General features: G+C 54.8%; 7 protein-coding genes and 1 pseudogene across 9 annotated transcripts; 6 read left to right on the forward strand and 2 right to left on the reverse strand.

Moving 5' to 3' along the window:
• Nucleotides 1-970: 970 nt before the first annotated feature.
• On the forward strand, nucleotides 971-4,281 carry LOC129399396 (calcium homeostasis modulator protein 3-like). The gene is made up of 3 exons (XM_055119213.1): nucleotides 971-1,257; nucleotides 2,004-2,259; nucleotides 3,811-4,281. Exons 1-3 carry the CDS (start codon nucleotides 971-973, stop codon nucleotides 4,279-4,281), a joined length of 1,014 nt encoding a protein of 337 aa, XP_054975188.1.
• A 9,838-nt stretch (nucleotides 4,282-14,119) lies between these two features.
• LOC129399416 (calcium homeostasis modulator protein 1-like) lies at nucleotides 14,120-17,497 on the forward strand. Its single transcript, XM_055119444.1, has 2 exons — nucleotides 14,120-14,671; nucleotides 16,825-17,497. The coding sequence occupies exons 1-2, from the start codon at nucleotides 14,120-14,122 to the stop codon at nucleotides 17,311-17,313; spliced, it is 1,041 nt and encodes a 346-aa protein (XP_054975419.1). The 3' UTR covers nucleotides 17,314-17,497.
• Nucleotides 17,498-29,214: 11,717 nt separating this feature from the next.
• On the forward strand, nucleotides 29,215-32,568 carry LOC129399397 (calcium homeostasis modulator protein 2-like; annotated as a pseudogene).
• A 12,706-nt stretch (nucleotides 32,569-45,274) lies between these two features.
• Nucleotides 45,275-48,387, forward strand: LOC101557040 (calcium homeostasis modulator protein 2-like). Its single transcript, XM_055119214.1, has 2 exons — nucleotides 45,275-45,820; nucleotides 47,896-48,387. Exons 1-2 carry the CDS (start codon nucleotides 45,275-45,277, stop codon nucleotides 48,385-48,387), a joined length of 1,038 nt encoding a protein of 345 aa, XP_054975189.1.
• Nucleotides 48,388-50,241: 1,854 nt separating this feature from the next.
• On the forward strand, nucleotides 50,242-55,065 carry LOC105943275 (calcium homeostasis modulator protein 2). The gene is made up of 3 exons (XM_055118770.1): nucleotides 50,242-50,270; nucleotides 51,871-52,530; nucleotides 54,152-55,065. Exons 2-3 carry the CDS (start codon nucleotides 51,976-51,978, stop codon nucleotides 54,563-54,565), a joined length of 969 nt encoding a protein of 322 aa, XP_054974745.1. The 5' UTR covers nucleotides 50,242-50,270; nucleotides 51,871-51,975; the 3' UTR covers nucleotides 54,566-55,065.
• An 891-nt stretch (nucleotides 55,066-55,956) lies between these two features.
• On the reverse strand, nucleotides 55,957-90,159 carry PDCD11 (programmed cell death 11). Of its 2 annotated transcripts, none has more exons than XM_055118767.1 (36): nucleotides 90,051-90,159; nucleotides 88,221-88,332; nucleotides 85,911-86,045; nucleotides 85,168-85,335; nucleotides 83,197-83,358; nucleotides 81,547-81,658; nucleotides 80,926-81,107; nucleotides 80,120-80,227; nucleotides 79,152-79,358; nucleotides 78,863-78,987; nucleotides 78,668-78,728; nucleotides 77,516-77,662; nucleotides 75,778-76,029; nucleotides 75,121-75,255; nucleotides 74,531-74,725; nucleotides 73,335-73,505; nucleotides 72,257-72,476; nucleotides 71,102-71,251; nucleotides 70,466-70,581; nucleotides 69,219-69,760; nucleotides 67,735-67,797; nucleotides 66,808-66,916; nucleotides 65,236-65,325; nucleotides 64,984-65,086; nucleotides 64,525-64,702; nucleotides 62,855-62,911; nucleotides 62,289-62,411; nucleotides 61,366-61,488; nucleotides 60,780-61,038; nucleotides 59,834-59,941; nucleotides 59,286-59,435; nucleotides 58,959-59,203; nucleotides 58,270-58,438; nucleotides 57,772-57,925; nucleotides 57,439-57,604; nucleotides 55,957-56,220 (listed from the first exon to the last, which is right to left on the reverse strand). In XM_055118767.1, exons 2-36 carry the CDS (start codon nucleotides 88,320-88,322, stop codon nucleotides 56,049-56,051), a joined length of 5,559 nt encoding a protein of 1,852 aa, XP_054974742.1. In that variant the 5' UTR covers nucleotides 88,323-88,332; nucleotides 90,051-90,159; the 3' UTR covers nucleotides 55,957-56,048. The 2 variants fall into 2 exon arrangements, with proteins under 2 accessions (XP_054974742.1, XP_054974741.1); XM_055118766.1 differs by having other exon boundaries at nucleotides 58,959-59,206.
• A 96-nt stretch (nucleotides 90,160-90,255) lies between these two features.
• Nucleotides 90,256-97,677, forward strand: ATP5MK (ATP synthase membrane subunit k). Its single transcript, XM_055118771.1, has 4 exons — nucleotides 90,256-90,398; nucleotides 95,298-95,393; nucleotides 95,477-95,570; nucleotides 97,583-97,677. The coding sequence occupies exons 2-3, from the start codon at nucleotides 95,307-95,309 to the stop codon at nucleotides 95,564-95,566; spliced, it is 177 nt and encodes a 58-aa protein (XP_054974746.1). The 5' UTR covers nucleotides 90,256-90,398; nucleotides 95,298-95,306; the 3' UTR covers nucleotides 95,567-95,570; nucleotides 97,583-97,677.
• TAF5 (TATA-box binding protein associated factor 5) lies at nucleotides 97,662-118,237 on the reverse strand. Of its 2 annotated transcripts, XM_055118768.1 has the most exons (11): nucleotides 117,008-118,224; nucleotides 113,437-113,674; nucleotides 108,457-108,772; nucleotides 107,453-107,616; nucleotides 107,203-107,338; nucleotides 105,270-105,390; nucleotides 103,088-103,217; nucleotides 101,419-101,583; nucleotides 100,152-100,329; nucleotides 99,367-99,544; nucleotides 97,662-98,882 (listed from the first exon to the last, which is right to left on the reverse strand). In XM_055118768.1, exons 1-11 carry the CDS (start codon nucleotides 117,570-117,572, stop codon nucleotides 98,665-98,667), a joined length of 2,409 nt encoding a protein of 802 aa, XP_054974743.1. In that variant the 5' UTR covers nucleotides 117,573-118,224; the 3' UTR covers nucleotides 97,662-98,664. The 2 variants fall into 2 exon arrangements, with proteins under 2 accessions (XP_054974743.1, XP_054974744.1); XM_055118769.1 differs by lacking the exons at nucleotides 97,662-98,882; nucleotides 100,152-100,329 and having other exon boundaries at nucleotides 99,387-99,544; nucleotides 117,008-118,237.
• Between the last annotated feature and the right edge of the window lie 970 nt (nucleotides 118,238-119,207).

Consider the following 119,207-nt stretch of genomic DNA (forward strand, 5'->3'; position numbering starts at 1 on the left):
CAGGGCTGGGAGGGTTTCTCCCGAGGCCCGAGTCCCCTGGACCCATCAGCCTTCAGGCCCTAGAGGTGTCCCAGCTCTCTTTAGCTCCCTCTCCAGTCCCCTCACACGGGCCTCTCCCTTCCCTGTGGCCCTCACACACACACACACACACACACACACACACACACACACACACACACACACACACACAAGAGTACCTCAGAATTGGGGAACATACAGAAGAGCAGTAAAACCCAGGTGCCTGCCGCTAGCCCCAGAGAGGGAGGGGTGGGGTCTGAGAGCCTGTCCGCCTGTTTCTCCTGGGACCCACCTGGTGGTGCTCAGGGTGAGAATTGCAGGCAGCCACTGAGAACGCTAACTCCTTCCACACACACTCAAACACACACACACACACACACACACACACACGTGCACATACACCCCCACACACACACGCACATACATACACCCCACCCCATGGCCCAGGACCCCGAGTGTCTGGCCCCCTGCTACACTGCCTCCCCTCCATGTCTTCGTCTGTGCTGCCCCCCGGGCCTGGCCCCTGCCCTTCGCTGCCAGTGCTGGCACTGGGTCTGGCGTCTCCCCCAGACCCTCTAATCCAGGAGCCCCTCCTGCCTCCTCCAGCTTGACAGATGCTGAAATCGAGACTCAGCAGAGCCAGATGGTGCTGACCGAGGCCAGAGAGCGGAAGTCCACTCCGTGAGCACCTGGGCCTTCCCACACCCTGAATTTGCCTGTTCCCCCGCCCCCGCCCCCTCCAGGACAGGGCAGGGCCATTTGCCTGGAGGGGCTTTGGTGGTGGTGGAGCTGCGCCTCACTCAGGGCCAGAGAGGAGCCCCCTTGGGCAGCCTGGGTGGGAGACCCGCCTTGGCCGCCTGGGCATGCGGGCTGGGGGCGGGGGCTCCTCCTGCACCTCGGGCCCTTGCTTGGAAGACCCGCAAGGCCCCTGCGGGCCCAGACTCCCGCGGCCATGGACAAGCTCCGCCTGCTCTTCCAGCACTTCCAGGCCAGCTCGGAGTCGCTGATGAACGGCGTCTGCCTGCTGCTGGCCGCCGGCACCGCCAAGCTCTACGCCTCCCTGGACGTCCACTGCCCCTGCCTGGCGCGCTACAACGCGGCCTATGGCCTGGGCCTGCTGCTGGCACCGCCCCTGGCGCTCTTCCTCTGTGGCCTCCTCGCCAACCGGCAGTCGGTGCTCATGGTGGAGGAGTGGCGCCGGCCCGCGGGGCGCCGCCGGAAGGACCCGGGCATGATCAGGTGCGACCCCCCACACCCAAGTCCCAGGGCCCTAGGCAGCACCCCCCACCAACTGCACGGGCTCCCAAACCCCCAACACCACCACCCTGTAGCTTTAGTAGGGGGCCCCCACCTACTCACCCTCACAAACACGGCCAGGGCACCCCCTAAGTCTCCGAGGTCCCCCGCACTCTGCAGAGGATGCTGCAGCCGTCTTCTTATGGGGGTGCCCACCCGGCAGTGCTCAGGGCTGACTCCTGACTGTGATCGGGAATCACCCCCGCTGGTTCTCAGGAGGTCATATGGGGTGCGGGGATCAAACCCGGGTCTGCCGCGTGCAAAGCAAGCGCCCTACCTGCTTGTTTGTGGGGGGGGGGACCCCGTTAGTGCTCAGGGCTTGCTCCTGGCTCTGTTCTCAGAGGTCACTCCTGTCAGGCCTCAGGGAACCGTACGGGGTGCCGGGGACTGAACCTGGATCAGAAAATGCAAGGAAAGCGCCCTCCCTCCCTGCTCCATGATTGTTCCGGGCCCTGCATCCATCCCTTGGCACCCTCCAAATGTGGAACACACCCAGCCCTGCTGCCCTCTCCCCCAGCCCTGCAGCCCACCCGGCATTGCAGATATCCTCGCTGCTGGGGTCTCCTGACTTTGGTTTGGTGTTTGGGCAGTGCTGCTCCTAGCTCGGTGCTCCAGGGTCACTCCTGTGGGTGCTCAGGCCTGGGGCCGGGGTCTCGCGTGGCGTCAGCTCCCCACTGCTCTCCGGCCAGGTACATGTGCTCCTCCGTGCTGCAGAGAGCGCTGGCCGCCCCGCTCGTCTGGATCCTGCTGGCCCTTCTGGACGGCAAGTGCCTGGTGTGTGCCTTCAGCTGCTCTGTGGACCCTGAGAAGTTTCTGGACCTGGCCAACATGACCTCCAGCCAGGTGCAGCTCTTCCTGGCCAAGGTGCCCTGCAAGGAAGATGAGCTGGTCAGGGACAGCCCTGCCCGAAAGGCCGTGTCCCGCTACCTGCGGTGCCTGTCACAGGTAATTCAGCCTGCCCTCCCGGGCCTGGGGTGGGCTGAGGAGGGACAGTTATGTCCTGGGGGGCTTCATGCCAGAGACACGCAGGCGAGGAGTGGGAGAGTCCTGGGGGTCCTTGTTCAGGGCGGGGGTTGGAGGTGCAGGCTCTCTGCCGTGCATGTGGACAGCAGGTGTCCACCCCGTCAGCCATGCTCCAGGGCACTGCAGAGACACAGCTCTGTGCTTGTGGAGGGTCCGGGAGCTGCCAGCTCGTGACCATCACTCCGGGCGGGAGGGTGCGTGTGAGGGAGGGGAGGCCACACGGCATCAGCTCCAGTCTCAGTTCCTCAGAGTTCCCCTCACCCTGCCGCCGGATGGCTGCTCCCCTGGCTGTCTCCCGTGCGACCGTCACCTCAGCTCCCAGCCAGAACCTCAGTTTCCAGGGCCCCCAAGTTCAGGTTAGGGGTTCCTTTCTCTGAACTCCCATGTCCCTTGTATACCCATCCACAAGACACTTCGACATGCCCATATTTCTGCTGCTAAGTGTGACCGCTGAGGGCAAAGACTGGGGTCCATTAACTCCATCAAAATACAGAACAGGGCATGCTCAGATGGGGTGATACATAGGACCCAAAAGCTGGGTGGACACATAGGTGGGGTGGGTGGATGGGTGTGTGACGGTTGGTTGGATGGGTGGGTAGATGGAGGCATGGACGAGTGGGTGGATAGATGGATGGATGGGCAGGAGTGCAGAAAAGGAAAAACTCAGGCTTTCAGCTGAGCCGCTAACAAAATGACTAACAAGAGTAAAACCAAGGAAGAGAAACATAAAGCTAAGAATGTAATTAAAAACAAAGGCTTGGGGCTGGAGCAATAGCACAGCAGGAAGGGCATTTGCCTTGCACACGGCCAACCCTGGTTCGATTCCCAGCATCACATATGGTCCCCTGAGTACCGCCAGGAGTGATTTCTGAGTGCAGAGCCCAGGGGTAAATATTATTGGAGTCAATTAACTCCCAAGTTACAAGCATTATATTAACTGTCTTCCTGAGTCCATACAGAGAGGCCATTGCTTTAAGGTAAACTATGCAAAAGACACTAAGTTACAGTACAAGTTCAGAGTCCTTAGAAGGATCTGATCTTCCAAGGTAACAAAATCTGATTAGGGAAAAGGTGATTAACTGGTTGGGAAAGAGGGTGCAGAGAAGAGTTTACAGATGAAGGAATGGGAGTGTCTCCGGGAGAGTCTAAGCTTAAGCTCCCTGTGGTAAGGCTAAAAGGACAAACCCCATGTTCTCCTACAGTCAGGGACTGGGTCGGTGGTGTTGAGACAATGGTTGGGGGAGGGCAGACCGGAGAGGACGTCTGATGGACAGATCGGGGAGGGATGGTTGAATAGATGAAGGAATGGGAGGATGGGGGTGGACGGGAGGGTGGACGGAGGTGGCTAACAGGAGGGATGACGCATGGGCAGATGCGTCAATCTGCGGAAGGGCAGGCGGGATCCCTAAAGGAGAGGCCGCGGACACTCAGTGCTGCCCACTCGCCCTGTCTCGCTTGCCTGCCCTCCCACAGGCCATGGGCTGGGCCATCACCCTGCTGCTCATCACCCTGGCCTTCCTGGCGCGCTGCCTGCGGCCCTGCTTCGACCAGACGCTCTTCCTGCAGCACCGCTACTGGAGCAACTACGTGGACCTGGAGCAGAAGCTCTTCGACGACACGTGCTGCGAGCATGCGCGGGACTTGGCGCACCGCTGCGTGCTGCACTTCTTCCAGAGCGTGCAGAGCGAGATGCGGGCGCGGGGCCTGCGCCGGCCCGCTGCCCACCCGGCGGCCCAGCCCCCGGCCCTGCCCGAGCCCCCCGACGGCCCGGCGCACCTGCGCGCAGTCTCCAGCCGAGAGCAAGTGGACCGCCTCCTGAGCACCTGGTGCTCCAGCAAACCGCCACTCGGCCTTGTGGGCCCCACGGCACACTGGGGGGGTGGCCTCAGCCACCGCGCCCCCCCCGGCCCCAACACACACAACTGTAGAGACCCCAGTACCTGAAGCCACGTGAACGGAGCTGCGAGCTGGCTAGCGGGGGTATCCCAGGGCCCCTTAGCCTCCTCCCCCCAGAGCTGATATCCCCACTTTCTCTACTGGGGGCATGCCAAGGCCGGCCCGCTGCCCCGCAAGAGCTGACACCCCAGTCACGTTTCTGGGCGTGATCTCGTCTACACTAAGGCGCTGCCCTCTGGGCTGTGTGGGTTCAGCTCCTCCCAGCAGCTGCTGGGAGAGCAAGTCCCGGGCTGGGGCTGAGTGGGGCCTCCCACCCCCCTCGCCCCTGCAAACCCTGGTGCTGTGTTCATGGGGGACAAACCGAGGAGCAAGAGTCTGAGTAGAGGGCTGGAGCAGTAGGGCGTTTGCCTTGCACGGGGTCAACCCGGATTCGATTCCCAGCATCCCATATGGTCCTCTGAGCACCGCCAGGAGTAATTCCTGAGTGCAGAGCCAGGAGTAACCCCTGTGCATCGCCGAGTGTGACTCAAAAATCAAAAAAAAAAAAAAAGAGTCTCAGTACATCAGCCTTGGGGTCTGGGTCAGCGGGGCCAGTTTTTCATGTCTCATAATTATAGTAAAATTGACACTGGCACACGCGTCCATGATGCTCGTGTGTGTGGGGTGCCGGGCTGAGTCCTTCTGAGTCCTGACGCGTTTCAGCACTGTGGGTTTCTCAGTTATGGGTCCTGGTGAGGGACACTCCCTCCGAACACCCTCAGGGGCGCCTCTCCGGCAGACAGCCTCTGTGGGTGCCGTCCGGGGGGGTGGCGCCAGCTCCGTGGCTGCCCCGCCTTCGAGCTGAGTCTTCTGATGGGCTCCAGGTTTCGTTTTATTTTTTTAAATTTTTTTATTGAATCACCATGTGAAAAGTTACAAAGCTTTCAGGCTTAAGTCTCAGTCATGCAATGATGAAACGCCTGGCCCTTCACCAGTGCCCATGTTCCACCACCAAGAACCCCAGTATGCCTCCCACCCCACCCCCACCCCCTGCCTCTGTGGCTGATGATTTTCACTTTACTTTCTCTTTGATTACATTCAGTAGGTCAACAAAAACTCACTATTATTATTTGGAATTTCCCCCCAATTATCAGACCTGCCCAAAAGGCATCATTTGACAGTTTGTTTTCCGTTGCTGAGAATAAAGAGCACATGAGCATATGAGGTTTTGGATTTCTGGTATTTTAGTAATTAAGTCCAGAGAAATTTCTGCCAGAAGTCGTATCATTGCAAGCTCGTACCTGTGTTTAGCGGGCCTCATAAGATGGCGGTCGCCACCCCGCCGCCGGGGAAAGGAAAGGCCAAGAAAAATAACCTTTCCCCTCCCAGGGCAGCATGGGGTCGTAGTTTAGTTCATAGTCTAGAGGCATTTCTGCAAGAAGCCGCTGGGTGCTGAAAGTAGTTAGTTGGCCTCTGGATCATGGGCGTTCAGCAACAGAGGGGCCGCTCATGTGCGGCCGCTAGGGTCACATCTGGGCGGAGAGCAGCGCCGGTAACACCCCCCATCCCGAGATCTCCCTAGTATCCGGTCACTGCAAGCTCAAGCCTCTCTTTAGTGGGCCTTATAGATGGCGTCGCCATGCTGCGGACAGGGAAAGGAAAGGCCGTCCATGTTTCATTTTAAATCAGTTTGGGTTTTGTTTTTCCTGCGCTCGAGCTCAGGCCCTCACGCACACGCAGGACAGGTGCCCAGCATTTTTGGTTTGATTTAATTTAGGGACCACACCTAGTGGCGGTTCTCAGGGCTACGCGTGGCACAGTGCTTGGGGTCACTATCAGGGAGGTGCCGGGCTGGAATACGGAGCTGTCTCCCCAACCCCAGCACCATTTTTCAGATGAGAAAACTGAAGCCGCAGGAACTTGTGTTCCCTGAGGTCTTGGAAGAACTGGAGTCGGGGGCTGGAGCAACAGGACAGCGGCTAAGGCAGGAGCACAACTTGGGTTCATTCCCCGCCACCTCTTATGGTCTCCTGAGTCCACCGGGAGTGACCCCTGAGCACAGAGCCAGGAGTCTGCCTGAACAGCTCTGGGTGTGCGCCCCTTCCCTGACAAATAATAAACAATAAGAGCTGGAACAGGAGCTCTGGCTCGGTGCTCCTCGCCCCCAGGCTGTTCCATTCTCGTGCTCATTCTCAGTGCTCTGGTCGGACCCCTGCAGCTCCGCCCCGGCTCTGAGGGAGCCCAGCAAGCTGTGCCCTGGGCTCCTCTGGGAAAGGAAGGAATGATCCCGGCCCCTTGCTGGCCAGCGCACGTGAAGTTCTCGAATTCCGGTCCTGGGCATTTTCTGCTTCCCCGCCCCCCCCGCCCCCGCTCCCCATCTTTGGGCCACACCCAGTGGTGCTCAGGGCTTCCTCTTGGCTCTGTGCTCAGGATCACTCTGCCAGGCCAGGGGACCTTAGAGGGTGCCAAGGACTGAACCCTGGCATGAAGTGTGCATGGCAAGTGCCCTCCCTGCTAAACTGTCTCTTCAGCCTCCTGCCACTTTCAGAGTGCCCCGACTGCTTCAGCAGACCACCACGGCAGAGGAGCAGTTCCGTGCCCTGACACCCCAGAGCCCCTCAGCCCCGCTGCCCCACCCCCAGGGCAGCCCCCACCCCAAGGCCTAGGGCAGCGTCTGTGTCCAAGGCTGCCTTCTCCCCAGGGCATGCCCAGGGATGTCCTGCTCAGAGCTTGGCACCTGCTGGGGGTTTGTCTGGGCATGGGGGATGGGTCAGGGCTGGGAATCCGCAGGGGGTGGACCCAGGGGATTCTGGAAAAGCTGCTATTCAAGAACCTTCGGGCCACAGGCCAGACCAGAGCCACAGTACAGCAGGGACAGCACTTGCTTTGTACTGGCTGACCCCTGTTCTATCTCTGGCGTCTCATAGGGTCCCCTGAACCCCACCGGGATTGAGCCTTGAGCACACACACACACACCAACACCATCACCAAACACACACACACACACACAAAAAAAAAAAAAACCCTCCTGGCCTGTTTATGGGTATGGGATGTGGGATATGTTTCAGGGACATGAGTCCTGGGAACATCAGGGTTAAACCCTGCTGGGAAACCAGCATTCAGCCTCTGTGGCTCAGACAGGAAGGACTGGGGATATCTGGGCCCCATCTCTCCTTCCTCTCCCTGATGATTGACTCACCACAGGTAATCACACAGGAAATCACACACACTTCACATGTACACACACCACGTGTGCACACACACCACACACACATACCACATGTACACACATACCACATATACCACATGTACACACATACTACCACTTTCTGCACACACAGTTCCAAGCCAGGAATCAGGCAGGAGACAATTCAAGATGAGGCCTGGGCTCAGGACGTCCCTGCCTCATAGAGGGATGGGATGGGTTTGGGAAGAATCAGAATGCAAAGCCAAAGGCAGCAGCGATAGAACCGAGGCCAGCCCTGAGCCCCAGAGGCTTAGCACAGAGGGCCAGTGCTTAGGAGACCCCAGACCCACCCTGGCATTGCATGGTTCACGTTCCCCGAGCACCACCAGGAGGAATACCAGAGCAAAAACAGGACTAGTCCTCAAGCACTATCGGTGTGGCCCCCAAATCAGGGGGAAAAAAAAAATTTGTTCTGGGGACTCCGGGGAGGGTTGATTTGAATTTGAAAAAGATTTGAAAAAAGGAGAGAGTTTTTTTTTGTTTATTTGTTTTTAATAGTGGTTTTTGGGTTTGGTTTTGTTTTTTGTTTTTTGTTTCTGGGTCACACATGGTGATGCACAGGGGTTACTCCTGGCTCTGCACTCAGGAATTACTCCTGGTGGTGCTCGGGGGACTATATGGGATGCTGGGAATCAAATACAGCTCGGCCGTGTACAAGGCAAATGCCCTACCTGCTGTGCTATCGCTCCATCCCCCTTAATAGTGTTTTAAGTTTTGTTTTGGACCACTCTTAGCAGTGCTCAGGACCTGCTCCCAGCTCAGTGCTTGGGGCTTGTTCCCAGGGGCATCAGAGATCACACCTGGGGCTTCTCTGCGCTGTCTTCCCTTGAGTTATCTCCCCGGCCCAGTCATTTCTTAACATGTCCCCACCTATTTTGGTTGAGGATGTTGGACTTGGGGTTTTTTTGGAGGTTGATTGTTTGTTTTTGGTGGTGGGAAGGGTTTGGGTTTGGGGCCATACCCAGCTATACTCAGAGGTTCCTCCTGGCCCTGCACTTGGGAATAACGCCTGGCAGTGCTCGGGGTGACCATATGGGATGCTGGGAATCGAACCTGGGTCGGCTGCATGCAAGGCAAGCGCCCTCCCCGCTAGACTATCTCTCCAAGTTGGGGGTGTTGTTGCGATGCCTGGGGACCCCTCTGCTTGGCCGTGGTCCTGCACCCTGTTCACCAGAGGCGTGAGAACATGAGCTCCCTGGGGTTTGCACACCTCGTGGCGGCCACGCACTCCAGTGGCAGAGCTGGAGGCGCTTGTGTGCGCTGTGCCGAGACGGCCCCCAGGGCTGTGTCCTCGGGGAGCCCACACCATAGAGCGGCCGCCTCTGGGGCCAGTGCCGGGACCCGAACTCAAGGCCTCACACCCGCAAGTCCTCCCACTGAGCTCGTCCCGGGTCCGGGACAGAGTTTGGGCAAGTGGAGAGAGACGGAGGGGAGGGGGCAGGGCCAGTTGACCACAGGCACGGAGGGGACAGGCCACCGAGGGGCAGCACAGATTCCCATTGTGCGCCCAGAGGACTGCCGGCCCGCCTGGGTGGGGGGCCCTCACTGCCCCTCACAGCTGAGAGGGGAGCCAGGTCAGACAGGAGGGCGCAGGCCCACCGGACACCAGTGCAGGGTCCTGCCCCGGGGCTGAGGTGCCACTCCAGCACCCACGGAAAGAGCACAGAGCTCTGTGACAGCAGACCCCCTACCCTGGACAGCTAAGGCATCCCTCTCTGCACACCCCAAAGGACATGCTAGAACCCCGGGTCTCTCAGCCATCATCCCTCTGTCCACCTCTACTGCCCAGTCCATGAGGGGAACCAAGTCACTGTACCTGGGAGTGAGGGACAGCAGTGACCCGGGCAGCCACACAGAGAGAGGCGCCCCCATCCTGGGCAGAGTCCCGGTGCTCAGACAGGAAGTGAGGGCCCCCCAGATATGAGGAAGTGGCTGCAGGAAGCCCCAGGAGAGAATGGATTTGTGGGGGAAGTGGGAGGCCAAGAGGGGACGTGGGGAGGGGAGCCGAGTCCATGGGTGGCTCAGGAACCCCGAAGTACCGTCCAGAGCCGGGGCCAAGAGGGTTTGTTCCCACTTTCTGCCATTTGCCCTTCCTGCACGCATGTACTCCTGGCCTTGGCTGGAGTGGAGGTGTGAGCTGACCGGACGGTGGGCAGAAGAGAAAGAGCAGGGGATGCTGCGAGAGGGGGCGTGGCTTCAGCGAGAGGGGCGTGACTTCAGCGAGAGGGGGCGAGGCTTTAGCCCTTGTCCCACTGTGCCTGCAGCAGAGGCTGGAGTGGTAGGGGGTGTGGGGGATATTAGGGACATTGCTGCGCGGTGCCCCTGTAACCCCCCCGCCCAGTTGTCCAGAGAACAGAGGGCAGTGACGGGTCCTGCTGAGGCAAAGGTTCACGCAGCCTGGCAGCCCATCTTGCTGATGACTGCTACCTCTGCCACCATGAGGCTCCGGGGGTGCGCCCACTGCTGCAGTTGGGCCGCCCACCAGGCTCCCCTAGGCAAATAGGGCATTTCCCTGCAGGTCTGGCCGCTCCCCGGGCCCCCTTTGCATACTACTTTTCCTGCCTTGCTTGACTTCTGGGAAATGGGGGGTAGGGGGGAGGGGTGTCTGGGGGTCCAGCACCCAGGTGACCGTGTGGGTCCCTATTTTCTGCCCACATGCAGCAGGGCCTTGGGGACACTGGAGAGGACAGAGTCAGGCAAGACCCCCTGGAGAAGGGGGAAGGGGGCCCCGAATCCTCCTGATCTCCAGAACCAGACCTTGTGACTCTTACCTGCAACAGCAGCTCTCCACTTTTATGATTTGATTAAGGCCCTGGCAGTGGGGAGTCACTCCTGGCTGTTCCTGGGGGACCCCCAGGAACCTCAAGTATCCTAAAGAGAACCTTGGGGGCTCTGGAGAGCTCGCTCAGGGGTTAAGGCACTTAGTCACCTTGCATGCAACTGCCCCAAGCACCGCCAGGGGTCGCTCCTGAACACAGAGCCGGGAAGAGCCCCAGAGCACCACCAGGTATGGTTTCCCCCAAAGCACATGCAAAGGCAGGTGGGAGGCAGACTCAGAGCTGTGGCGCTGGAATAGAGGCTGGAGCAGAGCAGAGCCTCGGGCCAGAGCCGGGGGTCCTCTGGAGGCTGGCCAGGCACATGGGTGCCCTGCTCAGGCCCCAGAGGGTCAACCCCCAACTCCCTGATCTTCAGCCCCCCATCAGACCTTCCCCCACAGAACAATGCGGAGGACATTCTGGGGGGGGGGAAGAAAAGTTCTTCTACTATTCAGTGTGAAGCCCAAGTCAGTGAGACACTTTAAGCTATTCTTTACCACTGATTCAAGATTTACAACAGCCTGAAGGGTTGGAGCGGAGTGATAGTAGAGTGAGTAGGACACTTGCCTGCCACATGGCAGATATGGGTTTGGTCCCTGGCACCCTTATGATCCCCTGCACCAGATATGGTGCTCCAGGCACTGCCAGGAGGGATTCCTGAGTGCAGAGCCAGGAGTAAGCCCTGAGCATCGTTGGGTGTGCACCCCCTCACCACAAGAAAGGAAGAAAGACAGAAGGAAAGAAAGACAGAAAGAAAGACAGAAAGAAAGACAGAAAGAAAGAAAGAAAGAAAGAAAGAAAGAAAGAAAGAAAGAAAGAAAGAAAGAAAGAAAGAAAGAAAGAAAGAAAGAAAGAAAGAAAGAAAGAAAGAAAGAGAGAGAGAGAGAAGGCAGGAAGGCAGGAAGGCAGGAAGGCAGGAAGGCAGGAAGGCAGGAAGGCAGGAAGGAAGGAAGGAAGGAAGGAAGGAAGGAAGGAAGGAAGGAAGGAAGGAAGGAAGGAAGGAAGGAAGGAAGGAAAACAACAGCATGAAGGATAACAGGCAGGTGTGAGACTCAGAAGCAGAACACAGGGCTCACTGGTATGAAGCCTGGAGTTCAAACCCCAGCACCACACACACACACACACACACACACACACACACAGAGTGCTAGGGCTCCCCCTTTTCATTTAATAACTGAAATAAAGTCCTTGGGAACCTGAGAATAATGCAATCCAACCACTTGCATTATTTTACTTTATTGATTTGTGTGTGTCTTTGGAGGGGGGGGGAGGTGATCAGGGACAGTACTCAGGAGCTATTCTCAGCTGCTCAGGAGTGCTCCCTGGTAGTGCTTAGCAGACCATGTTGGGTGACAGTGATTGAACCTGGGTCAACCAGATGCAGAGCAAGTATCTAACCCCTGTACCATCTCCCTGGCCCTGTTACTATTATTGACAAATAATGCTGACATTAGAATTCGTAGCAAATGTCTCTGAGGCCCGTGCTGGCGCCCTTAGCCCACGTGGGTGTCTCTGCGTCCAGCTTCCTCCTGAGCACTGCCCCCTCCCCGAGTGCCAGCTTCCCCCTGTGGTTCAGTCCCGTGTCAGTCCAAGGCGGCCATCTCTGTGGCAGGATCCTTCTCCCCCTCTCCTGGGGAGCCCCCAACAAAGTCCTCCAGCAGTCACCAGACTTAGGATCCCGGAGCCTTCGGTCTGTTGCAGCCGAGGGGGACAACTGTCCTCCCAGCCCGCCCCGAGCTTTCCACCCGGACCAGGACAGGAGAGAAAGAGCAGAACCGCTCCCTGCCCCGCCCCTGCGCCCTGCTCCCACCTAGCCGGGTCCAAACCCGTTTCTCCACCTCCCGCTTTGTGTATCTCTCCCGAATCTGTCACCCCTCTCAAATGGGACAACGGCACTGTCCACAGTGATGCCCAGCCAGGGCTGGCGCTGGCCCGAACGGGCACCCAGCCCCTTACTAATTCCTCAGCAGCGCAGACTCGACCCCAAGGTGGGCACGAGCTTGAAACACACACTGCAAGTCCCCACACAGCCCCACGTGGGAGGCTCCGACCAGGACCTTGTCTCTGATCTCATCCGGGATCTCATCTGGGATCTCGTCTGGGATCTCTCACCTGGGATCCTGTCCAGGGCGGCCCAGATAGGCAGATCTGACCTGCTCTTCAGGCATGCTGGCCCTCCACCCCCAGCCCCGCAGCCCTTTCAGCTCTCCCCTCTTTGATCTGCCCACCACCCCAACCCGGGTCCCGGTCTGCGTCTGTAGCGACACCGGAGGCCCAGAGTCCAGGCCTGGAACCCCACGGGCCCACCGAGTTAGCTTTTGGTCTGGGGCTGTGGAGGCGAGAGGTGGAACCAGCAGGGCTGTGTGGGCACAAGGCTCCTCCCAAATGCGAGTCCTCTGACGCGAGTCTGGGCTTTTCCTCTGTCATGTCTCTGTCTGTCTCTGCCTCCACCTCGATCCTTACTCTGCTCAGGGCCACCACCGTGACCACCACTATTACCTTCTCCACGTCTCCGTTCCTGTCACCACCTTCCCTACCGCCAAGGGGACCATCCCCTCCACCTCCAGCTCCATCCCTATCACCTCCAGCTCCATCCCCACCTCCAGCTCCATCCCCATCACGTCCAGCTCATCCTATCACCTCCAGCTCCATCCCCACCTCCATCTCCATCCCCATCACCTCCAGCTCTATCCCATCAATTCCAGCTCCATCCCATCACCTCCAGCTCCATCCCATCACCTCCAGCACCATCCCCATCACCTCCAGCTCCATCCTCATCACCTCCAGCACCATCCCATCACCTCCAGCTCCATCCCCATCTCCAGCTCCATCCTATACCTCCAGCTCAATCCCCATCACCTCCACCTCCATCCAATCACCTCCAGCTCCATCCCCAGCAGCATCAGCACCATCTCACCACCACCAGAAGCCCCACCATCACCTCCATCCCCGCGGCCAGCACCATCCTCCCACCATCAGTCCCACCCATACCCCCATCACCACTCCCAGCCCAGCCACCCTCCCAGCCAGCACCCCACCAGCACACCGCCACTGTGTGACCTCGCAGGAGCCTCTGAGACCCAGGGGACGGCCAGCAGAGCAGGCTGCTTCCCCCCTGCTGAGCCTATCCTTCCACACACTCTCCCCTGCCACCCCCATATCCGCCCCCCTGTTCGTGGCCCGCGGATCCTTCTGCAGCTGTTTTATTCAGTTAACTCACGATGAGAAAAGAACGAAAGAACAACAACCTGGGTAATGGCAGTCCTTATATAGCCTGGTTGCCCCGCCTCTGACATGGTGCTCATCTCTATTGGCTCTCGCCAATCACCCCATATAGGGTGGCGCTCATTCTATTGGCTCTCGCCAATCACCCCATATGAGGTGGCGCTCTATTGGCTCTCGCCAATCACCCCATATGAGGTCACTCTGTCATGGCCGCCACGCATGCGCAATTCGGTCGTTCCGCATGCGCAATGTGGTTGTTGCGCATGCGCAATATGGTTGTTGCGCATGCGCGATATGGTTGTTTACCACATTGGGACACCGGATGTCGGCCAGTCATGCGCATGCGCACATGCGCAATGTGCTCTGGCTCCCTACACCCCCCCCCCCCCCAACTGCTCCCCACCAGGTGTGGCCCGGGGCTTCCTGGCCGGAGGCAGCTGCAGAAGGAGGGAAAGAAGCCGGAGGCTGGGAGACGGAGGGCCACACCCTGTGCACCCCCGCACCCCGGGCACCTGCCCGCCAGAGTCTCAGAGACACTCCCGCCCAGGCCCCGAGCTGCCCGTCCCCGCCATGCGGTGGGCGCCCAGGGGACTGAGCGGGCTGCTGGCGGGGCAGCACGATGGACAAGTTCCGGATGATCTTCCAGTTCCTGCAGTCCAACCAGGAGTCCTTCATGAACGGCATCTGCGGCATCCTGGCCCTGGCCAGCGCCCAGATGTACTCGGCCTTCGACTTCAACTGCCCCTGCCTGCCCGGCTACTACGCGGCCTACAGCGCGGGCATCCTGCTGGCCCCGCCGCTGGTGCTCTTCCTGCTGGGCCTGGTGCTCAACAACAACGTGTCCATGCTGGCCGAGGAGTGGAAACGGCCGCCGGGCCGCCGCGCCAAGGACCCCGCCGTGCTGCGCTACATGTTCTGCTCCGTGGCCCAGAGCGCCCTCATCGCGCCCGTCGTCTGGGTGGCCGTCACCCTGCTCGACGGCAAGTGCTTCCTCTGCGCCTTCTGCACCGCCGTGCCCGTGACCGCGCTGGGCAACGGCAGCCTGGCCCCCGGCCTGCCCGGCCCTGAGCTCGCCCGCCTGCTGGCGCGGGTGCCCTGCCCCGAGATCTACGACGGGGACTGGCTGCTGGCGTGTGAGGTGGCCGTGCGCTATTTGCGTTGCATCTCCCAGGTGAGGAGGCGCCGGGGCCTGGGTCCCCCTGGGCTCTGGAGGGCTCGGATGCCCCGCCGTGCCCAGTGCAGGGAGGGAGCCCCGGGGTCAAGGCCGTGAGCTTCCACATGCAGGGGACCTGAGTTGGAATTTCAACTCTGCCTGGTCTCCCCAAGCACTTCTGGGGGGAGCTGGGAACCCCCAGGCTGAGCAGCATCCCTGGGCCCAGAGCATCCAACATTCAGGCCAGGTGGGCCAAGTGCTAATGAGAAAGGCTCCCGGGGTCCTGAGCATTGCAAAGGACCCCCACAGAACATGGACATCTGTCCTATGTACGTCTGCAGGGCCTCCTCGGGCATCGTTTCCCATAGATGAAGCTCTGAGGGGCACAGGGGCTCATTTTCCCAGCTAAGGCTGTGTGTGTGTGTGTGTGTGTGTGTGTGTGTGTGTGTGTGTGTGTGTGTGTGTGTGTGTGTGTGTGTGTGTGTTGTTAGGGATCTCACGAATGCAAGGTAATTTTGTTTTCATTTTTGTTTTCTTTTTTTTTTTTTACTGTTTTTTGGGGTCACACCTGGCGATGCACAGAGGCTACTCCTGGCTCATGCACTCAGGAATCACTCCTGGCGGTGCTCAGGGGACCATATGGGATGCTGGGAATCAAACCCAGATCCGCAGCGTGCAAGGCAAACGCCCTACCCGCTGTGCTATTGCTCCAGCTCCTTGTTTTCTTTTTCTTTCTTCCTTTTTCCTTCTTTTTTTGTTTCGTTTGTTTGTTTGTTTCTTTGGGGCCACCCCTAACAATGCTCAGAAGTTACTCCTGACTCTGTACTCAGGGGTCACTCCTGGCGCTGTCCATGGGTGCCAGGGATAGAACCTGGGCTGGCCATGTGCAAGGCAGGCGCCCAAGCTGCTGTGCTATCTCTCTGCCCAAGGTAACATTTCTGCACCACTTGCCCAGCCCAGAGTCCAGCTTCTGAGAGCCAGGTGACTCCCCTGGGCTTGTGTCCCCCGGGACACGTGCCAGGCGGCTTCTGTCCAGGGCCTGCTGTCTGTCTGTCCTGGGCGCAGCTCAGCCCACTGCACATCCCAACTCTCCAGCCGGGGATTTGCATTCTTTCCTCTCCCGGGCCTGGTGGGGAGGCACATGGGTGGCTGGGCTGTTTGGGTACATTTCCCTGGCAAATGCCCCCAGCTGGTGCCTTGCTGCACTGCTTGGGGGGTGGGCACTGAGGGCCTGGGGGCCCCTCCAGGGAAGGACAAGACGATGTGGCACCATCAGTGCAGGGGTGGGGGGCGGCAGGTTGAGATGAAATCCGGGCTCAGCATCCTGTGGGTCTGGGCCCCCATTCCTTGCAGCCCCCCAGGAATGGGAGGACAAGAAGCTGGGGGTGTCAGTGGAGGGGGCGGGGGGCCGGACCTGGCTGCAGGAGCTGGATGTTTGCACAATGAGAGGCAGGGCCAGGCACCCCTCTCTCTCCTGTGGTGCTGCACCAGCACCCAGACAGGCCGAGTGAATCCCACAGTCTGAGGGTGCACCCCAAACTCTGCTTTCCGGAGCAGGCAGCACTTCCTCTCCCACGGGGTCCCCCGGGCAGCCTCACTGACCTCTTGGCCTTAGACCCAGACAGCCCCGCTGAACAGCGCCCGGAAGGCTGCCTGACCCTCACACATTGCAGTGAGTTGCCTTCCAAATTCCATCTGAGGGGGTGGGGGCGACTGGACAGCAGGCCGGGCACTTGTCTTGCTCACAGCTGACCCAGGCTCAATCCCCAAATCCCCACATGGTCTCCGGAGCCTGCCAGGAGTGATCCCTGAGTGCAGAATCAGGAGCAAGCCCTGAGCACCGCCGGGTGTGTGGTCCAAAGACATAAAAAAACAAATTCGACTTGACGTGAGTGGGCTTCATCTGAACTCTAGAAAATTATTTTTAAGTTAATTTCATTTAATTTTATATTTAAAATTTTTTTTAATGAATCACCATGAGATAAAGTTGCAGATTTACAAACTTCCATGTGAACTCTAGAAATATTTACATACAAATCAGATTCCCAGCTGATAAGAAAATGTGGGTCAGTTCAGGCCCGCCCAGTGCCCTTGGCCCAGGGGCCCACGTCTGCACAGACCAGGGGCGGGGGTGGCCCAGAGCCAGGCCCGCTGACTGTGCCCTCCCGCAGGCCCTGGGCTGGTCCTTCGTGCTGCTGACCACGCTGCTGGCCTTCGCCGTGCGCTCCGTGCGGCCCTGCTTCACGCAGGCGGCCTTCCTCAAGAGCAAGTACTGGTCCCACTACATCGACATCGAGCGCAGGCTCTTCGACGAGACGTGCACGGAGCACGCCAAGGCCTTCGCCAAGGTCTGCATCCAGCAGTTCTTCGAGGCCATGACCCACGACCTGGAGCTGGGCCACTCCCACGGGGCGCTGGCGCCCCCCAGCCCGGCAGTGGCGGCAGCCCCCGCGGCTGGCCCCGACGGGGCCGAGGAGGAGCGGGAGAAGCTGAGGGGCATCACAGACCAGGGCGCCGTCAACCGGCTGCTCACCAGCTGGCACCAGTGCAAACCGCCGCTGCGCCTGGGCCAGGACGAGCCCCTGATGGGCAACGGCTGGGCTGGGGGCGGCCCCCGGGCTCCCCGCAGGGAGGTGGCCACCTACATCAGCAAGGTGTGAGCCCGGCCGGGGGGAAGAGCTGGGCATGGGAGTGCAGGCTCCCCAGACCCCCTGGCGTGGGCATTGGGGGGCCCCCATGTCCCTGAAAGGACCTGTCCAGGCCCCCACGGAGGAGGCTTCTGGGGCCGGGCCACTGTGGGCCAGGAGCGGCCATCACTGTCATCCCGTTGCTCATCCATTTGTGGGAGCGGGCACCAGTGACTCTCACTGTGAGACTTACTGTTACTGCCAGCAGCAGTACCTGCAGGAAAGGCCCAGACGAGGCTGAGAGGACACAGTGTGCACTGCCCGGCTCCCAGGCCCTAACTCCCGGCTCTCCATCTCACAGACCTGCTGGCCACAGCGTCCACACCACCCCAGTGTCGGGAGGCCCATTCCCTCGGCTCTGACTCAGGCAGCTGGGGGTGTATCTGGCAGCAGGAACCCCGCGCTCTGCTGCGCCTCGGAGGGAAGCTGCTGGCCCTCAGCAGCCCCGTTGGACCGACTCAGAGCCCCGCCTGGGTGACAGGTGGTGAGACAAGGTGCCCGATCCAGGGCACTCGGGAGAAGCCAAAGTGTGCCCCAGGGAGGCACGCCGGGCCCCAGCTCCAGACCCAGAGAGCCTTCGCCCCAGGGCCCCTGACCCTGACCTCCTGTCCCATCCAGGCCGGAGGCCGCAGGCTCTTGTCTCGGTGTCACCCGGTGGCAGTCAGGCTGTGTCCCGGCACCCAGCAACACCTGTGCTGGTCCCCATGTGTCATGAGGGTACTCTGGGGTTTGAGGGGTGCAGGTCCTGCCCTCATAACAGCTCAAGCACCGTTGCGGGTGGTCAGAGTTAAATTACGAATAGGGCGCACATTCAGACCACTCATGGGGGTTCCTTCGAAGCCCCCCTAACACCCCCACTCCTCGTATCTGGGCCCAGGACTTGGCCCCATAGACACAGAAGCTGCGGGCCGGGAGATAGTAGGTCAGGTAGGACACTTGCCCTCCACACTGTCAATCCGGGTTAAAGCCCTGGCACCACGGAGTCTCCTCTGAGTCCTGCCAGGGGTGATCCCTGAGCACAGCCTGGTGTGACCCCAAAACCAAACAAACAAAAGAATCAGAAGTGAAATATGCCCCTTTCCTCAAGATCCCTCGGGGGAAAGGGGGCTCTGGCTCAGAGGCCCTAGGTTGGGGGGTGTGTGGAGGGCGGTTGCCAAAGGTAGCTCCAGTGCCAGGATGAGCCGAAAGATTCAGCGCAGGCTCTGTGGCTTCAAACCGTGTCCCCAGGATGTTTCCTGAGCCTCAGTTTCCCCTCCGGTCACAGGGCCGAGGGCACTCCTCTCTGAGGGGCACCATTCACTCCTCTCCCCTCACCTACGGGAGGACCCAGGAGCTCAAGCTCATAAGGAGGAAATGCAAGGAGAAGAAGGGCCTCCCCCCACCTTCCAATGTCCTCGAACCCCAGTCTCGCTCATAAATGAACCCGAGTCGCTCTGTGGCAGCATTGTGGTTGTCTTTTGGTGTGTTGGGGTCGAACCCGGAACCCGATACATGCAGGTTAGTTTGACGGTGCCCGTGCTTCTATCTGTGTCCCCGCCCCCATCCCACCTTTCCCCATCTGAGACCCACAACTCCCTTCTTTAATAACTGGGAAAAGGGGGATCCTTATTAGCTGATGTGGGGTGGGAAGGAGTGAGGAGGGCTCTGCCAGGAGGGGGGCTTGAGGCCCTGCTCAGGGGAGGGTTCAGAAGACTGAGGAAGCAGTTTAGAGGCCGGAGCACAGGCTTGACCAGTGGGGGACCAGGGGCCCATCCCAGCACCCCGTCTCCCGAGCGCGAGATGGAGCATGTCCTGGAACAATGCTGGGGTTGCCCTTAGAGCCCAGAAATAAGAATCAAAGCACAGAAAGACCAGGAGCGGGTACCAGGAGACCCTGGGCTCGATCCCTGGCAGCGCCTACACTCCCACTCAAAGGGAGAAGCAAAGAGAAGTCGGGAGCCTGTTGGTGTGTGGGAGAGGGGTGGGAGACCCCAAGGGAAAAAGCCATCCTCGTGGAATTGGGGCCACGAAGTACGGATGGGCACATGGCGTCAGAGAGAGCCGAGGCCAAGCCCCAGAGCCCCAAGACTTGCAGAGATGGACGAGCCCCCCTGAGGCGTCTCTGGAAGTGGGGACTAAAGGTCTGCTCTGCCCCTCAGCATCATGCCGAAGTGGAAGGAGAAAGAATCTGGAAGGGTGTTGGTAGGATCTTAAAAATAAACAGCAGGTTTGGGTTAGGGCGTTTGCCTTGCACGTGGCCAACCCGGGTTCGATTCCCAGCATCCCATATGGTCCCCTGAGCACTGCCAGGAGTTATTTCTGAATGCATAGCCAGAACTAACCCCTGAGTAACCCCTGATCATTGCCGGGTATGACCCAAAAAGTAAAAAACAAACAAATAAAAATGATTTTGCCTTTTTTTTCTTAGTTATGAGACCTGATCACACCTAGTTCTGCTAAAGCCTTACTCCTGGCTCTGTGCTCAGAGCTGCCTTCTGCTGAGGCTCAGGGAACTCTATATGATGCCAGGGGTTGGGCCCCTCAGTGCCCCTGTGCAAGACAAGTGCCCACCTGTATTATCTCATGGGTCCCTCCACCTGAAGTCTGAAGCCATATCAGAGTTAGCTGGAACAGGGGAGCGACCTGCTGGGAAGATGAGTGAGGCAGGGCAGGAGGGGGAGAGGTGATCCCTCCCTCCCCAGACGGGGCAGCTCTGCACGGTGGGGGCAGCCTCTCAGGGTGGCTGGGCCTGGCCCTGACCTGCTGAGATCTGCAGGGAGGAAAGTCTCGCCGGCTGCTTTAGTGGGCTGAGGCAGAGGCACCAGTCAGGTGGGGCCCTGCTCACCCGCACAGGACGCCAACCTCCACCCAGGCTGTTCCCTCTAGCCCCCGCCGGCCTCCCAAGGAAGGTGGTGGGGGAGGGCGAGACCGCCACCTACCTCAGGACCCTGGCTGTGAGCAGCTTCCCTTCCGGAAGGTGTTTGTGATACAGTTCCGTGTGCGACAGGCTGTGCTGGGAGACGTGTGGGTGCTGGGCCAAACCCACCACGGACGGCCCCAGGCTGACAGCAGAGAGACCCCAGGCCATAAACACAGTAGTCCTGACCCAGCCCAGGGCGGCCACCTGCCCAGGGACCCCAACTGGGACAAGGACCTGAGGAGCTTTCATTCTTGGGGCCCAGCAGGGTAATGAGGCCTTGGCAGGCTGGAAAGACTGAGGGAACACAACCAAGATGCGGCCTGCTGGGAAGATGAGTCAGGCAGGGCCGGTGGGGGAGAGGTGATCCCTCCCTCCCCAGCCAGGGCAGCTCTGCACCATGGGGGGAGCCTCTCAGGGTGGCTGGGCCTGGCCCTGACCTGCTGAGATCTTACAGTGCAATCTGCAGAGTCCCCCCCACCACCCCTGCTCCCCACCCTCTCTCCTGCCAGTTACCCAACTTGGGGCTGACATGCACGTCATCAATCAGCTGACCCTCATCTTTACTGGAGCAAAACTTTCTGAAGCCACCCAGCTCGGGCACAGAAGCAAAGGAGGAAGGCAAAGGGCATCTCAGGAGACCTCCACACCCCGGGCCGCCTACCTGGAGCTCTCGGTAAGCAAGGCGCTTGCCCTGCGGTGTGACGTGACCCAGAGCGGAGTCGGGCCAGTCTTCACTCCCACCCCTCCCAGTTTTGTTAGAGAAATCTGGGGATACCGCTCACTGGTGTGGGCTGTGCTCTCAGAAGAGGACCTGGTCCCTCCGCAGTGACCCCCACCGGTGGTCAGGCCTCTGGAACCCTACTTGGGAACTTTGCACCCAGGGTCTGCACTCACGGGAGCCTTCAAGCGAAGAAGTGCCGAGGTGGAGCGAGGGGCCATGCGGGCACCAGCCCCAGCATCCCTTCAACTCCTTTCTCTGGGAGAGAGACCAATCCACGCTCCCCCTGGGTGGGGGTCAGATCTCTCCCCTGCAGCAAGCGAGTTCAGCCCTGACCCATCGGGAAGTCTTGGCGGTAAGCAGACGGGGCACAGGTGTAGAGAGGGGGCTGCACGGGGCACCTCTGGGCGATGCCCCACCTGTCTGCTCTCCCCACCCCACAACCTGAGGACTTCGGCTTTAGCTCACAGAGGTGGAGAGACAGATGGGGAGACAGGCCACACCCAGGCCCCGTCTCAGCTGTGTGGACGGTGCCAGGGGAGTGAACCACAGAGAACCCTGTGTTCTGGGGCCGAGATTTCCTGTCGCTGGCAGGCTGGGGGGCCTGGACTCAGGGTCCGGTGCTCAGGGCTGCCAAGTTGGAAAGATAAATTGGGGGAGAGAAGGTTCCTTATGGCCTAAGGGTGAGCAAAAAATAAGTTCAGCAGAGAGTGGCGAGATGGAAAATTCACTTCACCTCATCAGCCAAGGCTCCTGAGATACTGCTCTAAAGTCCTGCCGGGCACCTCCATGTTTGCACTTTGCAGGGAAGGGGGCTGAACCCAGTCTTCACAGGGAAGAGGCCTGAGCTCTGCCTTGGGCCACATCCCCCACCGCGGGCTCCAACTCCCTGGGAGTATTTCCTGCTCTTCACAATGGGGAGAATGACCCCTTCTGCCCTCTCTGACAGTCACTCTGGAGTCCCGGCAGGAGAGAGATGCGGGGGCCATGGCCAGGCCTCTGCACTCCCTCCCTGGCCCTCCCGCCTCCCTGAGAGGACAGGGGCCCAGAGGAGATGCTCGAGTGGGCGGGAGCCTGAGGCCCCCAGGAGGGCAATGGTGCCCGGGACTCTCCCCAGCGCCAGTCCACAGCACAGGGTCACCTCCCCCCATCGAGGGCGCAGATCCCCTCCCACATCAGGACACTGGCCCAACAGACCACTGCCCGGACCCAACCCGCAGTCCGAAGGGAAGTGAGCGTCCTGTCGCTGCTGGCAGGCCACGGGGCCCTCCTCAGCCCCCAGGAAGAAGCTGGTGGAACCCAGGAGGTCTGAGCATCCGAGGAGGAGGGCCCACAGCTCTGCCCCTGAGAGGCCACCCTGGGGCCACTGCCCCTTGTCCTCGAGTCTGGGGGCTGACAGCCCACTGAGGGGTCCCGGGGATGAGGAATGATGGCTAGGTAGGATGTGGGCCACCATCATTGCCCCCTTGTCAGCCTGACCCCAGGGGCTGTCCCTGGGGGTTGGGTTCAGAGCAGCATTTTTCTCTCTCCTGCTGTCCTACAGGAGGTGCCCAGCTGCATCCGGAGTGACCAGCCCGGCCCTACTGCAACGTGCCTGCCAGGCCGCACTTACTTTTCGTGCAGCCCCTCAACAACCAAAGCAGGATCGAGTGCCGGTGGTTCAGGACCAAGAAATGCCCATGTATCCTATATTCGATCTTGGGCCGTGCAGCCGTGGCCCCACTCACCTAGTCGGTCATCTCCCTACTGCGCGGGTATGCCTACATCTGTGCATTCAGCGAGTTTGTGGACCCGTCCTCGCTCACGGCTGAGAACGAGAGCTTCCCTCTCTCCCACGCCACGCAGATCCTGGCCAGGTACCCTTGCGGGGAGAGCCCTGACAATCTGTCCGGCTTCCGGGAGGAGGTGAGCCGCAGGCTCAAATATGAGTCTCAGGTAAGGCTGTGCTGAGGGATGCTCATCCCTTCCCTGGGAGGTGGTGGGTACTCAGTGCCCATCCAGATCCTGGGTTCCCGTAATCAGTGGCAACCATTAAGCAAGATTCTTAGTGTGGGAAGAATCATTTTCTCGGGGCTGGAGCAATAGCACAGCGGGTAGGGCATTTGCCTTGCACACGGCCGATGGGGGTTCGAATCCCAGCATCCCATATGGTCCCCGAGCCCTGCCAGGAATAATTCCTGATTGCATGAGCCAGGAGTAACCCCTGTGCGTCGACGGATGTGACCTCCCCCCCCCAAAAAAAAGCAAACAGAATCGGGGCTGGAGAGATAGCACAGCGGGTAGGGCGTTTGCCTTGCACGCGCCGACCCGGGTTCAATTCCCAGCATTCCGTATGGTCCCCTGAGCACCACCTGTGTAATTCCTGAGTGCAGAGCCTGTGTATCGCCAGGTGTGACGCCAAAAAGAAAAAAAAATCATTTTCCCATTTCAAATAAGAGAGTTTTGTTCATTTTTGCAGTGCTGGGGGTGGAACCCGGACTCACACATGCAAGAACAGTGCTCCATTGCTAAGTCTTTCCCAGCCCCTCTAGATAAGAATTTTGATGTATTGGGTCTTGGTGAAAACCAGCAGACCCCATGAATGCTTTAAGCTTAACTCAAATTATTTAAGTTCGGGAAGTGGGAGAGAGGAAAAGGGAGGGAAACAGCCAGGGGTTCGAAGGGAACAGGAGCAGAGGGGAGAGAGCGGGCGATGCCCCAAGGTAAAAGCGGATTTACACACTCAGACTGGGATGCGGCAAAGTTCCCCAAACTTCCCCGGCTTGAGGTTTTCCATGCAGATAAGAGTCTGTAGTGGGGGCCAGAGTGGTAGTACAGCGGTGAGGGTGCTGGCCTTGCACACGGCTGACCTGAATTGGGCATCCCATATGGTCCCCAGAGCACCGCAGGTGTGACCCAAAAAGCAAAAAATAAAACAGAACAAATTAGTCTGTGGTTAGGGTCTTGTCAAGGGCAGAGTTTGGGGGAGTCTTCTTGCAGCTCATCACAGCCCTAGTTCCTGCTGGCACCTCTCTCCTGGGCCACCACCTGTGCCAGCCGCGTCTCACGGGGCCTGTGTCTGCACCACAAAGGGGCCCTTTCCCGGGTCCTGGGCTCCAGTAGGGCCGGTGATGCTGCAGCTTTGGAGCAGCTCTCCAGCCTCTCATGCCCGCCCACAGTCTCCCCTGCCCGCGGGCCCCAGTCGGGCAGTGAGAAGTGAGGCATCTGACCCCACCGGCCGTCACGGACAGGTCTGTCTGTGGCAGAAACCGCATCTTTAGATCCCATCTTGGTCCTATTGCCTCTGAGAAATTCGTCTCCTGCTCCCTCCTACCTTCACCTTGGCTTTGCTCCGAGGCAGCAGAGGGATAAATAAATGAATGAATGAAGGTCAGAGTAAAGGAAGGTGCCTGGTGGAGCCTGAAGGGGCAGAGAGGAGGCCGGGGAGCGACAAGGAGGCACTGACCTAGTGTTGGGACATGGCAAACACCAGTTGTGGCTGGGGACAGTAGAGGGGCCAGGGTGCAAGCCTGGTGTGCACCCAGCCCGATCTGGTTCGTTCTGGCACCACACGGTCCCTGAGCACAGCCAGGGACAGCCCTGGAGGCTCCCCAAGCATCACTGGGTGTGTCCCAGGCGTCACTGGGGAAAGATGGTCATCCCCTACCCTGCAGGGTTCGTGCAGCACCACATCCTTCAGGCCTTAAGGCTAAACTGTGAGCCAGGTTAGCTAAAGTAGTACAGTGACCCGGGTTCAACACACACACACACAAACACACACACAAACACACACACACACGCACACACACACATGAAGCTATAGTAGAGGGGAGCGTGAGCAGCCCAAGAGATGGGTGTGGAGACACAGGAATGGGATTCCGTACTCAGAGCTGTACAGCGAAAATGGAGGGACACCCACCCCAGGAGTTTTGAGACAAGCATGAGGTAATTTTCCTATAAGATAGTGAGGGTGAGGAGGAAGCAGGCATGTAGGGGCTCCCAGTGGGTCTCTGAAGGCTTCCCCGAGGTGGCATGGGACTGAGCCTCTCTGTCTGAGCCAGACGTGGAGGCTGAGATGTGGAAGGAGGCCCTGGGGTGGGGGGAGAGGAAGGCAGCAGGGGTCTGCAAAGTCTAAGCATACAGCAGGTGCTAGAGTGAGGGCAGAGGGATGGAATCCCGCTGGGAATGCTGGTTTCTCCTTCAGGGGCAGAATTTGCAGCCGGGCGATGCAGAGCCGGCTGGCTGGGGGTGCTGAGGGCCAGCTTCACCCCAGCCACTTCGGACCCCCTCAGCTTTCCGTGACCGGCCCTCTTGTCTCAGCTATTAGGGTGGCTGCTCATCTGCACAGTGGCCGTGGTGGTGTTCCTGATCAAGTGCCTCAAGGCCTGCTGCTCGATGCTCGGCTACCACCAGGAGGACTACAGGGCACGCTACCTCGCCAATGAGGAGCAGCTCTTGCGACGCACGGCCGAGGCGCACTCGCTCGCACTGGCGGCCAACAACGTGAAGCAGTTCCTCGGCTTCGTGGCGTTCGACGAGAGGGAAAAGGAGCTGATAGCCAAGTTTCCAAAGCAAGGCACACAGTTGATTGTACCGTGGGAAAAAATCACTGGCAGCTCCCAGTACCAGGAGATGCTGGGAATTCCCCTCTGCAGCCTCCTGCACAAGTGGGCCAACAGGCAGTTTCTCATCGAGAAGGATTTCAATATGACCCTACTTCCCCACCCTCAGCCCCAACTTGCTGACAACCCAACCTCCGACCATTGAAGCACCACCCTTTCTCCCAAACCACCGGCTCTGGAGGAAGAATGAGGTTCAGCGGTATTCGGTGTGGAAGACAGGGCAGCGGACCTGGCCGCCCCTGAAGGACAGGCCTGTGGGCCTGATGGAACGCCCGCAGTATGGGGCAATGGCTCGCCAGGCTGAGCTCAGGCTTTGCAGGCAGGAGCCCTGGATGCAACCCCAGCCCCAAGTTTGCACAAAGATCACCAGGGAGTGACTCCCGAGCACAGCCCCAAGCAGAATCCCGGTAGCCAAAAACCTCCAGAACCCAACTGCCGCCATGCTCAGGGCCCCTCTCCACACACTCGGACGAGCCTAACCCTAGTGGGAACTGGCAGGAAAACCCAGGTATGCGGGAACCTGTGACACAGATCTCTAAGCGTGCTCCAATCGGAAATGGGACTCCTCCCCCAGCTCCCCAGTTTTCCAGTAGCTTGGCAGTGACACCCACAAACTGAACTGCCCCCGTCCCCGCCACGTGCCATGTAATCTCATCAATGGCCAAGACCCAGAGACTACAGACTAAAGCTCCTGGAAGAGAGAGTCGCCGAATTTCCTAATGTGGTCCAAGACCTCTTATACTCTAACTCACTTATATACCAAAAGTAGCACACGTTTGTTGGGTTTTAACATACTTGCTTGTATTCTTTTATATTCGGGCTTAAATGGCTCCAGAATGAAATACAACAAACTTCATACACACTCTTCTTGTGGTGGGAAGGTACTCGGTGGTGGGATTGGTCTTTGAATATTATCTGCAATAAACTATTGTGAACTAGTTTATGAAAATAAAATATCTAAAAATTGTAAAATAAATAAATAAATAAGCAAACACTGGCTGGAGAGATAGTACAGCGGGCACGGCTCTAAGATTAGCGTGTGGCTGGCCGGGGTTTGACACCCTGGACCACATATGCCAGGGGTGACCCCTGAGCCAAAAGAAGGCAAGGAGTCTGCTGGGTGTGGGCAAAAAACCAAAAGATAACACCCTGCTCCAACTTCTTTCACTGACGCCCTCAGAGCTCAGGGTCCCACATGCTGAAGTTCCCCTCCCAGCACTCCTGAGATCTGGGCTCTACTTTTCCTTTGGTTACTTTGAGGGGGGAAGAGGCTGCACCAGTGGTGCTCAGGGTTTACTTCTGGCTTGGTGCTCAGGGGAGGCTCCGGGAGATGCTTGTGGAATCCTGCAGGGTGAGCAGCACTGAGGACCGGACCCCAGGACTCCTGCAGAACCTGTGCTCCATTTCTTCCAGCCATCGCACAGCTCCCAGGCCCCGGGGTGCTGGCTTTTGTTTGTTTTCCCTCCACCCTAGATTTTTTTTTGTTGTTTTGTTTTTCATCTTCGGGCTTCACCTAGCATGGCCAAGGGCTTACCCTGGCTCTGTGTTCAGGGATGACTCCTGGCAGGTTGGCCCCATGCAAGACAAGTGTCCTACCCGCTGTAGAGCCCCCTCCACCAAGGTTTGAAGCAGCACCCGAGTTATCTTACCCGAGTTAGCTGACCTGAGAGTCAGCCCTGCAGGCAGCAGATTCCCCAATCCCTCCCTCCTGCCTCCTGCTCCCAGCTCCTCCCCACCCCTTGCCCTGGAGATTCCCACTGTGGGGGCTGACATCCTCTTTCCGGACTGAAACTTTCTGAAGTCATCAGGCTCCAGCACAGAAGCAAAGCAGGAAGGCGGAGGGCAGCGCCTGCAGCCCCCACCCCAGCGAGCCTCTTGTCCTGGAGCCCAGAGAGGACAAAGCCGCACGCCTGAGCCCCGCAGCTGCTCTGGGTAAGCAAGGCGCCAGCCCTGGGTGTGAGTTTCCCCGGGCAGAGTGGGGCTGGTCCCCACTCCCGTCTCCTAATCTCCCATCCCTCCTGTCGTTGTTGGCAGAGTCTGGGGGTTCCCCTCCCTGGCCCAGCTGTAGGCTCAGAAGGCGGCCTGGTCACCCCATCATGGCCAGAACTCTGGAGCCCTATTTGGGCACTTTGCACCCAGAGTCTGCGCTCACGGGAACCTTAAAGCCAAGAGGGCAGAGGCAGAGAGAGGGCTGGGCGCCTGCTCCCACGTCCCCACAAACTCCCTTCCTGGGGAGCAGGAATATGCCAGGATCCCTCCAGGTGAGGGTCAGATCTCTCCCCTCGCCTCTCCTCTCCTCTCCCCCGCTCACCCCGACCCCTAGCTCCTGGTACCCAGCAACCTTGGCCTGGAAGTCTTGACAGCTTGCAGAAGGGGCACATGTAGAGGGGGGCCCCCTGGGGTGATACTGGGCAAATGTCCCGCCTGTCTGCTGCCCGCAACCCTCACGCAAACCCAGCCCCTGCCTGAGGACTGAGGCTTTAACTCACAGAGATGGAGAGAATGATGGGGAGACAGGCCACACCCTGGGCCCGGGTCAGCTGTATGGGTGGTTCCTGGGGAATGAACCCCAGAGAACCCTGTGTCCTGGGCCCAGACTTCCTGTCACTGGCAGGCTGGCGGGCCTGTGCTCAGGGTCCAGTGCTCAGGGCTGCCGATTTGGGAAGAGAAATTGGAGGAGAGAAGGTTCCTTAGGGCCTACGGGTGAGCAGAGACTGGCGAGATGGAAAATTCACTTCACCTCACCACCCAAGGCTCCTGAGATGCTGCTCAAAGGTCCTGTCGGGCAACTCCATGTTTGCAGTTTGCAGGGGAGGGCGCTGAACCCTGGTCTTTACAGGGAAGAGGCTTGAGCTCTGCCTTGGGCCACATCCCCCACCCCAGGCTCCAGAACTTCCTGGGAGTATTTCCTGTTCTTCACAATGGGGAGCATGACCCCTTCCGCCCACTCTGACAGTCTCTCTGGAGCCCCGGCAGGAGAGAGATGCGGGGGCCATGGCCAGGCCTCTGCACTCCCTCCCTGGCCCTCCCGCCTCCCTGAGAGGACAGGGGCCCAGAGGAGATGTCCCAGTGGGCGGGAGCCCGGAGACACCTGAGGCCCCCAGGAGGGCAATGGTGCCCGGGACTCTCCCCAGTGCCACTCCACAGCACAGGGTCACCTCCCCCCATCGAGGGCGCAGATCCCCTCCCACATCAGGAGACTGGCCCAACAGACCACTGCCCGGACCCAACCCACAGTCCGAAGGGAAGTGAGCGTCCTGTCGCTGCTGGCAGGCCACGGGGCCCTCCTCAGCCCCCAGGAAGAAGCTGGTGGAAGCCAGGAGGTCTGAGCATCCGAGGAGGAGGGCCCACAGCTCTGCCCCTGAGAGGCCACCCTGGGGCCACTGCCCCTTCTCCTCGAGTCTGGGGGCTGACAGCCCACCGAGGGGTCCCGAGGATGAGGAATGATGGCTGAGTAGGATGTGGGCCACCATCACTGCCCCCTTGTCAGCCTGACCCTAGGGGCTGTCCCTGGGGTTTGGGTTCAGAGCAACATTCTTCTGTCTCCTGCTGTCCTACAGGAGGTGCCCAGCTGCCACCGGAGTGACCAGCCCGGCCCTGCTGCAAGGTGCCTGCCAGGACGCACTTCCTCCTCGTGCAGCCCCTGCCCTGACACCATGGCTAACCCCATCACCCACTTCCATTCGAGCATTTTCAGGAGCAAGGATTTGGTGACATTAAATGGGCTGGTGGCTCTGGGCACCACGGGGGGCCAGGAGCTCTTCTCCTTGTTGGCCTTCCAGTGCCCGTGCTCACCAGTTCAGAACTTCTGGTATGGGTTAACGGCCACCTTGGGGCCCGCCTTGTTGCTCTTCTTCATCAGCATCATCCTCAACAACCAAACCAGGAACCTGGTGGACGGGTGCCGGTGCTTCAGGACCAAGAAATGCCCATGCATCCTATATTCGATCCTGGGCCGCGCAGCCGTGGCCCCCCTCACCTGGTCTTTCATCTCCCTGCTGCGCGGGGACGCCTACGTCTGTGCATTCAGCGAGTTTGTGGACCCGTCCTCGCTCACGGCTGAGAACGAGAGCTTCCCTCTCTCCCACGCCACGCAGATCCTGGCCATGTTCCCTTGCGGGGAGAGCCCTGACAAACTGTCCGGCTTCCGGGAGGAGGTGAGCCGCAGGCTCAAGTTTGAGTCTCAGGTAAGGCTGTGCTGAGGGATGCTCATCCCTTCCCTGGAAGGTGGCGGGCGGCTCAGTGCCCATCCAGTTCCTGGGTTCCCGTAATCAGTGGCAACCATTAAGCAAGATTCTTAGTGTGGTAAGAATCATTTTCTTGGGGCTGGAGCAATAGCACAGAGATAGGGCGTTTGCCTTGCACACGGCCGATGGGGGTTCGAATCCCAGCATCCCATATGGTCCCCGAGCCCTGCCAGGAATAATTCCTGACTGCATGAGCCAGGAGTAACCCCTGTGCATCGCCGGATGTGACCCCCCCAAAAAAAAACAAACCGAATTGGGACTGGAGTGATAGCACAGCGGGTAGGGCATTGGCCTTCCATGCAGCCGACCAGGGTTTGATTCCCAGCATCCTGTATGGTCCCCTGAGCACCACCAGGTTAATTCATGAGCGCATAGCCAAGAGTGACCCCTGTGTATCTCCAGGTGTGACGCCAAAAAGAAAAAAAAAAAGAATCATTTTCCCATTTCAAATAAGAGAGTTTTGTTCATTTTTGCAGTGCTGGGGGTGGAACCCAGACTCACACATGCAAGGACGGTGCTCTATTGCCAAGTCTTTTCCCAGCCCCTCCAGATAAGAATTTAGATGTATTGGGTCTTGGTGAACCTCAGAAGACCCCATGAATGCTTAAAACTTAACTCCAATCGTTTTAGTTAAGGAAGGGAGAGAGAGGAAGAGGGAGGGAAACAGCCAGGGTTTCAAAGGGAACAGGAGCAGAGGGGAGAGAGTGGGAGATGCCCCAAGGTAAAAGTGGATTTACATACTCAGGCTGGGATGCGGCTGCCCAGTCGGGGAGTCTCCCTGTTGGCTCACAAAGTGCCACAAACTGCCCCGGCTTGAGGTTTTCCATGCAGATAAGAGTCTGTAGTAGGGGCCAGAGTGGTAGTACAGCGGTGAGGGTGCTGGCCTTGCACACGGCAGACCTGAATTGGGCATCCCATATGGTCCCCAGAGCACCGCGGGTGTGACCCAAAAAGCAAAAGAGAAAACAGAACAAATTAGTCTGTGGTTAGGGTCTTGTCAAGGGCAGAATTTGGGGGAGTCTTCTTGCAGCTCATCACAGCCCTAGTTCCTGCTGGCACCTCTCTCCTGGGCCACCACCTGTGCCAGCCGGGTCTCACGGGGCCCGTGTCTGCACCACAAAGGGGCCCTTTCCCGGGCCCTGGGCTCCGGTAGGGCCGGTGATGCTGCAGCTTTGAAGCAGCTCTCCAGCCTCTCATGCCCGCCCACAGTCTCCCCTGCCCGCGGGCCCCAGTCGGGCAGTGAGAAGTGAGGCATCTGACCCCACGTGCCGACACGGACAGGTCTGTCTGTGGCAGAAACCGCTGCTTTAGATCCCATCTTGGTCCTATTGCCTCTGAGAAATTCATCTCCTGCTCCCTCCTACCTTCACCTTGGCTTTGCTCAGAGGCAGCAGAGGGATAAATAAATTAATGAATGAAGGTCAGAGTAAAGGAAGGTGCCTGGTGGAGCCTGAAGGGACAGAGAGGAGGCCCGGGAGCGACAAGGAGTCACTGACCTAGTGTTGGGACATGGCAAGCACCAGTTGTGGCTGGGGACAGTAGAGGGGCCAGGGTGCAAGCCTGGTGTGCACCCAGCCCGATCTGGTTCAATCTGACACCACACGGTCACTGAGCACAGCCAGGGACAGCCCTGGAGGCTCGCCAAGCATCACTGGGTGTGTCCCAGGCGTCACTGGGGAAAGTTGGTCATCCCCTACCCTGCAGGGTTCGGGCAGCACCACATCCCTCAGGCCTTAAGGCTAAACTGTGAGCCAGGTTAGCTGAAGTATCACCAGTGACCCAGGTTCAACACACACACACACACACACACACACACACACACACACACACACACACAGAAGCTACAGTAAAGGGGAGCGTGAGCAGCCCAATAGATGGGTGTGGAGACACAGGAATGGGATTCCGTTGCTCAGAGCTGTACAGGGGCAAATGGAGGGACACCCACCCCAGGAGTCTGTGAGACAAGCATGAGGTAATTTTCATATAAGATAATGAGGGTGAGGAGGAAACAGGCATGTAGGGGCTCCCAGTGGGTCTCTGAAGGCTTCCCCGAGGTGGCATGGGACTGAGCCTGTCTGTCTGAGCCAGACTTGGAGGCTGAGATGTGGAAGGAGGCCCTGGGGTGGGGGAGAGGAAGGCAGCAGGGGTCTGCAAAGTCTAAGCACAGAGCCGGTGCCAGAGTGAGGGCAGAGGGATGGAATCCCGCTGGGAATGCTGGTTTCTCCTTCAGGGGCAGAATTTGCAGCCGGGCGATGCAGAGCCGGCTGGCTGGGGGTGAAAAGGGCCAATTCACCCCAGCTGCTCCGGACCCCCTCAGCTGCCCCTTTCCCTGACCGGCCCTCTGTGTCTCAGCTATTAGGGTGGGTGCTCCTCTGCACAGTGGCCGTGGTAGTGTTCCTGATCAAGTGCCCCAAGGCCTGCTGCTCGAAGCTCAGCTACCACTAGGAGGCCTACTGGGCCCAATACCTCGCCAAGGAGGAGCAGCTCTTCCGACACACAGCCGAGGTGCACTCACTCACGCTGGCGGCCAACAACGTGAAGCAGTTCTTCGGCTTCGTGGCGCTCAGCCAGAGGGACCAGGCACTAATGGCCAAGTTCCCAAAGCAAGGCACACAGCTGAGTCTACCGTGGGACAAAATCACTGGCAGCTCCGAGTACCAGGAGATGCTGGGCATCCCCCTCTACAGCCGCCTGCACAAGTGGGCCTTCTGTCAGCCTGACATCGATGAGGAATTCAATATGACCCTACTTCCCCACACGTAGCCCCAACTTGCTGCCAGCCCACCCCACGACCCTTGCAGCACCACCCTTTCTCCCAAACCACTGGCTCTGGAGGAAGAATGAGGTTCAGCGGTATGGGGTGTGGAGGAGAGGGCATCGGACCTGGCCGCCCCTGAAGGACAGGCCTGTGGACCTGAAGAAACGCCCGCAGTATGGGGCAATGGCTGGCCAGGCTGAGCTCAGACTCCACAGGCAGTAGCCCTAGATGCAACCCCAGCCCCGAGTTTTCCCGAGCATCACCCGGGAGTGACTCCTGAGCACAGCCCCAAGCAGAACCCCGGCAGCTGAAAACCTTCAGAACCCAAATGCTGCCATGCTCAAGGCCTCTCTCCACACACTCGGAAGAGCCTAACCCTAGTGGGAACTGGCAGGAAAACCCAGGTATGCCGGAACCCGTGACAAAGATCTCTAAGTGTGCTTGAATCAGAAATGGGACTCCTCCCCCCAGCTCCCCAGTTTTCCAGTAGCTTGGCAGTGACACCCGCAAACTGCACCCCGCCCCAATCCCGGCAATGCGCCATGTAATCTCATCAATGGCCAAGACCCAGAGACTACAGACTAAAGCTCCTGGAAGAGAGAGTCGCTGAACTTCCTAATGCGGTCGCACGACCTCTTATACTCTAATCCACTTATATACCAAGGTAGCACACATATGCTTGGTTATAACATACTTGCCTGTGTTTTTTTATATTCGAGCTAAAATGGCTCAGAATGAAATACAACGGCCTTCATACACTTTCCTATTGTGGTGGGAAGGTGCTCGATAGTGGAATTGATCTTTCAATATTATCTGCAATGAACTATTATAAACTAGTTTATGAAAATATAATATATAAAAATTATAAAATAAATAAATAAGCACTGGCAGAAGAAATCCTAAAACAGGTATGGCTCATGCCTTGCAGTGACTTACGTGGGGCACACTGATCCGGGCACCACATTCCCCAGGGATGATCCTTGAGAAAAGATAAAAAAGGTAAGGAGACAGCTGTCGGGGGGCAAAAAACAAAAAACAACACCTTGCTCCAAATCCACCCACTGACGCCCTCCTGTCCCAGGGTTCCCACATTCTGAAGTTCCCACGCAAAAGTCCTGAGATTTGGGCTCTACTTTTGGTTTCATCAGTTTGGGGGGGGGGGAGGCTGCACCAGTGACACTCAGGGTTTGCATGCAGCTTGGTGCTGAGGGGTGGCTCCGGGAGATGCCGTAGGACCAGGCAGAGTGAATAGCGCTTAGGATCGGATCCCAGGACTCCTGCAGAACCTGCCCCCCCCCGTTCATCCAGAAAACACATCTCCAGACCCTTAGGTGCTGGTTTTTGTTTATTTTCCCTCTACCTAAGATTTTCCTTTTTGGAGGCTGGCGCAATTGTACACTGGGTAAGGCGTTTGCCTTGCACGCGGCTGACCCGGTTCAATTCCCAGCATCCCATATGGTCCCCCGAGCACTGCCAGGAGTGATGCCTGAATGCAGAGCCAGGAGTAACCTCTGATCATTGCTGGGTATGACCCAAAAAGTGAAAAACAAAAATATTTTGCTATTTTTTTTCTTAGTTATGAGACCTGAGGACACCTACTTCTGCGAAAGACTTACTCCTGGGTCTGTGCTCAGGGCTGACTACTGCTGAGGCTCAGGGAACTCTATATGATGCCAGGGGTTTGGGCCCCTCAGTGTCCCTGTGAAAGACAAGTGACCACCTGCTGTATTATCTCTTGGATCGCTCCACCTGAGGTCTGAAGCCATATCAGAGTTAGCTGGAAGAGGGGTGCGACCTGCTGGGAAGATGAGTCAGGCAGGGCCGGTGGGGGAGAGGTGATCACTCCTTCCCCAACCTGGGCAGCTCTGCACCATGGGGGGAGCCTCTCAGGGTGGCTGGGCCTGGGCCTGACCTGCTGAGATCTTATAGTACAATCTGCAGAGTCCCCCCCCCTTCTCATCTGCAGTGAACTATTGTGAAATATTTTATAAAAATAAAATATATAAAAATTGTAAAATCAATCAATCAATAAGCACTGGCTGGAGAGATAGTCCAGCAGGCAGGGCTCTTACCTTAGCATGTGGCTGACCTGGGTTTGACACTCTGAATCACATATGCCAGGGGTGATCCCTGAGTTCAAAAAAAGGCAAGGAGTCAGCTGGGTGTGGGCGAAAAAAAAAAAAAAACACCCTGGTCCAACTTCTTTCACTGATGCCCTCAGAGCTCAGGGTCCCCACATGCTGAAGTTCCCATCCCAGCACTCCTGAGATCTGGGCTCTACTTTTGGCTTGGTTACTTTGAGGGGGAAGAGGCTTCACCAGTGGTGCTCAGGGGTGACTCTGGGAGATGCTTGTGGAATCCTGCAAGGTGAGCAGCAATGAGGACCAGACCCCAGGACTCCTGCAGAACCTGCCCCCCAGTTCATCCAGAAATCTCGTCTCCCAGACCCTTAGGTGCTGGTTTTTGTTTGTTTTCCCTCCACCTAAGATTTTGCTTTTTGGAGGCTGGAGCAATTGCACGGTGGGTAGGGCGTTTGCCTTGCGCTCGACTGACCCGGGTTCAATTCCCAGCATCAGATATGGTCTCCTGAGCACTGTCAGGAGTGATTCCTGAATGCAGAGCCAAGAGTAACCTCTGAGTAACCCCTGATCATTGCTGGGTATGACCCAAAAAGGAAAAAACAAACAAACAAAAAAAGATTTTGCTTTTTTTTTTTCTTAGTTATGAGACCTGATCACACCTAGTTCTGGTAAAGACTTACTCCTGGGTCTGTGCTCAGGGCTGACTTCTGCTGAGGCTCAGGGAACTCTATATGATGCCAGGGGTTGGGCCCCTCAGTGCCCCTGTGCAAGACAAGTGCCCACCTGCTGTATTATCTATTGGGTGCCTCCACCTGAGTTCTAAAGCAACCCCAGAGTTAGCTGGAACAGGGGTGTGACCTGCTGGGAAGATGAGTGAGGCAGGGCAGGAGGGGGAGAGGTGATCCCTCCCTCCCCGTCCTGGGCAGCTCTGCACGGTGGGGGGAACCTCTCAGGGTGGCTGGGCCTGGCCCTGACCTGCTGAGATCTGCAGAGAGGAGAGTCTCCCGGCTGCTTTAGGGGCTGAGGCAGAGGCACCAGTCAGGTGGGGCCCTGCTCACCCGCACAGGACGCCCACCTCCACCCAGGCTGTTCCCTCCAGCCCCCGCCGGCCTCCCAAGGAAGGTGGTGTGGGAGGGCGAGACCGCCACCTACCTCAGGACCCTGGCTGTGAGCAGCTTCCCTTCCGGAAGGTGTTTGTGATACAGTTCCGTGTTCGACGGGCTGTGCTAGGAGACGTGTGGGTGCTGGGCCAAACCCACCACGGACGGCCCCAGGCTGACAGCAGAGAGACCCCAGGCCATAAACACAGTAGTCCTGACCCAGCCCAGGGCCGCCACCTGCCCAGGGACCCCAACTGGAACAAGGACCTGAGGAGCTTTCATTCTTGGGGCCCAGCAGGGTAATGAGGCCTTGGCAGGCTGGAAAGACTGAGGGAACACAACCAAGATGCGGCCTGCTGGGAAAATGAGTCAGGCAGGGCCGGTGGGGGAGAAGTGATCCCTTCCGCCCCAGCCAGGCAGCTCTGCACCATGGGGGGAGCCTCTCAGGGTGGCTGGGCCTGGCCCTGACCTGCTGAGATCTTACAGTGTAATCTGCAGAGTCCCCCCCCCCCCTGCTCCCCACCCTCTGTCCTGCCAATTACCCAACTTGGGGCTGACATGCGCGACATCAATCAGCTGACCCTCATCTTTACTGGAGCAAAACTTTCTGAAGCCACCCAGCTCGGGCACAGAAGCAAAGCAGGAAGGCGAAGGGCGTCGCGGGAGGCCTCCACACCCCGGGCCGCCTGTCCTGGAGGTCTGGGTAAGCAAGGCGCCTGCCCTGCGGTGTGACTTGAAGCAGAGAAGAGTCGGGCCAGTCTTCACTCCCACCCCTCCCGGTTTTGTTGGAGAAATCTGGGGATACCGCTCACTGGTGTGGGCTGTGCTCTCAGAAGAGGACCTGGTCCCTCCGCAGTGACCCCCACCGATGGCCAGGCCTCTGGAACCCTACTTGGGAACTTTGCACCCAGAGTCTGCACTCGCGGGAGCCTTCAAGCCAAGAAGGGCTGAGGTGGAGCGAGGGACCATGCGGGCACCAGCCCCAGAGTCCCCTCAACTCCTTTCTCTGGGAGAGAGACCAATCCACGCTCCCCCTGGGTGGGGGTCAGATCTCTCCCCTGCAGCAAGCGAGTTCAGCCCTGACCCATCGGGAAGTCTTGGCGGTAAGCAGACGGGGCACAGGTGTAGAGAGGGGGCTGCGCGGGGCACCTCTGGGCGATGCCCCACCTGTCTGCTCTCCCCACCCCACAACCTGAGGACTTCGGCTTTAGCTCACAGAGGTGGAGAGACAGATGGGGAGACAGGCCACACCCAGGCCCCGTCTCAGCCGTGTGGGTGGTGCCAGAGGAGTGAACCCCAGAGAACCCTGGGTCCTGGGGCCCAGACTTCCTGTCGCTGGCAGGCTGGGGGGTCTGGGCTCAGGGTCCGGAGCTCAGGGCTGCCGAGTTGGAAAGATAAATTGGGGGAGAGAAGGTTCCTTAGGGCCTAAGGGTGAGCAAAGAGTAAGGTCAGCAGAGTCTGCGAGATGGAAAATTCACTTCACCCAACTACCCAAGGCTCCTGAGATGCGGCTCAAAGGTCCTGCCGGGCACCTACATGTTTGCAGTTTGCAGGGGAGGGCGCTGAACCCAGTCTTCACAGGGAAGAGGCCTGAGCTCTGCCTTGGCCACATCCCCCACCCCAGGCTCCAGAACTTCCTGGGGGCATTTCCTGCTCTTCACAATGGGGAGCATGACCCCTTCGCCCTCTCTGACAGTCTCTCTGGAGTCCTGGAAGGAGAGAGATGCGGGGGCCATGGCCAGGCCTCTGCACTCCCTCCCTGGCCCTCCTGCCTCCCTGAGAGGACAGGGGCCCAGAGGAGATGCCAGAGTGGGCGGGAGACGGGAGCCCACCAGGAGGGCGATGGTGCCCGGGACTCTCCCCAGCGCCACTCCACAGCACAGGGTTACCTCCCACCATCGGGGGCACAGGACCCTCCCACATCAGGACACTGGCCCAACAGACCACTGCCCGGACCCAACACACAGTCCGAAGTAAAGTGAGAGTCCTGTCGCTGCTGGCAGGCCACGGGGCCCTCCTCAGCCCCCAGGAAGAAGCTGGTGGAAGCCAGGAGGTCTGAGCATCCGAGGAGGAGGGCCCACAGCTCTGCCCCTGAGAGGCCACCCTGGGGCCACTGCCCCTTCTCCACGAGTCTGGGGGCTGACAGCCCACTGAGGGGTCCCGGGGATGAGGAATGATGGCTGAGTAGGATGCGGGCCACCATCACTGCCCCCTTGTCAGCCTGCCCCCAGGGGCTGCCCCTAGGGGTTGGGTTCAGAGCAACATTCTCTGTCTCCTGCTGTCCTACAGGAGGTGCCCAGCTACCATCGGAGTGACCAGCCTGGCCCTGCTGCAAGGTGCCTGCCAGCTTGCACTTCCTACTAGTGAAGCCCCTGCCTGACACGAAGGCTAACCCCATCACCCCCTTCCTGTCATTCATTTTCAGGAGCAAGGATTTTGTAACATTAAATGGGCTGGTGGCTCTGGGCACCACAGGTGGCCAGGAGCTCTTCTCCTTGTTGGCCATCCAGTGCTCATGCTCACCAGTCAGAAATGCCCGTATGGGCTGACGGCCACCTGTGGCCCGCCTTGTTGCTCTTCTTTATCAGCATCATCCTCAACAACCAAAGCAGGATCGAGTTCCGGTGGTTCAGGACCAAGAAATGCCCATGTATCCTATATTCCATCGTGGGCCACACTCTCGTGGCCCCCCTCACCTGGTTGGTCATCTCCCTGCTGCGCGGGGAGGCCTACGTCTGTGCACTCAGCGAGTTTGTGGACCTATCCTCGCTTCCCTCTCTCCCACGCCACGCAGATCCTGGCCAGGTTCCCTTGCGGGGAGAGCCCTGACAACCTGTCTGGGTTCCGGGAGGAGGTGAGCCACAGGCTCAAGTATGAGTCTCAGGTAAGGCTGTGCTGAGGGATGCTCATCCCTTCCCTGGGAGGTGGTGGGTACTCAGTGCCCTTCCAGATCCTGGGTTCCCGTAATCAGTGGCAACCATTAAGCAAGATTCTTAGTGTGGTAAGAATCATTTTCTCGGGGCTGGAGCAATAGCACAGCGGGTAGGGCGTTTGCCTTGCAACGGTCAACCCGGGTTCGAATCCCAGCATCCCATATGGTCCCCCAAGCCCTGCCAGGAATAATTCCTGACTGCATGATTCAGGAGTAACCCCTGTGCATGGCCGGATGTAACCCCAAAAAAAATAAACAGAATAAAGACTGGAGAGTTAGCACAGGGGGTAGGGCATTTGCCTTGCACGCGGCCGACCCGGGTTCGATTCCCAGCATTCGTATGGTCCTCTGAGCACCACCTGTGTAATTCCTGAGTGCAGAGCCAAGAGTGACCCCTGTGTATCGCCAGGTGTGACGCCAAAAAGAAAAAAAAAAGAATCATTTTCCCATTTCAAATAAGAGAGTTTTGTTCATTTTTGCAGTGCTGGGGGTGGAAACCGGACTCACACATGCAAGGAAAGTGCTCTATTGCCAAAGTCTTTTCCCAGCCCCTCCAGATAAGAATTTTGATGTATTGGGTCTTGGTGAAACCCAGCAGACCCCATGAATGCTTAAAACTTAACTCCAATCATTTAAGTTCGGGAAGGGGGAGAGAGGAAGAGGGAGGGAAACAGCCAGGGTTTCAAAGGGAACAGGAGCAGAGGATAGAGAGTGGGGGATGCCCCAAGGTAAAAGCGGATTTACACACTCAGGCTGGGATGCGGCAAAGTTCCCCAAACTACCCTGGCTTGAGGTTTTCCATGCAGATAAGAGTCTGTAGTGGGGGCCAGAGTGTTAGTACAGCGGTGAGGGTGCTGGCCTTGCACACGGCAGACCTAAATTGGGCATCCCATATGGTCCCCAGAGCACCGCGGGTGTGACCCAAAAAGCAAAAGAGAAAACAGAACAAATTAGTCTGTGGTTAGGGTCTTTTCAAGGGCAGAGGTTGGGGGAGTCTTCTTGCAGCTCATCACAGCCCTAGTTCCTGCTGGCACCTCTCTCCTGGGCCACCACCTGTGCCAGCCGGGTCTCACGGGGCCTGTGTCTGCACCACAAAGGGGCCCTTTCCCGGGCCCTGGGCTCTGGTAGGGCCAGTGATGCTGCAGCTTTGGAGCAGCTCTCCAGCCTCTCATGCCCGCCCACAGTCTCCCCTGCCCGCGGGCCCCAGTCGGGCAGTGAGAAGTGAGGCATCTGACCCCACGTGCCGACACGGACAGGTCTGTCTGTGGCAGAAACCGCTGCTTTAGATCCCATCTTGGTCCTATTGCCTCTGAGAAATTGTCTCCTGCTCCCTCCTACATTCACCTTGGCTTTGCTCAGAGGCAGCAGAGGGATAAATAAGTAAATGAATGAAGGGCAGAGTGAAGGAAGGTGCCTGGTGGTTCCTGAAGGGGCAGAGAAAAGGCTGGGGAGGGACAAGGAGGCACTGACCTAGTGTCGGGACATGGCAAACACCAGCTGTGGCTGGGGATAGTACAGGAGCCAGGGTGCAAGCCTGGTGTGCACCCAGCCCATTCTCGTTCAATTTGACACCAAACGGTCCCTGAGCACAGCCAGCGACAGCCCTGGAGGCTCCCCAAGCATCACTGGGTGTGTCCCAGGCTCACTGTGGAAACTTGGTCATGCCCTGCCCAGCCTGGTTTGAGCAGCACCACATCCCTCAGGCCTTAAGGCTAAACTGTGAGCCAGGTTAGCTGAAGTATCACCAGTGACCCAGGTTCAACACACACACACACAAACACACACACTCTCACACAGACACACACACACACACACACACACACACGAAGCTACAGTAGAGGAGAGCGTGAGCAGCCCAAGAGATGGGTGTGGAGACACAGGAATGGGATTCTGTTGCTCAGAGCTGTACAGGGCCAAATAGAGGGACACCCACCCCAGGGAGCCTTTGAGACAAGCATGAGGTAATTTTCCTATAAGATAGTGAGGGTGAGGAGGAAGCAGGCATGTAGGGGCTCCCAGAGGGTCTCTGAAGGCTTCCCCGAGGTGGCATGGGACTGAGCCTCTCTGTCTGAGCCAGACGTGGAGGCTGAGATGTGGAAGGAGGCCCTGGGGTGGGGGAGAGGAAGGCAGCAGGGGTCTGCAAAGTCTAAGCACAGAGCAAGTGCTAGAGTGAGGGCAGAGGGACCGAATCCCGCTGGGAATGCTGGTTTCTCCTTCAGGGGCAGAATTTGGAGCCGGGCGATGCAGAGCCGGCTGGCTGGGGGTGCTGAGGGCCAGCTCCACCCCAGCCGCTCCGGACCCCCTCAGCTGCCCCTTTCCCTGACCGGCCCTCTGTCTCAGCTATTAGGGTGGGTGCTCCTCTGCACAGTGGCCGTGGTGGTGTTCCTGATCAAGTGCCCCAAGGCCTGCTGCTCGAAGCTCAGCTACCACCAGGAGGCCTACAGGGCCCGCTACCTCGCCGAGGAGGAGCAGCTCTTGAGACACACGGCCGAGGCGCACTCGCTCACACTGGCGGCCAACAACATGAAGCAGTTCTTCGGCTTCATGGCGCTCAGCCAGAGGGACCAGGTACTAATGGCCAAGTTCCCAAAGCAAGGCACACAGCTGAGTCTACCGTGGGACAAAATCACTGGCAGCTCCGAGTACCAGGAGATGCTGGGCATCCCCCTCTACAGCCGCCTGCACAAGTGGGCCTTCTGTCAGTCTGACATCGACGAGGAATTCAATATGACCCTACTTCCCGACACGTAGCCCCAACTTGCTGCCAGCCCACCCCCCGACCCTTGCAGCACCACCCTTTCTCCCAAACCACCGGCTCTGGAGGAAGAATGAGGTTCAGCGGTTTGGGGTGTGGAGGAGAGGGCAGCGGACCTGGCCGCCCCTGGAGGACAGGCCTGTGGACCTGAAGAAACGCCCTCAGTATGGGGCAATGGCTCGCCAGGCTGAGCTCAGCTCACAGGCAGGAGCCCTGGATGCAACCCCAGCCCCGAGTTTTCCCGAGCATCACCCGGGAGTTACTCCTGAGCACAGCCCCAAGCAGAACCCCGGCAGCTGAAAACCTTCAGAACCCAAGTGGCGCCATGCTCAAGGCCTCTCTCCACACACTTGGAAGAGCCTAACCCTAGTGGGAACTGGCAGGGAAACCCAGGTATGCGGGAACCCGTGACAAAGATCTCTAAGTGTGCTTGAATCAGAAATGGGACTCCTCCCCCCAGCTCCCCAGTTTTCCAGTAGCTTGGCAGTGACACCCGCAAACTGCACCCCACACCCACCCCCGCCATGCGCCATGTAATCTCATCAATGGCCAAGACCCAGAGACTACAGCCTAAAGCTCCTGGAAGAGAGTATCACTGAACTTCCTAATGCGGTCGCACAACCTCTTATACTCTAATCCACTTATATACCAAGGTAGCACACATATGCATGGTTATAACATACTTGCTTGTGTTCTTTTATATTCGAGCTTAAATGGCTCCAGAATGAAATATAATGGCCTTCATACACTTTCCAATTGTGGTGGGAAGGTGCTCGATAGTGGAATTGGTCTTTCAATATTATCTGCAATGAACTATTATAAACTACTTTATGAAAATAAAATATACAAAAATTGTAAAATCAATCAATCAATCAATAAGCAGTGGCTGGAGAGATAGTACAGCGGGCAGGGCTCTTACCTTAGCATGTGGCTGACCTGGGTTTGACACTCTGAATCCCATATGCCAGGGATGATCCCTGAGTTCAAAAAAGGCAAGGAGTCAGCTGCGTGTGGGCGAAAAAGAAAAAAACAACACCTTGCTCCAACTTCTTTCACTGATGCCCTCAGAGCTCAGGGTCCCCACATGCTGAAGTTCCCATCTAAGCACACCTGAGATCTGGGCTCTACTTTTGGCTTGGTTACTTTGAGGGGGGAAGAGGCTGCACCAGTGGTGCTCAGGGGTGACTCTGGGAGATGCTTGTGGAATCCTGCAGGGTGAGCAGCTCTGAGGACCAGACCCCAGGACTCCTGCAGAACCTGCCCCCCAGTTCATCCAGAAAACACGTCTCCCAGACCCTTAGGTGCTGGTTTTTGTTGGTTTTCCGTCCACCTAAGATTTTGCTTTTTGGAGGCTGGAGCAATTGTACAGTGGATAAGGCGTTTGTCTTGCACACGGCTGACCCGGGTTCAATTCCCAGCATCAGATATGGTCCCCTGAGCACTGCCAGGAGTGTTTCCTGAATGTAGAGCCAGGAGTAACCCCTGAGTAACCCCTGATCATTGCTGGGTATGACCCAAAAAGGAAAAAACAAACAAACAAAAAAAGATTTTGCCTTTTTTTTTTTCTTAGTTATGAGACCTGATCACACCTAGTTCTGCTAAAGACTTACTCTTGGTTCTGTGCTCAGGGCTGACTGATGCTGAGGCTCAGGGAACTCTATATGATGCCAGGGGTTTGGGCCCCTCAGTGCCCCTGTGCAAGACAAGTGCCCACCTGCTGTATTATCTCTTGGGTCTCTCCACCTGAGGTCTGAAGCCATATCAGAGTTAGCTGGAACAGGGGTGCGACCTGCTGGGAAGATGAGTCAGGCAGGGCAGGAGGGGGAGAGGTGATCCCTCCCTCCCCAGCCAGGGCAGCTCTGCAGGGTGGGGGGAGCCTCTCAGGGTGGCTGGGCCTGGCCCTGACCTGCTGAGATCTTACAGTGCAATCTGCAGAGTCCCCCCCAACCCCACCCCTGCTCCCCACCCTCTGCCCTGCCCATTTCCCAACTTGGGGCTGACATGCGAGTCATTGATCAGCTGACCCTCCTCTTTTCTGGGGCAAAACTTTCTGAAGCCACCCAGTTCGGGCACAGAAGCAAAGCAGGAAGGCGAAGGGCGTCGCGGGAGGCCTCCACACCCCAGGTCGCCTGTCCTGGAGCTCTGGGTAAGCAAGGCGCCTGCCCTGCAGTGTGTGACTTGACCCAGAGCGGAGTCGGGCTGGTCTTCACTCCCACCCCTCCTGGTTTTGTTGGAGAAATCTGGGGATGCCCCTCACTGGCCTGGGCCTCGCTCTCAGAAGAGGACCTGGTCCCTCCTCAGTGACCCCCACTGGTGGCCAGGCCTCTGGAACCCTACTTTGGAACTTTGCACCCAGGGTCTGCACTCACGGGAGCCTTAAAGCCAAGAAGGACCCAGACGGAGCGAGGGGCCACGCGGGCACCAGCCCCAGAGTCCCCTCAACTCCTTTCTCTGGGAAAGAGACAAATCCACGCTCCCTCTGGGTGAGGGTCAGATCTCTCCCCTGCAGCAAGCGAGTTCAGCCCTGACCCATCGGGAAGTCTTGGTGGTAAGCAGAAGGGGCACATGTGTAGAGAGGGGGCCGCGTGGGGCACCTCTGGGCGATGCCCCACCTGTCTGCTCTCCCCACCCCACAACCTGAGGACTTCGGCTTTAGCTCACAGAGGTGGAGAGACAGATGGGGAGACAGGCCACACCCAGGCCCCGTCTCAGCCGTGTGGACGGTGCCGGGGGAGTGAACCCCAGAGAACCCTGGGTCCAGGGGCCGAGATTTCCTGTCGCTGGCAGGCTGGGGGGCCTGGGCCCAGGGTCTGGTGCTCAGGGCTGCCGAGTTGGGAAGAGAAATTGGAGGAGAGAAGGTTCCTTAGGGCCTACGGGTGAGCAAAGAATAAGGTCAGCAGAGACTGGCGAGATGGAAAATTCACTTCACCCCTCCACCCAAGGCTCCTGAGATGCTGCTCAAGAGTCCTGCCGGGCACCTCCATATTTGCAGTTTGCAGGGGAGGGTGCTGAACCCAGTCTTCACAGGGAAGAGGCCTGAGCTCTGCCTTGGGCCTCATCCCCCACCCCAGGCTCCAGAACTCCCTGGGAGTATTTCCTGCTCTTCACAAAGGGGAACATGACCCCTTCTGCCCTCTCTGACAGTCACTCTGGAGCCCCGGCAGGAGAGAGATGCGGGGGCCATGGCCAGGCCTCTGCACTCCCTCCCTGGCCCTCCTGCCTCCCTGAGAGGACAGGGGCCCAGAGGAGATGCCAGAGTGGGTGGGAGCCCGGAGCCCACCTGAGGCCCCCAGGAGGGCAAATGTGCCCGGGACTCTCCCCAGCGCCACTCCACAGCACAGGGTCACCTCCCTCCATCGGGAGCACAGGTCCCCTCCCATATCAGGACACTGGCCCAACAGACTACTGCCCAGACCCAACCAGCAGTCCGAAGGGAAGTGAGCGTCCTGTCGCTGCTGGCAGGCCATGGGGCCCTCCTCAGCCCCCAGGAAGAAGGTGGTGGAAGCCAGGAGGTCTGAGCATCCGAGGAGGAGGGCCCACAGCTCTGCCCCTGAGAGGCCACCCTGGGCCACTGCCCCTTCTCCGAGAGTCTGGGGGCTGACAGCCCACTGAGGGGTCCCGAGGATGAGGAATGATGGCTGAGTAGGATGCGGGCCACCATCACTGCCCCCTTGTCAGCCTGACCCCAGGGGCTGCCCTGGGGTTTGGGTTCAGAGCAACATTCTTCTGTCTCCTGCTGTCCTACAGGAGGTGCCCAGCTAACACCGGAGTGACCAGCTTGGCCCTGCGGCAAGGTGCCTGCCAGCCCGCACTTCCTCCTAGTGCAGCCCCTGCCCCGACACCATGGCTAAACCCATCGCCGACTTCCTGAAAGACATTTTCAGGAGCAAGGCTTTGGTGACATTAAATGGGCTGGTGGCTCTGGGCACCACGGGGGGCCAGGAGCTCTTCTCCTTGTTGGCCTTCCAGTGCCCTTGTGAACCAGTTCAGAACTTCTGGTACGGGATGATGGCTATCGGGATACCCGCCTTGGTGTTTTTCTTCATCAGCATCATCCTCAACAACCAAACCAGGAACCTGGTTAACGAGTGCCGGGGCTTCAGGACCAAGAAACGCTCATGCATCATTTTCTTCATCCTCCTATATTCTATCGGGGTTCGCACTGTTGTGGCGCCCCTTACCTGGTTGGTCATTTCCCTGCTGCGCGGGGAGGCCTACGTCTGCGCATTAAGCGAGTTTGTGGACCCGTCCTCGCTCACGGCTGAGAACGAGAGCTTCCCTCTCTCCCACGCCACGCAGATCCTGGCCAGGTTCCCTTGCGGGGAGAGCCCTGACAACCTGTCCAGCTTCCGGGAGGAGGTGAGCTGCAGGCTCAACTATGAGTCTCAGGTAAGGCTTTGCCTATGAGGGATGCTCATCCCTTCCCTGGGAGGGGGCGGGGGCTCAGTGCCCATCCAGATTCTGGGTTCCCGTAACCTGTGGCAGCCATTAAGCAAGATTCTTAGTGTGATAAGAAGCAGTTTCACATTTCAAATAAGAGAGATTTGTTCATTTCTGCAGTGCTGGGGTGGAAACCGGACTCACACATGCAAGGAAAGTGCTCTATTGCCAAAGTCTTTCCCAGCCCCTCCAGATAAGAATTTTGATGTATTGGGTTTTGGTGAAACCCAGCAGACCCCATGAATGCTTAAAACTTAACTCCAATAGTTTTAGTTAGGGAAGGGGGAGAGAGGAAGAGGGAGGGAAACAGCCAGGGTTTCAAAGGGAACAGGAGCAGAGGGGAGAGAGTGGGGGATGCCCCAAGGTAAAAGTGGATTTACACACAGAGGCTGGGATGCGGCTGCCCAGTCGGGGAGGCTCCCCGTTGGCTCACAAAGTTCCCCAAACTGCCCCGACTTGAGGTTTTCCATGCAGATAAGAGTCTGTAGTGGGGGGCCAGTGTGTTAGTACAGCAGTGAGGGTGCTGGCCTTGCACACGGCAGACCTGAATTGGGCATCCCATATGGTCCCCTGGGCACCGCGGGTGTGACTCAAAAAGCAAAAGAGAAAACAGAACAAATTAGTCTGTGGTTAGGGTCTTGTCAAGGGCAGAGGTTGGGGGAGTCTTCTTGCAGCTCATCACAGCCCTAGTTCCTGCTGGCACCTCTCTCCTGGGCCACCACCTGTGCCAGCCGGGTCTCACGGGGCCCGTGTCTGCACCACAAAGGGGCCCTTTCCCGGGCCCTGGGCTCCGGTAGGGCCGGTGATGCTGCAGCTTTGAAGCAGCTCTCCAGCCTCTCATGCCCGCCCACAGTCTCCCCTGCCCGCGGGCCCCAGTCGGGCAGTGAGAAGTGAGGCATCTGACCCCACGTGCCGACACGACAGGTCTGTCTGTGGCAGAAACTGCTGCTTTAGATCCCATCTTGGTCCTATTGCCTCTGAGAAATTGTCTCCTGCTCCCTCCTACCTTCACCTTGGCTTTGCTCTGAGGCAGCAGAGGGATAAATAAATAAATTAATGAATGAAGGGCAGAGTAAAGGAAGGTGCCTGGTGGAGCTTAAAGGTCAGAGAGGATGCTCGGGAGCATCAAGGTGTCACTGACCTAGTGTCGGGACATGGCAAACACCAGTTGGGGCTGGGGATAGTACAGGGGCCAGGGTGCAAGCCTGGTGTGCACCCAGCCCAATCTCGTTCAATCTGGCACCACAGTATCCCCCGAGCACTGCCAAGGACAGCCCTGGAGGCTCCCAAGCATCACTGGGTGTGTCCCAGGCGTCACTGGGGAAACTTGGTCATCCCCTACCCTGCAGGGTTTGGGCAGCACCACATCCCTCAGGCCCTAAGGCTAAATTGTGAGCCAGGTTAGCTGAAGTATCACCAGTGACCCGGGTTCAACACACACACACACACACAAACACACACACTCTCACACAGACACACACACACACACACACACACACACACACAAAGCTACAGTAGAGGGGAGCGTGAGCAGCCCAAGAGATGGGTGTGGAGACACAGGAATGGGATTCCGTTGCTCAGAGCTGTACAGGGCCAAATGGATGGACACCCACCCCAGGGAGCCTTTGAGACAAGCATGAGGTAATTTTCCTATAAGATAGTGAGGGTGAGGAGGAAGCAGGCATGTAGGGGCTCCCAGTGGGTCTCTGAAGGCTTCCCCGAGGTGGCATGGGACTGAGCCTCTCTGTCTGAGCCAGACTTGGAGGCTGAGATGTGGAAGGAGGCCCTGGGGTGGGGGGAGAGGAAGGCAGCAGGGGTCTGCAAAGTCTAAGCACAGAGCAGGTGCCAGAGTGAGGGCAGAGGGATGGAATCCCGCTGGGAATGCTGGTTTCTCCTTCAGGGGCAGAATTTGCAGCCGGACGATGCAGAGCCGGCTGGCTGGGGGGTGCTGAGGGCCGGCTCCACTCCGGCCACTTCTGAACCCCTCAGCTGCCCCTTTCCTTGACCCGCCCTCTGTGTCTCAGCTATTAGGGTGGGTGCTCCTCTGCACAGTGGCCGTGGTGGTGTTCCTGATCAAGTGTCTCAAGGCCTGCAGCTCGAAGCTCAGCTCCGACCAGGAGGCCTACATGGCCCACTACCTCGCCAATGAGGAGCAGCTCTTGCGACGCACGGCCGAGGCGCACTCGCTCGCGCTGGCAGCCAAAAACGTGAAGCAGTTCTTCGGCTTCGTGCAGCTCAGTCACAGGGAACGGGCACTGATTGCCAACTTCCCAAAGCAAGGTACACAGCGGAGTCTACCATGGGACAAAATCACTGACAGCTCCAAGTATCAGGAGAAGCCTGAAATTCCCCCCTACAGCCACCTGCACAAGTGGGCCATCGAGCATTCTGGCATCGATGAGGAGTTCAATATGACCCCACTTCTCTATCCTCAGCCCCATCTTGCTGACAGCCCAACCCCCGACCCTTGCAGCACCACCCTTTCTCACAAACCACCGGCTCTGGAGGAAGAATGAGGTTCAGCGGTATAGGGTGTGGAGGAGAGGGCAGCGGACCTGGCCGCCCCTGAAGGACAGGCCTGTGGGCCTGATGGAACGCCAGCAGTGTGGGGCAATGGCTCACCAGGCTGAGCTCAGGCTACGCAGGCAGGAGCCCTGGATGCAACCCCAGCCCCAAGTTTGCCCAAAGATCACCTGGGAGTGACTCCCGAGCACAGCCCCAAGCAGAATCCCGGTAGCCAAAAACCTCCAGAACCCAACTGCCGCCATGCTCAGGGCCCCTCTCCACACACTCTGACGAGCCTAACCCTAGTGGGAACTGGCAGGAAAACCCAGGTATGTGGAAACCTGTGACACAGATCTCTAAGCGTGCTCCAATCGGAAATGGGACTCCTCCCCCAGCTCCCCAGTCTTCCAGTAGCTTGGCAGTGACACCCACAAACTGAACTGCCCCCGTCCCCGCCACGTGCCATGTAATCTCATCAATGGCCGAGACCCAGAGACTACAGACTAAAGCTCCTGGAAGAGAGAGTCGCCAAATTTCCTAATGTGGTCCAAGACCTCTTATACTCTAACTCACTTATATACCAAAAGTAGCACACGTTTGTTTCGTTTTAACATACTTGCTTGTATTCTTTTATATTCGTGCTTAAATGGCTCCAGAATGAAATACAACAAACTTCATACACACTCTTCTTGTGGTGGGAAGGTAACTCGGTGGTGGGATTGGTCTTTGAATATTATCTGCAATAAACTATTGTGAACTAGTTTATGAAAATAAAATATCTAAAAATTGTAAAATAAATAAATAAATAAGCAAACACTGGCTGGAGAGATAGTAAAGCGGGCAGGGCTCTAAGATTAGCGTGTGGCTGACCGGGGTTTGACACCTTGGACCACATATGCGAGGGGTGACCCCTGAACCAAAAAAAAGGCAAGGAGTCAGCCGGGTGTGGGCAAAAGAGCAAAAGATAACACCCTGCTCCAACTTCTTTCACTGACGCCCTCAGAGCTCAGGGTCCCCACATGCTGAAGTTCCCCTCCCAGCACTCCTGAGATCTGGGCTCTACTTTTCCTTTGGTTACTTTGAGGGGGAAGAGGCTGCACCAGTGGTGCTCAGGGTTTACTTCTGGCTTGGTGCTCAGGGGAGGCTCCAGGAGATGCTTGTGGAATCCTGCAGGGTGAGCAGCGCTGAGGACCGGACCCCAGGACTCCTGCAGAACCTGTGCTCCATTTCTTCCAGCCATCACACAGCTCCCAGGCCCGGAGTGCTGGCTTTTGTTTGTTTTCCCTCCACCCTAGATTTTTTTTGTTTTGTTTTGTTTTTCATCTTCGGGCATCACCTAGCATGGCCCAGGGCGTATCCTGGCTCTGTGTTCAGGGATGACTCCTGGCAGGTTGGCCCCATGCAAGACAAGTGTCCTATCCACTGTACAGCCCCCTCCACCGAGGTCTGAAGCAGCACTCGAGTTAGCTGAGGCGGGGGTGGGGCTGCCCAGGAAGATGAGCCAGCCAGGGCGGGAGGGAGGGGAGAGGGGATGCTGCCTTCTCCCTCCCTTCCCAGCTGGGGCAGCTGTGCGAGGTGGGGGTCAAGCCTTGGGAAGGTGACCTGAGAGTCAGCCCTGCAGGCAGCAGAGTGCCCAATCCCTCCCTCCTGCCCCCCTGCTCCCAGCTCCTCCCCGCCCCTTGCTCTGCAGCTTCCTACTGCGGGGCTGACATGCGCGCTCAGACCAGCCGGCCCTCCTCTTTCCGGACTGAAACTTTCTGAAGTCATCAGGCTCCAGCACAGAAGCAAAGCAGGAAGGCGGAGGGCAGCGCCTGCAGCCCCCACCCCAGCGAGCCTCTTGTCCTGGAGCCCAGAGAGGACAAAGCCGCACGCCTGAGCCCCGCAGCTGCTCTGGGTAAGCAAGGCGCCAGCCCTGGGTGTGAGTTTCCCCGGGCAGAGTGGGGCTGGTCCCCACTCCAGTCTCCCAGTCTCCCATCCCTCCTGTAGTTGTTGGCAGAGTCTGGGGTGCCCCTCCCTGGCCCGGCTGCAGTCTCAGAAGGCGGCCGGGTCCCTCCTCAGATCACCCGCTTCTTCATGGCCAGGACTCTGGAGCCCTATTTGGGCACTTTGCACCCAGAGTCTGCGCTCACGGGAACCTTAAAGCCAAGAAGGGCAGAGGCGAGAGAGGGCTGGCGCCTGCTCCCGCGTCCCCACAAACTCCCTTCCTGGGGAGCAGGAACGAGCCAGGATCCCTCCAGGTGGGGGTCAGATCTCTCCCCTCACCTCTCCTCTCCTCTCCCCCGCTCGCCCTGACCCCTAGCTCCTGGTACCAAGCAAACTTGGCCTGGAAGTCTTGACAGCTTGCAGAAGGGGCACATATAGAGGGGGGGGCCCTGGGGTGATACTGGGCAGATGCCCCACCTGTCTGCTGCCCGCACCCCTCACACCAACCCAGCCCCTGCCTGAGGACTGTGGCTTTAACTCACAGAGATGGAGAGAATGATGGGGAGACAGGCCACACCCTGGGCCCGGCTCAGCCCTGTGGGCGGTGCCTGGGGAGTGAACCCCAGAGAAACCTGTGTCCTAGGGCCCAGACTTCCTGTCACTGGCAGGCTGTGGGGGCTGAGCCCAGGGTGTGGTGGTCAGGGCTGCCGAGTCGGAAGAGGAAATCAGGGGAGAGAAGGTTCTCCAGGACCTGTGGGTGAGCAGAGAGCAAGGCCAGCAACAAGTGGCAAGATGGAAATTCGCTTGGCCCAGGCCTCCTGAGATCCTGCTCAAGAGTCCTGCCGGGCACCTCCATGTTTGCAGTTTGCAGGGGAGGGTGCTGAACCCAGTCTTCACAGGGAAGAGGCCTGAGCTCTGCCTTGGGCCACATCCTCCACCCCAGGCTCCAAAACTTCCTGGGGGCATTTCCTCCTCTTCACAAAGGGAGCATGACCCCTTTGTGTTCCTCTCTGAGTATCACCATGGGCACAGCAGGTGACAGATATAGATGGCCATGGACAGGCCTCTGCACTCCCTCCCTGGCCCTTCCACTGCCCTGAGAGGACAGGGGCCCAGAGGAGATGCCTGAGTGGGCGGATAGCACAGGGACGTCTCCCCCCATCGGGGGCACAGGTCCCCTCCCACATCAGGACACTGGCCCAACAGACCACTGCCTGGACCCAACCCGCAGTCCGAAGGGAAGTGAGAGTCCTGTCGCTGCTGGCAGGCCACGGGCCCTCCTCGGCCCCCAGGAAGAAGCTGGTGGAAGCCAGGAGGTCTGAGCATCCAGGAGGAGGGCCCACAGCTCTGCCCCTGAGAGGCCACCCTGGGGCCACTACCCTTCTCCTCAAGTCTGGGGGCTGACAGCCCACTGAGGGGTCCCGAGGATGAGGAATGATGGCTGAGTAGGATGCGGGCCACCATCACTGCCCCCAGGCCCTGGGGCTGCTTCCTGGTCCGCCTGACCCCAGCAGCTGGCCCTGGGGGTCGGGTTCAGAGCAGACACCCTTCTACCTCCTGCTGTCCTACAGGAGGTGCCCAGCAGCCACCACAGTGACAGTGATGGTCCAGCCCAGCCCAGCCGCCAGGCACCCGCCAGCCCACGCTTCCTCCTAGTGCAGCCCCTGCCCGACACCATGGCCGCCCTCCTCGCCGAGAACTTCCGCTTCCTGTCGCTCTTCTTCAAGAGCAAGGATGTGATGATCTTCAATGGGCTGGTGGCCCTGGGCACCGTGGGCAGCCAGGAGCTCTTCTCCGTGGTGGCCTTCCACTGCCCGTGTGCACCCGCCCGGAACTACCTGTACGGGCTGACGGCCATCGGGGTGCCCGCCTTGGTGCTCTTCCTCGTCAGCATCATCCTCAACAACCAGACCTGGAACCTGGTGACCGAGTGCCAGTACCGCAGGGCCAAGAACTGCTCGGCCGCCCCCACCTTCCTGCTCCTGAGCTCCATCGTGGGCCGCGCAGCCGTGGCCCCTGTCACCTGGTCGGTCATCTCCCTGCTGCGCGGGGAGGCCTACGTCTGCGCACTCAGCGAGTTTGTGGACCCGTCCTCGCTCACGGCCGGGGACGAGAGCTTCCCTCGCTCTCACGCCACGGAGATTCTGGCCAGGTTCCCTTGTGGGGAGAGCCCTGCCAATCTGTCCAGCTTCCGGGAGGAGGTGAGCCGCAGGCTCAAGTATGAGTCTCAGGTAAGGCTGTGCTGAGGGATGTTCATCCCTTCCCTGGGAGGGGGCGGGCGGCTCAGTGCCCATGCGGGAACTGATCCTCAGGAAGACTCCAGACTCTGAGTCACGTATTAGCGGCAACCAATAAGCAAGATTCTTAGTGGGACAAGAATCATTTCAAGTTTTGTTCAATTTGCATTGCTGGGGAGTGGGACCAAAGGCTCAGCATCAAGGAAAGTGCCTGTTGCTGAGTCATTTTCCCAACTAAGTCCTTGCAGCCCAGTCCTCTCCCTTGACCTTAAGTATGATAGTTTTAGTTAGGGGAGGGGGAGGGAGTAAGAAAGAGGGAGAGAGGAAGAGTGTCAGGCATTCAGAAGGGAACATGAGCAGAGGGGAGAGAGCTGAGGAAGCCCAAAGGTAAAAGAAAGGAACTCACACTCCAATGGGGTGCAGCTGGCCCTGGCGGGGAGGTCCCCCCTTGCTCCCGCAAAGTTCCCCAAACTGCCCTGGCTTGAGGTTTCCCATGCAGATAAGAGTCTGTTGCTAGGGTGTTGTCAAGGGAAGAGTTTGAGGGAGTCTTCTTGCAGCTGACTGCAGCCCTAGTTCCTGCTGGCACCTCTCTCCTGGGCCACCAACCTGTGCCAGTGGGTCTCACGGGGCCCGTGTCTGCAGCACAAAGGGGCCCTTTCCCGGGCCCTGGGCTCCGGTAGGGCCGGTGATGGTGCAGCTTTGCAGCAGCTCTCCAGCCTCTCATGCCCGCCCACAGTCTCCCCTGCTTGTGGGCCCCGGCTGGGCATTAAGAACCCAGGCTTCCGGCTCTCTCCACCTGCCAACCCACACAGCTCCATCGCAGAGACCCGCTACTTTAGAGCCCATCTTGGTCCTACTGCTTCTGAGAAATTCATCGCCTGCTCCCTCCTACCTTCAGCCTTGGCTTCGCTCCGAGCAGCAGAGGGATCCCGGAAAGGAAGCAGCCGGGTGGAGGCTGAAGGGGCAGAGAGGAGGCCGGGGAGCGGCAAGGAGGCACTGACCTAGTCTCGGGACATGGCAAACACCAGTTGGGGTTGGGGATGGTACAGGCTAAGGCCCAAGCCTGGTGTGCACCCAGCCTAATCTGGTTCAACCTGGCACATGGTCCCTGAGCGCTTCCAGGTACAACCCTGGAGGCTCCCCAAGCATTGCTGAGTGGGACCCAGGCGTCACCGGGAAGCCTGGCCACCCCCAGCTCCACAGGGTTCAGGCAGCACCACATCCCTCGGACCCTGGTCAAATACTCAGAGTGGCCGAATGGAGGGACACCCACCCCAGGGAGCCTTTGAGACAAACTGAGGCGATTTTCCAACAGGGTTGTGAGGGTGAGGAGGACGCAGGCATGGGGGAGCGCTCAGAGGGTCTCGGGAGGTGGCACGGGACCGAGCCTGGCAGTCTGAGCCAGACTTGGTGGCTGAGATGCAGGAAGCCCTGGGGAGGCAGCAGGAATCTTCAGTCGAAGCAAGCGCCTGTGCCCGGGAGCAGAGGGACCGAGTCGCGCTGGGCATGCCAGCTTCTCCTTCAGCCGGGGAGTCCGGGCCAGCCGGCTGGGGTGCGGAGGGTCAGCCCCACCCTGGCCGCTGCAGCCCTCCTCAGCCGCCCTTTCTCTGACCAGCTCTTCGGGTGGCTGCTCATCGGCTCGGTGGCCATCCTGGTGTTCCTGACCAAGTGCCTCAAGCACTACTGCTCGCCGCTCAGCTACCGCCAGGAGGCCTACTGGGCCCGCTACCGCGCCAACGAGGACCAGCTCTTCCAGCACACGGCCGAGGTGCACTCACGCGTGCTGGCAGCCAGCAACGTGCAGCGCTTCTTCGGCTTCGTGGCGCTCAACAAGGAGGACGAGGAGCTGGTGGCCAAGTTCCCCGTCCAGGGCACACAGCCGCGGCCACAGTGGAACGCCATCACCGGCGTCTACCTGTACCGGGAGAACCTGGGCCTCCCCCTCTACAGCCGCCTGCACAAGTGGGCCCAGGGTCTGAGTGGGAAAGGCACGGCCCCCGACATGGAGATGGCCCTGCTGGCCCCCTGAGGCCCCAACGCCCCCTGAACTGCGTCTGGGGGGAGAGTGAGTCGCAGAGGCCCGGGGTGTGGCTCCCTGAAGGACGGGCCTGTGGACCTGAAGAAACGCCCGCAGTATGGGGCAATGGCTTGCCCGGCTGAGCTTAGGCATTGCAGGCGGGAGCCCTGGATGCAACCCCAGCGCCAGCCTTCCCCGAGCATCACCAGGAGTGACTCCCAGCACAGCCGGACATGGCCCCACCCCAAAGTCCCTTTCTGCTGCCAGCATCTGGGCAGCAGCTGTTGAAGAAAGAGCCCCCCCCCGGGACCAGCCTCACTCTGACAGTTTCAGGCTTACTGAGGGGGCTGCCAGGCTGGGCGGCACCAGCCGTCACGCGGGGACAGTGACACCGCAGTGGGCTCTGGGGGACATTGGGCGGTAAATCTGTGTCCAGTGGCTCAGTGGCCTGCTGGGAAGTGGCCGTGATGTGCACTGTGTGTTTTGTGCTCTGAAACTCGGATAAAGCTTGTTTTAGGAGAAACAGTCAGCATGGTGTCCATGATCACACTGGCACACTGTCGCCAGCTGAAATCCCGTCTCCCTTGACAGGGCTGTACGGAGGGTGAGGACACAGGTGTCCCCACAGTGGGCGTGAGACCTGCTCTGGGGGCCACGGAGCCTCCCTCGTGGGGCAGCTCAGCTCCCCAGAGCCGGAAGGTCCCGTCCTCTCAGGTCCACTCGCTCCTGGACCAGCGCTGAGCAGGGCCCGCACCACATAGCCCTACATCAGCCGGGCTGCCCACTCCACCACCAGGAAGTCCCTGGTCACTCCCAGAGTGAATGTCCCGAAAGCTTGGACCTGGCACCAGGGAATGGAAACGTTTCAATGCCTCAAGCCCTGGGCAGCTGGCTGGCCTCAGCTGTGACTGACCTGGCTTGAGCAGGGAACCCACAGGGAACCCCAGCTGGAGGGTTGCGGGGAGCAGGGAGGTGTGGGCGTGGCAGAGTCCTCCCTCTCCTGTCCCCTCCCACAGAGCTGGCAGCCCTGCCCAAAGACAAAACTGGGGCTATACCACGGGCCCACGCCCTGCAGCCCCCAGCAGGGAGACTGGCCCCAGGCTGCTCTTCAGGGAGGGTCCCCAGGGGAGACGTGTCCAGCTTTTCTGAAACAACCACACCCTGGCCCTGCTCCCAGGGGCCGCTCCCCATGTCCCCTTCAGGATGCCCGTCCTGGCCCCACCTTATAGCCCCGACACAAGGGCCCAGGCACCACGCTGGGCCGAGGCACCGCCAGGGATGGCCCCTGGCACGACTCAGATCCCAGTCGGGGTTCAGACCCCAACCTGCGCCTCCACCCGGGACACAGGCAGCTGCTCCGGGAGCGCGGGGGGGCCTCGGAGAGGGAACAACAACAAACTGACGCGTGTGCAAAAAAGACAGAATTCATTCTGACCCCGCCGGGGTCTCCCCGGGGTGCCTCCAGGAAGCCCCCTTAAGTCCGCCGGCCCCCGGCTCAGTCCTCTGGCACGGCGCTCCGGGCCTCCACGTACTCCAGCGCCTTGGCCTTCACGGCCTGCACGGCCGTCTCGGTGCCGTGCTGCTTCTCGTAGTCCAGGTAGCGCTTGAAGAAGAATTTCATGCGCTTGGGGGCCAGGCTCAGGTGAATGACCCGCTCGAAGATGTCCCTGTGGGGAAGAGGTGGCAGCGTTGGCCTCGAGGCTCTGGGTACCAGGCCGCGCTGTGGCCACTCCTACTATGTCAGCATTAAAGACGCCCTCGGCGGGACCCATGGCAGGGCAGGGGGGGCGCCTGCCTCGACAGCACTGATGATCCTGCACCCACATAATAAACCACCCCAAATAACAGACCATCTGCCCTAAAAAAATAAAATAAAACCCGATAAGAGACAATCTGGGGGCTGGAGCGATAGCACAGCAGGTAGGGCGTTTGCCTTGTACCCGGATGACCCGGGTTCAATCCCCGGCATCACATATGGTCCCCAGGAGTACTTCCAGAACTGCCAGGAGTAATTCCTGAGTGCATGATCCAGGAGTAACCCCTGAGTATCACCAGGTGTGACCCAAAAAGCAAAATACACACACACACACACACACACACACACACACACACACACCCTGGCCTAAAATTAAAGGTTTAATTTTAGCCACTACACATACACACACCCTGGCCTAAAATTAAAGGTTTAATTTTAGCCATTGTGGGGACCAGGAAATAGTACAGCGTTGGTTCCCAGCACATGGTGCCTGAGCACCCCTCCAGTGGGCCCCTCAAACCCCCGAGCACCCAAAGAAAGAATAAAAACACTGCCCCTCCATGGCCCCGGGGGTGGGAGAGAGCTCACTGCTCCCCTTCCCCAGGTGAGTGGCCAGATCAAGGGTCACTGAGGGTGACCGGGGGCTCCTCCTGGCCCTGGGCTCAGGAATGACTCCGGGCAAGGCTCAGGGGACCATGCAGGATGACGGGCACGGAACCCATGGAACAAGGCAAGCGCCCTCCCCACTGTGTTATCGCTCTGCCCCCAGACCCGAGAGGCTAAAGGAGAACAGGCCCAAGACAGGGACAGGAAGTGAGAGACGAGCTGGGAGTAACGCTCTGTCTAGACACCCCTACACCCGCTCACCCTCCTGGCCTGTGGGAAACGGCGACACCCGGGAGATGAGGCCTGGGCCTGTTCCCGATGGTGAGCACCAGAGCTGGGGGACATCAGAGAGACCCGAATGCCCCGACTCCCACACCGGGGCTGTGAACGGTGCAGGGAGCGAGAGGGGAAGCTGGAAAAGCAGATGGCACCTGGGTGTCCGAGGATGGGGGAGCAGAGAGGGTCGGGGGCTGCGGGAAGAATGCCCCCCACCGAGCCAAGGCCCCACTGGTCGCCCACTCACCGCACGTCCTTCTGGCTGCCGTGCTTGATGGTCATGTCGATGTAGACCGACCAGACGTCTGTGCGCTTCGGGTACGTGCTCAGCGTGTTCTCGAACATGGCCTTGGCCCGCTCGGCGTCCCCCAGCTGGAACTCGAGCTGGGCGAACTTGACAATCACATCCACGTCTGCCGGGAGAGGAGGACGAACGCTCAGACAAGGCGAGCAGGCCGCCCCCTCCCCGCCTCGGGCTCTTCACGACACCAGACGAACAGAGCACCAGCGAGGCAGGGCTCTGTGATCCCGCAGGGGAGAGGACCCCGATCTGGCGCCCAGGCAGGGGAGCGGCACTCACGCTCCTTGGCGGGCAGGCACTCCAGGGCGCGCTGCATGGTGCGGTGGCTGGCCCCGGCCTGGCCCCTCCGCAGCAGAAAGCCCCCATATTTGATCCAGACGTTTTTCTCCTGCCGGAATCGCTTCAGCATCCGGTTGTACAGGTCCCCGGCTTCCTGCGGGGACAGATGAGGCAGGTGAAAGAGGGTGAGAGGATGACGGGACGGGCAGCAGGCACAGGCGCAGGGAGACGGGTGCCCTCGGGGACCCCCCCAGGACGGGGACCCCCCTGTGTCACCAGGCCCCAAGAACAGCGGGCCGGGAAGTGGCACAAACATCTGAGCACGGGCCCTGCTGTGGCTACATCCCCCTCCTCCCTAACCACCACACGGGGGCGGGCCCTGGGCTGGGGGTCCCCAGCAGCCTGGTGTGCCTTCGCTTTCCCAGGGGGTCAGGCCGGAGCCGGGAAGCCGGGCTCAGCCTCCATGGCCCCGGGCCCCTCTCCTCTGCCGCGCCAGACCTGGAACTTCTCCGACTTGGTGTAGATGTCGGCCAGGTGGAAGAAGACTTTGAGAGGCTCGTTGTACTGCACGGCCCGCTCGAACACCTTCTCCAGGGCCTCCCGAGAGCCGTACATGTTCTCCAGGTTCAGCAGAGCCACCCACACGTTCAGCTTCTCCTGCTCCTCCCTGGAGAAGTCAGCGCGTGAGCGGCGGGACGTGGCTCCGGGCCCCGGGGCAGCTGGCCAGGGCGGGGCAGGGGGGGCCAGGGCCCTCCACTCCGCTCCGCTCCTGGGAAGAGCGTCCACCAAGCAGCCAAGTGCCAGTGTGCCAGTGCTCTGGCGCCCCACGGGGCCAAGAATAAGGCGGAGGAGCTCTCCCTGGCCACGTGCCTTCAGAAAACCCCCGTCTGCCTGGGGACCGGCCGCGGCGGGCTGTCTCTCGGGCCTGCTTCCCGAAACCAGTGGCCCCTCCCACGGGAACCCTAAGACAACAGGTGAGGCTACAGAGAGATTCAAAGGACCAAGGCGGGAGCCCCGGGTCCCATCCCTGGCACCACACGGTCCCACACATCAGGAGCAGCCCCCACGTCCAGAACACAGCTGGATGTGGCCCCCAAAGCTGTGTGTATGCACACGCCTAGTGCACACCCAGCAGACCCAGCGGGAGCCCGGGGCCCTCCCCGGGGAAGCCCGCCCGAGGCAGAGACCTGAACGAGATGGTCTTAAGCGCCCTCTCGGCCACGGCCCGGGCCTTCTCGATCTCCGTGGCCTGCAGGTGGAAGGCCATGTATTGCACCCACAGGATGGAGCTGTTGGGGGAGCTGAGCACCAGGCGGTCGAAGTCGTCGGCGCTCTCGGGCTGCCGGCCGGGGTCCATGAGCGCGTCCTCCAGGCGCGCCAGCTCCTTCTCCGCCTGCCGCCTCTCCAGCGCCCGCTCCTTCTTGCTCTTCTGCTGCTGCGGGGAGGCAGAGTGAGGCATCTGCCCCGCCGGGCGCCCGGGCCAGAGCACGCAGGGGTCCCCGCCAACACGTTACCGTGGCCGGCCGCGGCTCTGCCTCCTCCTCGCTGTCGGAGCTCTCTGCTCGGGGCGGCAGGGCTGGGGTCAGCGAGTCCAGCCCCACATCCCACAGGAAGCCAGTGGCCAGCTGTAGCCGGGGCACCTCTGCAGGCCTGGCCGGCTTCTCCTGCGGTACCAGAGGGGCGTGAAGGGAGCCCTGGGCTCGGCAGGCGGGTCCCCTGCCAGCCCCAGACACCAGGGCCAGGCCACAGCCCAGCACACTGGACACTCCACTGTAACACAGTTTCTGTGTGAACATGGCTCATAACCACATATCCACACATGCACAGACAGACAGACAGACAGACAGACAGACAGACAGACAGACAGACACACACACACACACACACACACACACACACACACACAGAGCACGTGTGCATGCTCAGGAAGGCTCTGGCCCCCTCTAGCCCCGAGTCCACTCAGCTCCCCATGGACAGTCAAGAGCTCTCTCCTGTAGCCCTCTCTGGGCAGGGCGAGGGTCCCTGGGCACAGGGCACCTGGGGGCCTCCCGCTCCCCCTCACCTGGGGCGCACTGCTCTCCTCCTCGTCCCCCTCCCGGTAGTACACGTCCACTCCGCTGTCCTCCTCCTCGGCCGGAGCCGCTTTCTTCTGCTTCTTCATCACTGCTTCCTGCGAAGGTGGGGGCCGGTGAGTGGCACCCCAGGGCCCGGCCTCCTCAGCCAGGAAAAGGCAAAGCCTCTGGCTGGCTTTGGAGCCAAACCCGGCAGTGCTGAGGGGCGACCTCTGATTCAGTGCTTAGAGGCCACTCCTGGCTGTTCCGGGGGACCGTGTGGTACTGGGGGTCAAACCCTGCCCACCCCGTGCATGCAAAGCTGATATGCAGCCACTTTGATTACTCTCTCTGCTTTAAAGATTAATACGTTTATTTCATTCATTTCAATCATAAGCCAAAACACTCCCCTCTAGCCACCATTCACACCGCTGCTTACAATGTGCCCGCCAACCAGTTTTGAGTTAGACTCAAGTTAAAGACATGCGGCACCGTGGCAGCACCAACTGTACCAACCGCTGGAGGCTGCTTCCCTAGCAGGCCCGCCGGGACCCTCCGCACGTGTGGTTTTCCCCTGTAGGAATGTCCTTACAAGAACTGTGTTCTACTGTCATTTAGATAAAAACAAACATTAGCAGGGGCCAGAGCAATGGAACAGCTGGGAGGGCGCTTGCCTTGCAAGTGGCTGAGCCAGGTTCCATCCCCAGCATCCCAAAAGGTCCCCTGAGCCCGCCAGCTGTGATCCCTGAGCACAGAGCCAGGCTTTAGCCACGAGCACCCCTGGGTGTGGCCTCAAAGCCAAAAAATAATTACAAATAAAACATCAGTATTAAGCTTTCCCTAAGTGTCAACTCCCACAAGCAAATGAGAACTCGTCACCTTCACGACTGGGAATCGATAATTAAGACTTAATTAGAAGCTGGCTGCCGAGCCGTGCCCTCCCTCCGAGGGACGTACCTGCTGCTCCTCGGGCTCCGGGCACCCCCGCTTGCCCCGCGCCCGCGCCCGCGCCTGCGGTTCTGGGGGCTCCTTCTCCTCCTTGCTGGGCCGCTGCTTCTTTTTCCTCTTGGGGGTTCTCTGCTCCGGGTCCCCTCCGCTCTGCTCCCTCTCCTGCGCCCCGGGCAGCGGCACGCCCGGGGCGGCTGGGCACACGTCGGGCTTCCCGGTGTCACGGGGCAGCAGGGACAGGCCCACCTGGCCCTTCTGGTGATTCAGGCTACGCGGGCAGAGCAAGGGTCAAGGAGGGAGCAGCCGGGCGCCTGTCCAGGCCAGCGCGGGCCGCCCCCTCTCCACCCCACCCCCGTCGGGAACAGTGCTCAGAAGAGTCTGCCTTATCTGCAGCTGTGACAGCCCCTCGCCACCTCCCTAACGGGAACTGCAGGGAGGAGAGTCTCGCCGGCTGCTTTAGGGGCTGAGGCAGAGGCACCAGTCAGGTGGGGCCCTGCTCACCCGGACAGGACGCCCACCTCCACCCAGGCTGTTCCCTCCAGCCCCCGCCGGCCTCCCAAGGAAGGTGGTGGGGGAGGGCGAGACCGCCACCTACCTCAGGACCCTGGCTGTGAGCAGCTTCCCTTCCGGAAGGTGTTGGTGATACAGTTCCGTGTGCGACGGGCTGTGCTGGGAGACGTGTGGGTGCTGGGCCAAACCCACCACGGACGGCCCCAGGCTGACAGGAGAGAGACCCGAGGCCATAAAGACAGTAGTCCTGACCCAGCCCAGGGCCGCCTCCTGCCCAGTGACCCCAACTGGGGCTAGGATCTTTCGTTCTTGGGGCCCAGCAGGGTAGGGAACATAACCAAGATGTGCCTCAGAGACGCCTTTCGGCCCACACGGGAACACAACACAGAAGTCACCAAGCTCTGGGAAGACGTAAGGAAACATGGGACAATGGGCAGGGACATGGCTCGAAGGACGTGCGCTAGGCCCCGGGTCCGAGCCTCAGGCATACACGCACCCGAGCAGCACTGCATGGCGGGACAGAGCACTGAACTGTGGGGCGTCCACGCCGAGCCATGTGTCCCCAGGAGGGGCCCCAGGGCCCCAGAGCCGGGCTGGGGAGTCGCCCTCTCCACAGAACAAAAGAAAACGAAGCCGGGGAGCAGCAGCCAGCAGGGAGAGCTGTGCTGCCGGGTGGCTTTGCAGGTTTTCACTGACACGCCGCCGTATCACTGGTCCAAGAACACCGAATTAAAATGACAAAGAATGTCTGAAAACATTTGAGTCAAAGACATTTTGGGTTTTATTTTTTGGTGTTTTCCTCTTTGGTGGGGAGGGGGACCCACACCCGTTTGTGCTCAAGGCTTTTTCCTGACTGTGCTCTGGGGTCTCTCCTGGCCGTGTCTGGAGGTGTGTGTGTGCTGGGGTGGACGGGGCTAACGCGGGCACTACCTGAGTCTTTCCCCTCAGAGAGGCTGGCGGAGGGGTGCGCTGGCAGGCAGCCTCGAGGCGGGAGGCCCCTCAACTCACCTCAGGAGCACGCCCTGGGGCTGCACGGCCTTCACGTAGCCCCTCAGGAGCTGCCCCTTCTGGAGGTCCTGGGTGGAGTTGATCTCGGGATCTGCCACTTTGCTCTTGGTCTCTGGGTTTGTCCTGAAGGAAGGAAGAGGTTCACAAACGCACGCCCTGATCCCCTTCCTGCTCCCCCCACAGCCCAGGCTGCTCTCCCGAGCCCCATCAGCTCTCGGGGAACGCTGCTCCCCGCAAACCCGCAGCCGGGCCTTAGAGACAGCCACACTCACCCCCACTGTGGAACCCCCGGGGGTGAGCCCCTCCCGCCTCAGGGCCACCGCCTCGCAACCCTGAACTCCCACACGTGGACATCGGCACCTGTCCCTGGGGAAATGAGCCAGAGCCGAAAGATTCTTCCAGAAATCCTCATGTCCCCAGCTTTTTTTCCAGGTAAAAATGGGGCCGGGTACAGAGTGGACAGACAGGGCAGTGTGGGGAGCCCAAGCTTCACGGCAGAGGTGCGGCGCCTCTCTTCAGCCCAGGCGCGCCCACCCCTGCCCTCTCCCAGCACACCCCACAGCCACCTGGATGATCGCAGCGACAATGTCAACTCAGGGCCCGCCGTGGACAGGACATAACACCTGGAACGAGAGCGGATGAGGAGAAAAGGCGCCTCAACACAACAGGCCTCAGTTTCCCTGGCACAAGGAGAAGGAGCGTGAGATTCAGGGCCTCCGGACACAGCTCTGGGCCTCCGCTTCCTGGTCGGCGGAGTGGGAAGAACACTACCTACCCTTCCCACCCAATAAAGGTGCTGGGAGAAGAAACCAAGAGGAAACATGGAAGCTTCTGGAAGACCTGCCTGGCTGGCAGTGTCTGATCTGACGGAGCGCCGAGCCCAGCGGGGCAGCTCCCGAAGGAAAGCAGGGTTTGCTTTCCAGTTGGGATTCCAGACATTCCAAACATCTGCTCTAAAACAGCAACAAGTGGCCCAAAGCTGCCATCAGAATTCCCAGGAGCAAAGACCCCAGTGAAAAAGCGGCCCCGCCTCCCCCGGGCCCGGCTGCTGCTCCTCTGATGGGAGGGACCTCAGGGGAGCGGCTTTCTCTGACAGGTGAAGGGCTGAGTCTGGTCTGAAGGAAACATACTGTTTTTTTTTTTTTTTCCTTTTTGGGTCACACCCAGCAATGCACAGGAATTACCCCTGGCAGTGCTTGGGGGACCATATGGGATGCCGGGGATCGAACCTGGGTCGGCCGCGTACAAGGCAAACGCCCTACCCGATGTGCTATCGCTCCGGCCCCTGAATGAAACATACTGAAGAGCGTTTTGCTCCGAGTCCTATGTGCCACTCCCAAGGTAAAGCCGCAACAGTAGCCCTAACCCCGACTCTGAATCCTGGCACCCCGGGTGGATTCACGCAGCTCAGCTGTGCTCAGGCGCTGAGACTGAGGCTGGGAAACCTGGGGGGAGGGGAGGGGTCTAAGTCTGCTTTTCAGTTCTCCGCGCCTTTGTTTGTCGACCGCCTTCCGGAACTCCGGAGCACGTAAGCCGAAAGCTCCCTCCTCGGCATGACAGATTCAGCAGACTCAGGTGACCAATCCGCTGTACCCGACATGGAGGCAGCTCCCATTTCTGTGTACCTGAATGCAATAGAGCTCACCTCTCCTGGCAAAAGCTCACAGCCACCTCTTTGCAGAGAATTGCTTCCCTATAGACAATGTTTTCGTTTCCAATTAAAAAGATGAATGCAGAGGGGCCAGAGAGACAGCACAGTGGGTAGGGCCCTTGCCCTGCAATGCGGCCGACCCCGGTTCAATTCCCGGAACCTCATATGGCCCCCGGGTCCACCAGGGTTGATGCCTGAGTGCAGAGCCAGGAGTTCAGCCCTAAGCACTGCCAGGTACAGCCCCAAATAAAACAGAATAAAAATTTTACGTATCAAGTAAGAAAAAAGAACAAGGTAGATTTAAACAAATACGCAGGGGAAAAAGAAAATATCCATGAGAAATCATTGCAAGGAAAGTTACAGAACAGAAAAGTATAGTAAAACCCTGTACTTAAAACAGTATTTTGTAAGAGAAAACGAAGCCTGGGTACACCTCCTGTCTTCAAGAGACAAACTACGAAGCTCACAGAAGGTGCCTGGAGAAAGAGGGGGGAGTTCACGGCATTATTTTCTCTCACAAAAATCGCGCACTCATTGTAGGGTTTTTTTCTCAGCAGCTGGACCGAGGACGCGCTTGGGGCCTACCTGACAATCTGCTGGGGCGTGAAGCCCTCCAGGGGCGTCTCCAGGTAGGCGTCGCTCACATGGAAGATGCTGACGCTCCCCGTCCTCCCGAAGGGGAAGGAGACGGTCAGCCCCTCCGTGGGCGTCACCTTCACCACCCGGCCCATGGCCACGTCCCCTTCCTCCAGCCTGTGAGGACCTGGGAGCAGAAGGAAACGGGTCTGGGGAAACGGCCAGGGGGGAAATGGCCAGGAGGGCTGGAGTGTGGCTGAGTGTCAAAGCAGCACCCTGGGGACCACAGCAGAGCCCCAAGGCCAGAGGGGACAAGGACAAGGGGAGGAGTCAGCAGCAGAGGGACACAGAGATGAGTCCCAAGGGAGAACTGGTCCAAGGAGGCACAACCATGCTAGGGTTCCCGGGGGCCCCCAGCCCCCACGGCACCCCTCGGCCCGCCCTGCCCCCGCCCCCGCCCCGCCCCACCTATGAGTGAGAGACACAAGAAGGCCCTGGAGGAGTCGGCGCCAACCACAGTGGCCTTCAGGGCCTGGCCGATCCGGAACGTCTTATCTGGGTGTTTCAGGACCTGGAGGGAGAAGAGCATTGCTCTGATCCTGGGAGAAAGTTCTCTCCCACAGCACGAGGTCTGTGTCAGAACAGCCTCCGCGCCGCTCCCCAGGGAAGCAGCCGTCCCCTGCGGCCCCCTGAGCACCCCAAGACCTCCAGCACACCCACCTTCAAGCTGAGAGAGGTGAGCAGCAGGGGGATTCTCCCCCGGAGGTCGGGCGTGATCTCCACCTCGAGCCATTTCTTGACCGTGTTGAACTAGGAGGAGAACAGGAGGCGCGACGGAATGGGGCAGATAAGCATCGCTTCTGCTCCCCAAAAATCACAGGGCTGGAAATAAGACTCCCCGACAATTACAGGGCTCAAGGGCCCTCACCCTGCATCGCCCCACTGGCCCTGCCCTGCCTGAGGCCACACCCCGGCTCTGAGTCTCACTGGGGCTCGGCAGGATGAGCACCAGGTGTCCCCCCCCGTGGGGTCTCAGAGGTGTCCTTCCACACTGAGGTCAAACCCAGGGACGTTCAGAGACTCCTGCGAGCCCAGCAACTGCTGACTAGCCCCAAAGCTCACGTCATTCCTGGATCCATTACTGCTGCCCTAAACAAACCTACTACCGCGCCCCCGGCCCCCAACTTTTAAGACAATTCAAGACATTCGTCCAGCAGCAAGACGTGCAGGGTATCGCAGCAATAAAGACAAGGCCCTGTTCTCCAGGGCTTTGCAGTTTACAAACAGTCCCGTGGGCAGGGAGCACCGGTGCCTTGGGAGTCCAGGATGGGGAAGGGGGAAGCTCAGGTGTGCGGGGCAACAGAACAGCAGCACTCGTGGGCGAAACAAAGGTGAAAGGTAAAGAGGACTTCGGGGTGACTGGCGCCAAAGTGCACGAGGTCAGAGCCTGAAGAGCCTGAGGTCACACTCCAATGCGGCTGGGGCTCATGAACTTCCTCCTGCAACTGGTGACTCGGCGGACCAAGAGCAGAGACACGCCCGAGGGGAGCTACTCCCCCGGGTCTCCCCGGCCCTAACTGCTCACAGTGACTCTGCCCTTACAACTTGGGGTGAACAAGCTGATTTGGGGACCAGAGAGAGCACAGAGGGTAGAACACCTGCCTTGCACCTGGCTGATGCAGCTTTAATTCCCCGGCACTCCTGAGGGTCCCTCAAGCACTGCCAGGAGTGATGTCGGAGTGCAGAGCCAGGAGTAAGCCCTGAGCACCACTGGGTGTGGGCCCCAAAACACAAAAGGTGGCAATGACACTGCTGTGCACTGAACTTCTTAAAAGGCAAGAATTTAAAACCCAAGGCCAGAGTGACAGCACAGTGGGTAGGGCGCTGGCCTTGCCTGCAACCAACCCCGGTTCGACCCCCAGCATGCCAGGTGGTCCCTCAAGCCTGCCAGGAGTGATCCCTGAGTGCAGCGCCAGGAATAAGTCCAGAGTAGCACTGGTGTGGCCCCAACACATAAGCAACACCACCAAAAGAACTGAAAACACAATACTGTATCTCCTTCCACTTGTATCTGCTTTCCACTGGCCTACGCAGAGAAGCTGAACTGAGCTGCCAGCTGTTCTGTGAACACGCATTTAGCTCCAGACCAGAACTGTCTAGATCATCTCCCACAAAGCGGCACAGTAGCAAACCCAGAATCCAGCCAAACGCGAAAGCACTGGCCTCAGCGGCTCCCCACCGCCTCTGAAAGGAGGCTGGACTCAAATCGCAGGACTCTCAGGCACGACTCACCTTCCTCAAGAAGCAGGTCACGGTCTGACCTGCCTGGTACTGCTGGAGCTTCTCCAGGGGGCTGACGGAGTCAGTGTTGAGAGTGGCGCAGCCGTCCTTCTCCAGGTCACTGCGGGCACGGGCCGGGAGAGGGAAGGAAAAGCAGAGTCAGAATCATCTCCCCCAAGCGGCTACGGACCAGTGAGAGTACAGGGCTCAACACACACACACACACACACACACACACACTGTTTGTTTTTTTGGGGGGGCCACACCCAGCAATGTACATACATACTCAGGGGTTACCCCTGGCCCTACACTCAGGAATTCCACCTGGCGGTGTGCAGGGGACCATATGGAATCCCAAGAATCGAACCCAAGTGGGCAGCGTGCAGGGCAAGCACCCTACCCTGTTCACAATACAGGCAAAAGAACCAATCTTTGGCATTAAAAAAACTGTAGGGGCTGGAGAGCACAGCCGATGGGTAGACCCGGATTCGATTCCAGCACTCCACTTGGTCCCCTGAACCCACCAGGAGCAATGCACACAGATGGCCAGGGTTTGATTCTCAGCATTGCCAGGAGTGATCCCTCGGCACCGCCGAAAAACCAAAACCCAAAAGATGTAAGAGTACTGGCACATCCAAGTTCATCACAGACTTATTCACTACAGTCACGCTGTGGAGGCGACAGTAAGGCCCCTCCCTGGTGGACGGGTGGCTAAGGAACGGAACTCAGCCTCTGAACACTCTGAACCCAGCTCTCCACTTGTTTTCACAGAGCCCCCTTCTGAGTGCATGAGCCGATTATCCCGACCAGAGAGGAAGGCACACTGGACAGAGCGCAGTACTGGACTAGCTCCGGCAGAACCGGGATTGGAACTCAGCTCCTAACTCGAGTCCAGCGCTCTCCCCGCCCATGAGCCCAGGCTGCTGCCGGTCCTCTCACCTTGGCCGAACACTCAGCTCTGGGACCGCTCGAATGAATCTGGGGTGGCTTATTGGGAGGTACCTGGAAAAAAAGCAAAGTCAAATCAACCCTCCTGTTCTGTCACCCATAACCCTGAGATCAGAATTTCTCTCCCCTCCCCACCGAACTAAGGTGAAAAACCCAGCTGGTCCCCTGCCAGGCCACCCACCAGTGGTCAGGTCTGAGGGTCTCCATCCTCACCCTCACTGCTCAAGGGCGGGCAGCCTCACTCCTCATTTTCACTGCTCAAGGGCGGGCTTCACTCATTTTTGCGATTTACTCATACGGATCCCCCAAAATAATCTCTGTGTGTGGGGGGGGGGGTACTGGGGATGAAAGATGGGCCCTCATACCTACAAGGCCTAAGCTGTAACTGGACCGAAGACCCCAGAGTGAACGACAGAAATTGATATGTGAACTGTGACCAAACTGCGCCTTTTTGGGGGTACAGGGGGTAAGCATACGCAGTAACACTCAGAGGACCGTGCAGTGCCTGGACTTCGAAGCCTGCGGTTCCGGCCCTCTGAGCAGCTCCCCAGCTCAGGCTTCTGCTTTTCTGCTTTTTCTCTTTACAGCAAGAATTTCTGCTCCAATAACTCATTTCATGTAGACTTACTTACAGTAAGAGAGTGCTAATAAGGTACAGGCAGAGGGGGCTGGAGAGAGAACAGTGGGTGAGGTGCTTGTGCCTCACATGGTGGATACGGGTTTGATCGTCCCCAGGACCCCCATGTGGTCCCCCGGACCCACCGGGAGTGGTCCCTGAGGGCAGAGCCAGGAGGAAGCCTAGTGTGGCCCCAAAGCCAAACAAAAACAGGTAGGTGGCAGAGGTGGACTGTAACAGCCGCCGCTGTAGAATGAGCAGTGACTGGCCGGCAGAGCAGGAAACGTTCTCTCGGGCTCTGCAACGGCCCGACCACGGTCACGACTGACACTTCACAAACCAGGAAAATTAATGCGGAGAGCTAAGTGACTACTCAGCTCAGCCACATGCTTGAAAACTGCAAATCTGGAACTCGAACCTACATCTGACCCCAGGCTCATGCTCCATTTATAAAGGGGGCACGCCACCAAAGTAGACTATAGACCGAGCATGGTGGCCTCTCAATACCTCTATTGCAAGCTACAAGACCCAAACAGAGAGAGAACAAGGGGGAATGCCCTGCCAAAGAGGCAGGGTGGGGTGGTGGGAGGGATACAGGGAACACTGATGGAGGAGAATGGGCACTGCTGGAGGGATGGGTAAACGATCACTGTATGACTGAAACACAAACACAAAAGTTCATAAGCTTGTAACTACTTCATGGTGATTCACTAATAAAAAGTTTAAAAAAAAGGGGGGGGCAGGCCAAAGGATTTCTGGCCCACATCTTTGCTAACGAAGAGAAGCCCATGCAGCCGAGACGTCCTGCCTGTTCCCTGTCCCTCCCCGACGCCACGGACACCCGGCAGAGCCCCCGCACCTGTGCGTCTTCACGTCTCGCCCGCCAATCACTCGCACCTTGACTCTCTTCCCCACTTTGAACCTGGCGGTGGGCACTGTGCCCGCCGGCACGTCATCCAGCACGTGGGAGGCGTGCAGAGAGCCGACGATGCCATCCTCCAGGCTCACCAACACGTGGGTGGGCTTCACCGACTTCACGGTCCCCGTGACCAGATCCCCGATGGACAGGGCGTGCCGCTTCCCGGCGCTCGCGGCCAGAGCCGGGTCCAGTTCCTCGTCTTCGTCGACCGTCTCAGAGTCCTTCCGGGGCTGGGTCAGGGTCCGCGTGGCAGCCGGCCCCTCGACGGCCAGGAGGAGGCCCGTGACTCCGGGCTGCGTGGTCTTGAGGGTCAGGGACACCCCCTGTCCCACCTGCAGCTTCTCCGAGTCGAAGTGGAAGGTGTCGTTGAGGTGAGAGGTCAGGGAGAAAGCTGCCAGGTGGCCGGACCCCGCCAAGGAGGCGACAGCGAAGGACTCCTCCAAGTGCTGCACGACGGCCTGGTGCCTGCTGCCTTTCTTCAGCTGGAAAACAGGGTCCGCAGCCCGGCTTGCTAAGGGCACGAGGGCCCGGCCCTCACCTCGGGGCATGAGGGGCACCGGGGGGCCCGGGGAAGCTTCACTCAGCAGCTCTCGCTCTCCCCGCACGAGCACCGGGGCAGCCTTCGAGAACTTATCAGACCTCCCCAGAGCTGCGTTGGCTCGGAATTCAGACTCTTGGGCGCCACCCGCAAAGCAGTGAAATCAGAATTCTTAAACTTCTCCAACGTACAAGCCCTCTCCACACGAGGAGTGCACCCGGGCCAGGCGCTGCCAGGAACACCCCGGAATCAGGACATGGTAGATTCTGAAAGAACTGGTGGCTGCTGCTCATTTGGAAACCTTTTTTTTTTTAAATATGGGGGGTTGTCACACCCAGTGATGCTCAGGGGACCATATGGGATATCAGGGATCAAACCCAGGTCATCTGATTGCAAGGTAAATGCCCTCCCCACCGTACTACTGCCCCAGCCCCCTCGGAAACCTTTTAACTGTGGCCCAATTTTTGGTGACCCCCACATTCAGACTGCAGGTAGGGCCGTCACCCACAGTTTAAGAATCAAGGCTAGGAAGAACCACACCAAGATGAGCGAAAATGGGGAACAAGTCCAGGCATGTCCCCTGACCGAGAGGGCTGCATTAGGCCAGGCGTGTTTTAAAGAGGTGGGCGCGTCGGGGCACGAGACCCACCTTCTTCGCCTTCTGGTTCAGCAGATCCGGCAGCAGGGAAACGTGCACCTCCAACTTCAGCAGGTCCACACTGAGGACCACGGCCTTCTTCTTCTGCCCGGACTCCACGTCCTGTCCTGTGGGGCAGGGCCAAACACAACGCACTCACCTCCTGCAGTGTGATGGGAGACAACTCCTCCAAATGCAGCCCGAGAGCGGCCGGAGTGATAGTCCTGCGGGCAGGACGCTTGCCTAGCACGTGGCCCACCCTGCCAGGTCCGATCCCGGCATCCCATAGAGCCCCCCAGCACCGCCAGGACCAGGAGTAATCCCTGAGTGCACAGGCAGGCAGGAGTAATCCCTGAGCACTGCCAAGTACGGCCCCCAAACAAATGCTTCCCGAGTGCCGAAGAAAGGGGAACTTTCAATGCTGGGTTTCCAGGAAGAAAGTCTGAGGTAAGCCGGGGCTCCGGGTCCCGAGCATGAGTTCTGAGCCTCTGCACCGAGTGGGTCCGAATCTACGCAGCCTGATCTAGAGTTCCCGATTGGAACCAAGACTTCGTACTGATACTGTTTTCAGGCTCTCAAGTGGGGGAAGAGGCGGCTGACAAGGGCCACTCCACCGAGGTGGGGGGGAGGGGCGGCGGCAACACTCACCTGCCCGATGGTATCGACTGGCCCGCAGCACCAGGCCCGACACCGGGCCCTCACTGAACACCACGGAGCCATCTTCCAGCACCTCCTGCACCTCCAGGTCGAGGACCATCCCCGGGGCCATCTGGGCCAGCGTCTGGATCAGCACGGAGTCTGCCAGAGACCAGAACACCGGTTCGTAAGAGGACACGGGCCCACCTTGCTCTGCCCTGCAAACTACGCGGCGCCAGAGGCACCATGAGCTGTGGAATCATTCGGACAAATTCCCAGGGTCGGACTCTTGACGGCTGAACGGGCAGGGAGCAGGCTTTGCATGCACAAGGCCTAAGTTTGGTCCCGGCCCCATCGGGTCCCACGAGCATCTCAAAGTGACTCCTTTGCTCAGAGCCAAAAGTTCCGAGGATTGTATGCGGCCCCGAAACAAAATTCCTAGAGTCGAGGAGCAGAAAGACTGGAGATGCCCGCTGGTGCCACCTGAGCCAGCGGCACACACGGCCACTAAAGCCCTCCTTCAGCTTCCGAACTGTCATCCCTTCAGTGTGGACTCTGGCCCTGGAAAGCTCCCACTGTGTGAAGGGCCAAAGGAACCACCCCGTGGAGTTTCCTCCAGCAGCACGGGCCTCGGTGTCTTTCACCCACTACATAGCTGCTAAACAAACGAACAAAAAGTGAAGAAGCTGGGTCGGGGCGACAGTGCACCCACTAGGGTGCTTGCCTTAAACACAGCTGACCTGGGCTCTGTCCCCGGCATCCCATATGGCCCGCCGGGCACCACCAGCAGTGACTCACCGCTGGGTGTAAGCCTCCCCTCCACAAATACCAAAAACAAAGAAGTGAATGAATTCAGAATGAAGGCAAACCCAAGGTCACAGAACTAAGGGATTTGGGGGTCTGGAAAGGGAAGGTACACTGGGAATGAACTAGGGGCAGGGAGGGAGTGGCGGTGGCTTTACAGAGAACACGAAGAGGGACACAGTCATCCGGGGACCTGTCATAGGTCATACACTTATTAAGAGGCCGTTGATATTAATTCTGAGCAGCCCAACAACTCAGAGAAGACAAGCCTGACTTTTGAGGCAACCCCCTTCCCCCCGCACCACACACACACACACACACACACACACACACACACACACACACACACACAGAGCCTCCTACCTCGGTTGCCCATGAGGCAGCGCACGCCCTGCTGCTCCTCCAGGCACTGGGTGAGCAGGAGCAGGCTGGTGGCGGCCCGGTCCCCCAGAGAACAGTCCGACAGCCGCAGCGACAGCAGCATCCGCTGCTTCTCCTCGTCCACGTGGGTCACCTTGGCGACCACCGTCTGCCCCTCCACAAAGTGGTCGCTTGTGGTGGTCACGAACTTGTCACTCATGAGCTGCCGGACAGGACAGGGAGAGAAAGACTCCGTGAAGACGACCCACGTCACAAGCCCAGGCGGGGTCGAGGAAGGAGGGACGGGACCCTGGGCACAGCTGCTCCTCCTCCACCAACACCGTCGGCGAGGCCCTGGCAACCCTGCCAGGGAGAGACGGGAAACTGTCCTCCGGGGGAGTCAGGGTCCGTCTGTTCACCAGCCTGGCCTGCGCTGACCCTCCCGCCTGCTGCTGCACTGGCCTGAGCACCCAGCGGACTTCAGAAGGGACAACTAGGGACTTCTCCACAAAACGTTTAGGGCCGTGGGGGCAGAGCGAGAAACTTGGGGGCGGGAGAAGAGGGCGATTTCTTTTAGCTACGCCCAGCGGGGCTCAAGCTATTCCTGGGTCTGTGCTCAGGGTTCAACCGGGATCGAGTGCCTTAACCCTGGGACTATCTCTCCAGCACCACGGAGAGAATTCCAAGCACACGCTGGCGCCTGAAGAGCTCGAAGAACCTTGAAGTCTAAAATCCTGTTCTCCATGCCCAGGAAAGGACAATGTCCGAGTGTAAAGATGCTGAGAGTGTAAATGAACGCTCAGAGGGCTGTCCCCCGGAGAACCAGCAGGAGTGGCCCCAAGCACCACTGGGTAGAGCCACAAATCCAAAAACAAATGCTCCGCCTCCAGCACCAGACACGAGCTGGCCCTGGGCATCCCCGCCCGGCACCGCCCCTCCATGCGCCCCCGGCTGGGGCATTCTGCCCGGAAACTCCTCGGGGGACTATGCTGAGCCTCCCCATCCCCGCTGCCTCGGAAGACTGGTGACACCTTCCCCGACCCAGCTCAAATGCCTGCGAGCCTGGAGCGAGGAAACTCACAGCTTTGGGGGCCAGTCCACTGAGGCCCGAGGGGAACTGGACAAACACCCCGTAGTCCTTGATGCACTTCACAAAGCCGATGAGCAGCATGCCAGGGTGGATTTCTGCAAAGCTCTTGGGGTTCTGGCCGCCTTCTACTGTGGAGACCAAGGCCGGCTTCCTGCAGAGAAGCTGGTGGCGCTTCGTCAAGGAGGGTCCCAGAAAGAGCAGAGGAACGCCCTTCTCCAACTCTGGCTCCTCTCCAGGGGGGCAAGCAGGGCGCCCTCGGCACACCTCAGCGCCCCACCCGGACTCCGGCCTCCTGACCCAGAACCTAGGGCAGGGTCCCGCCTGAGGGGTCTCCACACGCCCGTGCTGACCCAGACACAGCAGCTTAGGGGTGCCGCTCCCTCCCGGCCCCCTGAACACAGCTCCCCAAACTGGACTGACGCATCCCTGTGGCCTGGCAGATGGACTGACCAGAAGCCAACCTGCCACTGTCCCTGCCTCCGTCACATCACCCAAGCCCGGCTCACACCACACTCAGTTCCTACTCTCTCAGGCAGAACGACAGCACCCCGGGGAACAGCCGAAACCCCCCCAGGGGCTGGGGAGGACAGGAAAGCAGCTACCCTTCTCTGTTCCAGCTCGAGGGGTAAGCACTGAACACCCCGAGGAGGCAACAAGCCTCAGGGCCTGACCAGCCATGCTGAACCCTCCCCAACTCCCCAGCAAGCTCTTCCCTCCCTCTCTTCCTTCCCGGGGCCACACCTGGTGGTGCTCAGGGGACCAGATGGCGAACTAGGGATTGAACCTGGCTGGCTGTGTACAAGGCAAGCAACCACCCTACCCACTGTACTTTCTCTCTGGCCCTACCCAGTCCCCTTCTTCCTGAGCATCTGTCTATCTGTCCATCCATGGCTGTGTCTGCTGGCAGAATTTGATCCCACCACTGAGTAAAATCAAAGGGCTGATTCTTGCTCGTGGAGCTTCCAACCAAAAGCAAAACCTGAGGGGCCAGAGAGACAGCACAGCAGGTGGGGCGCTGACCCAGCTTCCATCCCTGGCATCCCAGATGGTCCCCTGAGCGCCACTGGGAGTGATTTCCAAGTGCAGAGAGAGGAGGAACCCCCGAGCATCCTGGGCAGGACCCCAAAACAAGACGAAGGAGCAGAGTTACCCCCAGGGCCCACCCCCCAGATGCCAGCAGAGGATACGATGTGTCCCTCCGTCTGGCTCAGGCACAGGACTTTGTGAAGCGTGTCGCCTTCCTGGAGCCAGTGATGCAACAGGGGCCCGTTGGAGACGTGGTCCGAGAGGTGCGACATGGGGAGAAAACCCCGGATGTTGTGGGGCAGGACAGCCACCTCCAGCCCGTCGGGGGTTTTCTCGAGAACCTTCACGTCCACCAGCTGAAAGGGGGAAAGAGAGCACCTCTCTTGAGCAGAGAGCAACTTCCGCTGGGGGGCGCCCGACTCTGGCACCGGGGTCACTGAGACAGCAGGACTGGAAGAGCAAAGCTCCTCCAACACGGCCCCCGGGGCCCCCTGACCCAGCATGACAGAGCCCACCGCCAGCAGCACGCAGCAAGGTGCGAGTTGTCGCATGGGGGGGCTGGGGGGAGAGGAAGGAGAATGGGCAGAAAGGGGGCAGCAGGCCCTGGAAAGGCACCCCATGGAGCTTGCCCCCCTCCTGGCCAGCTTCACGGTGCTGACCCCCGGGGGGAAGAAGGGGCCTGAGGTTCCCCTCGCCCCAGATCTTGGCTCGCTCCTGTGCCCACGCTGGATTCCACTGGAACGTCAGGTACCTGACCCGTGCTGACGGATTGATTTTTCTTCTGACTGGGTCCCTCGGGCTCTTTGTTGGGGTCACCCGGCGTCCGGAGGGACAGGAGCATCCTCTCTTTGGCGGGCTCGCAGTTCAGCACGGCCACCTTCACCACCTGGTGGAGCCACAAGCGGCCCGGTCACCTCCTGGCAGGCCTTTCCGGCAAGGCGAGAGCTGCACGCCTGCCCCATGGCTGGCCAGGCCGAAGGAAGGATGAGAAGCACCCGGAGCCGCAAGCCTGCCCCCACTCCCACCCCCTGCCACAAACCCAGCCCTTGGGGGGTCTAAGAAAGATGTAAACTTGGTTTTGCGGTAGAACCCCAAGTTTTTACAAATTCCCTTTCCTAGACAGACCCAGGTTCACTATTTTCCTGGCACTGCCTTCTTGTGGAGTGCGGCAACCTTAAGGTCACTTGTGACCTGAGGGACACCCGAACGGAGAGGGACTTCTTCCAGGTTATAGGCCTGAAGTCCCTCAGCACCCCCTGGAGTGCTTCTCTCTCTCCTGCACCCCATCCCCTCCACTAGCCAGACGAGGCCCGAAGCTCCGCTCCTATCCCTTCACAAGCCACCGGCCTGTCATGCCCTCCAGCCCACGTGCTTCTGAGGGGAGGCGCCTGTCCAGGGAAAGGGTTACCTGGCCGGGGTAGAACACCCTCTCGGGGTCTGGGATGTACTCGGCACTGAGCTCGTGCCTGGGCACCAGGCCCTGCACGTCGTTGTAGAATTTGACGATGCAGCCGTAGTTCTTGACCCTGAGGATGAAGCCGTGTGTCTGCAGCCGGGGCTTGGCGTCGGCGTAGCAGGTGATGGCTGGCAGTTTGGACTGCACCAGGGTTTTCTTCAAGGTGAGCAACAGCTTCTTGGCATCCGGGTCACACAGCAAGACCTAGGGGACAATACCAGCCGGCCCTCGGTCAACTCAACCCAGAGCCACGGGGCTGGTCTCTGCCAAGGCCTGGGCTGAGTCCACCACGGTGCGGGTGCCCTGGCTCTGAGAGTGGGACACAGGCCCCCCCGCCTCTCGCTGCCTGGCAGCCCTCTCTAGACGACACGCTTCCTCCAGGAGCTGCTGCGAGCCACCTGCCCCGGGGTGCAGCAGCCTGGCCACCCCACGGCACAGCGGCCCCGGGTCTCTCCTGGTGGCCTGTCTTTCTATCCTGCAGTCTGAACCCAGGCCTCATCCCCACACGCTGCAGATCAGCCAGAGTTAAGGCTGCAGAGAGCCAGCCAGCTCCCCGCCCTCAGAGGGCTGTCTCTCTGCAGACAAAGCAAGTCCTCTTAGTTCTTATCCCCTGAGCCCAGAACTATAACCGTTTGCCTTTTGCATCAGCAAGTAACTAATACCTTTGCTGACACAGGAGTCAAGAAATTAGGAGCAGGGATGTGGCTCAGCAGTAAGGCGTGTACTGTGCCTGCAAGAGGCCCGGGTGCGATCCCCAGCACCACACACACTTACAAATCAGGAAAATAAGAGCCCGTTCTTTTTTTGTTTTATTTGTCTGGGGGCCACACCTGATGGTGCTCAGGGGTTACTCCTGGCTCTGCACACAGAAACTACTCCTGACAGGCTCAGGGGATCAATCTAGGTGCCTTACCTGCTATACTGCCACTCCAGCCCCAAACACCTGAAATACTGCACACACAAGCCCCTTGCTACGCCCCAGACGGCAGCACATCTGATCCTGGTAACCCCGGGAAGCTTCTCGGGGGCCTCAGGCTTCATACACATAAACCAGCCAGGCGTGGGCTGCGCTGGTCACGCTCCTCCCTCTCTCCCTCACCCCGAGACATCCCACCCCGCGCTTCCTGCTCAAGCCCGCCTGCACCCCGACAACGACGAGCTTGAAAACCAGTTCTGACGTACTCTTGTTGTGTGACCCTGAACCAAAGACCTGGTGTTTCTAAACGGCAATTTCCCCACTTGCAAAATGGACTTATTCTTTCTTCCTTCACACTTAATGATTAAGATAAATAAAAGGGCCGGGTTCTTGCCTCACTGGCAGAGAACATGCCTCACATGTGTGTGGCCCTGGGTTCGACTACCAAGTGGATTAAAAGTTTTTTAAAATAACACTTGTCATGCGCTGAGTCGGCAGAGAGGAGCTGCCACTAATCTCAGGACAGATTCTTCCTGGGGCCACACCCCATGTCCAGGGCCCAATCTGAGATCCCACAGCCTATACCAAAGCAAGTGGCAATACCTTCAAGCCAGATCCAAGAGCTCAGTAATGCTACACGATTCTCAAAAGCAGGAATAGCTCTCTTCCTGGTGCCAGGCACAGCCGTTTACATGGTCATTTCTGAGCAAAGGTAGAAACTCAACGGCAAAGCGCCCCCTGGCCAACGCCCAAGAGATGTTCCTTGAGGCTTACCCGGCACTTGACCTCCTTGCCAACCTTGTACTTCTTCTCCGGATTCTTCATCAGGACATCAGCCAGGTGCAAGGAAGGGACCAGGCCCCTAATTTGCTTGCTCAGCTCCACCAGCATCCCGAACGGCTTCATGGACAGCACCGTGCCCTGGGGGGTACAAAGGAAAGATGCTCTAATGCTGTCAGAATCGGGCTGGAGGGGCTGGAGCGATAGTACAGAGGGAAGAGTGTTTGCCTTGCATGCAGCTAACCCGGGTTCAATCCCCAGCACCCTATATGGTCCCCCAAGCAATGCAAGGAGTAATTCCTGAGTGCAGAGCCAGGAGCAATGCCTGAGCATCACTGTGTGTGACCCAAAAAGCCAAAAAAAAAAAAAAAAAAAAAAAAGAATCGGGCTGGAGAGACAGTGCAAAGCCTCTAACTACGCTTCTAACCCTAGAGTCACATCTAGGTCCAGAGCCATCACCAGGGCTCAATCAAGCACAAACCCAGGAATAGCCTCTGAGCACCACCTGATGTGGCCCAGAGAGCTGTGGGCCCCCACCTACCCCTCACCCCCTGCTTTCCGATCAGTCTTCCCTCCATCTCAGAACAAAACATGTCACATCCATTTTACAATACCTGTCCCTAGATTAGCTCCTGTACCAAAAGAAGCAACTAGAGCTAGATTCTTCTTTTTTTTTTTCTTTTTGGGGTCACACCCGGCAATGCTCAGGGGTTACTCCTGGCTCTGCACTCAGGAATCATTCCTGGCGGTGCTCAGGGGACCATCTGGGATACTGGGAATGAAGCCTGGGTCGGCCGCATGCAAGGCAAACGCCCTACCCGCTGTGCTATTGCTCCAGCCCCTGGAGCTGGATTCTGAACACATCTGCCAGGCAGCTAAGTGACCCCAGAGATAACTTCTAACCTGGCCTAATGAACATCCAATTTCACAGCTAATGACCTCCAATCTCTGCGTAGCAGGGTGCTGCTAGAGAAAACATAGCCTGAAACTGATTATGAGCTGCCCAAGGGAAGAGAAACAAACTCCAGAAATGGGGAGAAGCAAGCAGTATCAGTTCAAACTTTATCTGTGGACAAGTAAGCTGATAATTTAACCTAAGAGGGTCGGAGGGCAGGGGAGAACCTATTTGCACACTAGAGGTCTTACCTTTACCAATTCCCCCGGTCTGATGTCACTATACGTAAGGTACTGCGCCTCAATCACAGACCTAGAGCAGGAGGACAGAGACACCCACTTCCGTCAACGAGGGCCGAGGCTGCCCAACAGTCAGCCCCCAGGCAGGGCAGCCCAAGCAGGCCAGGAGCAAGTGCAAGGAGGCGCCGTCCAGAAGGACACACTTACGTGCGCAAAGAGAGAAAAGCCAGCTCGTCCATCGGGCTGTAGTCGACGACACGGCACTTGTGCAGGTTCCCTGGCTTGAAGGCTTCGGGATTAAAGACCTTCTTGGAATCGGAGAGCTGGCCGAGCTACAGAGCACAGGGCAGCGAGTCAGGGTCGCCTTCCACGACGCCACCCCGGGTTTTTCAGAGACGGGACACGAGTGTCAGGGGATGATCGCGGCAGGGGAAGGACTCAGGCGATGCCACGTCCCCGAGGGGAGGAGACCCCCGCCCCGACTGAGCGTCCTTACCCGGGCGTAGGCCAGAGAGCCGTCCTTCAGCTTGAAGGTGGCGCCCGCTTTGTGGAAGAAGCCTTGAACGGGCACGTCCTCCAGCACGGCCCCCAGGTTCTGGCAGGACAGGCGGGAGAGCGGGCGCCCGGACTGCAGGAAGACGGGGCGCAGGCTGAGCCGCACCTCTCTGGTCCGGGGATGGACAGCAAGAACACAGGCCCTCACCTGAACAAGGGAAAGGGCACCATGAGGCGGTGCACAGGCAATAAGCACTCACGGGCCCTCCACATGCTGACCAGGTTCTGCTTTTTGTTTTCACTGTGGGTCCACATCCAGCTGTGCTCAGGGCTTACTCCTGGCTTTGCACTAAGGCATCATTCCTGGTGGAGCTCAGGGACCCACGAAGCCGGGGAGGGGAGCAGGGGATTAAATCCAGATCAGCCACCTGCAAAGCAAGTGCCCTACCCACTGTGCTATCTCTCTGGGACCAAAACCTTCATGCCCGTTTTTGGGGGAACGCAGGACATTCCAACAAGATGCCCCAGAAGCCAATCGCCAGTGAAATAAAAGCCTAGCTAGTCAAGGCCAGGAGAAATATCTGTGCCACCAGGCGAAGGACGCACACGCAACAGAAACTATGTCAGCTGTCGCCGTAGCTGAGGCTCCTGTGAAACACTCCTTATAAGCCGTCTCCAACCTCAAGTGCCAGGACAGGGTGCAAAATCCTCTACTCACACAGGGAGGAGAAAAACTACAACGAAGAACCTCACCAACGTGTCAACAGTATTACCACTGGGTGGTAGGAAAACCACACTCAACTTACGCAACCACTGGGCACTGGGATCTCTTCTGGCCCATCCCAAACACTGGGGGGACCCCCACCCACCTGCCTCTGGGCGCTGCCCCTCAACCGATCCCGATGAGCTGGGAGATTGCACAGCTGGCTGGGGCACAAGTGGGATCGGGAGTGATGTCAAGTGTCTCACCGTCTGATTCGAGAAATACGTCCCCGCTTTCTTGGGATCCAGATGCATGAAGTCAACCAGGCCAGTAAATAACGAGAGGAATTTTAGCGTTAGGCCAAGTGGGGTCACCTGGAAAGCAACAGAGCAAGTGACGAAAGAGCCTCCCTGACGGACCCTCGAGGGTGAGAGGTGCTGTCAGACCACACACTGGGGGCACATCTGCGTCTTACCCGTGACTCATCTCCCTCCAGCCAACAACCCCCATCCAGTTAATCCCTCTCAATCGTCCCTCCTCGGAAGGAAGGGGGGAGAACACATTTAGTGGCCCCCTACGGACTGCAGTTAGTACTGTGTGCCTGTAGACTCTGTAACAGTAGTAACAGCATAGAGGAGTAACAATGGAGAGAAGGAGTAACAACAGAGGAGAGAAACAACAATAGAGAGGGGAAGCAACAACTGAGAGAAGTATCAGAGACAGTAACAACTGAAAGGAGGAATTAGCAATAGAGAGGATGAGCAACAATGAAGAGAAGGAGTAACAATGGAAAGGAGGGGTAACAATGAGAGGAGTAACAATGGAAGAGAAGTAACAATGGAGAGGAGGAGCAACAATGAAAAGGAATAGTCACTCAGGAGCAAGGAAAGGAGGGGTCACGACCAGAGGAGTAACAATGCAGAGAAGTAACAATGGATGGAGTAACAATGAAGAGGAATAACAACGAGAAGAGTAACAATGGAGAGAGTAAGAGTGGAGAGAAACAGCCGGGAGAATGGTGTGGCACAGTGCTCAGGAGTGAGGTGGACAGGAGCAACAGTGGCTCGCTTACCTTCTGCACCTGGGCTCTGACCACCAGTCCCGGCAGCAGGTTGTTAAGGGTCCAGTTTTGCTCCTCAGTCGCCAGGGCTGCAGAGCCCTCGGCGTGGCCCACAGAGAGCCGGACAACTCCTCCACTGCCCTTCACCTCTTCGATCGTGCAGTTCAGGTACTGACCCACCTGCAGCTTAGCACCTGCAAGCCCCAGCCCAAGAACAGAACAGCTCCATGAGAAGGACCTGGACCAAACGGGAGCTCAATCTGGGCAGGGACCCGCGGGTTACCGCGGGCTAAGGCCATCTCCCCGGTCCTTCGAGGACTAACAGCGAGAGACGTCACACGTGCCAACCAGACCGACGCGAGGCCCACAGTTCTAACCATCTGATTAGAAAAGTGGCTCTTAGATGTAATCCTCACGCATATCACCTCACTGCCATGTTCTGGCCCTTTCTTCCCTCATTTTTTTTTCCTTTTTTCTTTTATTTTTCATTTTGGGGCCATACCCAGAGATGCTCAGGGGTTACTCCTGCCTATGCTCAGGGGGCCATATGGATGCTGGGGACCCAGCCCAGGGCGGCTTCGCGCAAGGCAACGCCCTACCTGCTGTGCTGCCTCTCTGGGTCGTCTCACTCACCTTTGCTCTTCTCCTGGACTTTCTTCAGGGGCAGAAAAGCTCTTGCTCCAGCAATACCAATGTCCACCAGGTAGCCATGGTCTTCCAGGCTGGACACAGTGCCTGTGAGTAGCTGGGGGAAGAGAAGAAGGCATTTGTAAGAAGGCAACGGTAAGGGGCCCACAACCAACCCCCACACACACACAAGGGTGATGCTCCCACACTCCCATAACCCCACACCACCGCCACTTCCACCTTTGTGGTGGCATTGGAACAGGATCCCCCAGATTTATTTGCCCAACCACCCCCTTAGCAGGAAAAGAATCCCTCAGTACCCCGAAAAATCCACCTTCTCTGAGTGAAACAGAAGGTAACCCCTCAACTGCATCTGAGCCCGCTACCCCCCTCTAAACTGCTCCAGTGGCACGGCCCACTGTGGGAGGCATGCTAGGATTTCACCCTTAACTCTCCAGGGCTTAGAGGGTGTAAGGTGCGTTTCCTGCAGCTGAATTCCTGCATGCCGTCATTTCAGAAGACAGGGAAAAGGTCACACGCCGCAGGGGGACAAGCCAGATGGCCCCGCATCGGCCATCGGAGTGCCATGACTACTGAGAGCCCAGACTGGCCCGCTGGGCGCTTCCCGAGCAGCTCACCGGCGCCATGCACGTGCCGCGGGAAGCGGTGCCGTCCAGGCCCCTGTCGCTGCTGGCTCTCAGGTCTTCGGCCAGTGACCTCGAGCTTCCTCCCACACAGGGGACAGGAGCTCTGCCTCACGGTGGCTCCGTGAAACCTTTCAGATTAAAAGGCCTGAACACAGCACCGCTAATTCCTGTCACTTCCCTTCCAGTTAGTGTGTTTCAGTCTCTTACCCTTCCTACCCGACACTCAGGGCCAAATGCCACTGCTTCTACACAAAATGTCACAAAGATCCACAGATCCCTTTACTTATCAGCATCAATTTAGAGGTAAGGAATGTGCTGGAAATCACCGGACTTGGTCCTGCACGAGGACGATCTCCTCCTCAGTCTCCGCAGTCCAGTCGTAGCGGGCTCCCACGAGCGGACACGCGAGCTGGTACCCCACCGCCCGGCCAGCCCATCTCCGGCTCTCAAGGGAACAGCCCGCGGGCCGGAGAGACAGCTCAGGGAAAAGGCACTTGCCGGCCACGAAACCGACCCTGGCTCAAGCCCCAGCACTGCACATGGTCTGGCACAGAGTAGTGACCCCTGAGCCCCGAGCAGGATTAAGTCTCCTGAGCACCAGCGGGTACGACAAGAACTGCCGCCCACCCCCAAACTGAGAGGTACCTTCGAGCATTCCACAGAAAATGCCAGAAGACCTTTGAAAACAGATGCCGTCTAGGACAGCGTGCTGGAGAGTAAGCCTTTCTGGAACTCACCACCCCCATCCGGAGATTCCCTATTCATTGGGAATCTTGATATTTTTGCCACCAGCAAACCCTGGACTTGCTCCAAAATGAAGCCATTAGATTCAAGAGGTCAACTGCCATTAAATACCCAAAGTGGGCTGGCCACGTCCCTCCCCAGGCCCCCAGGGAAAGATAGTAGACACACAGACAGACAGACACACATCTGTAGATACAGCACGCTCAGGGCGCAGGCAGGGAGCAGGCACACACAGTTCCCCCCCCTCCCGACGGCAGACACGTACCATGCCAGGCTTCAGGGCGTCTGCACTCAGCACGTCGTTGACTTTCTTGGGGTTCAGCGATAGCTTGACCGTCTGTTTGCCTTTCTCTGTGGTGCCCAGACTGCTCACCACACATCGGACCAGCATCCCCGGAGAGAAGAGTTCAGGCAAGCTGGCCACTTCCTGTGTGACACAAACGCGATCCATTCTACCCAGAGCCGAGAGTCCAGGGGCCCGTCCCAGCTGCGCGGTTTCTCCTCCTCAACACCCCAAAGAACCCACAGGCAGAGGAAGGAAAAACCACTCGCCCCAAAGGAAATGCGTGCATGGGCAACTCAGCCTGGGGTTACAGCCTGCAGCTATTAAGCTCCACACCATGCACATCAAAACCGTCTAGCAAAAGAACTGCGTTTCCTGGCTTCTCAGGCAGGAATCCTCAGCACGCGGCAGTGTGTGTGCCACCTCTCCACCACGCCACCTCTCACCAAGCCACCAATGACGTCCCTGAATCCAGTAACTTACTTTGCAGTCCGTGTCTGGGTGAACTTTTTAAAGCACGTAACGGGCCAGAGCCACAGTACGGCAAGTAAGGCGCTTGCCTTGCACTCAGCTGACCCGGTTCTATCCCCAGCGCCCCAGATGGTCTCCCGAGCCTAGCAAGAGTGATCCAAGGAGGCAGAGCTCGGTGTGGCCCCCAAACAAAAACAAACAAACAAAAAAGCACTAAGGGCCCTGAGAGGCAGTACTGCAGATAGGGCATCTGCCTTGCACGTGGCCAATGCAGGCTTGGTTCTTCGCACCAAATATGGTTCCCGAGCCCACCAAGAGTGATCCCTGAGCACAGTCCAGGGGAGAGCCCAGAGCGTAGTTGGGTGTGACCCAACCCTTCCCCAACCCCCGCAAAAAAGCACTAACACAGCTGCCGATCCCTTCCTCTCTGTCTTCCAGGACCCTCCAATTTTCCTTCTCTAGCCCCCTCCCCCTCCTCCTCCTCCTCCTCCGAAAACTGCCCCCGCCCAGAAGGGTCCTTCTGCTTCTCTCAGCTGTGCCATCTGTACCCAGCCCACCACAGAGCGAAAGCTAACCCCCTGGGTCCCAGACAGACCTGAGCCCAGGCCGTCCTCAGCGCAGGCCTTCCCGCTGGTCTCTAAGCAGCAAGTCAGCCTCCTCAATCTACCCTCTGCTGGTGACATGTCACCCATCCCAGTGACAACATCCCAAGGGTTCCCACTGACTTGAGAACTAAAACCCAATTGGTGAGGGTGGAGAGATAGTGCAGGGGCTAAGGCCTGGCCTGCGGTCAGCCCTGGCTCAATGCCCCAGCACACATATCCAGCACTGCCAAAAGTGACCTCTGAGAACAGAGTCAGGAGCAAGCCTGGAGCGAGTCAGGTATAGCCTACACTCTACCCCCCTCCCCTCCACACACACAAATTAAACCCCTCCTTCATACAGTCTGGTCTCCAGCCCTCTCTCCCCTGCCACTGCACCCCTCTCCTCTGCTCTCAGCTCTACCCGCACTGCTGTCTGCCACATCCCACATTTCTGTCTGCTGTGCCTCAAACTCCTGCCGGAGAATCGCCAGGAGGGGCCCCAGGGCCTTTGGGAGTCCTCGACAACACCCAGGAAGACCCAAAGCCAAAAGTCCTATTTTTTTATTCTTTTTTTTTTTTTTTTTTAACTCAAGGAACTCTGGAGGCCGGAGCGATAGCACAGCGAGTAGGGCGTTTGCCTTGCACGCAGCCGACCCGGGTTCGATCCCCGGCATCCCATATGGTCCCCCAAGCACTGCCAGGAGTAATTCCTGAGTGCAAAGCCAGGAGTAACCCCTGAGCATCGCTGGGTGTGACCCAAAAGGCAAAAAATAAATAAATAAATAAAAATCAACTCAAGGAACTCTGGACCTTTCATTTTTAGTACTTAACAATATTTCGATTTCACATCAATTTGTTACGCTTTTTTCTAGTAGCACATTTCGTCCTGGTCCCTTACCTTCAGCGGTTCCTCCTGTGCCATCTGCTCGCTCAGCTTTTTGGTGTAAGCATCACAGATTTCAGTGACTTGCACAAAGCCCTGGAGGCCATTGGGGAGACTGACCACCAGTTCCAGCTGCTTTACCTCCTTCACACAACCCAAAATACGCATCCCTTCACACAGCACCTGGGAGGGGACAAGTGACAGAACTTATGATGAGCAAGAAAACAATGGCTGGGAGGTCGGGGATGTGACCTCTAGTCCCAATTCTGATAGAGAAGAGGAACTGGAATCCTTGAGAAACACACGCCGCGATGTGTAGGCCAATTCCCTGGCCAAGCATCACCCTGAGAACCAACCAGAGAAGCTTCAATGGGCTGAGCGCGTGCAAAGCATGCAGAGGCCCAGGTGCAACCCACTGCCCTGCATGGTCCCGCCAGCACAGCTGGGAGCACCGTCCAATACCAAGCAGGGAGTAACCCCCAGCACCATGCCCAGCGGGGCCCCAAACTTTAAATTAAAAAAATCAAAAGCAGCAAATCTGAGATTTTTTTAAACAGGTCTGTGACTGAGTGGTGTTTAAAACAAAGCCATGTTTGGGGATGGAGAATAAAGAGGTTAGGTGGGGGGCACTTGCCTAACACACGGCTTAGGACCCAGGTTCAATCCCTGGCATCCCACAGGGTCCCACGAGCACTGCCAGGAGTAAGCCCTGAGCATCTCCAGTGTGGCCCCAAGACCAAAGCCAAGTTCTAACCAACCTTAACGCCAAGGAGTTCGAACTTCTCTTTCACAGGCTTGCTGCTTTCTCTCTTTTCAATTTTCAGCTTCTTTGCTTGTGCTGGCCCCTTTTGGCTCTTTTTCCTTTTGGTGGATGATTCCTCTTCATGAGACACCTTCAAGTGTGACGGAGGGGCGGGGGAGATGGAAAAGAATGGAAAGTAATTCTGGCCTCTACTTCAGGTTCTGTCATATTTTTGCTGTCCCTTCACCCCACCACCCCACTCCCAAATTCCCTAAATTCCTGCCCCAATCCCAGCCCTTCCATCTTATCACCAATGCTTCCAAGGCTCAGTATCTGAGTCCTTTGCATGTTCTGAGCAGCCCTTTCTCCTGAGTTCTTCTCCCCTTGACTTGAGAGGGACACCAGGTTCCCAGTATCAGCAGGAATAGAGGTGTGGGGGGAGCAATAGTATAGCAGATAGGGCATTTGCCTTTCATGTCCCCCAAACACTGCTAGGAGTAATTCCTGAGCACAGAGCCAGGAGTAGCCTGAGAACCATCGGGTGTGGCCAAAAACAGCCTCCCCCCACCAAAAAAAAAAGGGGGGGCAATTTGGAACAATGAGCAAAAAAGGAGGTGGGGTCAGAGACCCAAGTTCAACTTCCAACTCCACTATAATAACCCACATACATAGTTTTATCTGAATGATATAATCTTCCTTTCTTTTGTTTTGGTTTTAGGCCACACCTAGTGATGCTCAGTGGTTAATGCACAAAATCCCTAATAGGCAAGAATCTCACTAGAAATTCATATATGCCACACTTCAAGTTAGAGCTATGTGGAGAAAAGAAGTATTAAACAAGATGTTTTAAAGTGGAGTACAATAATACCCAAGAACCGTAGAAATAAGTACCAGGAGGTTGACCCCATGGCTTCGAGGCTGGCCTCACGTTCCGGGGAAAGGGCAACTCAGAGAAGCGATCACCAACTACATTGTAGTTGAAGGCCATGTGGGGGAAGGGAGTTGCGGGCTGAATGAGGGCTAGAGACTGAGCACAGCGGCCACTCAACACCTTTATTGCAAACCACAACAGCTAATTAGAGAGAGAGAACAGAAGGGAATGCCCTGCCACAGTGGCAGGGTGGGGTGGGGGGGAGATGGGAGTGGGGAGGGTGGGAGGGACGCCGGGTTTACGGGTGGTGGAGAATGGGCACTGGTGAAGGGATGGGTTCCCGAACTTTGTATGAGGGAAGCATAAGCACAAAAGTGTATAAATCTGTAACTGTACCCTCACGGTGATTCTCTAATTAAAAATAAATAAATTATAAAAAAAAAATGTAATGTGGGTCCTATAAGGGACCCTAGATAATAGATAAAAACAAAAAAAATAAATAAATTATAAATATTAGTTTAAAAAAAAAATAAATAAAATAAAGTGGAGTACAAGGGGTGGAGTGATAGCACAGCAGGTAGGGAGTTTGCCTTGTATGCGGCCGACCTGGTTTCAATTCCTAGCATCCCATATGGTCCCCTGAGCACCTCCAGGAGTAATTCCTGAGTACAGAGCCAGGAGTAACCCCTGTGCAACACTAGGTGTGACCTCCCCCTAAAAAAAAATTTAAATAAAGTGGAGTTCAAAAGGAAAGAAAATAATACATCTCAAACAAGTTCAAGGGCTGGAGCAATATTACAGAGGTTAGGGTTTTAGGGCTCTTGCCTTGCACATGGCCAACCTAGATTCAATCCCTAGCATCCCATATGATCCCGAGTACCAACAGGAGTGATCCCTGAGTGCAAGCAAGAGTAAGACCTGAGCACTACTAGGTGGCCTCAAAACAAAAAGCAAACCAAAAAAATTAAATTAAAAATTCAGGGGGCAGAGAGATAGTATACTGGGTAGGGGGTTTGCCTTGCATACAACCGACCCAGATTCGATCCCTGGTATCCCATATGGTTCCCTGAGCACAACCAAGAGTAATTCATGAGTGTAAAATGAGGAGCAACCCTTGAGCATTGAGTTCTGTTGGATGTACCCCTTCCCCAACAACAACAACAACAAAGTGAAAGAGAGAAATTCAGACAAGGGTTCAGAATAACAGTACAGTAAATAGGGCATTTGCTTGCATATGGCCATGCCAGGTTTGATCCCTTGCATCCTATATGGTCCCTGAGCCCACCAGGAGTGATCTCTGAGCACAGAGCCAGGAGTAACCTTCAAGCATTGCCAGGTGTGGCCCAAAAGCCAAGAAGAAAAATAAGAAAAAGAAAAATCAACAAGGTTAAGTCTTAATTTGGAGAGTAAAAAGCAAGTGTCCCGTGGATCATATTAAACAAGCACATCACTTACATCAAATAAGTTGTCTTGTTCCACTGATCGCTGAGGCGCTTTTTCTGATTTGGGGGTCTTTCTCGTACCCCCTCGAGGGAAACTTTCTTCGAAGTCAGCCATGTTTAGGTCTCTTAAAAACACAGAGTAACAAGGAGATGTAGTCCTGGTGTCAGATTCCAAAAGGTTGTGATCAATAGGCAACAGAGCACCTTCTAGCACTAGCGCACTAGAGTATACAGGACTAAGAAACAGATGATGCGTAGTCCAGTCCCAGACAATCCATAATTCACCTCCAAATATCACTGCTGCAAAACCACAAGCACATACAATTCTCTCCAGTGAAAAAAGTTACAGATCCCATGTAGTAAACACCAACAAGCAGCAACTATTAGATTAGAGATATACCACCTAATATATCAGCTCCTATCCACAAAACACTTTATTTTCCCCCAGTGCAGTGCTGGGGGTTGAACCCAGGTCTTCCACTACCATTTAGTCACATCCGCAGCCCAACACCCACATTTTAAAGTAGATGAAACAACTATACAAATAACTTAAAGTACAAATCAGATTACTAGTATCAACAGAGGTAGGTAGTGATGAGGCCTTAGGAAAGGAGCAAGCTTTTGAAAGATGCTTCTGAGCTGAATGTTAGAGGAGGAACAGGATTTTGACAGATGAAAAGAGAAAAGCTAAAGGAATGTGAGGAAAGGCATAGAAATAAGAAAAGTGAATTACTTTGGTTAGCACCAGCAATTTCTTAAACACTGCTCATAAAAAACTTTTCTCTTGGGGGCTAGAGAAAGAATATAGGATGTAAGGTGCTTCCCTTGCATGCAGGTGACCCATGCTTGATCCCCACTGCATATATCCCCATGGACCATCCGTAGTGATCCCAGAATATATAACAGTCCCTGAGCACCACTGGCTATGCCCTCTCTCTATCAGAAAAAAAACTCTTGCCTTTCTTCAAGGGATCACTGAGCTAGTCCACAAAACAAAGTATAACTGGTGGTTAAATTTTAAAAAGATTGGGCAGTTTTATGGAAGAAAATGGAATGAATAGATCATTTGTTTACTTTCATAAATCGGGACCATATGTAAAGGAAAAGATAGAGCCATACTCCAAAAACTTCAAGTAATGGGACTGGAGAGATACTACAGCGGAATAGGGCACTTGCTGCCCAGCACCGCATATGCCCAGCACATCATGACCCCTGAGTGCAGAGCCAGGATTAAGTGCACAGCTGGATGAGTCTCAAAAGCTAAAACAGACACAGAAACAAACAAAAAAATCAAGTAATTAAGGAAAATACAGGACCCAGACAGGACAGCAAAAGACAGATCTGAAGCAAGGTTAACAGGAAAGAAGGGCTCTGGTGAGAAACCATCAGAACCAGGTTTAATCCAATCTTGGAGGGGTTGGTTCTGAGAGACACAGAATCTAGAAAGGAAATCCTAGGTTTCTAGATTTCTATTACACTGGTAACAGAAATGCCAAAGGTGATGGGGAGTAAAAGTTAGAATCAGGAATGGGTGTGTTTCACAGACACAGAAAGAGCAATGGGTCTAATTTGCTGGGAACGTGATTTTTAAACGCACTTTAGCCCAGGGTAAAATTTTTTAAAAATTTAAAAAAACAGAAGCGATAAAGAAGGGACGTACCCAACGACAGCTGAGGGCTGAACCTGTAGCTACAGGGGCCGCCACTCTATCTGATGGGGCTTCAGTTCTGGGCTAGAGAAGTCGAACGCCTCATCCGGCACTGCGGATGCTTGACAGGGACCCAGGACCTGGGGCACACCCGAGGGGCCACGAAGTTCCCTCTCTTCCCCCCTGAGCACTCACCCGCACCGCGAAGCCCACACCTTCCTACATCAGAGTGCGCAGCACCGTACGGAAACACGCGGAGAGCAACATTCCCGTGCCCGGGGCGGGCTCTTCCGGAACGGGGGCGGGTTCAAAGCCCTACTTCCGCTCCTCCCCGGCGTCCTACTGGACGGGGACGGAGGCGGGGCCGGTTTGACAGACAGGAAGCGGAAAGGCGGGACTTGAAGGTGTAGCCAATCGTCGCGGAAGGCAGCCGTGCTGCGGCCCATTGAACGCGCGCGGAGGTGGCGTCTTCTTCCGGCCGGACCTCGGGGTGTCTGTAGACGTTGAAGGACACCGACTGCAGGTTCTGGAACTTCTGCCCAGGTGGGTGTCGAGGGGAAACCGAGACTCGGACCTCGGTCTTCCGCTTGCAGGGCCCGGCCTAGAGTCTCAGAAATCGGTTGAGATCCTCGCTTAGGGGGGCGCTCGAGTGGCGGCGAGGAGGTAAAGAAGCGGCGGAAACTGGGGCCTGGGCGCGAGGGGCCGCCCGGAGCGACCGGTCAGCGTCGCACGAGGGGGCTCGCCGCCCTCCAAGGCAAATGGGGGCGTTTTCGAGGGAGACAGAAAGACCCGTGATGGCGGGCGCCTTTCCCCTCCACTCCCCCGTCCCCCCCAAGGTCACCCAATGACGCGGAATCGGCCGGGAAAGCCGGGCCTCTGACCCCATCTCGTCTCCGCGGCCTCCTGCTGGCCATTTGGATCCCTTGGTCCGGTCCGGCAAGGCCTTCTGGGTCGGGGGGAAGCCCAGCGAGAGGCCCGCGGGCTCCTCGGGGCCCCGAGCCCGCCCCTGCCTGCCTTCGCCGCGGGCTCGCACCGGTGGCCGGCGGCGCCAGCCGGTCGCTCTGGGTCGTGTCCCAAGCGCCCTTTGTCCAGGCTGAAGGGACGGAGTTCCCGGACGCCTCCCTCCGGCGCGTGTAGGAGGGGTTCCCCGCGGGGTGCGAGCTGCCAGCGGGCGCCCTGGAAATTAACTCCTGTGTTGATGCGACTTCGTGGACTTACTGCTCCGAAGAGCAAGTTTTCCGCTCAGTCGCTCCCGCAGCGGGCACTCGAATACGGGGGGCCCTGCCCGGTTTTCGCCCGAAAGCGGCGTCCGGTTTGCCGAAGGTCCAAACCCGCGTTTCCAGCCGCGTCCCGGCGCCCCCTGAGTCTTCTTTAATCCCCTGACCCTGAGTCTTCTTTAATCCTGCAGATCGAAATAGGCCTTCCGTATTGTGTAGAGGGAAGTGGGGGGATTTTGTCGGTTGGTTGCTTTAGGTAACATTGTTACAATAGTTGCCTTATTGATACGTGAAGTTTCTGCGTCCCACAGCCGCTCTCCATTCCCACAATCAATGCCCTCAAGAAACTAGAGGGAATTTTAAAATCCCTTACTATGGTATATGGTTTCAGTGTCTTGGGGTTTTCTTTTTTCCCTTTTTGGGGTCACACCCGGCTACGCACAGGGGTTACTCCTGGCTATGCTCAGGGGACCATATGGGATGCTGGGAGTCGAACCTGGGTCTGCCACCTAGGGCAAGGCAAACGCCCTACCCGCTGTGCTATTGCTCCATCCCCGGGAATTTTAAAAAATTTTCTTTCATGAAGAAATAAAATAGTATAATTTCTAAAAATATATAAATGTATGCGGTTTCAGCTAGATGCCACGTTTTCCTGGAGAATTTTGTGGCATATTGTGTAGTGGGGTTCTGTTGTTTGATATAGTTAAGACTTACATGCTTCGTAGGGTTTCTCGGAGAAATCTGCTTGGTAGTATTAGAATCAAAAGGTCCACAATGACAATGTATGGAAAACAAAATACCTAAAGGTAAAATGAATTAGTTTGCATGCAAGCACCTTTATAATTTCTTGGAGTTCTAGGCTGGACAAGGCAAGACTTCTGAAGGTACCCCAAGGAAGGGTGAATTTCCATCATTGTTCAAAGAATCTTTCTGTTTTTGGCTTTTGAACCACATATTGCCATGTTCAGGACTTTTGGTGCTGGGAGGGGCTTAGGAGACCATTTGCCTTTCTGGGATCAAACCTGGGTCAGCTGCATACAAGACAAGTGCATTACCCCTATACTCTTCATCTCTCCAGCCCCACCCAAGAATCTCATAAATGTTCAAAATCTAGATCATTTTCCCAAGTTTTCACCTATGCACATGGATGCCATGAGTACTCACCCTGCCTCCTTGGGGAAGTGGAGGCACCTTCCTGCTACTCTGTTACATGTCCACTCCCCCAGTACATCAGAATTCACAAATGTTGGTCTGGTAACTTTCAAATGTCACTGTCACTGTCATCCCGTTTGCTCCAGCGGGCACCAGTAACATCTCCATTGTGAAACTTGTTACTGTTTTTAGCATATCGAATACGCCTTGCCAGGCTCTGCCATGCGGGCATGGCGGGTTACTCTCCGTAGCTTGCCGGGCTCTCCAAGAGCGGAGGAGGAATCCACTGTGCTATCGCTCCAGCCCTTCAAGTGTACTGTGCTTTTTTTTTATTATTATTTTAAAAGAAATTTGTCTTTATAAAATACATAGATCATATAGATAAAGCCTCTCTATGAACCAAGGGGTTAGCGGAAAGGGCAGGTATGCAAAATCTGAGCTTGGCACAACAGTTGTGCAGCTCCCCAAGGGTAACACAGATAGTACAAAGACGTGAGTATCAGAATCATCTCAGACTTTTCCCTTTTTCCTTTGACTGCTCTGATGGGGGCTACACCCCCCGAGGTCCTGAGGTTGGAGGGTGATGGTATTGGTGACTGAAATCAGGACCTCGCTGGTCAAAGTTTGCCTGCTGTTACTTGCTCACATGTCTAGGCTGCCTAAGGGGCCTTTTAAAAGTTGCTGGGGTGGGGCTGGAACGATAGCACAGTGGGTAGGCCTTGCACGAGGCCGACCCGGGTTCGATTCTCAGCATCCCATATGGTTCCCCGAGCATGGCCAGGAGTAATTCCTGAGTGCAAAGCCAGGAGAAACCCCTGTGCAATGCTGGGTGTGACCCAAAAACAGTTGCTGAGGGCTGGAAACATAGTATAGCTGATAGGGCACATCCTGCATGTGCCCTAATTGGGTTCGATCCCCAGCACCCCAGATGGTTTTCTGAACCCTTCCGGGAGAACAGTGGGGTGGATGACCCAGGTTACCAGGACCAGAAAGATAATACAGTGGGTAGGGCACTGGCCTTGCATGCAACTCACCTTTTTTGATCCCTGGTACCACACAGGATCCCCAGAGCACCCTCAGGTAGTGGTTATGATTAAAATAGTAATTAGTGGCCAGTGATGTGATTCAGTGCTAGAGTACACATTGTGTGTGTGTCCATTGTCCCTATCCTGCAAAAACAAATGGATTGCTGGGCTTCAAACTTCTGAAACATAAGTCTGAAACATAACGTGAACATTTTGTGTTTCTAATAAACTTCAGGGATACTCCTGGTGCTGGACTAGGAGAGCGCAGACTTGAAGGACCAAGCATTGATGTGTCCACTAAAGTTCAAAAAAAGGACGTCTTAGGGGCTGGAGCGATAGCACAGCGGGTAGGGCATTTGCCTTGCATGCGGCCGACCCGGGTTTGAATCCCAGCATCCCATATGGTCCCCTGAGCACCGCCAGGGGTGATTCCTGAGTGCATGAGCCAGGAGTGACCCCTGTGCATCGCCAGGTGTGACCCAAAAAGCAAAAAAAAAAAAGAGGACATCTTAGATATTTCACATTTTATGGGACAGCTTTTCATACCAGTACATAAAGTTCTATGCACATATCCCCATCAATGGAAGCCATTATTTTCAATATCCCATAGGTGGGATTCAGTGTCTTCAGCTTCTCACTTTCATAAACAGTATTATAGCCACCATTGTTGGACCATGTAATATTTGTTTCCACTTTGTAATATTTGGGGGTGGAGGTCACAATCAGGGGCTATTCCTGACTCTGTTGTGGCCTTGCTCAAGGGATTTGAACTGGAGTAAGGGGTAAGCATGCAAGACAAGCCTCTAGTATTCTCTCCCAGGCTGCTGTATTGGGGTGGAAGGCCCACACACAGTGGTGCTTAGGGCTTATTCCTGGTGAGCTTGGGGCCATGTGCAAGGCAAGCACCCTTGTACAAAAACCTGCTGTACTATTTCCCGCCCCTGTAAGAGTAATTTCAGGAAAACAGATGAATCTGCAAGACAAAAGGATATACTCAGTCTTGAGTTTGTAGATAATTGCAAAATTGCATTTTAGGGAAGTTGTACCAGTATGTATTCCAGGAATCACTTCTTACATTCTTATTATCACTTCTTAATTTTTTTTCTGGGCCCTATCAAATGAAGAGGGGAACCATAGAGGTGCTGGGGGTTGAACTGGGGTCAGTCACATGCATGGCAAGGGCCTTTGCTCCTAAACTATATCTCTCCGCACCCCCCAAGGGACCCAGCCCCAGCAGCCGACCTCCACTACCCAATTGCTGTTATGCTCCAGGCCGCTTTCCAGAATGTGCAGCCGCAAAGCAGCTGTGCGATACATTATGACACTTCCTACCCATTTTCCATGATTACCACACCATATTTGATGGAGTTCAGACGGTAGGCAATAAATCATAGTTATATATATATATATATATATATATATATATATATATATATATATATATACACACACATATACCTCTCAGAGAGCCCAGCAAGCTACCAAGAATATTCTGCCCGTACGTGCAGAGCCTGGCAAGCTACCCAGGGTGTATTCGATATGCCAAAAACAGTAAAGATAGGTCTCATTCCCCTGACCCTTACAAAGCCTCCAGTTGTTGGGAAAGAGAGTAAGGAGAGGCTGCTAAAATCTCGATGCTGGGAGGAATAGAGACATTACTGGTGCCTGCTCGAGTAAATCGACGAACAATGGGATGAGTGATACCAGTGGGGGGGAAAGCACTGATCCAAGAGTAGATTCAAAAGACTACTGTGTTCTTTTCCTGTGCAGAGTGATTAGATTTCTGTAGTGTATGCTAACGGCCAGAGTAAAGGCTTTCAAAACCTTGCTTTTTAATTTTTGTTCCATGCGACTCCCAGTGGTGCTCAGGGATTATTCCTGGTGGTGTTCAGGGGACTATGGATATGGTGCCAGGAATGTGCATGCAAGGCAAGCTCCCTACCCGCTATACAATCTCTCCGGCTCTTGTGATGTATTTTTAACTGAATGAATTTTCTTCTAGGATGTATCCACACCAACTCATTAATGGTTCCTTTATTTTTTTAAAGATTGCAGTCATGGCAGGTCCAGAAGCTGATGCCCAATTCCAGTTCACTGGTATTAAAAAATACTTCAACTCTTACACCCTGACAGGTAGAATGAATGTAAGTATTAATGCTGCCTCTAAGCAGATCTATGTTATAGTTGTGGGCAGAAACTCTTGTTTACCTCTACCTCCCTTTTCCAGTGTGTGCTGGCCACATATGGAGGAATCGCTCTGTTGGTTTTGTACTTCAAGTTGAAGCCTAAGAAAACCCCAGCTGTGAAGGCAACATAAAATGGTACGGTAGACATTTAAATGTTTAAAACTTAACTATTTTTATATTGACCCATTACCATGATAATGATTTGTTGCCCCCCCCCTTCTTTTTTCCTTGTGTGCTTTGTTTGGATTCCAATAGCTATGGGCATATTTGCAGTTATGTCCCCTATACTTTGTTTTTTTGTTGTTGTTGTTGTTGTTTTTTTATGTTTGATGCTCAGTGTTGGTGAGCAAAGCAGTAGTTTTAATTTTAGTGTATGCTGGTTTTTTGTTTTGTTTTGTTTTTTGCTTTTTGGGTCACACCCAGCAATGCTCAGGGGTCACTCCTGGCTCATGCACTCAGGAATCACCCCTGGTAGTGCTCAGGGGACCATATGGGATGCTGGAATTTGAACCCGGGTCGGCTGCGTGCAAGACAAACACCCTACCTGCTGTGCTATCACTCCAGCCCCATGTTCCCTATACTTTGAATGCATAAGTATTCATTGGTGATTTATAGAGGAAGTCTTTATTTTTAAAATATAAAATAACACCATCCTTTGGAGCATGGAATATAATCTATGATTTCTTTGATTTTGGGGCCAGGGGACACACCTGGTGATGCTTATGGGTTACTCCTGGCTTTGTGCTCAGGTATTACTCCTGGTGGGTTCTGGGGACCATATGGGTTGCCAGGGATCTAACCTCGCTGGCCCTGTGCAAGGCAAGTGCCTTACCCACTATGCTTTCTCTCCAGCCTCTTCTGCAGTTATTTTCTTAGGCTAAAGTTTTCTCAGGGTTGTCGGGGGTGCCCAGCTTTGTAAGAGAGCACCACTTTTGCCTCAGCCAACGTTGTATGTTTTTTTTGCTCAGTTAATGACTAAAATTAATTTGTTTTGAATATTTTGTTTAAAGGGGACAGGGTTTTAGCGCCACACCTGGAATGCTCAGGACTTAAGCCTGGCTCTGCACTCAGGAGTAACTCCTGGCAGCCTTGGGGATCATATGGGATACTGGGCATCAAACCCAGGTTGGCTGTATGTAAGGCAAATAACCTATCTGCTGTACCATCGCTTTGCTCTGTCCCCAAAACATGTTTTTCTTAACATTTTTCCTTACTTAATAATTAATAACTGAACCCTTCTTTGACTTTTATAGGATTATCAACCAACCTATAAAATCAGTTGTAAATACATCTTGGTATCTTGATTTTTGCTTGGTCACCTACACACACACACACACACGCACGCGCACACACGCATCACCACTCCTAGTGATGCCTGGGGCTTACTCCTGGTTCTGCGCTTAGGGGTCACTCCTGGTACTCGGCAGACCATATGAGGTGCCAGGGATAGAACCTGGGTCAGCCATGTGCAACACAAACACCTTACCCACTATACTATCACTTGGGCTCCCTTCCCCCCCTGTATCAGGGATAATAACCAGGTCTCGTATGCGGGCACATACTTTACCAGAGACGTACATATTCTTGGCCCTAAAATCAAAGTTTTATATCTATAATATCTTTCAGCTCCCATTTCCTCAGGCTTGTGTCAACATATACCTGTTCTATTGTCAGTAGACCTGTATGAAACAGAAGCCTAGATCGCACCTTATAAATCCTTTGAAGATAGGAAAATTTTTGTTTTTAAATGCTTTTCAAATCCCAAAATTATTAGGGGTTTGAGCATTTTAGGATGCAGTAGCCCATTCCATTTTGCCCCACTTTTCATAGTTACTTTTTGGAAAAGTGGTAATAATAATGGAGAAATTGTATCTTAGAGATTAACAATGTAGCTGTTGTTTTAGCATTCATCATATTACTTGACACATACTAGACTTGTTCAATAGCATATTCATCAAATACTGAATTGTTAAAGGTGGACTCGGGTTAAACTGTATTGAACTGAAATAAATTGGAGAGGGGCAAGCGGGTTAACTGATTACATTAGGAATCTGATGAATCAGTATTGACTTTCTCTATTACAATCATTGACTATCTTCAGAGTAGGACACAGCTTTGGCTAAACTTATTTTTTTCTTTGTTTATAGGATTTTAAAATGTACCTCATCTGTCCAGTTCTGATATCTGAAGAAGCTAATGACTCATTGTGATAATTTGTACAATAAATTATGAACCTGGAAAAGCTGGTTGTCTTTATTTACAAGATATCAAAAATATAAAAACTGTACAAAATGCAACAAAGGCAAAAAAAAAAAAAAAACTGGCAGTGACTTGGTCTAAATATTTTAGTTCCCAAAGCAAGGCTCAGTATTGGAGGTAAGCAACTGAAATGTCTGTCTGACTTCAAGTGTACTAGGTTGTATGTAGGCATTTTAGCTGAAGTAGAACATGAGAGCTTCTGTTTCTTCACCTGGTTTATAAAGGGAGTGTGGGGGGCGGGGGGCAGTGAGTATAGACTCCAACAGGTATCGATTCAGATATCAGTGGAGGGCTGTACCTCATCTAGTCGGAGGGGAGGGGTGATACACTCTGTGGTGCTATAGCTTACTCCTGGCTGTTGCTGGGAACCATATGGGGTGCTGGGAACCCAGGTCAGCTGTGTGCAAGGCAAGCACCTTGCCCACTGTACTCTCTCCAGCCCCCTCATCTAGTTCAAGTTGTAGTTTACCCTAGCCAGGTACATTCCACTAACCATGGGCCAAGGGAAAATGTTAGTGGATTATTTGACATACTACTTGAGTGTCATACAGTAACATTTTTACAGTAGAAACATACATGCTCTTAGAATTCTTCAGCTAAAATTCAAGACAGTATATTACTCAATTTGAATCTTGAAGCAGGATGAATTACTGAAATCAGTTGAATTTTTTCTCTAAACATAATAAATTAAAATAGCATCTGAACAGAAAATGCATAGTTTCCACACAATCCAAAGCACCATTAATGTCCCCTCCACGAACATAATACCTCTTATTCAACTAATAGAAATTAGTTAAATATGGTTGCTATAGAAACGTGGAATTGTCCTGATCAGATTTTCCAAGCAGCATACTTCCAGATCCATATAGACAAAACATTCTTTGTAGCTTAAATATTAATCACTGAGGTATTTGCTTTTAGTCTCCCTTTTTCAAACAGTAGCTTCCAAAAGGTCTTTAACACCGATGGTTTATTGTGGACTGTAAGCTCCTGCAGCTAGAACCAAGTTTCTTCGAGTAAAATGGAGGTGTACAACTGGTGTTGATTTGGTCATGTATGTTCCCAATAGTAATTCCTGTGAATTCTCGGGTAAATTTATATGCCCAGTGGCTGTAGTAAAGTCATCAGTCTCTAAATCTTCAAATGCTTTGACGGCATCCCATAACCGGACTGTGTTATCCATTGAACCTAGGGTAAATCAAAGGAAACCATTTAGAAATGCCCAACACATTTAGATTCTGAAATTAAGCCCAGTATTCTTTGGGGTTTTTGTTCAGGGGCCACACCCGTCAGTGCTACGGAGACCATACATTACTGAGGGCTGAGTCCAGGGTTCTGCACACAAAGCAAGACTAACCCAGCTTTCTGCCACTCCCATCCCATTCCCTGCTCTAGCCCTTAAAGCCACCTCCCTAACCCTTACCAAGTATATTTATGTATTTACTGTATTTTTCTAATTTCAAGTCTAAACTTGATTAACAACTCTGTATCTTTCTAAAGGAGTATTTCAACAGTTTAACCTGAAAAATCATTATGCATGTAAATCTCTGGAATCCTATGACTAATCCTTGGAAGCAAAACCTAAAAACAACAGGTTTAGTTTTGCTACTGTCAGTACCCAGTGTTTCCTTTTAACATACTGTTTACCCCAAAGCCACGGAAGGAATTTTACCTGATGCCAAAATTTCACCATCTCTACTAAACCTAAGTGAACAGACTGTATCAGTGTGTCCTTTTAATTCTCCAACCATCAAGCCATGTCCAATATCCCAAAGGAGTACTCTGCCATCTGTTGCTCCTGTAGCCAGGAATCTCCCATTGGGAGAAAACGTCAAGGAATGAATTGGTCCCTAGAAAAGGAGTTCATGGGAAGAGTCAAAAGTTAAAGCAGGGTTAAAAATAACTACAAAAATACAGATGTTGGAGAGCTAGTTCAACAGGCTGTATGCATGCTTTGCACACAGGAGACCCAGGTTCAATCCCTAGGACCATGTACTCCCCTGAGCACTGCCATGTGTAGACCCCCCAAAAAAAATTAGTTCAGTTGGATCATCCATATGCAAAGCAGACACTCCAACCCTTTGAGCCATCTCCCCATCCCAAAATAGCATTTTAAAATTTTTCTTGGGTGGTGCCAGGAATAGGATCCAGGGCCTCGCATGCAAAGCAACTGCTCTATTGCTGAGCCACATCCCCAGCCCAAAACAATTTCAAATTCCAGCAATATGAATAATATAATGAAGTGTATGAGTTAAATATTTTTCTCGTGCCAGTACAGCAGAGAGGGTGCCTGCCTTGCACGTAGCTGACCTAGGTTCAATCCTGTCATCCCATGTGGTCCCCCAGAGCACTGCCAAGAGTAACCTAGAGCATCCTGGGTGTGACCCAAACCCCCACACGCCCCAAATTATTTTTCTTTCAAAAGTAATATCTTCTGGAATGGCAAGTGGAAGATACCTTGTGTCCAGTGAAAATCCTTACACAGTTCCCATTCAGGACATCCCAGAGCCGCACAGTCCTGTCCGCAGAGCCCGTGGCAACATAGTTAGAATTCGGATGGAATCTGGTACAGTTCACATCAGCAAGATGGCCAGCAAATATCCTTAAAGGCTGATAGTGGTCTGTAGCCCAAAGCCTTTTTTATACAAGTTTTAAAAATAAAAATGATAATTAGCTATGAAATGTCAAAGTTGAACCCAAAACAATGTGAAATATCTGTGAAAAGTTAGTCCCAATGGGTGCCACCTCAATTTACTGGAGGAAAGAAGGGGGAATTATTGAGACTAACATTGCTGGGTCAGGGCTATGTGCTATAAGAACAAAAGCACAGCTAGAAAGACATTAAAATAGGTAAGGTGCTTGCCATGCACGTGGCTGACCCCAGGTCCAATCCCCAGCATCACATATCCAATCCCAAAGCCCTGCTAGGAGTGAGCACAGACCCAAGAGTAAGCCCTCAACACCACTGGCAATGGTCCCAAAACTTATCCCCCATAAATTTGATGTCAAAAAAAAATCATCAACTCTAATTCTCTATATAAAGCCTTTTTTCTCTTCCATCCCAAATATTAGTATGACTCACGGGTAAATACGTCTTCCAGATTTTGATCATCCCAGAATTTTTTCTTGAGATACTTCCTCTTGAACTTCTCTTGTTTTGGATAAACCCAGTGATGCTTAGGTTACTCCCAACACTGCACTCAGGAATTACTCCTGGTGGTGCACAGCAGGACCATAAGGGGATGTGAGGAATTGAACCCAGGTCGGCCACATGCAAGGCAAGCATCCCACCTGCTGTGCTATCTCTCCAGCCCTCCTGAACTTGTAAGGTCAAGAGAAAGAAACAAAGGCTCAACAATAGAGCACACCCTTTATGTGCATGAGGTGCTGGGTTTGATCCCTGGCACACACACACAAAGTGCTCACAATGGTACTGAAAAGGTTAAATATTTGATGGGATGGGAATGGGGAATTGCGCTCATTAGCTATGAAGAGAGGAAAAAAATCAGGGTACATGGAACTCCATATAAGGGACTTAGTGCAAACATCAGAATCTGTCCCAAATTAATTTTCAGATCAAAAGCTATGAATGCTGACATTCTCAAAAGGTTGATTCTGAATAATAAAAGTGAAAATGAGTTTGGCAGGAGTTTTTAATCCCCAGCAAGAAACCATTCTGCACATAAAATAAACAGACCCAGTCATAAGATCACAATATTCTTACCGAGCGACTCGGTCATGGCCCCCTGATACAAAGTAATATCCATACGGAGAAAACTGCGTGTCCCACACAGGATAGTTGTGTCCTTTATAGCCCACCAAACAAGTAAACGTCTGAAGACTCCACAATCTAACAGTTCCATCCTCTGAAGAGGAAAGCAGGTAGTTTCTGAGAGAAGAGAAGTTAATATGATTGGTTCCCAGGATGACTTCCAGGTACCTATTCAGTTTCTCTGTACACTTATCACAACTGAACACAGTGAAAGACACCTACATCTCACTTTTGATTTATAACGTGGAATTCACAGTAGATAGCAAGAGCTGAAAAAGCTAACCAGAGTAAATTACTCAAACAGGTTACAGTATTTAAATTTTTTTCCCCCCAGAAAACAATGCTGGCTGGAACAACAGTACAGCAGGTAAAGGCATTTGCCTTGCGTGTGGCTACCTGAGGTCAATCCTCAGCACCCTGAGCCCTTCCAGGAATAATCCCTGAGCACTGTCAGGTGTGGCAAAAACAAAAACAAAAAAAGAAAACTGTTCTTAAAAATTCAAAGAAGTAATGATGAAATATGTCAAATATATACAGATGAGAAAAACTAAGAGATTCAGAGCCAAAGACACAGCTCATGAGGATGAGCACATGCTTTGCATGTGGGAGGCTCAGGTCTGCTCCCCAGCACCGCACAGTTCACTGAGCACTGCCAGGAGCACCCCCACCCCCACCTCATAGCACAGGGGAAAAAAAAGACAGTCTGCCCTTAAAACTCAACAATCTGGGGAACAAGCAAAGAGGCACTTGCTCTGCAAGAGGCTAACCCAGGTTCCATCCCTAGCACCTCATATGGTCACCCCAACCCGCCAAGAGTGATCCCTGAGCACTGCCACGTGTGACCCCAAAACAAACCAAAACCTCAACAATTCAGAGAGCCAGAGAGAGAGTAGTGGGTAGGCTGCCACGCACATAGCCAACCTGGGTTCAATTCCTGGCAGCCTATGCGGTCCCCTGAGCCCTGCCAGGAATAAATCCTAAACATAACAGAATATGGCCCCAAAACAAAAACCAAAAAATTTTTAGTAAAATAATAGAAGATAATGGGAAACATGAGATTTCTTAAAAATAAAGGCAGATTTTATTTGCAGGTTGTTGTTTTATTTTTCTTTTTGGGTCACACCCGGTGATGCACAGGGGTTTACCTCCTGACTTTGCACTCAGGAATTACTCCTGGCAGTGCTCAGGGGACCATATGGGATGCTGGGAATCAAACCCAGATTGGCCGCGTGCAAGGAAAATGACCTACCCGCTGTACTATCACTCCAGCCCCCTATTTGGAGATTTTTAGGAAGGGAAAGGAGGGAGAGAAAGTCAGAGAGTAACGCACTAAAGAGAGAATGTGGGCTTCTCCAAAAGCAGAAAGATCCACTACACACATCCGAGCAGTAGATAGGAAAGCATGAAAGTATACATCTCAAGAGGGAGATGTGGGCGACACGTGTGCTTGGCCATATGGGCACAAGCAGCACACGGGCTAGGGCAGCATATGCACCAAACATGAGATTTTTATAGAAGCATTTTCCCATAGATTTTGCATAATGTTTTCAGTAATTAACATTTATCTAATTCCAACATAATTTAGCAGCATTTTAAAATTATTATATCATTTGTATTTTACCTATCCGGACTGAAGCTGGCTCCATAGACAGGTCCACTGTGACCATACAAAATCTTCAACTCACTTGCTGTTTTTTCGTCCATAATTCTTTCTAAGACATCATCTGATTCTTTGTCTATGAGACTAAGATCTAAAATGGTCCAGAAACACTGATTTTAAAAACAATCTCATGATTCAGGAGAGGAACTAACACTTGAACAACTTCCTCTACACACCGACCACTGTGTTAATGTCTCTCTAACTCTTAGGTGATAATTACTCCTCCGTTCAGTGTAAAGGACAGAAAACTGAGATTCAGAACTGTTGGTGATCTGCTAGCGTGCACACAGCTATTCAGTGCTGGACTGTGCTGGAACCAGGACTGAGTATGTTACCAAAGTGAAAACACTAATACTGGTTAAAATGCATTCTCTTGTATAAGCCAGCAACTCTCAACCAGAGGTCCTATATGGCCCCCAGGATATTCCAAGGATGCCACAGATAAGAACTGTATAAATGCAGATCAAGGCACTAAACTAGGGAGTCAACCAGAAGGAGGAGTGGGGAAAGTCATAGGAAGGAAAAAAAGGTTGAGGACCACTGGTTTATACCTTTGGTCCACAGTTTAGCACCATCCAGTTCACTAGCATGAAACAAGGTCAAAACTTCCGATCTACCTCAGTGATTACAATAGCTATTAACTAACACACTTCAGACATAAAAGCTGAGTCACTGATTCAAACATACGTAAATATAGGTAACAAGAAATATTTAAACATTTAAATATAAACAGCAGGAAACTTTTTAAAAGTTAAACAATACAGGCAGCAAGAAACTTAAAAAAAAAATGAAATCCTAAACAGTTCTTTCTCCATTATTTATTTCTTTTTGTATCTTAGAGGAATTTTATTGAAACTTTGTGTTTTTGTATTTTAAGTGAATCATTGTGAAATAGAGCATTACAAAGCTGTTCATGATTGGTTTCAGTTATACAATGTTCAAACACCCATCCAAGCTTCCACCAGTGTAATTTCCCAGTACTAATATCCCCAACTTCCCTCCCCCCAACCCCACACCACCCCATCCCCCACTTCCCCCACCATCCCAGCCTGAATCTAGGGTAGGTCTCTCTCTTCTCTCTCTCTCTCCCCCTCTCCTCCCTCTTTTTTCCTCCCTCTCCATCCTTCTCTCCATTTCCCTCCCTCTCTCCCTTCTCTCTCCTTCCTTCCTTCTCTCTCTCTCTCTCTCTCTCTCTCTCTCTCTCTCTCTCTCTCTCATTTTGGGCATTATGGTTTGCAATACAGATAAAGGTTATCATGTATATCCCTTTACCTACTTTCAACACTAAATGCCCAATTCTTGTCCAGAGTGATCATTCCCAGCTACTGTTGTCATACTTGACCCTCCTCTATCTTAACTACCCTCTGCACATCCCCAACACTTTTGTAATCTCCAACCACTGACCAGTCCTCCTGGCCTGTTTTCCCTGGTCTTGGATATTAGTCCCATACTATTATTTTTTATATCTCACAAATGAATGCAGTCATTCAATATCTGTCCTTCTCCTTCTGACTCATTTCATTCAGCGTGTACTCTCCATGTTCATCCATTTATAGGAAAATTTCGTATTTTCTTTATTTGAAACAGGCGTGTACTATTCCATTGTGTAGATGTACCATAGTCCTCCATCATTTTTATGGCTAAAACAAAGTGTTCTCAAAATATTAACTTTAAAGGTTTTTGAAGTGGATGGAAAAGATAACTCAAAGGACTAGTGTGAATGCCTTGCATGCAGGAGGCCTGAGTTCAATTCCCAGCACCACAAGACCTGAACACCACCAGGAGTAGTTCCCAGGTAAATGCCAGGAGAAGCCCCTGAGCATGCCCAGATGTGGTGCAAAATAATAATAAATTTTAAACATTTTTGAAAATTTATTTGTAAACAATCATAAAATGTTAGATTTTGATCTTTAGAGAATTTTCTAGCCTAACTGTTCTACATATAGGAAAGCTGAGACCCAGAAAAGTAATTAAACCTTTCTAACTCCAGTCTCCTGATTTCTATTCCACTTTTCACTGTTAGGACTGTCAGCATGCTGAATTAACAGAAAACCAAGTGAAATTCTTTTAAGTACTACAATACCTTATATATTTTTCATGCACCCCAGACTGATGTAAACCACTAATAGATGTTCTCAGTTACCTGCTGCTTGTTTGACACTACGAAGCTTTTTGGGTGTCACAGACCATACTCGGACAGTTGAATCTGCAAATCCTCCAGCAATCAAACTAGAATCATCAGTGACATCTACTGCGGTAAGTCCCTGCCGATGTGGGGCAGAAAAATTTTATTAAACAATACTGTTTTAGGAGAAAACATCTGTTAGAATGCATAATGCTACCTATTTTTCTGAGATAAAAATGTAGAGTTCATTGTTATAAAACCCAGTGAAAGCACTGACTTGAAAACATGTCATCTTTTATTCCTTCCTGACCTTTAAATTTATCTGAAGCAAAAGTTAGTCTTTTTTGCACTTCACTAATACATTCTTGGCAACCTATTACAAACAGTTCACACTGTAGCACTGTCGCCCCATTGTTCATTGATTTGCTCGAGCAGGCACCAGTAACGTCTTCATTGTGAAACTTCTTGTTACTGTTTTTGGCATATCAGATACACCATGGGTAGCGTGCCAGGCTCTGCCACGTGGGCAGAATACTCTCGGTAGCTTGCTGGGCTCTCCAAGAGGGATGAAGGAATCGAACCCAGATCCGCCACATGGAAGGCAAACACCCTACCCACTGTGCTATTGCTCCAGGGCTGGATATTAGTTAATGGTGAACAAAGAGTCCATAAAGATATAAAATTCTTAAGTTTGGGCTGGGAATGTAAGCCAGGGTCTTTGTAAAGAGCATGCTCTTATGTGACTCCTGGGTCTGATCTCTGGTAACCACAAAAACACACAGAAAATATGTTGTTGCAATGACCAGGGGTCACACCTTCAGGCTGCAGTGCACTTAGTATTATATACTATGGCAGCGCCAAGATTCCAAATGGCAGTGCCACCAGGATTGCATCTGGCCTAGGGGGCAGTGTTGGGGCTAGAGCTCATGGCCTCATACCTGCACGGCAGGTGCTCTACTACTGAGCCACCACAGGACTAATGACTATTTAAATCAAGAAAAATCAAAATGAAACCACAGAGCCCAGAGAAACAGTGCATTGGTCGTGAGTTCAACTGCAGGGTCCCATTTGCAAAGAACATAGTCCCGGCAGCTCAGCTGTCTGCAATCCCTGGCCCTGTAGGTGATTTCCAGCCTCAGCACAAACAGACTTATGTGAGCATTACAAAAAGGGGTGTTGGGGCTCAAGAGACAGTGCAAAGGCTTGCCTTGCACACAGCTGACCCATACCCTATCCCCAACACCCTATATGTCCCCCCAGCACTGCCAGGAGAAATTTCTGAGTAGTGCAGAGCCAGGAAATAAGCCCTAAGCACCACAGGATGTGGCCCAAAAAACAAAATAAAGGGGGGCAGGTGGTGTTGGGAGTGTATTTGCAAGCCCCATCAAGCATCACAGATAAGAAATGCAAGTTCACAGCCAGGAAGGATGTGTGTGAGCACCAGGTGAGCATGACACCCATAACTGGTGTGACCCAACCCAAACGTGAGCACCCAGCAAGCCTGTGTGCAAGCACCACAACTAAAGGAACATGAACTTCATAGAAGTACCATACATGGAGCACGACAGTGAAGTGTATGTTCAAGCCCCATCATCACAACAATGACGGGAGTGGAAAGGATAGGGCAGAGAGGGAAAAGTGAAAAGTGTGGGGTGGAAAGAAGATAAACTACACTTCCTCCTCCTCTACAGCTTGTAGAATCCTCATTGGTGAAACAAGGGCGCATAGAGGCAAGATCCTGGTACAGATGTAATGGTAAAGGTCTCTTATACACTGGTAATGGTCTGTCCTGAGCAATGTCCAATTCTCCTTTTCTTACTGCTCTATGATATGTTTTTATCAAGAGCTCACAAAAGAAGACCGCAACATAGTTAATACATTTGTTTCATTTTCTAGTAAACAATATTTCACATGACCCTCCGGGTAGAAACTGTCCCATCACTGCACCTACCTGGTAAGCATTGAGGAATGTATAAAAACAAATGGAGGGTAAACAGTCGGGCCCAAGGCGCACTCGTTTGGTAGTTTCTTTCATATTCATTATCTTATCCAACTTATCTGAATCTTTCAACTCTGGAAGAGGGATTCTGCAAAAGCGCAAGATTAAAAATTACTCTCTGCGTGTTAATGAATAAACCTGCACTCTCTGTAACATAGCACATTACATCTCCACACATCTTCCTGAGGTTTTTCTCCCTCACCTGTTTTGAGGTGGAGCGTTGGGATCTTGTTTTTTGCTTTTGGATCCAATACTATCTTTTTTAGGCTTCTTCTTTTTAGGTTTTCCTTCTTCATTTTCTCCTTCTTCATCCTCATCATCCAAAGGTACTTCAATTTCTGGCTCTTTTAATAAACCAAAAAATACCTACAAGTCAAAAGAGCCAACATTTTTTCCAATTAATTTTTCATTGGTACCTCCTTTTGATAGGATGAATCACAGTGACATTAATTTATACTCTGAAGCACACTTTGTCTTTCTCTACCCAACAGTCATTCTCCCCTCCTTCCTAACAGATTCCTGATATAATTGGAACAGGGATGTGCTTAGTTAAGTCACTTCTGCTCTCGGGCTCCCTTGAAGTTGGGAACAGCCATATAAAATAATTCTGGTCAACAGATGTACATAAAAAAGTACTCTGGACTGGATTTTTTGGAAAAAGAAAAATAAATAGTTTTCCGGGAAAAACAGAGATTCAGCAAGGAATCTTTTGCCTTCCCTCTTCTATCATCAAGGGATGCAGTGGTAATGCTGGGGCTTCAACAACCATCTAGGCACAAAGAAGAAAGCCACATTCTGGGTATAGTTTTGTTCCTGTGGTGCTGAGAATCAAACCCAGAGCCTCACACATGCAAGGCAAGTACTCAACCAGAGTCATGACTCTGGCCTCCAAAGCCACATTCTGAAGAAGGTAGAGCAGAAACCAGAAGACAAGGTCACTGGTGGTAGTGGGTGAGCCCTCACGCCAGCCTAGCAGAGTCTTCTTTAGTTCATCTAACATGAGAAATCAAACTTACACGTTCCCACTACTGTAGTCAGGGTTCTGTTACAAGCAGCCATTCTTACATTCTCACTAATCAGACATCATCCTTAGAACAGGAACGTTGGCATATAGAGTCTAAAATTATTCCCAAACTAGCCATAAATGTACGAAATGCCACACTTTTCATCATCTACATTATACAGTTCTTAGGATTAGTCCCATACCTTTGATTTGTTTGCCTCTCGTTTAGCCTCTCCTGCCAAACTTCCCACCATGGCATCTATCTGCTGCTTACTACGAGGCATCCCATCAAAGATGTCGATGTAGAGGTGCTCCTGAACGATGTTCCAAATCTGATTGTTCTGTTTCTCCTGAAGGTGCCTCTTCAAGAGTTGGTACGAGTCACGGGAAATACGGAGAACAAATTTACTTGTTCGAAAATCCAGCATGGTCTCATTCCCTTTCATGTGTTCCTTTTTGGTAAGACTAGATAATACTCGTAGGTCATCCTGGTAATAACATTCCTGATCTCCATGGAACCTGTTTCAGTGATTTTAAAAAGTCATTTTCAAAGTAATCATTCAGGGATTGCCTCTCCCCCACATATTTTTAATCATTCCCAAATACTTAAACACCGAAGTCTAATAATCCTGAATTAAAGCTATAGGTTCAGAAGTAACGTATTCCAAAATCATTACAGTACAGTAACTTATCCTAAAAATGACCAATTTCATTCTTGAAGTGAAATACATCCCCAACCATCTTAAAAGAATCTAAAATAAATACTAAGTAAATGAAAAATATCTATCATTGGTAGACAGTCCCTTTTGAAGGCCATCACTGGCACACATTTGAAATGTTAGAATTTCTCCTTTACTAAATTTTATGTTCTCCCAAAATTCACTCTTCAAAATGACTTATAATGTATATTTTAAACATAAAAGAGCAAAAATTAGAATAATTAAGTCAATATGGGCTGGATCGATAGTACAGCAGATAGGGCATTTGCCTTGCAAATGCGGCCAACCTGGGGTTTGATTCCTCCGCCCCTCTCAGAGAGCCCGGCAAGCTACCGAGAGTATCGCGCCCACACGGCAGAGCCCGGCAAGCTACCCGTGGCGTATCTGATATGCCAAAAACAGTAACAAGTCTCACATGGAGACATTACTGGTGCCCGCTTGAGCAAATTGATGAGCAACGGGATGACATTGACATTGACAAGTCAATATATTTGTGACCCAGGTTTACACAACAATCAATACCAGACATAATCATAAAAACCTGTTGTTTTAATTTTAACTGTTTTGGTTTTTTGGTCACAATAAGCAATGCTTGGAGCTAACTCCTGGCTCTGGGCTCAGGGATCACTCCTGGAGATGCTCAGAGAACCATATGGGGTCCCAGGGAATGAAGCCAGGTCAGCTACCACGTGCATGGCAAGTGCTCTACCTGCTATACTATCTCTCCAGTCCCAAACCTATCATTCTTAATGATTCCTTACATGCTTAACATCAGATATATTTATTAAGCATAAGTAGCTTAATTTTCCTAGAAAGTAAAAATACAGTATTTTTAAGCAATAAACTTAAAACATTTTATAACCAAATAGAAGAGTAAAATTAAAGATCAAAAGCTTAGCAGTCATCAAAAGCAGCAAACAATGCAAAAGTATTTAGAAAGCAATGGCTATATATACAAGTATTAGACCTCTAGCTTTGAAAGTCAAAAAACTCCTAAACTGCTATCGTATTACACCTATGTTACCCTATCAACAACTCTTCAAGATGTTACAAGATGTTAGCTAAGTGTTTCTGTCCAAAAGTCCCATGAAATTAGAAATGTCAACCTCTTGGTGTTTGTTATCAGTCACTGAACTTGAACCTCATTTTAGCAAGGGGTCCACACAAAGACTAAGACTGTTCATTACAAGGGGATAGCGGCTTCTACTGATTTCCTGGCTTCTTAAGTAAAGAGTTGGTTACACCATGTGACTGGAAAAGAACATTTTTTAAGACGACACCATTAAAAAGTTAGCTCAGAGTAATAGCTTGGTCACTATTAGCCTGTCTTAATTTTTTTCAAAAATAATGAGCTACCAAACATTTGCTTTATATACTTCTTTTAGGCATTGTGTATAAAGACCGAATATCAAAACACATAATCCAAAGGTTCTGAGTTCTCTTATCACTCTGGTACAACTACCTATGCTACATGACAAGTCTGGCTTCTGGGTCTACTTGAGCTACACAGCTCTCATCCAAACTGTAAAATTCTGCCCCTTCTCACATGCTGCTTTTCTTTGGCCTCTGCTTTTGTTGTTGGTTTTGTATTTATTTATATTTTGGGGGGTTTTTTGCAAGATGCTCTGAGCATCTTGCAAAACTGGGGCATGAACTTGCAAAGTGTGTCCTCAACCTTCTGAGCACTCTCTTCAGCCCTTTCTTTGGCTTCTGTTCTCCTGGTTTTTTCCTGCTTCTCTAACTTCTCCTTTTATATATCTCTTCACCATTAAATGGTGGAATTTCTCAAGACTCAGGTTAACCCTTGAGATTCTCACCCACATATTTCATAGTCCCACCAGACAATTTCATCAATACCAACCAATTTTTCATACCACTCTAATTTATGCCTCTAGTCCCTATCCTAAGCTCCAGATTCTTATACTTCATCAACCTCTCAACTTGGCATCTCCCAAACGGGCTAAGGTATGTTCAAATCTGAACTCAAAAATATTCCAAAACGTAATCATCTAGCTCTTCTTCCAGTATTTCTTATTTCAGTGAAGGTAACACTTACCCAGCTGGGGGAGCCAGAAACCTAAGGGTTATTTTGATTGCTTATTTGGTTTTGGACCACACCTGGCAGTGATCAGATCTTAACCCCTGCCTCTGCATTCAGGGATCACTCCTAATGGGCTTTGGGGAATATACGTGGTGCCAGGGATTAAACCTGGGTTAATGTATGCAAGGCATGCAGCCTACCTGCTGTATTATCGCTCCTGCCTCTAAAGGTTATTTTATCAATGATACTTTCAACTCCCTCTTGTCCATATCTAATCCTTTACCAAGTGTACCACCAATATGTTCACTTTTTTGGGTTTTTTGTTTGTTTTGTTTGTTTGCTTTTTGGGTCACACCTGGTTATTACTGGCTCATGCACTCAGGAATTACTCCTGGTGGTGCTCAGGGACCATATGGGATGCTGGGAATCAAACCCCAGGTCAGCCACATACAAGGCAAACGTCCTACCTGTCGTGCTATCACTCCAGCCCCCATGTTCACTTTTCTTCAAAAATACTACCACACACACGTCCACTGTTTCTCAACAGGAGAGTTACTGACATTTCAGACAAAAAAAAATCTCTATTACCTATAAGATAGGTAAGGGGGTGGAAGGGAAACTGGGGACATTGGTGGATGAATCTTATACTGTCTTACACTGGTTAAAGGATGGGTGCTGGAACATTGTATGACTGAAACCCAATCATGAACAACTTCATAACTGTGTATCTCACACTGATTCTATTTAAAAAAAAAAAAAGAGAGAGAATATCTGGTAACCCAAAGTCACTAGACCCTCCCCATTAATCTACTATAAAAACACAAAACACTTTCACACATTTTAAATAACCCAGAAAAAAAGAGGAATATTAGCCCCCCACTGAGAACCACTGCTTATATTCCAAAACTGGTCACTCTGTAGTCACTTAGTTCCCTCACCATCTGTTTTGCCCATTGTAATAAGGTCCTTTCAAAATGAAAATATTATAGTAACTGATCCTTCAATGACTTCTGTAGAAAATACCTCATTGCTCAAAAGTATTTTTTTCTTCCACATTAAAACTCTTAAACATTCGTTGAGCATATAGACACCTAGATAAAAAAAAAACATTTTCTACATATGTCGCCATTAATTAATGGTGTTTAAAAAAAAAGTGTGAGGGACATAGCTAGCAATTACAGCACTTACCTTGCATGTGAGGTCCTGGAGTTCAACACCTAGCACAGGAAGGGAGGGAGGAAAAGAATGTAGGAAGGGAGGGAAGGAGAAGGGAGAAGAGCAATTTCCAGCAAAGATCATAGTCTCCCTGCTGACATTAACACTCATACGCATACTCAGAGCTGCAAAGTCATCCTGTGCCATAGGTGGGAGCTACGTACAAGAACAGTAAAACATTAGAGTAACGAGGGTCCCTAACAGATAAGGACTTAGGCCAGAGAGAGTAGAGCAAGTAGGGTCCTTGCCTTTCATGCAGCAGACCCAGGTAAGATTCCCCCATATCTGCCTGTGCTCAACCTCCTTAGGAATCACGCGTGGTCCCGAACTCCAGGAGCAATCCCCGATCACAGAGCCAGGAGTAAGCCTTGAGCACCATCAGATATGGCCCAAACCCCTCAAACCACCTCAAGAAGAAAATAGTCAAGGATACTACCTGTCCTAGACTGTATGAAAGAGAAAAATTAACTTATACTGTCTAAGATGCTATTGTGTTTTCAGTCACTCTCAGACTAACAGAACTCTAATGACTTCCTACTATTCTCAAGATAAAAGCAAACATACGGGCCAGAGTGATAGCACAGCAGGTAGGGCATTTGCCTTGCATGCAGCCGACCCGGGTTTGATCCCCGGCATCCCATATAGTCTCCTGAGCACTTCCAGGGGTAATTCCTGAGTGCAGAGCCAGGAGTGACCCCTGTGCATCGCCGGGTGTGACCCAAAAAGCAAAAAAAAAAAAAAAAAGCAAAAATAAACTTTTATTTATGCAATTACTATTTGAATATTCAGTGAATCTCAGCCAATTCTAATCCTACCCAAGACTACCTCCTATTGCTTTTAGGATTAATAAGGACCTTCAATATACCCCAAAAAGCTAACTATCCTAGCCCCTAAGCAACTGTCCAGTTTCACGTTATACCACACCCACCTTTCTACTTAGCTCCAGCTACACTGGCCTTTTTTCATTCGATTGACCTACCCTTCATATGGTTTATTCCCACCCACGCTGCAGATATTACCTCAACCATTACTTCCTCTGGGAACCTTCCCTAACTTCTCCACTGGGGCAAATCTAGCATCTTTTGTTCTCACAGCACCATGGATCTCTAGTTCACAAAATATCTTTTAAGTTGCAACTTACATTTTTGGGGTTACAGAGCATAAAGTACATATAAGAATACATATAATGTACATAAAAATTCACATACTTCTCAAAGAATGATTTTGCTTCATTCTCATGTTGATTGTAGACTAGTTCCAAGTACATGTGTACAAATAGAGGATAGAAGAGTTGGGATAATTCTGCCCGATGGCAGTCCAAGGAACATTCAATGAAGTGTTTTAGTCCACTATAGTATTCTTCATACATTGTGGGGTCTCCTTGTTGGTTGTAGGCTGATAGCACAGCACTGACATCGGGCTGGTCTTCCACAGCTACACTTCCAACTGTTTAAAAAATGAAACAGGGGCTGGAACAATAGCACAGTGGGTTGGGCATTTGCCTGGCACGCAACCGACCAGGGTTCGATTCCCAGCATCCCATATGGTCCCCTGAACACCGCCAGGGGTAATTCCTAAGTGCAGAGCCAGGAGTAACCCCTGAGCATCGCCGGGTGTGACCCAAAAAGCAGGAAAAAGAAAAAAAAGGAAACAATTTTCAAGCAAATAACCTGTGGTTTTTTAGCTAAGGTCAAGAGGTAAATTGTGGCCAGAGTAAGTAAGATGCTAGCCTTGCATTTGGCTGACCCAGGTTCAATTCCCAGCCCTCCCATATGGTCCTCTGAACCCTGCCAGGAGTAACCCATAAGTGCAGGGCCAGAAGCAAGCACTGAGTACAACCAGATATGATCCAAAGGGGAGTGGAGGGCTGAAGCGATAGCACAGCAGGTAGGGCATTTGCCTTGCATGTGGCTGACCCAGGTTCGATCCCCAGCATCCCCTCTGGTTCCCTGAGCACTTCGAGGACAAATTCCTGACTGCAGAACCAGAAGTAACCCCTGTGCATCACCGGGTAAGACCCAAAAAGCCAAAAAAAAAAAAAAAATTTAGAAAAGAGGGATGAGGGCTGGAGTGATAGCACAGCGGGTAGGGCGTTTGCCTTGCACGCGGCTGACCCGGGTTTGAATTCCAGCATCCCATATGGTCCCCTGAGCACCACCAGGGGTGATTCCTGAGTGCATGAGCCAGGAGTGACCCTTGTGCATAGGTGGGTGTGACCCAAAAAGCAAAAAAAAAAAAAAAAGGGGGGGGAATCAATGTTTCTCAGATATCTGTCCCTTGTTTCACCACTAATACATCATATTTAAGGGGATTTTTCACTACTTTGGTCACCCTTCCCAAAATCCTTCAGATTGCCCATTTCTTAAAATTTTCTTAAAATTAAGGAACAAACTACCTTAACAATATATAAAACATGGTATATGGAAAAACATCAACTGTATCGATCTTGTTTCAAGACTGACCATAAATGGCAGCCACCACCATCAACCCCGACCCTGAGTAACATTCCAACTCTCAGAGCTACATAAGTACTTATAGCATACCTATTATGCATTCTATTCTATGTTACCTTCACGCTACAAAAATAAGCGTTTGTGGGGAGTGAGAGTTGGATTTTGAGGCCACAACTGGTAGTGGTTAGGGGTTGCCCCTGGCAAAGTCCAGGGATAACTGCTGCCAGGATCAAATCCGGGTTTCCCACATGCACTGTGCTAACTCCAGCCCTCTGAGCTGTCTCCCAGGCCCCTGAAATGGAAGCATTTTAGGAGTGGAAAGGAACACAGGGACAGCTTATTTTTAATCCCAAAGTAAGGGCTGGAGAGACAGTACAGCAAGTAAGGCACTTGCCTTGTGGACGTCCAACCCATATTCAATCCCCAGCACCACATTATGTCCCCAAGCACTGCCTACAGTGACCCCTGTGGTCCCTGCTGAAGCCAGGAGTAAGCCCCAAGCACTGCTGGGTATGGGCCCCTCCCCAAATTTCCAAAATACAGTACAATTTTATGTGTTTAAAACAATTTCCATCATATTTCAGGGCATAAAATACAAGTATTTAAAGTATACTAATCCCAAATATGACACATCTACTAAACAGAGTTTGATGCTAGGGCCAGGTATAGCTCAGGGGCCAGTGGCACATGCCTTGCATGCTCAAGGCCCAGAATTTGATCCCCAGCATAGCATAACTCCTCAGTATTGCCAGGTGTGACTCTGATGGCCCCAGACACTGTGGGCCTAAAAAAAATCCCGTGGACAGGTACTAGCATTGAAACATCTGGCCAGGAGTGCCCCTAGAGCCCCCTCATACAATTTGGTCAGCTACCCCAAGCCCCCCAACAACAACAACAAAAAAAAAGAGTTTGATGTAAAGAAAAATTACTTTTGGCTTTTGGACCACACCTGACTATGCTCAGGGCTTACTCCTGGCTCTTCTGACCAGTGACACTCAGTGGTCACACCAAGCAGGCTCAGGGAACCATATCGGGTGCCAGAAATCGAACCTAAGTTGGCCCAGATGTCAGAAAAATATTAACTGTATAATGAACAGTCATGTTCTTTGGTTCTATGACGGCCTCTCTTCCAATTATGATCTAAAAATACAGGTTGTTTATTTAAAAAAAAATGAGGATAGCAAAATAACTGATAAATCTTAATAGTTCATTCACAAAATTCAATATTCAGAAAAGTCTTCCCAATCGCATCTCCACTCTTTTCCACGAATGAGTTACCATACGAGTTCACTAGGTCTCATGTGTAAGTGAACTTGGCCAGAGGTTTTGCACTGAATAATTTAATCCAATTAACATGTATCATCAGCTGGAGATCACTTTTGAGATGTTATATCCTGTTCTGAGTTTTGTTGCTTGAACTTTTTGACAACACTTGTCGAAAAGGGGGTGGGAAGGAAGTGGACATAGTCCAGTGGGTAATGTGTTTGCTTTGCACCCGGGTCGGGTCCGAGGCCCGGCATCTCATACGGTCCCCCGAGCCTGCCCCGAGTGATTCTTGAGTTCAGAGCCAGTAGTTAGCCCGGAGCACTGTCCGGTGTGGCCCAAAAACAAAATCAAAAAAAAAAAAAAAAGAAAAAGAAAAGGAAGAAAAAAATTTTAAAAAGGAGAGGTGGGGTGGTGCTCAGGATACCAAGTCGTACTACTCTGATGCGTGCCAGGCATCTCCCGTATATTACAGCCCCTCAATAACCCGTCCAGAAGCAGAAAGAATAATTCCCGCAGCCCGTACAAAACTTCCCCACTCTACACTCGGGCGCGCCTGACACCTATCCCCAAAGGCTTCTCAAACTCTCCGCGCACAGCCGCAGCTGCCTGGGCGCCTTTCTTCAAAAACAAAAACCAAAATGTTTTTTTTAAAAAAAACCCGCGCGCTCCCAGGCTCCAGCCTCGCCAGGGTGGGCTTCGCTTCGCCCCCAGCGGTGCCCGGGCTCCCGCGGGTCTCGGAAGGCTGCGCGCGTCCACCTCCCCGCGTCCAGGCGGTGTCCACCCCCCGCCCCGCCCGCCCGCCACTCCCGGGGCCCCTCGAGTCCAGCAGCCCGGGGCCGCCCTCCTCGCGGACGCCCAGGCGGCGGGAGAGTCCCGCGCGCCCGCCCGCTCGCCGGCGACTGACAGCTCGGCGGAGGGTTTGACGGCGCCGCCGGCGCACGGGAGAAAGGGGCGGGCGGGCGGCCCGAGAGGCGGGCCCAGGAAATTCAAAACAAGCCCGCAGAGGAGCGGGCCCGCCAGCCCCTGCCTCCCCGGCCGCGCCGGGACCCCCGCGGCTCACCTCTGCCCGGAGCCGCGGCTCCCGCGGCGGGGCCCGGCCCGGCGGGGGCTCCCGCGGCGCCCGCGGCGGGAGGCTCGGGCGCCGCCGCGCCGGGGACGGCGGCCGTGACCCGGCTGAGGAGCGCGCTGGCCGCCTCGGCGCTGGCGCCGTCCGCCTCTCCCGGGGCTCCGGAGCCCGCCGCCGCCTCCTCCAGCAGCCGGGCCTCGCGGCGCAGCGCCTCTTCGGCTTCCCGGAGGTTGCTCTGCCGGAGGAACTGCAGCACCGCCAGCAGGGTCTGTCGGTCTTGCGGCGCGCCCGCCTCCGGAGCGGCCGCGGGCACCGGGGCCGCCCCCGCCGGAGCCACGGCGGAGACAGCCACCGCGGGCTTGGGGGTCCCGCCATCCCCACCGGCCGACGAGGCCGCCGCCACGGTCCCGCCGCCGCCGCCGCCGTTGGGGCCGTTGTTGGCAGTGCCGCCGCCGCCCTCGCCAGCTCCGTCCCCCGCCTGTGGAGGTAGCAGCGTCGGCGGTGCCTCAGACTCTAACTTGACCGCCACCTCCGTCTGCTCCTCCGCCAGCGCCGCCATCTTGCGGCTGAGCCACCTCGCGCCGTCAAGCGTGATCGCGTTTTCGCCACATGGAGGGCGGGGAGGGGCGTTTTGCGACGGCTCGGAGAGGCGGTTTACGGCAGTGGGCGGGGCGAGGATGGAGTAAAGGACTCGGAGGGAGAACAACTTTCAAACGAGAGTGACAGCAAGGCAGGAAGTGGGCGTGGCGACCGCCTCTTCCATGTGCCCGGTAATTGTCGTTTATTGCCGACCGGCTCTGTGCACGCTCCGTGATTCACGTTGTACAGGATATGACCTTCTTAAATCAAGAACCTTATAAAGCACTCTTTTCTTCACTTTACGTGGCTCGACTGCAACCCAAAGAGGTTAAGTAACTTGCCAAAGTCAGACTAGAAAAAAGTGAATTGTCAAAATTGGAGTCCAGGACTTTCTCTAAAGGCATACGTCATTTACCAGACGGTGGCTTCAGAGACACTGGTAATGTTTTCTGTTTTGTTTTCGGTAATGTTTCCTGTTAGTGCTCTGTTCTTTTTTGTTTCACTTTTTTTTCTGAAATTTAATTGAGCTGCCTGATTTCAAAAACAGTTTTTCGATATGTCCATAAAACATGGCAGAATTAACTATACCAGGGTGAAATATTCTTAAAGAACTAAAGAGCTAGTGGAAGGGTTAAGGCATTTGCCCTGCTCACAACCGACCTGGGTTTATATCCAGCAACCACATACATCCCCCTCCCCACACCAGCAGAGATCTTTGATCATCACTGGGTGTTCCCCCTCAACCCCAAAAAAGGAAGAAAAATATATGCTTCAAGTTAATAATCAAAAATGGTTAAATATCTCATGCAACTTACATCAGCCTGTCAGCGGAGGAAGAAACCTCATCAAGCCTCTGATCAGTTGCACATCCTAACTTGTAGTGTATTATTTCTTTATAGGGCGCTTTCTCTTTCCTCTCTCCTTCCTAAATAAAATATTCACTTAAGAAAAAGTTTAGAAAAAAAGTAGGACCAGAGCAATAGTATAGTGGATAAGGTGCTTGCCTTACAAATATCCATAAATTAATTCAAAATGACGAGTCTTAATGATTAAAACTATCATACCGGTGGCCAGAAAGATAGTACAGCGAGTCCAGCAGTAGCTCTGCAAGTACTATGCAGCCAAGCTTGATACCTCATGTGGTACTCCTAGCCTGCCAGGAGTGATCCCTGAGCTCAGACCAGGAGTAAGCCCTGAATTGAACAATTGGGGGGGGGGTGGCCCAAAAAACAAACACAACAAAATGTTTAATTAATTAAAAAAACAAAATGATTATACTGTTAGAAGAAAACAGAGGAAAAGTCTCCTGAATTTTGATTGGGCAATGATTTCTTAGATATAACATTAAAAGCAACGAAAGAAAAATAACCTCCACCTGGTGTAGCCCTTATGACACCCATCAACTGCTCAAACCACCGGTCTCAGTCCCTGACAGGGTCCCAGCTCTGCTGGCCAGAAGTGTCCCTTATTTTTAAGAAAACAAAATGATAAGTTGTACTATATCAGAATGGAACCTCTGTGCATCAAAGGACATATTCACAGAATGAAACAGCAACAAATGGAATTAGAGACAATCTGTGAATCATGACTCTGATAAGAAGATCACTGTATCACT

The sequence above is a fragment of the Sorex araneus genome, chromosome 11, assembly GCF_027595985.1.
Source record: "Sorex araneus isolate mSorAra2 chromosome 11, mSorAra2.pri, whole genome shotgun sequence".
Classification (NCBI taxonomy): Eukaryota; Metazoa; Chordata; class Mammalia; order Eulipotyphla; family Soricidae; genus Sorex; species Sorex araneus.

Bases quoted from the DNA above. Each gene is read 5' to 3' on its own strand.
- LOC129399396 (XM_055119213.1), top strand. From the start codon at position 971: ATGGACAAGCTCCGCCTGCTCTTCCAGCACTTCCAGGCCAGCTCGGAG. The intron at 1,258-2,003 runs GTGCGACCCCCC...CTCTCCGGCCAG, and splicing joins AAGGACCCGGGCATGATCAG to GTACATGTGCTCCTCCGTGC. The intron at 2,260-3,810 runs GTAATTCAGCCT...GCCCTCCCACAG, and splicing joins ACCTGCGGTGCCTGTCACAG to GCCATGGGCTGGGCCATCAC.
- LOC129399416 (XM_055119444.1), top strand. From the start codon at position 14,120: ATGGACAAGTTCCGGATGATCTTCCAGTTCCTGCAGTCCAACCAGGAG. The intron at 14,672-16,824 runs GTGAGGAGGCGC...GCCCTCCCGCAG, and splicing joins ATTTGCGTTGCATCTCCCAG to GCCCTGGGCTGGTCCTTCGT.
- LOC101557040 (XM_055119214.1), top strand. From the start codon at position 45,275: ATGGCTAAACCCATCGCCGACTTCCTGAAAGACATTTTCAGGAGCAAG. The intron at 45,821-47,895 runs GTAAGGCTTTGC...TCTGTGTCTCAG, and splicing joins GGCTCAACTATGAGTCTCAG to CTATTAGGGTGGGTGCTCCT.
- LOC105943275 (XM_055118770.1), top strand. From the start codon at position 51,976: ATGGCCGCCCTCCTCGCCGAGAACTTCCGCTTCCTGTCGCTCTTCTTC. The intron at 52,531-54,151 runs GTAAGGCTGTGC...TTCTCTGACCAG, and splicing joins GGCTCAAGTATGAGTCTCAG to CTCTTCGGGTGGCTGCTCAT.
- PDCD11 (XM_055118766.1), bottom strand. From the start codon at position 88,322: ATGGCTGACTTCGAAGAAAGTTTCCCTCGAGGGGGTACGAGAAAGACC. The intron at 75,256-75,777 runs GTAACCCTTTCC...TGGCTCCACCAG, and splicing joins GGGTGTTCTACCCCGGCCAG to GTGGTGAAGGTGGCCGTGCT. The intron at 74,726-75,120 runs GTACCTGACGTT...TCCCCCTTTCAG, and splicing joins AATCCGTCAGCACGGGTCAG to CTGGTGGACGTGAAGGTTCT.
- ATP5MK (XM_055118771.1), top strand. From the start codon at position 95,307: ATGGCAGGTCCAGAAGCTGATGCCCAATTCCAGTTCACTGGTATTAAA. The intron at 95,394-95,476 runs GTAAGTATTAAT...TCCCTTTTCCAG, and splicing joins CCCTGACAGGTAGAATGAAT to TGTGTGCTGGCCACATATGG.
- TAF5 (XM_055118768.1), bottom strand. From the start codon at position 117,572: ATGGCGGCGCTGGCGGAGGAGCAGACGGAGGTGGCGGTCAAGTTAGAG. The intron at 103,218-105,269 runs GTAACTGAGAAC...GGACCATTTTAG, and splicing joins TAGTGTCAAACAAGCAGCAG to ATCTTAGTCTCATAGACAAA. The intron at 99,545-100,151 runs GTATCTTCCACT...CTCCTTTTCTAG, and splicing joins GGATTTTCACTGGACACAAG to GGACCAATTCATTCCTTGAC.